This window comes from Diospyros lotus, chromosome 6 (assembly GCF_014633365.1).
Source record: "Diospyros lotus cultivar Yz01 chromosome 6, ASM1463336v1, whole genome shotgun sequence".
Taxonomy (NCBI): Eukaryota; Viridiplantae; Streptophyta; class Magnoliopsida; order Ericales; family Ebenaceae; genus Diospyros; species Diospyros lotus.
Window position 1 is genome coordinate 17,172,672 of NC_068343.1, and position 125,213 is coordinate 17,297,884.

At 35.8% G+C, this 125,213-nt stretch overlaps 7 protein-coding genes, 1 long non-coding RNA gene and 1 pseudogene across 8 annotated transcripts; 8 read left to right on the forward strand and 1 right to left on the reverse strand.

Moving 5' to 3' along the window:
* Window positions 1-8,592: 8,592 nt before the first annotated feature.
* On the forward strand, window positions 8,593-15,450 carry LOC127804760 (uncharacterized). Its single transcript, XR_008023723.1, has 4 exons — window positions 8,593-8,724; window positions 8,852-8,987; window positions 11,307-11,420; window positions 15,269-15,450. It is a non-coding gene; the product is annotated as an uncharacterized LOC127804760 (long non-coding RNA).
* Window positions 15,451-24,034: 8,584 nt separating this feature from the next.
* LOC127803058 (homeobox-leucine zipper protein ATHB-6-like) lies at window positions 24,035-28,336 on the forward strand (annotated as a pseudogene).
* An 11,090-nt stretch (window positions 28,337-39,426) lies between these two features.
* On the forward strand, window positions 39,427-39,924 carry LOC127804358 (uncharacterized). The gene has a single exon (XM_052341218.1). The coding sequence runs from the start codon at window positions 39,427-39,429 to the stop codon at window positions 39,922-39,924; it is 498 nt and encodes a 165-aa protein (XP_052197178.1).
* A 10,331-nt stretch (window positions 39,925-50,255) lies between these two features.
* On the forward strand, window positions 50,256-66,974 carry LOC127803506 (uncharacterized). The gene is made up of 9 exons (XM_052339767.1): window positions 50,256-51,057; window positions 52,350-52,556; window positions 52,678-52,920; window positions 58,452-58,518; window positions 58,603-58,797; window positions 58,913-59,004; window positions 64,317-64,490; window positions 64,570-64,706; window positions 66,150-66,974. The coding sequence occupies exons 1-9, from the start codon at window positions 50,575-50,577 to the stop codon at window positions 66,334-66,336; spliced, it is 1,785 nt and encodes a 594-aa protein (XP_052195727.1). The 5' UTR covers window positions 50,256-50,574; the 3' UTR covers window positions 66,337-66,974.
* Window positions 66,975-68,116: 1,142 nt separating this feature from the next.
* On the forward strand, window positions 68,117-69,749 carry LOC127803507 (histone H3.3). Its single transcript, XM_052339768.1, has 5 exons — window positions 68,117-68,218; window positions 68,710-68,781; window positions 68,887-68,963; window positions 69,048-69,138; window positions 69,267-69,749. Exons 2-5 carry the CDS (start codon window positions 68,710-68,712, stop codon window positions 69,435-69,437), a joined length of 411 nt encoding a protein of 136 aa, XP_052195728.1. The 5' UTR covers window positions 68,117-68,218; the 3' UTR covers window positions 69,438-69,749.
* Window positions 69,750-72,873: 3,124 nt separating this feature from the next.
* LOC127804360 (putative WEB family protein At1g65010, chloroplastic) lies at window positions 72,874-75,701 on the forward strand. The gene is made up of 4 exons (XM_052341219.1): window positions 72,874-73,027; window positions 73,145-73,202; window positions 73,439-73,601; window positions 73,727-75,701. The coding sequence occupies exons 1-4, from the start codon at window positions 72,874-72,876 to the stop codon at window positions 75,494-75,496; spliced, it is 2,145 nt and encodes a 714-aa protein (XP_052197179.1). The 3' UTR covers window positions 75,497-75,701.
* A 2,591-nt stretch (window positions 75,702-78,292) lies between these two features.
* On the reverse strand, window positions 78,293-80,783 carry LOC127804753 (14-3-3-like protein). The gene is made up of 4 exons (XM_052341729.1): window positions 80,132-80,783; window positions 79,083-79,205; window positions 78,676-78,792; window positions 78,293-78,583 (listed from the first exon to the last, which is right to left on the reverse strand). Exons 1-4 carry the CDS (start codon window positions 80,627-80,629, stop codon window positions 78,530-78,532), a joined length of 792 nt encoding a protein of 263 aa, XP_052197689.1. The 5' UTR covers window positions 80,630-80,783; the 3' UTR covers window positions 78,293-78,529.
* Window positions 80,784-95,347: 14,564 nt separating this feature from the next.
* Window positions 95,348-100,566, forward strand: LOC127803024 (lanC-like protein GCL1). Its single transcript, XM_052339017.1, has 5 exons — window positions 95,348-95,667; window positions 95,812-96,005; window positions 96,891-97,002; window positions 99,002-99,469; window positions 99,934-100,566. Exons 1-5 carry the CDS (start codon window positions 95,509-95,511, stop codon window positions 100,273-100,275), a joined length of 1,275 nt encoding a protein of 424 aa, XP_052194977.1. The 5' UTR covers window positions 95,348-95,508; the 3' UTR covers window positions 100,276-100,566.
* An 11,794-nt stretch (window positions 100,567-112,360) lies between these two features.
* Window positions 112,361-115,687, forward strand: LOC127804876 (serine/threonine-protein kinase SAPK2-like). Its single transcript, XM_052341948.1, has 9 exons — window positions 112,361-112,754; window positions 112,905-112,979; window positions 113,829-113,930; window positions 114,226-114,279; window positions 114,369-114,461; window positions 114,549-114,641; window positions 114,733-114,837; window positions 114,945-115,043; window positions 115,151-115,687. Exons 1-9 carry the CDS (start codon window positions 112,635-112,637, stop codon window positions 115,424-115,426), a joined length of 1,017 nt encoding a protein of 338 aa, XP_052197908.1. The 5' UTR covers window positions 112,361-112,634; the 3' UTR covers window positions 115,427-115,687.
* The last annotated feature ends 9,526 nt before the right edge of the window (window positions 115,688-125,213 follow it).

Sequence of the window (125,213 nt, forward strand, 5' to 3'; positions counted from 1 at the left end):
CGGACTCTCTCTCTCTCTCTCTCTGTCTATCTGTCTCTCTCTGTGTGTGTACAGGGAATGGAGAAAAAGCGTGGTGTCCAGTTGACAGTTCCTCCCACCAATTGGTGACAGACAGCTCATCATCCCGCAGGTAATTTCATTGCTTTCATCTCCGCCCCCAATAAGCTTCTTCCACGTCGCCACACAAAAATAATTATAATAATAAAAGCCAAAGGCAGTACTACACTACACACACAGACACTCCCTAGCTAGCTTCCTAGGCCTGAGCGTGGCGTGGCATGGCATTGGAATAATCTTTATCCCAGTCGATTAATTAAATCCATTTCTTTCTTCCTGCTTTTTGTTTTTTTAAAGTAACTTTAATTTCTGTGACAATTGAATTGGCTGGACCATCCTTTTCGGTTGATGTGGACACCTTGGCTTCCCCATTTTTCAAATTTCATACGCGTTGTGGAGAAGCTGACGTCGCACATCATAGAGAATCTTTTTTTTTTTTTTTTGGGTCCAAAATTTTTTAAATATAGAATTAGAATCCATCAAATCTTAAAACAAAAATTAAATAAATTCAGCTTATTGAAAAATAATACTCAAATGAAATAATCCATCCAATTATATTAATTTGATTGAATCTAGAGTACTAGAGTAGTATACTCTAAATCCATAAGCAGCATATAATATCCTTAAATCTTATATATATATATATATAGGTTTATTTTAATTTAATTAATTATGGTGTAGACCCCACTTATGTTTAATTAGTGTAAAGTTGGAAACTTTTTATCCCCTCTGAATTGATTCACGTTTTTTTCTTGTATTCATTTGGGATCTTAGAGGGAGGGAGGGAGGGAGGGAGGCAGCTAGCATGTAAGGTGGCATGCTCCACTTTGTTCACTCAAAATGCTCAGCCCATGTTTGGGTATTTTATACAAAAAAAAGTCGCACAAATCTTAAGTCTTTTTGCTTTTCCTTTATATCTTCCTCCTTTTTTTTTTTTTTTTTCCCATCTTTTAATGAATTTTTCAAATGTGGGTAGCCGTTGCATTAATGTGTATTTGTCTCTCATTCTCGATTTGCAAGTATTGTATTTTTATAATTTGAAATTATGAAATTTTAATCCTAAAAAAACAATTTAATTGATATTACGAAGAATACTAGTCAATCATAAATTGGGACTTATATATATAAGCGAAAGATTTAATTTCTCCATCAATGTCATCTAAAAGACATCCGCACTTGAGTTACAAAGAGACTTTTTCATATAAAATTGTAAAATTACTTTATATAATAAAATGAATAATATTATTTTGCATGTAATAAAATAAAAACTTTGATTGTATGAGATTGTGTGTTGTCTAAGTAAATGGATATCCACAAATACGCCTTAATTAAAAGAATTATAACCCACTCTTTAATAAAATATCAGAGTTGATGAAAGCTTGATTGCTTGCACTCTTGAATCTCTTCGTAGAAGACATTAGCTATATATTATAATTTTTAAAGTATACGTCAAACGGTTGGATCATGATAAGTTGGGATTCGTATTAGTAGATCATAAGTTCAATTCTTGTCCTGCGCAATGAGATAAAATCTCTACCTATAATTTATTTCTTCTATAGAAATCAATGACCCAAATAGTGAAAGATTACACAAAGACGATAATCTCAAAACATAGCTACCTATTATATGTGTATTAACCTTCAAGGCTGCAACTAGAACTAGCTAGCTAGGCTGATGAATTAGGTGGTAATGTTTTAATAAAATTGGTTCTTGCTTATTTTATAAGATTTGAGATCTTCCATCTAATTCCAGAATCACAATTAGTATATGCATGCCTTGCGTTGGCAGTTTGTGTCTGAGACTGAAAGTGAGATAGTATTTTATTAGTAGCAATTAACATTATTATTATAATTTCAAGATACAAGAATATATATACATATATATATATCACTAATCAAATCCACTTCAAATTCTCGATCGTTTTATTCTATTCCACTTCGTCATTTTCCTTCTCTTCTCTTTTGATTCACGGCATTTGATTAAGGGTGTCTCATAATTTAATTAGTCTAAATTGTTAAGCTAAATTGGACTATTATATTATATTAGTTTGATTTGGATTATTTTAAGTAAAGTATTAAATTATTTAATACTTAAAAATGACCAAATAATGTTATTATTTATCTTAAAATATAAAAAAAATTACACTTACAGTACCCCAAAGATTTGAATTAATAGCAGACAATACCTCTAAGAGTTTGAAAATAACATTGATCATCTTGACTTTACATACGCCTTTGCTACTCTCGTCTCCTTTGTCATGGCCGCTGCATCGACTGTCGACGAGACAAAGTGGCAATGGTAGAGAGACGAGGTGAGGTGCGGTGACGAGACGATGACAACGACCATGATAGGGGAGACAAGAGCAGTAAGAACGGGGCGAATCCATAAGAGGGGAAAAGAAAGAGCATGATGTGAAGGCAAAATCGTCTTTTTCTCCCTTTCGATAACTCAATCAATAAACCCATTAAGCTTTCTAGAATTTTTCCTTTCACCGTGTGGTAGGTACACTTCAAAATAAATTGTGCCTAGCTTTGACACTACATCTGATCACTGTTTTTTTTACCGAATAAAGAGTTTTATCACTTGAAGGAAAGGTAAATTACGTGGCAATCAAGCAATGACGTGAATCAAATTAAATTCCACTACTCATCAATATAATATTTTTTTATATTAAAATATTCCCCACAGAATAAGATACCCATTACTATTTTTTTTTTAAAAAAGAAAAACTCATTGTGGATGGGTTACCCACTAACAATGAGTTTTATTTGGGTTGGGATTTATGAATTCTAGCCAACAATTATTAATTCTCTTTTGTTTTTATTTAACTTTAGTTTCTGATTTAAATAATATAATTAATATTATGAGATGCAAAATTGTGTCATATTTTGACATGCAACCGACACACCGTTGGCTCTTTAAATTAATAAAACAAGATGTGTATGTGTGAATATATAAAATTTTAAAATATATATATATATATATATATAAAACAAGAAGACGCGTGGGTGCAACTTGGCCTTTTATTCAACGGCTATATCGCTCTCGTGATCGATCAAACAAGAAGTGGATAGGAGCATAGCAGCAGATTGTGTCACAACACAGCGTGAAACTCGTGTAGCATCCGGTGGAGCCAAACCAAACGAATACGAATCCAACGGTGACGCTCGGGCTGGGCGGAGTGGCGTGGAAGGACTTACAACGCTGGATAGCGACACTCGAGCCGGTTTATTTTTATTATTATTATTAATTTATAAACCCAAAAGGAGAGAGAGAGAGAGAGAGAGAGAGAGAGAGAGAGATTCCGGGGAAAAAGATGAATGCGACATCGCCGAGCACGACAAATGCAAACCCGGGAAAAAAGTGCGGCAGCGCGTTTTGTCGTTGGCGCGTCAATCGCACCCACGGGTTTCCAGGGGGCCCACCTCTTCAGAGAATCGTCCGTCTTTTCGAAACGTGTCGGTGTCTCAGACGCCGATTTTTGGATCCATCGGCGCCTTCCCGACTATTTCTGGACGCGTCTGTTCCGCGGGACCCACTTTAATTTCCAAATACGCCAAGTTCTATTTACTGATTTACCTTGCAATTTCAATTTCTGCATAAAAATATTATTGAAAATTGTAATAAAAAAATTACAACTGTGTAAAATCCTTGGAATTTGAATTGGGGATTCGATTTAAGCCATGGTGTGGTGACTATATATGTAGAGTTATTTTAATTGTAGATAAAATTAATTAATATAATTAAAATGTCACTGAATTGAATAGTGTTAAAAGGACATCTACCATTTTGGTCTCGAGTTTTAAAATAAAATAATTTATGTGGCACTTTCAGCAAGCCGTGATTTAATTATAAATGCAATGAATGAATCAGATTAGTTTTTTTTTTTTTTTTTTCTATGAAAAGTTTGTAATTATCCTGTAGAGGGCACGTACCAATCAAATGGATGGGAAAGTAGAGCTCCTGCTTTCAACTTTTTTGAATTTTGCAACTCTCTTGCCTCTTTTCCTTTCCGTGGGGACATGTCACTTACAAAGTACACGAAAACATCATCTTACATCGAGTTATATATATTAATTTTTTTTATTCTTTTTCTTACAAAATATGATTACTAATGCAGAAAGGAACACTTTGGTCTCTATCGGAGCCGTCACGCATCAAATTTGGCCATTTATTTTTTGCAATGCGACTTGCCGTATTAGCATAGCCAATCGATGGAGTCAAACTTCAAATCCTAATCTTGTTTTTTCATTAGGTAAAAATTAAAAATTCCTATGTTAGTTTAAAACCCTAATTAGTCATAAAATTATGTAGCTATTGAGAGGCCCACAGTGAGAGTGGGATCAAGTCTTGTAGTTGTTCATAACCCATAAAACATAAAATTGATTAAGCTATAGAAAGAACTGAAAAGAGGATCCTAACGTAGTGCAGACATGTTATGCCTTGGAGATCTGCTCATGTCATAATGATCTTTGGGATTTGTATAAACGATATGATCAATTTCATAATCCCAAATCAATGGAAATTCTTTATTGGGACATATCTATCTCTCTTTTTATTATTATTATTATTATTATTAGACCATTAATTTTTCTATTAATTAATATTCTCTGACAAAAACACAAGATGCCTCGTATGGGGCAGCCAATCCTAGCTAGGTCCATTTAAATAACTAATCTCTGGGTATTTTGTGAAAAAGAAATGCTGTGGCTAGCTGCTAAGTTCGTGTCTAGATTCCAAACCCAGCTAGCTAACTAGCTAGCTGGGTTTTTATTTTCCTTAGTTTTCTTGGCAATGGAGACAACAACTTGAACACATGAACCCTAAGCGCTTGATCGAGCTTATAACATAAACATGATGTTTGAAGGCTTGAAGCAGTAATTAAGATGAGCAAATTAATCATAATGTGATCAATATATATTGTTAACAGTCACTATATATAGGATTTAGGTTCGTGCGTCGCTATTATTAATATTATTAAGTACGAGTTAATTAGTCCCATATATGTTTCCTAACCGAAGGACAGCCCTTGAGATTATGAATTCTTTCTACGTACACCCAGCAAATCCAGGGTGTGTGTTGGGAAGAATCTGATCAGCTGATTACAGAAAAGAAATGACCCGCTTGCGTCGTGTATTAATTACGTGCGTACGAACCCTATTTTCGTAATGCTAACATGCATGCATTTTGGTGGTTGGTGTTGGTATTATTTCTAATCAAATCTCAATGTCACTTCTCTAGCTTTGTCTTCATGGCTTTAATTAATGCGTTAATTAATACCATCAGTTAATCTCGTTCATTTTAAAACCCACGCAGAATATTAACTTGCACGGTAATAATTAATAATATAACTCAAGGGTATGGTCGTCTGTGATCGATCGAGTTATATTTTGAGAAGCTGGTCGGATAGGTTCTGAACTTAATTTGATTAATAACTAAAACTAATTAACCTCTCTCTGTGGGCATCTTCTGAAAAAGAAAGGGTGCCAGTTCACACATCCGGGTTTTGTTCTTGTTTTTTTTGCTTCCTCGTCTTAATTAAGCATTAATTAATAAAAAGGAGCATCAGCTTTTGTTTTCGTTCCTTTGCTTTTTGATTGCATTCATGCATGGTCAATTCTCGCGTCTTAGGACTAATTATTTGATCTCAAAACCCAAATCAAATCAAATGTGCTATATATATATATACAGAACTACATATTTATAAACTGATCATCATAGTTATTAATTATTATTAATATTAAAATATACTAAAACTCAACTTAAATTTAATAAATATAACTTTGATTTCCGCAACGCATTGGTTCCAAACTTTTTCATTTTTATTTTATATAATATAACGTTCAGATTAAGATGTCACGGCGTTGTTTGGATAAAAATAGAAAATACAGCCAATTTAAACTGTTTTTATGGACGCTAGAAAGAATTAATATAATTCATAATCAGTCAGTTTGAGAGAGAGAGGGAGAGGGAGGGAGAGAGAGTTGTGGTGGTGGTGGTGGTGGTGGTTTGGAAGACAGGATCGGTGAGATGGGCCAGCACTGGGCCACCACCAAACTGCGAGGCCCAACTGTAGAGAGCTTTTAAGTGGGCCCTACGATGGAGATGGGGCCCAAACATAAGTACAGAAGCCCAAAGGATTGGAACAGACCGGGCCGATGACAGGAACCCCCACCACCCACCAATACCTTTTGGCAAAAGAGTAGTTTTCTTCTCTCTGACGTAACTAAAGGGTCTTCTTATCGATCTCTCTGCGCATCTCATCATCAATCTGGACCGTCCGTGGGGCCGTGCAGACAGATTGATTTGAGGAGTTGACGGTCCGATGAAGTTCAAATCAGGACGCGAGAGGCGAGGCGCGTGGTAAGTGGGGGAGGGTGCGGGACCCACGGTGGGTCGTACGTGGGCCCCGCATCTACGCCTGCCACAGCACCGCACAATAAGACAACAGCGCTGCGGGGTGATTGGATCCACCAAGTTTTTCCATCTTTTACACATCACTTTTAAAAATCAGAAATTGTTATTTACATATATTTAATTGTGATATTTTTTTTTAACTATTAAAACTATAACTCCAATAGCTAGCTATATATGTGTATATGAATTAGCATAAATCTAAAAATAAAAAAAGAAAAATTATTGACTCTTTTAAAAGTACAAAATTGAATTTTTTTTTACCCAAACTAAAACACAGACTGACTGTTGCAAAGGGACAAACAAAAATTTATATTTGAAAATGGGGACGAGTGGTCCGTCAGCCAAGTTTGACCAAGACACATCTAAAAAGGAAGGGGAAACTGAGAGTGAGGGTTAGGGGGGTTGGGTCAGTATTCAGTAACATCTTCTGTGCCTGCCGCCTGTGACCTCAGCCCAGGGCAGATCCCTAAGTTCACATTTTCCCCTAAATTCAGCGCCTCTCTCTCTTTCCCCCCGCTTTCGTCTCCTTTAGCTCATCGCCATCAGCCCTACAATGGAATCAACCCATAACATATGGATGACGTTCAAGCTTGGCTTGGCTTCAGCCGATCCATTTGACTAAACTCGGCTTCATCAGCCGATCCATCGCCTATCCCACCACCCGTCGCATTCTTCCTCCGTTCTTCACTTTATGGGCTCCTTTATGGCATGTTTGGAGACTTGGAGTTGGAGGGAGGTCGTATTTTCTTGACCAAAAACCATAAATAATTGTTCTTCTTCTTATATTATATTATTATTATATTCATATATCGTAAATAATTCTTCATTTTGTTTTTCTTCCTTCCAACTATGGAAAAATAATTTTTAAAAAAAAGTTGTTGCCATGCAAAAGTCCTTTTTACTTCAATTTTTGTGCAGGTCTTAGTTTTCTTATTAAGTTTTCTTTTTCTTTTATTTGATAAAAAACAGAGATTAAGCAATCAATATAACAATTTACTTGGGACCCTTAATCAATTAGGGTTCTTTTTCATCAAAGAATATTTAGCTTGAATTATAGTCATTATTATTGAGAAGTCGATTTAATTATTCTAGCTCCACCGACATGTATAATGGTGGGTTTTATACCACCATGTTACAATTAAAGTTTATTTGTCGTTTTATACCAACTAATATTTGATTTCCTAACTCAAAAAAAACGAGGGAGATCTCCAATTAAATAGGCTACCACAAAAATTAGGGAGCAAGTAAAAAAACTAAAATGTCTTACCAAATAAGCTTTTTTTTTTTTATAAAACTTATGAACTCTAAAATTTAGAAACTCCTATAATTTAATCAACTAACCACCTTCTACATAGTTTTAAATTTAGCAACATTTTGAGTTTGTATAATTTAATCAAAATATAGAAATTGAACAAAAGAATTGATAACAAAAGCAAGAACAAGCGCATGAAAAACAAATATAAACCTATTGTAAACATCCAATTGGCCCATTTCTAAGCCCAAAGCCCATTTAACGACAATTGTCCGATTGGAGGAATGGGCCAAGCCGGGGTAGGATTGTCCAATCGGAGGAATACATTCTTCAACGAAATCGCAGTCGGCTGCTGCTAAACCCAAAACCTCATGATTTTGTGGGTTTAGCAAATTTGGCTGTTTCATTTCTTTGTATGGTTTTAATGATGATTCATATGAGATCGGGGCTTTGTGTGGTTCATTTCATGATTTGTATACACAAACCCTCGCCTAATCGCATTTGAATTCCTTGGCATTTAATCATTTGTTCTCTCGATGGTGTCATTAAATAGCTAGTCTTGTCCTGGGGATGTGTGATCTGGGTAATCATTTACTAGTAAGCCTAAAAATTTGTTTGCCTCGCTTCTTTTTGTGGTTATGCTTCAACTTTGTTATGTCTTTGCAAATTTGGAAAAAGAAAAGTAGAAAGCAAGGGACACTCTGATTAGGCTCAATTTGATCCTGCCCAGGGAATTTACCAGCTGAAGATGAGTAGGAAATGTCTAATCATTTTTTTTGTGACTGTTTCCCTTAGATTTGAAACATTGTGCAGATCCATAATTTATGCTAATTCATGTTTAGACTTGTGGGGATCAATTGTCAGGATGCAAACACTATTGGACAGTGTCATTGACGAAAGCTAAAGCAAAAGCAAAAGCAAAATGGGGATCTAATGGACTTCAAATTTTCCTTGCTAATTGCACGCAATGCATGCATCCATGCCGCTACTTTTATGAAGTTTGTACTACAGTACTGGTTTTATTGCTATCTTATTATGTCCTTCTGCTATAATGTGTCTATCCCTTTAATTCATAATCCCTTTTCTACAATAAGATTTAGGGGCGTTTGTTTATTCAAATTCCAGGGAAAAACATGCCTCTTGGAAGGGCTATGAGAAAGAGGCAGGCATCATCCCTTGACATTCTCCCTTCAAAGTGGGGGGTCACGAGATTAGTACAAGGGAAAGAACTGCAAGCCAACTAGTTTCCATACACGCAAAGGTTTGCTTGCTCTCCTAATTTTATTTAACCTTTCTTTTAGTTCCATAATTGATTCAATTCTCTGTTTGTTTCATTCAAATGAATGGTATGTAAATTCAATTTCCCCCTTCCTCCAAGGGCACACGTGAATATTCCCTCTTATGTTTTTGTCTGATTCCTTTTTTTGAGATTGATTTTTTCAATCATTAGTTTCATGGTTCTTGTTATGAATGGGGGAAATATTCAATTCTCTGTTTGTTTCATGGTTCTTGTTATGAATGGGGGAAATACAACCTCATACAAATCTTCTAGTCTTCAGTCCAATCCCCTAAAAGCTCCACCTGTACGTATGGGGTGACAATAACCACATGAGCTGTGAGTTCAATACGGCATACATGCTATGCAAAACACAGCATATAACATTCCCTATGCCCAGGCAAATGAGAAATCATGCATTTTCTGCAATGTAGTAGCTTGCATATACTCTATATCATGCAATAAATAGTGTAATTTATAAAACTGTGGTGCACTGAGACATCATGTAATGTGCGCATAAAAAAACCATTGCATGTGCTGTTATCTAACCTTTCATTGGCTCAACTGCTTGATGGCCCTCTCGCATTATTATATATTCAATCTTCTTTTGCTTTTTAATCCTTACCACCTCCCACCAATAGAGCCTGCATCATTCATAAGCATCCTAGTACTAGGAAATTTCATTACATCTACTGGAACCCTAGAATTCTTCATACGTGTATCTTCATGCAACGACTGTACAATTATCTATTTCTTGTTCACCCAAAGGAATAAATATACTATAGTGTATGCATAAGTAATGATTTCCAACTCAAGGAATAGCATGTTACCAGTACACACACACATATCATAGCATGTTACCAATAACATATCACAAGTATCTATTGCCTATTACCAATATTCATATATTTGGTTCAAGAATTCTTTCGAGTGGCCCAGTTATGCATATATATATATAAACACTTGGGTTCACCATTATTCAAATGCTTGCTCCCTGTTCATGCCCTCCACAAGCTATTTCTTTCTCTCTCTATGTCTCCATTGCTAATGATGCTCTGTGTTTCTTTCCTTGTTATTCACTATATCCCACTTCTTTTAAATTCTTGGCTCTTCCAATGCCACCAAGCTGCATTTTATGCCAGTTCTCAGCTACTAGTTCCCATGTGGAATAGCAAAATCAGGATTGAAGCCCCTTTGCAGAGTGACCATTATTTTTGTTTTCCACCTCACTGCACCTTGCGCATTGTGGCAAATTATTAGTTGCATTTTTATTCAACTTTATTATTTTTCTCTAATAAATACTTTATTGGCTTCCCACACAGGAAGATTATTAACCTGAAGATTAGCTTACCTTCTTTGTCTTCCTATTTATCTATCTTCTTCTTAGGCATCAAACCAGCACATCTCAATACCAATGCCAGATTGGAGTTCTTTATGCAAACTCCAACAGGTCATCTGGTGTGAACAAAGTGAATTTTTCCTTTAATTCTCTGGTAAGATCATATAAAAAATCCAAAAATTATATGTTGCTCATCTAATTGAAAGTTCTCCATCTACAAGCTCAAAAGGGTTGTGGCTCAAGTGCACAAGGAAACTATCCCATTTTTTCACGTTTCTTCTTTCAAATTTCAGACAATTGCATTCTTCGTTGCTCACTACAGTTGTAGTCACCACCCCTTCATCTCTGGCTCATCAACCAGAATGGCATCCAGTCAAAAATCTCGTAATCTCTCTGCTCCTTCAGTTCCCTTGCTAATTTTCTGATTTAGGTTCCTATTCCTTCTCTGATGCTGCAGCACTACAAGGCAAGGCCTCTCACAGTTCGCATAGTGGCATAACCAGGGACCCTCAAACAGATTAATAAGTCATTTCCTTCTTTGATTTCTACAGCCATAGTTAAAATTTCCTGCTGGCACTCAGAATCCTCCTTAAATATCTGATAAAGATCATCCAGACTAATATTTTGACAAACAATATTTTAATAGTAAAAGTAGAAATTAATATTGTTTTATTATTTCCTTTATTTAATTTGTTTCCTAGTTTCTTTTAATTTCTTTTATTTTCTAGAATCCTAATTAGATTGGGATTATTTTTAAATCTTAATTAGATTATATCAAGAAATCCTAGTTAGAATAGGTTTTTTTTTATTAGTTATCTATAAATAATCCTTTAATGAAGTACTGAAGAACAAAATTTAAAGAATAATTGAATATTAATATTGATTTTGAGTAATTGAAAGTACTCTTGTTTCTTTGATTCGAGTGAGTTCTGCATGCCTCTTGGGCTAATCTTAGGTCTTTAAAGGGCTATGAGAATGAGGGAGGCATCATCCCTTGACATTCTCCCTTCAAAGTGGGGGGTCACGAGATTAGTACAAGGGAAAGAACTGCAAGCCAACTAGTTTCCATACACGCAAAGGTTTGCTTGCTCTCCTAATTTTATTTAACCTTTCTTTTAGTTCCATAATTGATTCAATTCCCTGTTTGTTTCATTCAAATTAATCGTATGTAAATTCAATTTCCCCCTTCCTCCAAGGGCACACGTGAATAGCCGCTCTATGTTTTTGTCTGCTTCCTTTTTTTGAGATTGATTTTTTCAATCATTAGTTTCATGGTTCTTGTTATGAATGAGGGAAATATTAAAATGAACTGGTGTGCAAACCAGAAGAACCTGCAAGATTACTGGGGGAAAACCCTGAAAAAGTCCATTGTGCCTCAAACTGAAAAAGTCTGTTGTTACCATTCAGATTAGCAGTTTATGGTTAACATTTATTAACTGTTTTCTAATCATTTTCCTATTATATATGTTTGAAGATAAAGAAGAAGCTGTGTATGTGTAAGGATAATTAGCGTGGTAGACTTCTAGATGGAAAAGGAAGAAGCTTGATATTGAGTTGTAAAAGGAAGAAGATTAAACTAAGGAAATCCGAAATTATGTTGATATAGAGTTGTAAACTAGATAAGTTTATCCATTGCTGTAAAATAGGAGATTTTTTAGGAATATTTTGTATATATACCTATCCTGAGCTAATAGAATTTTTAAGGGTGAAAGACTGAAATTCCCCTACATTATTCTTTCATGGTATTAGTCACGTTCTTGTGGCACTGATTTTTTAATCTCCAACTACCTAAAGGAGTCTTGAGTTGAATGAATGATAGAAAAAGTCTCAGCAAGTGAGACTTCTACCATGAATTCTCCAGCCATAAAGGATTCCCATGTTTCAATCGTTCCAACAGCCATTGACAGTCATTCCCTCCAGATTACACAACACAAGCTGAATGGTACCATTTTCAGAGAATAATCCAAATCAGTCTTGTTAGTTGTTAGAAGGAAAGGAAAGGAAGGCTACTTAACGGGTATTGTTTCTAAGCCAAGTGTAGAGTCAACAAGTTGTGGCGTATAGGAGGTTGAGAATGCCATTGTTATGGCCTGTGTAGGAGGTTGAGAATGCCATTGTTATGGCCTGTGAAGCACGGAAAAAGTTCGGAGGTGCCGTTTTCGAACCGTTTCGCGTTTTGGAAACGGAAAAAACAGCCCGAAACGTTTTTCAAGTCGTTTGTGTAATTTTCAAAAATATTAGAGCCATTTCATAATTATAAATTATTGGTTGGAAACGCATTTCCAGCGCACGCCATCTGCTTAGTAAGATGGCTTTTACCCTAAAAAATTCTAATGTGCCTCCTTCCCTCTCTTCTTTCTCTTCTTCTTCCAATTCAATCCCATTTGCTTCATTGCCGCTTCTTCTTCTTCCAGTTCAATCTCATTTGCTTCGTCGGCGCTTCTTCCAATTTTTGTATGTATTCATTCCTTGTGTTTTTGTATGTATTTTTTGATCTCCGTCGCTGCCATTCTTTGGCTGTTGTGATGTTTTGTTGATATAATTAATTGTGGTTGTTGTGATGTTTTGTTGATATAATTAATTGTGGCTGTTATAATTGTTATTTAGTTACATAATACAGTCCATTATTGGTTCTTATAAATAAATTAATTGTGGTTGTTATAATTGTTATTTAGTTACATAATACAGTCCATTATTGGTTCTTATAAGTAAATTAATTGTGGTTGTTATAATTGATAGTTCATAGATGATTTGTTGATATAATTAAAAACATTGATAGTTTTTTATGTATAATATGATTTATTATATCAAAGTTTGGTTATTATAGAACTTTCTTAAATATTGTTGATGGTTGTTTGAATGCATTGTGGACTTTATATTTATATTTGTTTGAATATAGTATAGAACTTATGTTTATTGTTTATATTTGAATATTTTCTTTCTATATTAAAAATTATATTTATAAAAAAACTCTTATATTTTTTAAATTTACAGTTTACCCCACGTTTCCGTTTCCTACCTTTTTAGAAAAATGTCGTTTTTGCGTTTTCGTTTCCTATCGGAAACGTCTCCCGTTTCTGTTTCCGTGCAACCTAGGTTATGGCTTGGTTGATGAATTCAATGGAGCCAAAGATTGGAAGAACTTACCTCTTCTACAAGATAGCTTGTGAAATTTGGAAGGCAGTCTAAGAAATTTATGCTAATCTAGAAAATACGGCTCAATGTTTTCAGATTAAATCTCTTATTCGAACCACTAGACAAGGTACAAATTCAGTCATTGAATACTTTAATACCTTAACTGAATTGTGGCAAGAGATAGACTTATTTTATGAGATCACATGAGAGTGTTCTGGTGATGATAGAAAATATAATAAGATGGTGGAAAATGAGAGAGTTTTTGACTTCCTATATGGCCTAAACTCATACGTAGACAAGGCAAGAGGCAGGGTGTTAAGGACAAAACCATTTTCATCCATAAGAGAAGTGTTTGTAGAAGTCAATAGAGAAGAAAGTCGAAAGAAAGTGATGTTCTCAGGTTCAGGGCATTCCAGCAATGAGGTAAATTACCCAACCTCAGCCCTGAATAACTTTCGACAAAAACTATCTCTTTCAGCTAAAAGAGAGACTCCAAAAGAAAAATAATGGTGTGACCATTGCAATCAGCCTTATCATACTAGAGAATAAGGGTGGGCAAAAAAATCGATAAAATGCAAAAATCAACCGAACTGCACCGCACCATGCGGTTTTTAGGGGGAGCAGTTCGGCACGGTTTGAGAATTTCCCAAACCATGCGGTTTGCAGTTTGCAAATTTTTTCGGTTCTGTTAAAATCGAACCAGTCAAGTAGTGTATTAATAAAAAAAATAAAAAATAAATTAAAAATATATAAAATCCTAACATGTGGACACTACCTGTTAATGCTCAAGGATTGTAACTTAGTGGTCATAAAATGTTTTTAATTTCAAAACATGTTAAACAATTTCTACTGCATGTTAATAAGTAACTCCATTAAGCATCCTCCACTACACGCAATTGAATTCAAGGAGCATTAACATGATGCGGTCATGTCGTAGATTTTAAACTTTTAACTTTGTATTTTTTATTGGATTATAACTTATTTTATTTTTAAACTTCAAGATATTTTAAAAACTGAAAACTATGATTTTATGTATTAGTTTTATTATTTTACTTAAAAATTTACAAGGTAATAGAGGAAGCACCAAACTGCAAAAATCACACACACCGCATTTTACGATGCAGTTTGGTGCTGTTTTTGCACACCACATTAGGCTGTGTGCTCTAATTTAATGCCAAACCGCATGTGTGATTTGACGAATTAAATGCCCCCTAAACTGTCCAAATCGCACCGTGTCCACCCCTACTAGAGAAATATGCCAGAAAATTCATGAAAGGCCAGTCAATTAGAAGCCAAGGAATCAAAGGAGGGGAGGACAATCAACTTACATGATTGAAGCAGAAAAAAAGGGTTCCACAAATTTCAGTTTAACAACAAATTAGCTAAAGGCCTTATAACACTTGTTAAGTCAAACAAATGTGACTAAATTTAAAAATTCAGAAAACCCTTATCCAACAGTGTCTGTGGCAAGGAAAAGTAATGATACATACTCTCTAATCTCCTAAAAGTTTCCTACAAGTTGTTGGATCGTAGATACGGGGGCTTCAGATCATATGACAAGTTCTCTAAACATGTTATTTGATTATGAACCTTGTAATCAGAATATTAATGTAGTTATGGCTGATGGAACCATATCCTTAGCAAAAGAAAAAGGAACAGCAAGTGTTGGGGGTTTATCTCTTAAATCTACTCTTTATGTAGCAAATTTAAAATGCAACTTGTTTTCAGTTAGTAAGCTCACTAATGACAATGATTGCCTAGTGACATTTTTCAATCCTATTGTGTTTTTCAGGACTTATCTTTGGGGAAGAAGATTGGCAGTGCTGAGATTAAATGGGGACTCTATCAGACACCAAGACATCATTATTCTTCTGCTTTTAGGTCACTTATTCAATCTTCCTCATCTACTGTTTCAGATTCAGATTTATTGTTATGGCATCCAAGTTTTGATTATCTTAGACTTTTGTATTCTTATTTTTCTAGCAATAAAATTTGAGATTTCATTTGTGTGCATTGCATTCTTGCAAAACAGACCAGGAGCCCTCAGCCTAACCATGTCTATACTCCTTCAAAACCTTTCTATCTAGTTCATAGTGATATTTGGGGGCCATCTAAAACCCTAAACCTCACGAACACCGTTGGTTTATCACTTTTATCGATGACCATACAAGGATATGTTGGGTATTCTTAATGAAAGACAAATATGAAGCTTGCTTTGTATTAAAAAAGTTCCATTAAATGGTTAAAAATGTCTTTCAAACCTCAATTCATGTATTGAGAATCGATAATGGCCGGGAATACTTTTGTAATGAATTCAACAAATACCTAATTGAGTATGTCATAATTCACCAAAGCTCATGTTCTTATAGCCCACAACAAAATGGGATTGTTGAAAGAAAGAATTGCCACATTCTTGATACAGCAAAAGCCTTAATGTTCACTCATTTAGTTCTAAATTCTTATTGGGGAGAAGCTATTTTGACAGTTGCATATCGCATTAACAAGTTTCCTTAAAAAATCCTAAAGTTTAAGACTCATCTAGATGTTCTTCTTGAAGCCCTCACTTATCATACTCGAATCCTAAACTCTCTTACTCCTCGAGTGTTTGGATGCATTGTTTTTGTTCATAATAATCTACCAACATTGTCCAAGGTAGATCCCAAATCTCTCAAGTGCATATTCGTGGGGTATTTTCCTAACCAACAAGGGTATAAATGCTACAATCCTAGTACCCGAAAGTTTATTATTTCCAGTGATGTCTCATTCGTTGAGAATCAACCATTTTTTCATGACCATTCTCAGCAGGAAAACCTCACTGAAACAACAACCCATTGGGATCCATGGATGCCTATTCCAGACTGCTTTACTTCTTTACTTATACCTATTCTTGATAGTGAGCCATCCCAACCTATATCCGAACCTTGTCAAGCTCTTATTTCTCCAACTCAAGCCTAACAAGAAGGAAAGAATAAGGAACACCAAAATTAGGAGGATAGATTCAAAGCAAACCACCATTGATGGTTTACTCAAGAAGAACCTGTGACCCTCAGCCAGCCATTCTATCTTAACCAAGGATAAGTCCAGAAAGAACTACTGTAAAAGATGTTCAGGATGTTAACAGAGAAGATGACAGGGAGAAAAGGTAAGAGTATGATCTAGATATTCCTATTGCTCTAAGAAAAAGGGTTAAATCTTGCACTAAGCACCCTATTTCCAATTTTCTGGGATACTCCAAATTGTCCCCTCAATTCAAAGCCTTCACAGTCAGTATTGGTAATGTGATTATTCCTAAGGATATACATCATGCATTACAAGAGGAGAAATGGAGAATAGCCATCATGGAGGAGATGCAAGCCTTGGAAAAAAATGACACATGGGAGATAGTGAGGCTGGCCAATGGAAAGAACACAGTTGGTTGCAAGTAGGTGTTCATAGTTAAGTATAAATTAGATGGGAAGATCGATAGATACAAGACTTGTAACTCAAGATTTTACTCAAACTCAAGGCCTTGACTATGAGGAAACATTTGCATCAGTGGCTAAACTTAACTCTATTCGGGTGATATTATCATTAGCAGTCAATTTGGATTGGAAATTCCATCAATTAGACATAAAGAATGCTTTCTTGAATGGTCAGTTAGAAGAAGAAATTTGCATGAAAATACCCCTTGGTTTTGAAAGAGAAGACACAAAAGGGAAAGTTTGCAGGCTAAAAAAATCATTATATGGCCTTAAGCAATCACCTAAGGCATGGTTTAAGAGATTTAGTGATACACTACACCAGCTTGGATATAAGCAAAGGCAAACTAATCACACCCTTTTTACAAAGACAGATTTTGATGGAAAGAAGACATTCTTATAGTCTATATTGATGATATAATCATCACCAGAGATAACACAAAATATTGAAAGATTGAAGCATCAACTAAGGGAAGCATTTGATGTAATATCCCCAAATAATAATAATCATAATAATAATAATAATAATAATAATAATAATAATAATAAAAATAATAAAAGTGTAAACTAAATTTACTGAAATTAAATTTAGTTAATTAATTTAAATTAATTAATTTGTTAAAATTTTGTGGCGATGCTCGTGTGCTTAGAGATTAAGCAAAGTGGCCATTTTGTCAAAATGGAAAACAGAGAAGAACAGAGGAGAGAGAGAGATCTGAAAGCCGAGAGAAGGGAATGAGAGAGATGGCCGAATCAGCCATGGCAACAAGCTAGTGGCCGAGAGATCAGGTGAGAGAGAGAGAGAGATAGAAGGAAGGAGTGGCTGGCGGCCATGGAAGCTGGCCGAGCTTTGCTCGGCCATGGCAGCAAAGCGACAACAGCGGTGGTGACGCGGGGCAGCGGCGGCGCACGACCATGGGAGGCGGAGCTGGAGGCGGCGCGGGCCAAAGGCAGGCACGGTGACAGCGGAGGGCCGGATGGCGAAGGCCGGCCGGGGCCATGCGCGGTTGCAGGCTGCCTGGGTGCGAGGGGAAGAAGAAGAAGGAAGGGAGAAGAAGAAAAAGAAAGGAAGAAGAAGAAGAAAAGAAGAAGAAGAAGGAAAGGAAAGGAGAAGAAGAAGCGAGTTGCAGGAAGAAGAAGACGCGGGAAGAAGAAGAAAAAGAAGAAGAAGAGGAGGAGAGGAGGAGAAGAAAAAAAAGGAAGAAAATAAAGAAAATAAAAGAAAAGGAAAAAATATGAAAAATAATGGAATTTTGGGATTTTTCGGCAAAGGAAGTGATCAGGTACATGGGTAAAAATTAGTAAAAGCGTGATATGTTTAAATTATAAATTTTGCGCGATTAGAATTTTATTTTGGGTTATGTTTCGTTAATTTTGGGAGTTTAATCTATTGCAGCGTGTATTAATTTGGTAGTGTTTAAGCGGGGAAACGATGTAAACGACTAGATACAGGCAAGCTCTCTTCTACCATTGCGATTTCTTTTTTTTTGTGAACCCCTCGCCTTCCCTTGACTCGTTTCGGTATCGTGTATTAAATATATATAAATTGAGGATGTTATTAGCATTATTTAATTTAAAATAAATATGAAATTTATTGGGATTTTAATTACGGTGTGCCTACATGGGATTTTAGATGGTTAAATTATTTAAATTACACGGATAGATTTAATTAGAGTGAGCCGGGTTTTATTAATAGTTATTAAATGTTTTACTTCGCAGCGGGAGCGTAAGAAATGTCAGAAACGGCCGTGTAAAGGCAAGTTCCTAACCCTCTCCTCGTGTTCTTCAATTCTCGTAAAAGACCCTGTGGTTTCTCGTACTTTATCATCTCCCTTACTTTAATTCGGCACTTAGCCTTATCTATTGAATTACTATTCATTTGTTTTAATTTAAATTAAATCCGAGACTTCTAGGATTTTATTTGTTGTGAGCCTATGGGGGTTTGTACCACCCCCACTCCATTTGGGAATGATGCTGAACCAGCTTGGGAACTAGGTTCCTAGACGTGCGGGTTTATTTACGATTTTTCTCGGATTTATTTATGATCCGGTTAGAGCTATCGAGCAGTGGGCAGGGGTCGGTTGTTGGTGACGTTGGGGCAGACTATTGTACGGCCCTAATGTGGACCGTCGGGTGGACACTCCTAGTCATTGGGCGTTGACCAGTGCCGAGCACTGCTGACTAGCTCTACCAGTATGTGATTTACTGCACGTTTAGATTCATTATATTACTGTTCATGATTTGATATGCACATGGGTACGGGTTGCATGTTGGGATATTCATTTATTGAGTATGCTCGGACACGGACATTCTAGCTTGGTTAGGTTGCATCCAGCACGGGTATATGCATCGCGTGTGGTTTACTATGTGGGCGGAGCATGGCCTGATGCCTGGATGTATGGGCGCCATGTATCACGTTGATGCTCATTACGCCATTGCATTATATGTGCATTGCATGGATACTGGTAGTATTTAGTTCTCGGACGGGAGTATCGTTCCGAGGGAGCCTTGGGCTCAGCTGTCAGGAGTACCGGCAGGGATACAGGTGACGGGAGTACCGACCCGGGACAGCGCGCGCAAGTTTGCTGGGCCCCAAGGACCGGTATGTTCTTTTATTATGCTATACTATTGTGTTATAGCGTCTCATGACTTGTGTGTACCTGGGGGTTTATTCTGGGAAGAGTTTATTGGATTTTTACAGCCTTCGGCCTTTCTTTCCTTATGCTTGCTGAGTCTCTCGACTCACTTTGTTTTTCCATCATTCCAAGTAGTCGCAGCGTGAGCCATGGCAAGGGAGTCAGATTTAGCGGCAGAGTCGGTGTGGTGTACAGGCAGTCCCGTCAATCCCTATCCACTCTGATGTCTAAGTAGAATTTACTCTATTATTTCGTACTGTGCCAGGTCTTTTCTCGAGTCTTGTGTATGTCGGCACAAGAGTTTGTGTTTATTTATTTATCTTGTGACCGCTGTGTTAGCGGGGTACCCATAGTGCATGCATGTCTTGAGCTTTGCTTCCGCTATTCTTATTTTTGTGTATGCATGCCGAGGTGGTCTTTGTCTTGTGTTTATTACTTTTCTCCTCCCGTAGGCGCTCTCGTTCGGGTAGTCCGGGTGGTTAGGGATATTCGGGCGGGGGTGCTTACATTTGAAGTCAAGGATTTGGGAGATTTGAGATATTTTTTGGGCTTGGAAGTTATAAGGAGCAGTGAGGGTATTTTCATTTCACAAAGAAAATACACTCTGGATTTATTAAAAGAAATAGGCAAACTCGGTTGCAAGGCTGTCAATACTCTTTTAAAGCCTAATTGGAAGAATAAAGAGGAAGGCAGTGATGAACATCAAGTAGATAGGGGAAGATTCCAACGCCTAGTGGGAAAACTAATCTACCTATCACATACACGGCTAGATATTGCTTATGCAGTAAGTATAATCAGCCAATTCATGCACTCCCAAACTAAAAGAGACCTTGAAGCTGCCTATCATATCTTGAGGTATCTTAAAGGCACACTCGGAAATGATTATTATTTAAGAAGAGCAATGAAAGAGGAATAAAGAGCTATGCAGATGCAGATTGAGCTGGATCCATATCCACATCAAGGTATTGCACAAATCTATGGGGGAATCTAGTCACATGAAGGAGCAAGAAATACAAGTTGTCTCACATAGCAGTGTCAAGGTTGAGCATCGAACCATTGCACAATGTATTTGTGAGGTAATTTGGTTAGAAAAATTAATGAAGGATTTGGTTATACCTGTAACATCACCTAAAATACTTTATAATGATAGCAAATCAGCTATAAGTATAGTAAATAATCCAATTTAGCATAATTGGATGAAACATGTTCGAATTGACAGGCATTTTGTCAAAAAAGAAATAGAAACATGAGACATAAGTTTAAATTATGTTCTTACCAAAGATCAAGAAGCAGATATCTTAACCAAGGCAATGCAAAAACAAGGTTTTGAAGTGATAAGAGGCAAGTTGAGAATGATAGATATCTATTCAACAACTTGAGGGGGAGTGTTGGAAGATAAAGAAAAAGCTATGTACGTGTAAGGATAATCAGCAAGGTATACTTCTAGATGGAAAAGGAAAAAGCCCAAGATATTCTCAGATTAAACTAAGGAAATCCAAGATTATATTGATATAGAGTTGTAAACTAGATAAGTCTATCCATTATTGTAAAGTAAGAGATTTTTTAGAAATGTTTTGTATATATACCTATCCCAAGCTAATAGAATTTTTAAGGGTGAAAGACTGAAATTCACTTACATTGTTTTTTCAATATAGAAGTGTTCCACATTGAAGCTATACTCTCTTTCTCCCTAAAAATTGCAGAACTTTGCACATCCTGTATATATCTAAAATTTATTTTGCAATTTCTAATTCCATATCATGTGAACATTTTGTTATACTATTTCCTTGGGTAATTTAGAGGGTAAATTTAATATATACTCACTGAATTTTAAAAATGTAACTATTTACTCATTGAATTTTGAATTGTTACTATCTGCTCACTGAACTTTACTCAACATCAACCATCAACTACCCATTACATTTTGCAAATGAAAAATGTCCACATAGCTAATGGAATTTGAGGAAATTTAACAAAAACTCATCGAATTTTAAAAATGTAACTACTTACTCACTGAATTTTGGATTGTTACTACTTGCTCACTGAACTTTTCTCAACATCAATCATATATCACCCGTTATAACACCATTTGATTTTGCAAACGAAAAATACTCGCGTGGCTAACAAAATCTGAAATGGTCCAATTAAATCCTTATTTTCGACCAACTTAGCTCCAGCAGCGACGGTCGCTGCCGATACTCTCGTCGTCAGCTCACGTCTCACGCACCAACCACTACTACTGGAGCAAAGGAAGGGGATAGAGAAAGAGAGAGAGAGAGAGAGAGAGAGAGAGAGAAGACCTTCTCGCCGCTGTCGCCTTGCGCCTCGCCACCACCTCACCTCTGGCTGTCTTGCCACCTCGCGTGCCAATTGTTGCTGCTAGAGCAAGGGAAGAGGATAGAGATGAGAGAGAGAGAGATAGGAGAAACATGGTGCTGCTGAGTTGGCTGAAAATAAGGATTTGATTAGACCATTTCAAATTCCGTTAGTCACATGGACATTTTCCATTTGCAAGATCAGACATTGATGTAACGAGTGATGGATGGTTGACGTTGAGTAAAGTTCAGTAAGTAGATAATAATAATACAAAGTCAGTAAATAAATAGTTACATTTTTAAAGTTCAGTGAGTGTTTTTTAAATTTTCTCAGATTCGATTAATTACATCGGCATTTTTCATTTGCAAGATATAACGGGTGATGGATGGTTAACGTTGAATAAAATTTAGTAAGCATGTAATAACAATTCAAAGTTTAATAAATAAATAATTACATTTTTAAAGTTCTAAATTTACCCTCAATTTTGATTATTGCAGTTTGTCCTGCCTCCTTTGAATGTGATTTCTATGAGGTTGATTGTGTTGGACCCTGCCCAAATAGGCCTTATATTGCGAATAGCAAGAAACTCGAACTCTTTATTTCACAACTAAATTTTTGTTTAATTTAATTTCTTATTTTTCAAGCTTTTTGCACGAAATTTAGCCAGTTAATAAGTAAACCCATCAATATGGACCCACCCAATTAGTTCCATTACCATCGCTATTTTAGTTGACTTAGCCCATTATATTATTCAACATTACTTTCAATTAAATTAGACTATTTTTCATCTACAATCCCTCACTTACCATTAATGCCAATATTTTAACGTGTTTGATTCATTAACCCCATACACTTTCAACTGTAAAAAACACTTTATTATTTATGATGATCTCTTGTTTTCATGTCAACATACTCATTGTTTAAGTCTTAAAACAATCTATTTCGCTAGTGTTATTTTTAGTCCATACAGTGAAACCTTAAAGCTCTTAAGATTGTGCTTTTGATTTTTGTTATTTGGATTATTCTCTTGAGCAAAAGATCCTTCAAGGTCATTCCTGCCATGAAATAGACAATAGGGCTGGATGAAGTTTTCATCTTAAAGAGGGTTGAAAGCAGAGTACCAGAATTGTGTTGTGCATCTTTCATTGGGACCCAGTTTTCTTAACAATATCACCTGGTCTAGCAGAATCTATGGGTTGGTGAAATTTATGGGTTGAATCTCTGGTTTGGTGTCAGCTAAGTCAGTTGCTTTAATTTCTCTGCTTGAAATGGTATTGTTTAGGAGAATGTTATGATCTTTAATCTCTTTTGTTGATACTTGGTAAGTGCAGTTGCCTGAATTGTTTCTTGAATTTGGAAGGATGTTTTTATAACCAAGAAGTAATCCTCGAGGACACTGTACAGTTTCTAGATAAGCTTATAAGCCCAGGCTCTGAAACACTTGTGTACGTACCTGAACTGAAGCTCTCTTGATTTTCTTTTTCATATATATACAATATATATGTTGCTGTGGAACACTTAAAAAGCCAATTTCATGATTAAAGGAGGTGAAAGAAACAAAGTCCTGAGCAAGATTCTACTTTCCCATGCTTTTCAACATGGCCTTGGACAGCACTCACAAAATAGAAAAAAGTAGGCCAAAAAGAAAAGCTGCCTACCATTAAGGGGTCTACACCCTAAAAAGCCAACCCACCAAACCAAATAGTTTCCCCATTTGTTGCTTTTGATTATTTAAAATTTTTCCTTCCTTTTGTACCATTGTTGGATTGTACGACTCCCAGGCCCATTTGTGGGTCTTTGTTATTCTTTAATGGGTTCAGAGGGAGACGAAGTAGTGAAAACGGTGAAGGATGGGTTACCCAATACGCTGAAATGGTGGGTTGCTTACACAATTTGTATACTGTTAGATTAAATGTCTCACGTGATAGGCACGTGACTTACTTTAATTTAGTTTAATAAGTAAATAATTCTCAACTAACCACGTAATAACCCGTTCCCCATATTTTGATCCTATTCTTGCCTATAAAGTTCCATCTTATCTTTACCATCACTAAGGAAAATAGGAGGGAGAATTGAAAGGCAGAAGAATAGAATATCAAGTTTGGGTTCTCTCCATTCTATGATCTTCTCATGAATCAGGGTAAGTTCTCAAATTAATATTTTTATAATATAAGAATTATGAATTTTAAGATCCTGTCATGATTCATAGAAATCTATGAATTCAGATTTCAATTACAATTAGGACGGTTTTCTGTTATTGGAATTAGTAGAAAATAATAAATTTAATATATATATCATCATTGTACGAGTTGGCCTCATGCTAGCCATGGCGGTGTTTCGTCCAAGTACTCTTTGTGAAGAACAACTTCGTAATTCACTCCCTCTTTGAGCTCCTCTTTGCACATTTTAACTCAACCAAGATCAAACCAGAAAAGAAAGTGAAAAGGGCGGTGAGGTCCTATTAAGTGGATCTGTTTCAATGAGAGAGAGAGAGAGAGAGAGAGAAAAAAAAAGAGAGATCAGTACTTTGGCCTCGCTGCAGGGTCATGAAGAGAATTGGCAGCTCAGATTCTTTGGGCGCTTTGATGTCCATCTGTCCTACTACCACAGGTTCTAACGAATTATTCCCTGATGTTTTTCTTTTCTTTTCCTTTCTTCTATTTTTTTCCCCCCAAACATCCAAAGTATACCCATTTCGTGTTTCTTGTCCCCATCCCTTTTCCACGATCAATCACCGTGAGAAGAATTTTCAAGAATCGTTCTAGATTGATTTCTGATTATAAATCAGCACAATTCTTTCCCGTTTTAGAAATTTCAATGCTTTTACCCCCGTTTCCTTTCAGGTAAATATGGAATTGATTCTCACTTTTTGAGTTCTTTGGTTCAGAAGAGCACAGCCCGGCGAACAACCATGTCTACGAGAGGGAGATTCAGTCCGTGCTTGAAGGCCTCGACGAAGAAGGCTGCATCGAACAGTCCGGCCACGTCGCCAAGAAGAAACGCCGGCTGAGCGTCGATCAGGTCCACGCCCTCGAGAAGAGTTTTGAAGTGGAGAAGATGCTTGAACAGGAGAGGAAAGTGAAGCTTGCCCAGAAGCTGGGGTTGCAGCCCCGGCAAGTCGCCGTTTGGTTCCAGAACCGCCACGCACGGTGGAGGACCAAGCAGCGGGTTCGGCTCAAGAGTTGGTGGGGACCTAGGCAGTCCGGCGGCCGGCGGTCGGCGTCGGCAGCGGGTAGCGGCAGATGAAGCAGTGAAGCTTCTATCGGGAGCGGCGACGGCGACCGCGTAATATAGTCATTATTTGCGCGCTCACCGAATCTCACTTTCTGTAAAACATATATGCATACGTATGCTTCATGCTTGCTTTTCCTTCCACACCAGCCATCTTTTTGAGATTCTTCTCCGTAATTACTTTTAATTTGCATCTGAAATTGATCTTATTATTCTTCTTAAGTATCCTCTCTGTAATATAAATGTGATTTTCACCCTTGTTTGATTCAAAATTTTCTGTCCAATTCAAATTAAAAAGCATTATTTTTTAGATAAAAAAATTAGGGCATGTTCTCTTTGACATTTTCGAGTCTTTTTTTATTTTTAATTTTTTAAAATACTGAAAACGTTTTCTCTTTGTTATTTTTAAAAACACATTTTCAAAAATAATTAAAATTCTTGTAAAGAAAACTCAAAACAACAAATATTATTTTTGGTGTTTTCAATGAAAACTCACTGAAAACAATCCCAAAACACGAAAACCCCCCTCCCTTCTCGACCCCCAAACTCATTCTTGCACTCGCAAAGCAACGCTCTGTCTCTCGTATCTCTTCTCCTTCATCCTCCACCACTGTCGTCGACTTCTCCTCACTCGCCACCACTGTCATCAACTCCTTCTTGCTCGCCACCACTATCGCCGACTCCTCCTCGCTTGCCACCACTGTCGTCAACTCCTCCTCGCCTGCCACCACTGCCGTCAACTCCTTCTCTCCCGCCACTAACTGTCATGGACGACTAGTTGAGAAAGGAGATAGGGCAATCAATGATGATGAAAAAATCGACTGTCGCGATGATGGGTGAGGAAGGAGATGGGGCAATTGACGATGATAAGGAGAAGAAACAAAGGAGTCCGGCGGTGAAAGGAAGAGTTGGCAGTGGCAGAAGAAGATGGAAGATGGGTTGCGCATAACCTTAGATGGAAGAAGAAAGAAGATGGGTTGCGCACTTCTTTTGTTTGTTTGTTTGTTTGTTTTTTGTTATTTATTTATTTTTGTTTTATTTTATTTAAATATTAAATTGAATATATGATGTGTTTTGTTTGTATTAATTTTTTTAATGATATTTTTAAGATTGTTAATTTTTTTATTTTATTTTATTTAAAATTTATTTTATAATTTAAAATATTTGAATTAAATTTATAATTTACTAATAAATGTTTATAATTTATTTTAAATTAAATTCATTAAATAAAATATTATAATAACAAAAAAGAAACTATTTTTAAAATTTCAAAGCAAACACGTTTTCTAGTTTTCTATTTTGGGAAATAGTTTTTCAGAATGATAAAAAGAACGCGTTTTCAAAAATCTCAAAACAGACACTCAAAACACAAAATTCAAAAAAAATTCAAAACTCAAAATACAAAACTAAAATATAAAAAAACACCACCTTAGCATTTGAACTCTGAAAGGAGAAAATTTACTCAAAAAATTACTCAAAAAAGGATGGGATAGGGACCTTCCACACGTTGTAACATCATAACTAACTATATAGAGAGAAAGAGAATGCCAGCAATTCCCTCTCGGAAAATGCTATTTGTACAGAAGTATCTTTATAGGGATGATATATCGCGATATATTTTGTTCATCTCCTTCTCCCTCTCTCCCCCCTTCCCTCGCCACTGCAACCTCACCTGCCATCGTTCTTCGCCTTCGCTTGCTCTCACTGCTGCAACCTTCGTCGCCTCGCCCCATCACCTTTGTCGTCTCATCGCATCGCCTCGATCGCCTTGCTGCCTCGCCGTCGCCTCATCTCAGCTGCCCCACCCCGCCTCGCCGCTACAACCTCCGTCGCCTCACCCCATCGCCTCGCCGCCTAATTGCGTCTCTTCATGCTGCCTTGCTATCTCGCCACTACCGCCTTATCGCCGCCGCCTTGTCTCTAGGGCTGACGATGTAAGAGGGAGAGTGAGAGAGAGACAGACAGAAAGAGAGATGGCATTGAACATATAGGTAATTTATTATAAGGACAAGATGAATATTTTGATTGTCCTATAAGTGTTTCTATAACATATTTTCTGCGCAAATAACATGATTCATCAACACACATACACAACCCCCCCCCCGGGGGCGGGGGGGCGGGTGGGGCCCTAGACATAAGCCTTTAATCGGCCCCCAGAGAGACTACAGCCACCTCAAAGCCAACTACGACGCTCTCAAGCACAATTTTGACTCTCTCCAACGTGAAAACGAAGCTCTATTCAAAGAGGTCAGAATGAAGAGATTATTCGTATTAAAGATGCTAAAAACACGAATAAAATGGAAAAATCAAGGAAAATTTGATGAGAGATGTCCTTTATGTGTGCTAATTTGTTTCATGTTGTTGCAGATGAGAGAATTGAATTCGAAGTTGAAGGAAGAGAACGGCGAAAGGATGGTGGTATCAGTGAAAGAGGAGCTAACTGGATCCGACTCTGATGAAAAAGCCATTGAACAGAACGTTGAACCGGCGACGGCTTCGCTTGCCTGATCTGATCTCAACTACGAGAACTTCAACCACGGCAATGGCGTGGTGAGAGCCTCGGTCTTCCCAGACTTCAAAGACGGGTCGTCGGACAGTGACTCGAGCGCCATTCTGAACGAGGACAACAGCCCCAATGCGGCGGCGATCTCCTCCGCTGCCACCGGCGGGGTCATGCTCCAGAACCACCAGATCGCGGCAGCGCCGAGTTCGCTCAAGTTCTGCTGCTACCAGTTCCCGGAGTCTAAAACGGCGATTCTAGGAGACGCGGAGAAGGCGTACCAGCCGCAGTTCGGGAAGGCGGAGAAGGAGGAGCAGAATTTTATCAGTGGCGATGTGGCCTGCAATTTCTTCCCCGATGACCAAGCTCCGACGCTCCAGTGGTACTGTTCCGGCCAGTGGAGCTAGAGAAATTCGAACGAAACCCCATCATCTCCCGAACGGCGAGCAGAATAAGTGAATAGAGCGAGACGCAGAGTCCATTGTACAAAAAGAAGTGTTACAGAGAGGAGGAAGAAGGGGAAGGGATGGTCGTTGGAGGCGGCGCAAGGCGGCGCCGGGAGCCTTTGTCTTCTGAGGCCGTGCGGGAATGATTAGGAAGTAATTAAGCTGTGTTTTTCGCAGTCTTAAGAAAAAGGGGAGAGAGAAATTCAACCGAAGATTTTATTATATAAATCTCTCTGTAATGGTGAAATAATGATCATTAGGTTGGCCTTGTCTGTCATACGTCTCCTTTCACAAATCAACGGCGGCGGCGGCGGAAACCCCACCGACGGCTGCAACCGCCAATAGGTGGCGGCCAATCGATCCGACCGGACCGGAGAGAGCTGTTTGGAGATTGCCCTTGTCATAATAATAATAATAAAATGCCTTTTTAAGTTCTCCCTTTTCCCCCCTTAAAAATGAGGATCATCCAAACATATATGAATTGCTTAACAAAGAATATGTGTGAATTTGCAGTAGTTTGACATCGGCAGCCATGCATGCATGTAGTGGAAGTAGTATGGGTTGCATCTATATATAGGCTTAGTAGTTGTTTATTTATGAAATGATTCTCCCACCACGATAAAATGTAAGTTTAACTTGAACAACCTTCAAATTCAAAGAAGTGTCTAAGTAGGAACCTCACATTTTCATGGGTTAAATAAGGATCCTAATTTTTCATGAGTTTCGCACCACCACGATACAATTAAAATTTATTTGTTGTAGGTTAATTTTATATCAACTAATATTTAATTTCCTAACCCAAAAAAGCAAGGGAGATCTCCAATCAAATAAGCTACCACAAAAATTAGCGAGTAAGTAAAAAAAACTAAAATGTCTTACCAAGTAAGATTTTTTTTTTATAAAACTCACAAACTCTAAAATTTAGAAACTCCTATAATTTAATCAACTAACCACCTTCTACATAGTTTTAACTTATTGTCACAGTAGAAGAAAGTTAGTATCACTTTTTATATTTATTATTTAAATTTAGCAACATTTTGAGTTTGTATAATTTAATCAAGATATAGAAATTGAACAAAAGAATTGATAACAAAAGCAAGAATAAGCGCATGAAAAACAAATATAAACCCATTGTGAACATCCAATTTGGCCCATTTCTAAGCCCAAAGCTCATTTAACTGCAATTGTCCGATTGGAGGAATACATTCTTCAACGAAACAAGGCCTCGCAGTTGGCTGCTGCTAAACCCAAAACCTCGTGATTTTGTGGATTTAGCAAATTTGACTGTTTCATTTCTTTGTATGGTTTTAATGATGATTCATATGAGATCGGGGCTTTTGTGTGGTTCATTTCATGATTTGTATACACAAACGCTCGCCTATTCGTATTTGAATTCATTGGCATTTAACCATTAGTTCGCTCGATGGTGTCATTAAATAGCTAGTCTTGATCCTGGGGATGTGTTATCTGGGTAATCATTTACTAGTAAGCCGCCTAAAAATTTGTTTGCCTAGCTTCCTTTTGCGGTTATACTTTGTTATGTCTTTGCAAATTTGGAAAAGGAAAAGTAGAAAGGAAGGGACACTGATTTTTTTGTGATTGTTTCCCTTGGATTTGAAACATTGTGCAGATCCCTAATTTATGCTATTGCATGTTTAGACTTGTGGGGATCAATTGTCAGGATGCAAACTATTGGCCAGTGTCATTGACGAAAGCAAAAGCAAAATGGGGATCTAATGCACGCATCCATGCCGCTACTTTTATGAAGTTTGTACTACAGTATTGGTTTTATTGCTATCTAATTATTTCCTTCTGCTATAATGTGTCTATCCCTTTAATTCATTGTCCCTTTTCTACAATAAGATTTAGGGGCGTTTGTTTATTCAAATCCCAGGGAAAAACATGCCTCTTGGAAGGGCTATGAGAAAGAGGCAGGCATCATCCCTTGACATTCTCCCTTCAAAGTGGGGGGTCACGAGATTAGTACAAGGGAAAGAACTGCAAGCCAACTAGTTTCCATACACGCAAAGGTTTGCTTGCTCTCCTAATTTTATTTAACCTTTCTTTTAGTTCCATAATTGATTCAATTCTCTGTTTGTTTCATTCAAATTAATCGTATGTAAATTCAATTTCCCCTTCCTCCAAGGGCACACGTGAATATTCCCTCTTATGTTTTTGTCTGCTTCCTTTTTTTTGAGATTGATTTTTTCAATCATTAGTTTCATGGTTCTTGTTATGAATGGGGGAAATATTCAATTCTCTGTTTGTTTCATGGTTCTTGTTATGAATGGGGGAAATACAACCTCATATAAATCTTCTAGTCTTCAGTCCAATCCCCTAAAAGCTCCACCTGTACGTATTGAGCTGAGAGTTCAATACGGCATACATGGTATGCAAAACACAGCATATAACATTCCCTATGCCCAGGCAAATGAGAAATCATGCATTTTCTCCAATATAGTAGCTTGCATATATTCTATATCATGCATTAAATAGTGTAATTTATAAACCTGTGGTGCAATGAGACATCATGTAATGTGCGCATAAAAAAACCATTGCATGTGCTGTTATCTAACCCTTCATTGGCTCAACCCTCTTGCATTATTATATATTCAATCTCCTTTTGCTTTTTAATCCTTACCACCTCCCATCAATAGAGCCTGCATCATTCATAAGCATCCTAATACTAGGAAATTTTATTACATCTACTGTAACACTGGAATTCTTCATATATGTATCTTCATGCAACGACTGTGAAATTATCTATTTCTTGTTCACCCAAAGGAATAAATATACTATAGTGTATGCATAAGTAATGATTTCCAACTCAAGGAATAGCATGTTACCAGTACACACACACATGTCATAGCATGTTACCAATATCATATCACAAGTATCTATTGCCTATTACCAATATTCATATATTCGGTTCAAGAATTCTTTCGAGTGGCCCAGTTATGCATATATATATATATTTATAAACACTTGGGTTCACCATTATTCAAATGCTTGCTCCCTGTTCATGCCCTCCACAAGCTATTTCTTTCGCTCTCTATGTCTCCATTACTAATGATGCTCTGTGTTTCTTTCCTTGTTATTCACTATATCCCACTTCTTTAAATTCTTGGCTCTTCCAATGCCACCAAGCTGCATTTTATGCCAGTTCTCAGCTACTAGTTCCCATGTGGAATAGCAAAATCAGGATTGAAGCCCCTTTGCAGAGTGACCATTATTTTTGTTTTCCACCTCACTGCACCTTGCGCATTGTGGCAAATTATTAGTTGCATTTTTATTCAACTTTATTATTTTTCTCTAATAAATACTTTATTGGCTTCCCACACAGCAAGATTATTAACCTGAAGATTAGCTTACCTTCTTTCTCTTCCTATTTATCTATCTTCTTCTTCGGCATCAAACCAGCACATCTCAATACCGATGCCAGATTGGAATTCTTTATGCAAACTCCAACAGGTCATCTGGTGTGAACAAAGTGAATTTTTCCTTTAATTCTCTGGGAAGATCATATCAAAAATCCAAAAATTATATGTTGCTCATCTAATTGAAAGTTCTCCATCTACAAGCTCAAAAGGGTTGTGGCTCAAGTGCACAAGGAAACTATCCCATTTTTTCAGGTTTCTTCTTCCAAATTGCAGACAATTGCATTCTTTGTTGCTCACTACAGTTGTAGTCACTACCCCTTCATCTCTGGCTCATCAACCAGAATGGCATCCAGTCAAACATCTCGTAATTTCTCTGCTCCTTCAGTTCCCTTGCTAATTTTCTGACTTAGGTTCCTTTTCCTTCTCTGATGCTGCAGCACTACAAGGCAAGGCCTCTCACAGTTCGCATAGTGGCATAACCAGGGACCCTCAAAACAGATTAATGAGTCATTTCCTTCTTTGATTTCTACAGACATAGGTAAAATTTTCCGCTGGCACTCAGAGTCCTCCTTAAATATCTGATAAAGATCATTGAAATAAATATTTTGAAAAATAATATTTTAAACGTAAAATTAAAAATTAATATCATTTTATTATTTCCTTTATTTAATTTGTTTCCTAATTTCTTTTTATTTCCTAGAATCCTAATTAGATTGGGATTATTTTTATAATCTTAATTAGATTATTATATCAAGAAATTCTAGTTAGAATAGGTTTTTATCTATTAGTTGTCTGTAAATAATCCTTTAATGAAGTACTGAAGAACAAAATTTAATGAATAATTAAATATTGATATTAGTTTTGAGTAATTGATTCGGGTTCTACATCAATATCTCTTTGATTTTCCCCTCTATTTTATGTTCTGAAGCATCTACCTATACATATATATGCAGGAATCAGTTTGCATATGAAGGAATTGCGCAGTCCTCACGGACTAGCGGTTGTATGTGGATATTTTTCTTCTAACAACCCTCGTTCTCTCCTCATTAGGCCGCCAAATGCCAATGCAGCCCTATTCTAGAAGGGTTGTAAATCCTAAAAAGAGCACACTAGACTGCAAGAAACTACACTTCTTCAAATTAGCATATAACTTGGCTTCTCTAAGTGTAGCAAATACATGATGAAGGTGACTCAAATGCTCCTTTCTAGATGTACTATAGACCAAGATGTCATCAAGATGGACTGCTAGGAATTCCCTTATGAAAGGACATAGAATGAGTAATAATCCTCATAAAGGTACTAGCGGCATTGGAAAGCCCAAAAGGCATACATAACCTCTCAAAAAGTCCAGCTTGGGTCTTGAAGGCAATCTTCCACTCATCTCCTGGTCTAATCCTAATCCTATGTAGGACGGTAGGTAATGGAGAAGAGAAGAAGTAAGAAGGAAGGAAGAAGAATCAGAGAAGAGAAGAAGAAATGAGATCGAGAGAGAGGAGAGCATTTTAGAGGGAAGTTTTTTCTGAGAAAATTGATCACATAACTGCCTTTCACATTCAAGTACACACATATATATGTCCGACATAAAATAAAAAACATACCCACAAATACAAGAAATTGTACACCCCAAACATAAATACATCCTAAAATCTACTCCTATGCACATGTTAAACCCATCCAAATCTCACTCGAGACAGTCCCATGTCACAATATCTTCGAATTTATCTCAATTTTTGTAAACTGGCCTCTTTGAAATGGTCCTTAGAATCAAATTATCACAGCTTCATTGATAATTTGTTGGAAAATATATGAAATACTGCTTTCATATTCTTTAGGCCATATGGCTGATTCTGATAATGGATGATTGGAATTGTGATAGGGATATTTTATTTTGATTTTGATTTTAAAACAAGATTTAGAATAGGTTTTATCTTATCTATTTTTGATTTATCATAGTTGTTTACATGATAGAATTGTATTTGATTTAGGGATTAGATACAGTTATATTTGATTTTAATTGGATTCTTTTAGATAGGTTATGTTTTAATTGCCTATAAATAGACAACATAATGTAACCTTTTTTCTAACTTGATGATTGAATATTATTGATTTTCTTCCCTTGAAAATTTCCCTTTCTTTCTCAATTCTCCTATCCCTGTTTCTTCTTCTTCTTCTTCTTCTCTTCTATTTCTGCTCTGTTTTCTGCTATTATTCTCACTGTCCCGCATCAAATCTTATGTTAGGCTGCTTATAGGGTTATGGGGTGTTTGAGTTACCGGTTTGACCGCTTATAAGTTGTTAAGCAGAAGTTGGTAAGGTGTTTGGGCCCACCTCACTAATGTTTAAGGTACCTAACTTAAATGTTACTACCATAGCATTTTGCAAAAGTTGGTGAAGAGAAGCTTTTGCAAAATGCTACTAATTTATAAGCTGTGTTGATCGACTGTTTTATAATTTTATCCTCATCATTTTTGCTAATTTCCAACCATGCTCTTTTTCTTCAACCTCTATCTCCTGTTGCCTGTCCCCCTAGCTCTTCTGATCTCCACTGTCGACCATCGTCGTTGCCCCCATCATCTCCTCCTTCAATATATATATATAACAACAATAAACATATATATATACATATAATAATATTTTATTAATATATTTTAAATAATTATATATAATTTATCAACAGCTAATAGTAAAATTTACATCATTCAACAACATGTATATTTTGGTCTTTTTATCAAGTTGTAATAACTTATTAACTCTTTCAAACCAAATACACAATTATTAACTAATAGCTTAAAAGTACATTTATCTAAACATGTTATGAGTTTAAACGCTACCCAACTTAAATGTTACAAACACCTTAAATATTACCTTGCTTAAAAGCTCCAAAAATAAAAGCTTAGCCAAACACCCCTTTAATCTACTTTTTTTTTCTTTTTTAAGAAGCAATGATTTTCAGAACACAACAATACCAAATAGGCCCCAAGTCCGCTCTTGTATCCTTTCTCTTTACTTGGGGTTGGCTGCATAATCATTCCTTCTAGTTGATTCTAGCCATATGCTTAGTTAGGCCAAGAGAATTGTGTCCTTATTCAACTCATGTTCTCTGGGGTATAGTTGTAAATTCGAGATATGTATTGTGAATTGGAAGGCCTAATTTCTAAATCATGAAATGTATCAAGTCATGAGATGCAATAACAACTTGATAAATAGCTTAAAAAATATAATCTAAAAGATGTTTATACCTATAACATGAAGAAAATATTCAAAATAGTAATTTTAATCAAAGTTTAACAATATTGATATCAAGGATTCCAAAATTAACCATAACTCTTAGATATGCCATAAACTCATAAATCATAAGTCGTAAAGTCTTAAAATGGTGAGAAAAGTTTACTAAATTTATATCTAATCATCCTCCCTTCAAGATTAATGTCACCATGACCACTGCTATCATCATTGTCTTCCAATGTGGCCTGGTTTTCGAATTATATCATACCATATTATACAATACATGCTATTCAGGCTGCAATTCAAAGCAAAATCGAATTCACTCTTTGGTTCACGTCAGGGGCGATGAGTATCGGACCAAATCTACGATACACAATACTAACGACACTGCTCCTAATTCACCCAGCTTCATTCTAGATCAGTCCAGTACTCAAGTTTGGTTGGATTGGTCTAAATTGCACATAGATTTTCCATCTCAAATGGATTTCCCAAATTTGTTCTCTCTTTTTTCCAGGGGATCCATGTTATTTAAGTTGCCTTTCATAATAACATTAGAAAAGTTATATGCGATCAGTACTTGATAATGTAAAGACCGCGTGAGACACTCAGATGACATTTAGACATGTTTTGTTTTTAGGAAAAGAGCATATCAATGTTATCACTAGTACAAGTTATACACTCAATAGTTGACATGGTGAAATGTATGTTTCTGTGACAGTGCTGTTCAAAGGTGCTCTCACATTATCGATGAGATACATGGTTATGCACATCTACGCAAAGAATTGGAAATGCCCTTGCTGATAATACAGTTCCTCTTCTCCCATTGGAAATGCCCTCATTGATGCTATTAAATATTCTCCCTGCCCTCATCGATGGTATTAAATATTCACCCCGCAACTGGGAGAAGAGGAACCGTATTATCAATGAGGGCATTTCCAATTGTTTGCGTAGATGTGCATAACCATATACCTCATTGATAATGAGAGAAACTAGATAAGAGCCTGTATTGGATGCCGGGACTCGCTCGAAAAAGAACCGGATACTTTAGTATGTCCATGGAACACATCTGTAACATATAAAAACCATTCCCCTTTCGTTAAGAAGATCATGAGAGAGTGAGTTGGGAAATGGGTGTAGGCCTTACTTTCTTCTTTTCTATTTCTTTATGGTTGTGATCTGTTTGTACAAACCAACTGGTGTTAAACCCTTTGGCCTTTGCCATCTTGCGGCTAAAACCATGTCTCTCAATGGCCAAGATAAGTTAAAACTGCGAAGGCTGCTGGCTCTGCCGATTAAGCAACATACCACCGTCTTCTTTTGCCAAGCGCCTTTCCTTTTTGCAAAAGCAACAAGTAGGAACAATCCCATAGAAAGGCAGGTATATATAATTGCCAGATCAAGATTTTTTTTTTCCTTTCTACATCTAGGCTCTATTTTAGGAACACATGAATACTTAAACTACTTCAAGAGAAGAAAGATGAAATAGACTGCCATTACAGGTTCTATTCTCAGTTGTCTAGGCGATGGCGCATGTCGTGTCCTGAATGGGCAGTCAGGATTCAGCCAGGAGGGGTGTTTCTTGTTCTGTGTTTTTGTTGATGCTCCCAAAATAATATTCTTCTGATATACTGTGCATCCAAAATACCAAGTTTGTTGATGCTGTACTTGGTACTTGGTTCTTGATGGGCGAGCTCCCTAAAGGGAGGTGCCTTTCATTTGCGTGATGCTGAAGACTAGTGGGTATGGAATGATTTCCGGGATATGTTCTATTTAACTTTCAACATTTGTTCTTTCTTCACTGAAAAACTCACAGACATAAGTCCATTGAATAACCTAGCAGCGAACAGAAAAATGTCCATTGAATTGAAGCACACCTTCTTGAATCAACTCCGGGATACGCTTAGTCGCTGGTTCTGTTTTCCTCTAGTATATTTCCAACTTAAATTTCTTTTGGGAGTTGTCTCTCTTAGGAGTAGGGTTAATTTGATAAAGTTTTTTGTGGTATTGTCTAAAAGAATATGTACATAAAAATTGTTTGGAGAAATATGTTTACATATTTGCTTACACTTAGTTTGTCTCTTAATCCTGGTTAAAACCTGTATTTTTATACTGTTGGAACATTACACTAAGGGGGCGTTTGTTAAAATGAGCAAGATAAGGTGATATCAAGATAAGATTGGGATGCTTTCCGGATCAAGATATGGAATGATCAAGATAAGGCCGGGAAACATTCTAAGATTTCTATCAGACTGTTTGTTAAATTTTTTAGAATCCATTGATAATTGTATTTTTTCTTTCTATGTGTTTGTTAATACATATAATAAGCACCAATATAAGGGTTTTTTTACCAAAATATCCTTATTATCAAATTTATGATTAAAATAGTATTTTATGATTAATATGAATTGTCAAAAAAATTAAGATTAAAATTAAAAATAATATTTTATTTTTCAAATTCATGTTCAAAAATAAATTTAAAAAGAGTTGAAAAGAGTTAAATAAAATATATATTGAGAGAGAAATTTAAATTTTAAAAATCAATGAAATGAATAATGTCATTTAAATTTTAAAAATTGTCAAAACATATAATAATTTAAAAATATATTAAAAAATATTAATTATAAGAGTTAAATAAATAAGATTTTTTAATAAATTTAAATCTTTAAAATGCACTAAATGACATTAATTATCTTACAAGGGGCAGATAAGTAATTCAGCCTTATCTTGAAAGAGCAAGATAAATTTATCCGAGGGGGAGGTCGGATAAATTTATCTTGAAAGGGGGAGATAAGAGGTCACGTGAGGCCTTTTTCAGAAATGGTTAGATAAGGTTAACAAACACGTTGAAAATACCAAACATCCGGAATGCTTCCCATATCTAACCTTTTCTCCCTCTTATCTTGGTTAACAAACACCCCCAAAATGGGTTTCTAAACTTGAAAAATTTTATGACTATCAATTATCACTTATAAACAAAAAAAATTATATAAATTTGTTGTTAATACAAGTATTTAGCCTTGTGGATGCAAACAACACATGACTAAGCCGAATGGCTAAGAGGCTGTTTGGCTTAGTAGTTTAACTGCGTATAAGTTATTTGTGCAGCTAATAAGTTATATAATTTTTTATGATTAAGTGTTTGGCATAAATAATAAACTTAAAAGCCACCTCACTGAAAAGTTGTTATAGCAGCGTTTAGCAAAAGCTGGTACCCCAAACTTTGTCAAAAAACGCTGGTAAGTTGACCAACAAAAATACTAAAATACACTCAAATATTTTTCATATTTACACGTGTATCATTTATTACTGTTACATCTTCTCCTCCAAAGCTCTCTTCTCTCATCATTTTTTCCAGAACCTTTGCTCTGCCATTATCGCCATCGTCCAGTTGGGCCGCCGCAAACAGCCTCATTCTAGATCTAGATCACGCCATCACCGGTCCTTCTTCCAAATTCGTCGCCGCAAGCTGTCTTCGGTTTTGGGTCGAGCCATCAGTTGTCGCCTCCTTCTTCTCCGATCCGCCGTTGTCGTCTTCTTCTTCTCCGAATTCACTACCACAAGCCACCGGGCTTCCTCTCAAGATCAGGCGTTGCCGTTGTCGTCGCTAGTGGATCTCATCCTTGTCGCGCCATCGCCGCCTCTGCTTCCAACCAAGCCATCTCCTCCATATCTAATTTTATAATTTTGTAATATATATTAAATTTATGGATGAAACAAATCCCATATTTTAGAAATAATTTATTTAAATGTTAATACTTTAAATGTATTGATAAAATATAAAAATAAAGATTTTTTATAATATATCAATATATATATTTAATATTTTTATGCACTAAACCTAAATTTATAAACATAAAGTATTGTATTAATATTTTTTTAATAATTATATATAATTTATTAACTTGTAATTGTAAGTATTTTATTAATTAAAAATTAATTTATAATTTGTTTGATCAAAAATAATATTTTTATGTTTTTAATTATATTATTTAGATTTTTTTTTTAAGTTCCGATAGCTTATCAATTTTTACAAATTAAATATATTATTATTAATTGATAGCTTAAAAATACATTTATCTAAACACATTATCAATTTAAACACTACATAATTTTTATATTAAAAGCTCAAATAAAAAAGACTAAGCCAAACAGCCTCTAAAGCAATACATTGAACAGCGTTTGCAGAAACGGGCAGGACAGAAGCGAAGCTGAATGGAAGGTATTGCAGCGCTGTCAGCCCGCAAGTGCAATGCATCTAATTCACCGCGTTGTTGATTCTGCAAACATCGGCGGTCAGCCGCTCTGCCGATAAATGTTTAGGTGAAATTAACACTAAACAAAACGAGTTCCTTCCCATTCCCATCGATCCGGCCGATGTTGGTCGTCCGTTCAGGCGACCAAACCCACGTGCATCGGTAACTTCACACCTTCCACGTTTTATATTATAATGAATCCATCACCACGCAAACACAGGCACACACATCTCTCCGCCCGGCCCACGCCCCCTCGTGCGGCGGCGTCTCACTGATCCCCGCCACGTGCGCCGCCCATAGAATCCCCCTCCTCCGCCGCCCAGAATCCGCCACGTACCCACCTCGTGGTCCCCACCTAGATCCACACTATAAATACTGCGTAGGTTACTAGGTTTAGCATCTGAATCAGGAGATCGCATAAAGTATATATATTGATATATATGTGTGTATATATATAGAGAGAGAGAGAGAGAGAGATCCATAAGTGAGAGAATCAGAATCGAAAATGGGTGGATGTGAGCCGGAGTTTGGGTTGCCGTGCGAGAAGCACCCGACCCACCACCCGCAACCGGGCGTCTGCCCCGTTTGCCTCGCCGATAAACTCTCGGAGCTCTCAGTTTTGCGTTCTTCTTCAAGGAACAAGAAGACGGCAATGGCGTCTACCTTCTGTTCTTCTTCCCTATCGTCCTCGCCGGTTTACTCTTCTGGTTCCTCTCCGTCGTCTCCGGGATACCGCCGGCACCACCGGGTGGCTTCCGATGTCATGATGGGCTCCTTTTCGCTCTTCGAAAGCGGCGGCGGCGGCGGCGGCAACAACAATGCCGGGCTGAGCAAGAGCAGATCTGTGGCGTGTGATGCGAAAACAAGGGCGAGGGAGGGTGTGGGTAGGAAGAAGAAAGGAGGGTTCTGGTGGAGGCTGATTCGCTCGACCGGGAAGAAGACGAAGCGGGTGTTCGGCCATTCGAGCGCCATGAACAAAGAGTTGAACATTTACTATGTATAATTAATTAGGGTTTTCAGTATCCATCAAAAAGAAAAATTAGGGTTTTCAGCGGCTAAATAATAATAAGGCGTTCTGTCTGTAACTCTCTGTTATTGGATGATCAAATGTAAATGCATGGTATCAACCTTACTATGTTTTTCTGGAATTTGGTCTGATCCGCCATAGATGTTGCTCGTCGAGGTTTAAACGAAAAGGAATAAGCATCAGGCCCAGAATGAATGCAAGGCCCATTCCTCTTCACTCATTGCAATTTGGACAAGGTAAGTTTGCACTATGAATAAGTATTTGACCCATTTGTTTGGGCCTTAATAGCCCATTTCATATGGATTCTTTGTTATATAATTGATTTCTAAGTGACATTTTTTTTTTCTTATTATTCTAATTGAGAAATTTTTAAATGAATGTGGAATAGTATGTCTTACCGCTAATTTGATCACGTCTTGTGTCTAGATATGATTTTGATTCAACATTTATATAATTGATGTCTCCCACTAGATGTCCAAATATATTTGTCTCTTTAAATTTAAAAAGAGTTAACTTTAAGTCATCAAGAGAGTGTCAACCCATAATAACCATCAAAAAACTAGAAAGGTCAACTGCAAACTAAAGTCCAATCGAATGAAGTTCGATTCGACCATCAACCATGTCATCTCGTCGGTACATGTAGCACGGTCCTAAACAAAACTAAGCCTTTGTTTCCACATTTAAAGAACCATAACAACTTCCACTCCACGAGAACTTGCTGGATGACCGAAGGTAGCAAATTACAGAAATGCCCTCACCCAATTTGCAGACTCGCTAGCCCTACCATTGGCTTTCTTTAGCAAGCTCCGTCTCGCCTCATTGCCATCCTATGTTGCCTCACTAATCGCTGATGCATCATCTTGTCGCTCTGCTACAGCGCCTCACATAATCGTTGTTGTCGTCACCTTAATGTAATGCCTCGTGCGATCGTCGTTGCATCTTACAGTCGCATCATCGCTGCGCCTTGCCCCGACCATCGCTGACCATCTCGTCGCCTCGCTGTTACTGCCTTTTGACAAAGGTCAATCGGGTTTCATGAAGCAAGCCCGATCATCCGGAATGAATCCGATTCGATCATTGAGCTTGTCATCTCGTCAGTACATGTATCATGGTCCTAAACAAAACTAAGCCTTTGCTTCTACATTTAAAGAACCATAACAACTTCTACTCCACGAGAGCTTACTAGATGATAGAAGGTGCCAAATGACAAAAATGCCCTTACCCAATTTGCAGATTCATTACCCCTGCCCTCGATCGCCTCTTCTCTCATATGCCATGGCTACCTCCAGCAAGCTCCACCTCGCCAATCGCCGATGCATCCTCTCGTTGCCCTACTGCAGCGCCTCACGCAACTGCCACTGCATCCTACTGTTACCCTACTACAGCGCCTTGCTCGATCGCCATTGCATCTTGCTATCGCCTTGTCGTTGCGCCTTACACTAACCGTCGCTAACCATCTCGTCGCCTCACCGTTGCCACCTTTAGACAAATTCCTGGGCTTCATCTGCGGATGAATCTCAATCATCCAGGATAAAGTCTGATTCGATCATTAAGTATGTCATTTCATTGGTCCATGTTGTTGTATCATATTTTTTGGTATATGAGAAAATGTGTTTGATGAAAAATCATATGAAAATCTCATATTTCGAAATAAGTTTTTTCATATTTCGAAACATGCATGATTAGTGTTTTGACGCTAAAGGTCAAATGTTTTAAAAATCCAATTTTTTAATATATCATGTTTCGAAACTATGTTTCAATATTTCGAAACATAGATCTATAATGTTTCTATACATATTTGAAATGCTCTTTAATATATTTGAATAAATTCAATTTTTATGCATCATGTTCCGAAACAAAGTTTCCATGTTTCAAAACATCAGTCTGCCATGTTTCTAAACTTGTTTCGAGTTATAAATTGAAAAGGTTTCAAGTTTTGCTAAATCCATATGATGTATTTCGAAATTTATTTGAAATCTAATTTTATGTTTCGAAACCTATTTAGTATATTTCGAAACCTCTGTCAGTAGTGTATCCTTGTTCAACATATTTTGAAACATGTTTCTGAAGTATGTTTCGAAACCTATTTTTGATATTTCGAAACATCTGACTTTGTCAGAAAAATTTCAAAAAATCTGTCATGCTTTTGCATTTAATTTCAAAAAATCTGTCATGCTTTTGCATTTTATTTCAAAAGCTATTTTAAAAGCCTATTTTTTGAAATTATACCCATACCTTGATGTTCAAAATTCAGATATGTTTTCAGTAAAGAATAAAACCAAATCATTTTGTTTTTAAAGAGATGTCTTCCACTCATTTTGTCTCTTAGTACATATCCAGCTGTAAAGGCTGTATGTTTCGAAACATGTTATGTATGTTTCGAAATCTCTGTGTAAAAATATGTTCTTTTGAAACCTGATAAATATATTTTGAAACCTACTTTTTATCTTGTCTCTAACGGTTATAATTAACCAAAAGTCTATCCTTTTTTATATATATCATCTCTTTGAAGACAAGAAAGCTTTCTTTCTAGCATACACAATTTTACACATCTACAAGAGATTTTTGTCACAAGCACAAGTGAACAAAACTCTTCTAACGAACTCTCAAAGAAGTTCCTTTCAATCATTCTTTGGTATGCATTGTGGTACAAACAGGAGAAGCAAGCCAAAACCAAAGCTCTCATTCCTTCAAGCCCTCCTCATTCCATACCAATAGGTTTGTTATAACTATTTGGTAAAGTGTTTTAATTATATTCAAATTGTTGGGTTGTAAAAGATAAGTGTTATTTATCTTGTTGTAAGGTTTGAGTTGAGCCCTTAAAAACTCAGTGTGTAAGGTTTTAGGGTGAACTGTGGTAAAACCCTTGATGTCATTGATCGCTAGTAAAAGTGATTGTGGTTTGCAAATCCTTCAAATGGGTAAACTTGAAGGTAATGGAATAGGTAAGTGCCGAACCACTATAAATCTTATGTGTACTTGATTTCTTATTCCTACTTGTTGTTATCCTTGTTCATGTTTTTAAAAGAATCATTTTTGAAAATCTAAAGAAGTTTCATTATTTGCAAATCAGTGAGTAATATTTCGAAACATACTCATCTATATTTCGAAACATACTTAACAGAAATGTTAGTTTCGAAACATACTTCCTCAAGTTTCGAAACCTAGTATTCTGCAAGCCAAAGTTTTTTAATTTATCGAAAAATTTACCCAAATCCCAATTCACTCCCCCTCTCAGGATATACTTGCCATTATATAAAACTAACACATGTAGCACAATTCTAAACAAAAGTAAGCCTTTACTTCCACATTTAAAGAACCATAACAGCTTCCACTCCACGTCCCTTTCTTTCTCTCTCTCTCTCTCTATATGTCTCTTTTCAGACTTCTAATCCCCTCCTCCCCCGGACTTCATCCGCGGATAAATCTCGATCATCCAGGATGAAGTCTAATTCGATCATTAAGCATGCCATTTCGTCAGTACATATAACACGATTCTAAACAAAAGGAAGCCTTTACTTCCACATTTAAAGAACCATATAAGTTTCCATTCCACGTCCCTCTCTCTCTCTCTATATATATATATATGTCTCTTCTCAGACTTCTAATTCCCCCCCGATTGGCCTATGTAAGAACTTTCAGCGATGCACTTTCACCAATTAATCATCTATTTCCAAACTCGCCGCTGCTCTAGAACGAAGTAAATGGGGCTAGATGGGGTATTAATGGGTTCGGGGGGTTGGTTATTATTGATGGTGGATCAAGTTAATACATTTTACCTATACCCGGCCCATTGATAACCTTAAATGTGGCTACCTGAGGGACGTTTTGACAAAGTATCCCAGGTTGGAAGTCGGCCCTTTACCTGTTTTGCCTACGTCTCTTGTGTGTGTCCATTTGTGGCTGAGACTAAGTTAAATATTTAGCGTCATTCCAGGCAAAAATAATTTGGTCAGAAAATTGAGCATGTGGGCTGTGGCAATTGTGTTCGTGGTGATAGTAATGATTACTCTATCTATTTAGAATTTGATTTCTTTCTCTTTATAATTTTAGTAACTTTACGTCACAAGTCAGACAACTTTTTCATGCCCACAAAGTTGCGTTTCCGATCATGATTATGAGCTATGAGTGCACGAGCATGTCCCTAATGCTTTCAAATCAAGGGGGTCATATACACAGTCAGATATGAGTCTCAAATAGCATTGATGATTCAGTTCAATACTACTCATCCATGGTGCTTTGGTTCAATAATGGAACACTAATTTTTTCAATTCTCATTGTATGTAGATATTTTTAATATTTTTTTTTTCAATTTGTTATTTTGATGAATTACATTTTAATAATTCAATTAATTATATCCATAGAAAAACAAAAAGAGAAAGACATCAGTACCACAGCAGCAGGAAGGAAGTGTCAAAGTTTGAAGCTTGATTGTCTCAATTTCATGGGTAGCCACTGCTTTTTCTTTCTTCAAAAATATTGGCTTTCCATCACTTCATATTTTGACTCCTGGACGAGGGATGATGGTTTGGAAGATTCTCATCGAGTTGGGGGCCATTGCCATCCCTTAATTTGTTGCTTTCTTGTGTGACAAAGATGCCCCCTTCAACTTTCTCCTCTTTCCCAAAGTCATTTTTGCTTATTATCATGAATTTGTGATTTCACTACACATTGTGAGTTTAATATAAACTTTTAAATGCTTTATCCTTGTTAATAACAAAAGGGGCAAAAGCAAAAGGCTCACCTTTTGATTTTTAAAATTTGTTATAATGTTATAGTACTGTCAAATTTTATTAATGTCGTACTAAAATTCTAATTATATTACTTATTAAAAAAGAAATTATTAGTGTGTGTCCGTTAATTATCTAAAAATGATATGATATTTGGACTATGCATTTTCTATTAAACACGATAAAATTTTGATTCAGTACTTACTTAATGCTGTTGATAATGAAAATAATAATAAGCAAATGCATTGTCAAAAGAATCAAAGCGAAGAGATTAAAGAGAAGGCAAGAGGAGAAAATGTCAAAGCAAACAGCCCAAGAAAGAGAAGACAATGGCTTCACCTCGTAAAGCAATATGAAAATGACCTGCTTTGAAACGTGGGAAAAAAAAAAGTAATATATGCATACAAGGCATAAAGACAGGGTTGAAAACTAAAGCATAGAGGGGGAAACTTCATCTTTCATGCATTATGGGATGAGACAGTGGACATTTAACTGCCCTCCTTTTCCTTTTTGAGATGAAGACTTCACGACAAACAAATAGAACCAAGTTCATGGATACTTCTGCTGTAAGTGTGTTTGCTTATTTGTTACAAGTTTTGCAGAAGTTTCAAGTTCGTAGTGATGCAAGACATGGCATATATAATAACCGCCGTACAAAGGAAATAAGGGGCTTGTGATATATATACCCTTACATGCTTGTATTCCTTGTACATTATATTGTTTATACTCTCATTAAATTTCTTAATTTTGAAATTATATATTTGGTGTAAGTTTAAGGTTCATTGATTGCGCACGAATGGTATTTTTTAACTAAATTCTTGAAATGTTACATCCATCATAATACGTGATTGATGTTAGACTCTAACCATTAAATTATGTGGTGGAATCTGTGCAGGCATTACATATTTTTTGTAATTATTATGAGTGTTTGTCTTCTATAATTTGCGTAAACTTATGAAGATTAACTAAATTGAAGATTTAAATATCTTAAGTATAAAAAAAAAAAATAACTCGAGTACTAAAAGGTTTTCTCAAATATATCTTGAATTAATATATTAGATAAACATCAAAAACATATAATAGTAACTTTTTGTTATAGTTATTAAACTTGTATTTTGCTACAAAATTGTTATTTGAGTCGTTAAAAGGATAAACAAAGGGTAAGCTAATTTTTCACATTGAATAATTTGTTACGTTCAATATATATTTTCAAAATTTTATATATCTGAAACAATCACTCTCTTCTTAAACCTCAATCCTTGCTCTTGACAGGAGGGCAGCCACCTTCGAGTAAGGTCCTATAATTACTATATTATGTAAAGATCACCGACGACTCCATTCATATCCCAACTAAGAAAAAAGTAAACAACTGAACTCCACCATCCGATTTCCAACATCGTCCATCAAAATTACGAACCACATTGATGGAAACGGCCGCCGGTTCATAACTTTCCGGGAAAATCACGAACGCCATACGGAAACTTGCTGTTCGGACAGATGAATATGGAACTAACGGCCAGTGTCTTGTCACCACCAAATTCGACGACAGCCTCGTTTTGCGATAGAGAGAGAGAGAGTCAAACCTTTGCCCGCTTTGTGTCTGTAAAACAAGGGAATCCAATAATTGAAGCACGGATGGAACTACCTGTTTGGCGCGCGAGAAAATTCTCCATAGGATACGCAGGATACTGCAATCGTGGCCGGGCAAAAGAAATCAGATCACTGGTCACCTTCGCATCACTTTCGCCTGCAAACCAATCTACCTTCCCCATCTCTAATTGATTCTCCTCCAATTATTAATTTGGAACTGTCTCCAACTTCGTTTTCTTTTCTACCAATGGAAAGGAAGTCTTCTCGTTACTATTTGTCTGAGTACCCTGCAGCTACGTGGTGACGTGTATAGTTAAATTATTGGGTAATGAGACTTAGCAAAATTATAGTAATAACCATCTCTATTGGTAGATAAAAAGACTATACGATCATTTTGCCCTTCATCTCTCTTTTTTCATTTTCGCTCTTCTTTTTTTTAATTTTAAAAAATAACAAATAACTAAGGATCGCGAGAGACCATTTGAAAAGAAAAAGAAGATAAATCAAAATCTGATCTAGATTCATTGTGATGAATTATATTTCGGGTTTATCCCGAATTAGCCTAACTACCTAGGTTATATTGCAAATAAACCCAATCATTTGTAATGATCTTAGATTCATCACAAAAGATAGAAAAAGAGAGAAATACTTACATCATTGTTATTTTTATTTACAAAATTGTCGCTGCCCCACCATTTAGATCATTCCAAATTTAGAATAATTGTCTATATTTAGAAGGATGATGAATCTAGATAAATCACATAAAGAAATAAACTTATTGTTGCTGCCATCTTTATTGAATTGCCATTGTCATCTCTACAATTTAGGTCATTTTATATTTAAAATGATCAACTATATTTGGAATTTGAAAAGATTGTTAACACAATCAAAGTCTTAGAGAAAAAGAGAAGAATGTGGCCACTATCATCATCGCCATTGTCTCTTTCATTGATATTATCATCACTAGTCAAAAGAGAATAGAGGAGAAACTTGAGATGGAAAAAAATAGAAAATGAAAAAATGAGAAAAAAAATAAATATGAGTATTTTAGTCTTTTTCAATATTGTTTAACGGGTTAATTAATGGTAGAGGGAAATTGACACATAATATTAAATCTGATGGATACTTGTTGAATTTTCTCAAGTGTCAAGAGTATTTTTTATAATTATTTTAAATTTTAAAAATAGAGTGTGTAATTTTCCCTTAATTGTTGGTAATGAAGATGTAGGGACACCAGGAGATACCCAAATGTGACAATATTATATTTATGTATTTTTAATGAATTATATTAAGTATTTCTTTTATTTAGTTTGCATTTTACATAGTTTTTAATTTTTGGGTATTATTATAATTTTCAAAATTAGTTAAAACGTTTGTTTTTTTTGTTATGTCTTTAAATTGAGATGTTTTAGTATTAATTGTTAAAAGTTGCTAAGATTAGTTTACCAAACATGTTGTGGAGAATCAAGACACCTTTTAATATTAGAATAGATCTTTAAAATCAATAATATTGGTGTCAGAGTGACATAATTATAAAAAAGTGAATGTATGTTCATGCTAGTTGAAATTTTTTTATTCAATCCTAACTCCCTTAATCAATAAAATTGGCTCTTTAACTTGTCTTTCCTCACCTCATCGGATCTCAACTTATTTTTCCAACACCACCACAAAAAGAGACTAATAATGAACCTAAATTCTCTTGTGGGGTACATTATTTCAACGTAAAAAATGTGGTCCTAGCCCCAACATTAATTAAAATGAAAAGGATACCCACAACAGGAAAAAAAAAAAAAATCCAATAAGCAGCCAAAAGGATTTAATGAAACATGGCTAATTGTACGACCCTTTTTCGTGTGGTGCATGATGAGAGAGGCTCATGGCCTATTATTCCATTCATGTTCCTATAAACTGCTTATAGTAGATGGTCCCAAAGTCATCAATTATATTACTGCTCGAAATTATCAAAAATTAAAACTTTTTACCTGAAACGGTTGGATTTATCTTACACTCAATTGGCAGCGTCGCATCGCATCGCATCGATTGTGTTTTTCAATTGTTACGTTCTTAATTCAAATCCGAAGAAAGGATGACATTTTAATTTGTCAATCAAGCTATCTATCTATATATATATATATATTAATATATTTTATACTATCTAATCATGCATTTGCTTTGTCAACAACGTGACCAGCCTGGTATTTGTGTACTTCACAAGGAATTATTATTTTTTAAAGTTCATTGGTCTGTTTGGATTATAATAATTAATTACTTCCCAAAACTATATATGAGATTATGATGTAACAATTGGGCGCTCTCTTTGTCTGTACCTCCCACTCCCTCGAATTATATAGTGCAATCTTAAATAATGGCATTGTTATGGTCAAATAATTCACCATAAAGCAGGAATGATGATTAGTCAAAATACCATTTCCTACCCAGTTCTTACCTTATAATTGAACAATTAGTGTCACAACGTGGGGTAGTTTGCTTATTAATTAAGGTCATCAAGCTCAAATTCTTAGGCCCATGTATTAAATAAAAATTGACCCATGACAAATTTTTATTTTTATTTATTTTTTGTCTTATGAGAGTTACCCTTAAACTAATTAATTCTTTTTTTTATGGAAAGGAGAAATAAAAAGATTAAAAGGAAAGGAACCAGAAAAGGGCGTAATTAAGGGTGAATGCTTTTGCTTTTGTATCCAAACATTGTCTTGAAAGACGCGATTTTGGGCGTAGATGTGTTTTTCCAGGGAAGCATTAGGAAGAGTATTCACAAGCAGTATTTGTTGTTATGATTGGACTCTGTAGGTTTTAAATAGAATTGTCAATTTTGCTATGCCTAATTTTGCAAATAAAATAGCATGTCATGTCAAATGAAATGAGTATTATGTTTTAATCATTTAGCTTTACTCTTCTTGTCTTGTAAGAAGAAAAAAGAAAAATATTCATTGCCACGGCATCGGTTGTGTCTTGGACTTTAGCCGCCATTCTCAACTGAAACGAAACCCAGGAGGGCCAGCCAGCCTTGTGCAAAGGCTTAAAATGCTTTCTAATATTTGACCCTTCAGACGGACGGGCGATTGAGAAAACAAAATATAAGTAGATCATTATTGCATTTGATTCTGCCAGCCCAGTCAACCATTGTATTATAATTATAAATGCCTCCACGGTCTAAGACCATTGTCGTAATAATAAGGGAGGAATTAAGGTCTAATATTGTATATTATTTTTAATTAATAAATATTTTATCATAAATTAATAGGAGTATTTTTGAGGTGAAAAACACTTTATTTATCTTGTCCCAAAATTTATGTTAAAATGGATTTTTATAAATCCTAATATTTAGTTTGTTTAATTAAAATTGAATCAGGTTTACTTTATAATTTAATTTGACTGAATGATGATGATGATCGATGATGATTAATGTAAAGTCGAATCTATATAAATCTCACAGACCTAGTAGTTATAAATCACTCCTAATTATAATAAATAGTAACAATCACCATACATGCAAGGGAAGGGAACCGCCCTTCAATATTTTATTATGGTTTTTTAATAAACAAGAGGTCCCCTGCCCTGCCTTACACAGTCCCACCCACCCACCTCAGAGAACAGAAAGAGCTCAAGCAGTCGTTTTAGGATTCACTGTACAACACTGGCCATTCTTGTAGTCAATGGGGTCGGACACTTATATGGTACTAATAATAATAATAAGGATATAAATGAAGAAAAGCTTGAAAAATAGAGCAAACGGATAGAATATATTAAAGAGGTGGGGCAGCACAGCACAGCACAGCACAGCGGGAAGTCGCATGCTAAAATCAAGGATAAATTATTATGCAAACTTGAAAGAATACTCCTCCAGTGGGGAATAATAATAATAATAATAATAAAAACTCAAAAAGTAAACGGACGCCCCCCTTTTATAGATAGGATAGATTCACCACGCCAAGATCGTGCCTCGTAACCGGAATTTTCACCACCGCCCTCCCTCCCTCCCTCCCTCCCCGTCAGTCAGGGCCACAACCCATAAGAGAAGGTCCACACCACACCTCAAATCATCCAAAATTATTTCCTCTTTCTGGTCTCCACGCCGTCACTGTAAAATCAGCGACAATCCACTGAAAAAGAGAAAGGAGACAGAATAATATAGAGAAATTCACATCTGCCGCTGCAAAAAGTCTACTCTCGCTCTCTCTCTCTCTCTCTCTACATACATACATATATATATATATATTCGTAGCTATAAGCCAACGGCATTACATCGTTTTACGATGACCGCCGGCAACAACTGAGGGAAGGCATGGGAGACGACGTCGTTCCGAGGACGTTCCGAGCTCTGGTGGAGAGCGCCGACCGGAAGTTCGCGAGGGTACGCGACGTTCCGGCGTACGGACGGGGACAGAGCCACTGCATCCACAAGGTCTTCAAGGCGTACATGAGGCTTTGGAAGTACCAGCAGGAGAATCGCAAGGCGCTCGTCGAGTTCGGCCTGCAGCGGTGGGAAATCGGCGAGATCGCGTCTCGGATCGGACAGCTCTACTTCGGCCAGTACATGCGGACCAGCGAGGCGAGGTTCTTGCTGGAATCGTATGTGTTCTACGAGGCCATACTCAAGAGAGGCTACTTCGAGGGCTCGAAGAAAGATCGAGGGGTGAGGTTCAAGGAATTGAGGTTTTATGCGAGGTTTCTGCTGGTTTCGCTGATTATGAATCGGTCGGAGATGGTGAAGCTACTCGTGGAAAGGTTCAAGGCCCTTGTTGATGATAGCGTACAATCTTTTCGGGTACTAATTTCTCTTCTCTTTCTATGCTGCAGACCAGGCTAAAGCACCTCTTTTCATTTATGATGATTGATAATTATTCAATTTTCGTACAATTGGATCTGAAATTGAAACTTTATCGTTTTTTTTTTGGAATTAGATGCACATTCCAAGAGGAATGTTTCCATTTGACACTTAAAGTTCGGGTTAATTTAGTTTAATTTCGTGCAAAGTTTGGTAGTCGAGTTCCACTTACTAGGTTTTGCTTTTCTTTTTTCACTGTTGATGAGAGGCTGTTACTAGGGGAAGTTTCAAGTTTCTTGATGAAAGAACGATAACAAACTGGTTTTGGTTTGAGTTTCCATGCTATATTCTACACTCGTTTAGTATTTCCTGCTAAGGCATTTGTTTGATCAACATTACTGGCCCAAAAAGTGATTTGGGATGGCTCATTTTTACATGTCAAGGGGAATTCCTAGGGTATGAAAACTTGTGGAGAATTTTGGGTATATGGTTCCGTTTATGTCCATTTGGAGGTTAACTCCGAGTGATTTGATTTTGTTCTTGATCTATTCAATAATCTGATAGCTTTGCCGCTGGGAACCTCGGTAACAATTTTGACCTTTGAAAAACGTGATAAAGGGCACGGCACTGCATATGAGAGTTATTATGAACTAACTAATTGGAGGCAAAAGCATAATGATGTCCAAAGACATAGGAATGTGTACGTGAAGTATGGCAATTTGGTTGTAGAATCAACTCTCAAAGAAATATTTGAGCATCTAGCTCTTATATGTAGTTTGTCTTCCCCATTCATCTTCTTCTGTTTTTTTTGGCTAAACTTCCCCACTCATCATTTAGTTCAAGTTATTCTGCTCAAATGAGATGATGTAAGAGAATGAAGCCTTTGAATGAGGTATTTCCTCATTTATATGCAGAGTGGGGACGCTTAGGTTGAAACATAATAAAATGGAAAAAGTCAGAAAAGGCAGTAGTTATTTGCTATGATTGCTGTAACAACATCATATAAATTTTTTTGCTCATTTTAATTGTGTTAATGGAAACATGGAGCCGAATTTTATAGATTAAATGAGAATACCACATTACATGAGGCCTTTTCTTTAAATGCCTGTAACCAAATTCTTTTGCACTCTTTATGTTAGTTCCTGTTCAGCTCTTGCGGTTGAAGTACGTTTCCATTCAACTTTTTCATTGATGGTTAAAGTTTTATTTGCCATGTATTATGAGAAAGAGCCTTTTATTCTACTTCTGGCATTTCCTTGCATTGGAGTGATATTTTAACTGTTGCTTCCCAGGATACCAACTTCAGAGAATGGAAGTTAGTGCTGCAAGAAATTATTCGATTTACAAAGGCTGATTCAGCATCTATTAATCTTAATCCTTTGCGATATTTTGCTTCTATTGATTCCTATCCAGCTTCTCTTCCATATGTGGCCCGTTACCATGCAAAGAAAGTTCTGAAGTTCCGAGATGCTCTGCTAACTAGTTATCACCGAAATGAGGTGACTGTTTTTGTATATTTACATAAGAAGGTTATGGATGTTGATATGGTAACCTTTGGCCTTCGGCCTATGGTATTCAGTGTGCAGATATTTATTATCCTGTTCATGCCTTGTGATTTAGGTTAAATTTGCAGAACTTACCCTAGACACTTTCAGAATGCTCCAGTGTCTGGAATGGGAACTGAGTGGATCTTTCTATCAAAAGCATCCCATTGAACTGCATGAGAATGGTGCGCCAATTGACCACTCTGCTGCTTCTGGTATTATTCACATGAATTTGGCCGCAGATATGACCGATCCAACCTTGCCTCTAAATCCAAGGAAGGCTATTCTTTATCGTCCATCAGTGACGCAATTGATAGCTGTGAGTTTTAAAACCTGGACAATGATTTATTCTTTTGTGATTATTTAGTTTATTCTCACCCATTGCCATGTATTCATGTTCTATATACATGGGAAAACATTATTGGCCTGTGAGACCACATCAATGTGATGACGTGGTATCATATTTACATTAAATATTTCCCCCCCTTTGCTATCACATTCTCATGAATAATACTGACCATATCTAACTTGATAGTCATGATGTTACTAATATTATAGAAATGTGTTATGATAAGTAATTATCTTATCACCAAGTACAGAAAGAAATATTTCTGATAATTTCCCAGGGAAACAAAGATTAATCAATCCTAACCGAAAAAATATGGAGATACCGTAGCATTGGTAGATCTCAATTATGGAAACTCATGCTAAAAAAATTGGAAAATTATAGTGAACTGTAAAAGATGCAATTATATTGGGGACATCATTACATTGAACCACAGCCAATAAGCTGGAGCCCCGATATTATAAAATGAATATGCAGATACTGTAATATAGATAAGCATAAATGTGATGTTATGGTAAACTTTAAGAGGATCACACCATTAATTTGGTGTTGTAATATTCACAGAATTTTGAAAGAAATTTCAAAGAGTAAGTATTCGGCCAAAATGATTTTAAAGATCTAATATTAAAGATTTGAAAAAAAATACCATGGAGAGAGAAGGGAGGGAGGGAAGTCACGAAATTTTTAAGAGCTGGCATAGTAGCAATTTTACTGGACTAGGCAGTTGACTTTTCCATTGGTTTGAGGTGAATTAGTTACTGGACTTGACAGTTGACTCTTCATTTGACATTCATTTTGGCTAGTTACTGAATGGAGAGAGGGAGGTTACAAAATTTTAAGGGCCGGCATAGTAGCAATTTTACTGGACTAGGCAATTGACTTTTCCTTTGGTTTGAAGTGAATTAGTTACTGGTCTTGACAGTTGACTCTTTATTTGACATTCCTTTTGGCTAGTTGAGGTCACATTCAGCTTTCCTTCTGGTTAGTCAGGGTGAACTAGTTACTGGACTTGACAGTCAACTTTCCCTCTATTCAGTCAAGGTAGGGGCTACTAGTCTTAGCAGTTGACTTACGGTCGACTTTTCTCTTCCACAGTGGATCTCCAGGTCTCCCAAGTCAAATCTCTCAGTTGTCTTTACTGGTTGGCCATTGGCTTCAAGCACTAAATGGTCAAGTTATATATTTTCTAATCACTTTGGACAGCCGGCTTCTTAGGACTGGTTGAGGCGTTAAAAATCTGGAAAAATGAAAAAGCATTCCTAGGTGTCATTGTACATTCTGACCATATTTCATAAAATTTAGAAATTAGCAAGAGCACAAACTGTGGTGAACAATGGGTGGATGAGCTTTTCTTCTTGGAAATCAGATTTATTGAAGATATGAGCTGTACCATCTTAACCTTCAAAATATGTTTAGAAAATTTGGAAAAAATGGAAAAGGCATATTTCAAATGCTGTTGAACAAATTTGAAAGGTTTATATAAAAGGGTTAATTACCAAAACAAAATAAATTTTTTCTATGTTTTCAATCATATATTGAACTTTTATCTTTCTCAATACTAGGACTAGACTTAAATTTTGTTTCAAATTTGTACTATCATTTGTATTCCTTTAATTTCTAATGTTGCCTATCTCACTTAAATGACATGGCTTTAAAAAGATGAGTTGGTCGAATGCGGTGGCGTGTAATGCCCATGTCTCACATCTCCACCAATGCACCACACCATTGGATGCCAGTAGAGAGGTGATGTATATGCATTATATGCCACCTCATTTGGCCAACTCATCTTTTAAAAGGCATGTCATTAAAGCAAGAATGACATTGTGGCGGTAGTCTAGTGGTCCATGAGTTTTCCTTTTTCCCTTAGGTCTAGGGTTCAAATCTTAAACTCATCCTACTTGTGGGATGACCCAGACCCATGACACCAAAATGAGGGATGGATGTATGGCCTGATCTTTTGCATTGTGGTGGGGATAGGGTGGCTGGCTTACCTTTTTGGTGGTAGCTATGGCTCAAACCAAACATTCCCTAGTGAGGAAGGGCCCTCGTGGTCACGCCTAGAGGGAGTTGCTACACTGGTCGCCCCTGCCTTCCTATTGCACTAAGCAAAACAAAAAAAGAGAATGACACATATCAGTAATTAATGGACTATTTTAACACAAAATACAGAGATGGTACAAACTTGAAATGAAATGAAAGTCTAGTCCTAGTAGTGAAAAAATTGAAAACATGGTAAAAGATGGGTCTTTTTTGGTAATTTACCCAATGTGAAAAAATAGATGATTCCTCGTAGCACGGTCATTTCAAGTATTCTAGAGTCCTATCAATTTTTCATTTCTTCATCTTTCTAAAATGCTGATCATATAAACAACAACAACAACATATCCAACCTTTATCCCATTATATGGGGTCGACTACATGAATTCTAGACTTCTATATATTTCTGTTTTTTGTCATATCTTCATTTAGGCCCATACACTTCATATCAAACTTTAATGTCTCTCCCAAAGTCTTTTTGGGTTTGCCTCTGCCTCTTTTTTTGACTAATTGTTTTATTTCATCAACTCTCCTCATAGGAGCGTCTCTTGGTTTTCTTCTCACATGACCAAACCATCTTAGTCTAGAGTCTCTCAGCTTTTCCTCGATTGACACTACTACTACCTTATTACGAATAATCTTATTTCTAATTTTATCTTTTCTTGTATGGCTGCACATCCATCTTAGCATCCCCATCTCTGCTATGCTTGTCTTTTGCTCATGCTGGTATTTGACTGCCCAATATTCTGAGTCATTCAACAAAACTGGTCTTATAGCTATCTTATAGAATTTTCCTTTCAGTTTTAATGGGATTTTACCATCACATAACACCCCTGATGCATTTCTCCATTTTAGCCAACCTACCTTAATTCTATGCGTGACATCCTCGTGAATTTCTCCATCTTTTTGAATCATTGATCCCAAATATCGAAAATGGTCTTTTCTTTGTATGATTTGGTCTTCCAATTTTATTATAACGTCCTCCATTCTTGCATTCTTATTAAATTTACATTCCATATATTCTGTTTTCCTTCTATTTAATTTAAATCCCTTAGATTCTAAATTGTTTCTTCACAACTCAAGCTTAGTGTTTACTCCCGCTTTTATGTCATCCACCAACACTATGTCATCCGCAAATAGTATACACCATGGCACCTCTATCTGAATGTGTTTAGTGAGTTCATCCATTATTAAAGCAAATAAGTATGGACTTAGTACAGAATCTTGATACAATCCCATTGTAATTTTAAATGGTTCAGTATCCCTTCTGCATGTTCTGACCCTTGTCTCTGCACCATAATACATGTCCTTAAAGGCTTGTATATAGGCTATTCGGACTCCTTTCTTCTCCAAAACCCTCCATAATACTTCTCTAAAAACCCTATCATAGGCCTTTTCTAAATCTATAAACACCATATGTATGTCCTTCTAATGATCCCGATACCTTTCCATTAGGCGCCTCAGTTGGTATATAACTTCTATTGTTAACCTACCAGGCATGAAACCAAACTAATTTTTCGAGATGTTTGTTTCTTTTCTGAGCCTTTGTTTTATTATTCTCTCCTAGAGTTTCATGGTATGGCTCATTAACTTAATTCCTCTGTAATTTTCACACTTTTGAACATCTCTTTTGTTCTTGTATATAGGAACCAAAGTACTCTTCCTCCACTCATCTGGCATTTTTTTTTTGTATTTAAGGATCGCGTTAAATAATTTCGTTAGCCAAGAGATGCCCTCTTCTCCCATGCATTTCCATGCTTCTATTGGTATATTATTCGGTCCAACTACCTTATGATTTTTCATCTTTTTTAATGCTTTCCTTATCTCTTTTGATCTTATGCGTCGATAAAATGTATAGCTCACGTTTCCTTCAAAGTTACTAAAATGTCCCAACTTAACTCTTGTGTCCCCACCATCATTGAATAATTTTGGAAAATACTTCTTCTATCTCTCCTTAATCGCTCCCTCATTCACTAATACATTTTGGTTTTTATCTTTTATGCATTTCACTTGGTTTAGATCCTTGTTTTTCTTTCTCTTTCTTTAGCTAATTTATATATATCACTTTCTCCATTTTTTGTATTAAGTCGTTTATATAGATTCTCATATGCTTTTGACTTTGCTTCACTAAAAATATTTAGGGTGTTAGTCTATGCATTATTTGTCATATGGTTGTTTAGATCTACCTGTTAATCTATCCAGTAGAGATGTACAGAGGATAATGATCTTTGCACGGGAGAAAACTGTTTTGGTGTTCAGGAGCCCTGCCTTTTAAATTTTCATACACACTATATGTTTTTGGTAACATTTATACCACTAATTTATTTGTACGGTTAGTCACCAGTGGCACAACCGGAGGACTAAGTAGCTCCTCAATGGGAGTATTGATATCCTCCACATGGTGTAGTAACAGGAGAGAATGTATTTCTTGGACAAAACCCATTCCTCTCCTAACTAATTATACTTGGACCAGGTTTTGAATAACTCTTAGAACACTAAGTCTCTTGGGAAATGGGGTCAAAAAAAGAAATCCCCACCATACTGTTCTAAAAGAACATGACATTATGTCTCAAATTCTTGGGAATGTAGTGTAATTGTGAAATTAGTTATCTTTTCATGTACCAGAACAGTTCATGCTATAAGTAACATAAGTCATACATTCAATCCTGATGAAACTTTAAATTAGGAGTTCAGTAGTTGTTGCTACATCTAGAGTTCTGCAAAGCAACAATGACTGTGGCTCCTATAAATATATTTATTTGCAAGGTTTAATCCCCACCTGGTGGGATTAAGGCTTTTTTTTTATTTGTTTCCTAGGCAGTGGGATTAAGGCTTGATATATTGTTGTTCTCTGCAAGAAGTGATTGTACTTAAAAGATAACATGTTAATATATTTTGCATATCAGACCATTACTGTTACCCTGATGATTGTGCATAAAGAAAATGTTCTCTATGAATATTTGGATAAATATAGGTACACGTAAGACTTCCACCCACAGAAGTTGTGCTTTACTGTCAAGATTCATTGTTCCTTTCCTCTTGCACCATATTCAAGCTTGCATTGTTCACCATGTTTCAAGTCTGCATTGTTCACCCTGTTTGAAGTCCTGCTCTGTGTGGTTGGTGTTGCATAATGGGACCTTGTATTTGTAGTTCACAAAGTAACCAATGCATTAGAAAATTTAGGGAAAAACCAAAAAATATTCAAGAGTGCTTAGGATGATAAATAATTAGAAAGATCTTATTTGAAACTATTCCTTTTGATGATTAAATATCATGATATGGTGTCGTGCTTCATCATGTCTAAAAATTTACCTGTTGTTACATATATCTTTAGTTCTGCTATACAGTATTTGAGATTTAGCTTCCTGATCTGTACTTGTTTGGTTGTTTCTTTTGAGTTTCCTTTTGCGGTTATATAAATATGTGATTTACCTGTGTTACATCTGATGTTTTGTGTATGGTAGGTTATTGCTACAATCTGTGAGGAGCTTCCTCCAGAAAGTGTGATGCTAGTATACATATCGGCCAGAGGTTACCTTATTTACAGTCTAAAAGAAAACTGATCAGTTATTTGTTTTTACTAGGTTACAGAATTAACACCTGTGATCTGTGCAGGGAAGGCTGTTCATAGTAATGTTTCACAGATGGAAAAGTCTGGAATTTTAAGGAAATCTTCGAAGGTCAAAGTTGGTTCTCATCATACTTCCCATACACAAGGTGGCTCTATACTTGAAAACCATGTTGATGACAAAGGGAACTCGGGGCTCTGTTCTGAAGATACTTTGTGGCTAGGTCCTAGCAGAAATGGAGGTAGGAAACCTTATTTAACTATTTTGTTGCCAGGTTTTTGCACTATGGGGTTAATTTATGGAAAGCTCTTTTGTATCATTTTATGATGCATTTCGAAAACCTTGTGAATTTTCAGGTTCAAATTGTCTCTATCCTGGTGATATAGTTCCTTTTACCAGAAGACCTCTTTTCCTAGTTATTGATAGTGAGAACAGCCATGCATTCAAGGCAGGTTTGTCAAAACTTGTGTGTCAAGGTTTTTGTTTTGTGAGCATGATGATGATATACAGCTATGCTGGCATCCCTGTCATATGTTTTCTTTGAAGTAATTGTCCTTATAAGAAGGGAGCAGGCTGGTAACTCAATGACATTTTTAGTTGTAGCTCCAAATATTTATATGCCAATTTAGCAGAACTGGAGAAGGGGACTTTACCTTTTTTCTTCTTTCCCTAGACCCTAGAAAATAATTTCTGGCACTAGCCCTCTTATAAAATTTTTCTTTTAGATTCTGCTAAAGTTAAAAGAAAAATTTTACAAGACAGTGACTATAAGACCAGTTTTGTTGTATGGCATAGAATATTAGGTAGTAAAGCATCAACATGTTCAAAGTGTAAATGGAGGTAGGGTTATGATGGATGTACAACGATATAAGAAAATATAAAATTAGAAATAATGTATTTGTAATAAAATCAGAGTGGTTTCCATTGAAGATAAGCTGCACAAAACAGGGTTAAGATGATTTGATCATATGAGAAAAGACCAATAGAGGCTCCTATGAGGAGATTAAATGGAATGCAACAAGTCTTTAACAAAAGAGGGGTGAGAAGACTGTGGTTGGAGACTCCTAGATATGATACATATGGCCTTACAAAAGATAAGGTCATACTGCCATAGATAAAAATGACAAGCTAGAATTCATTAGTTAAACCTATGCAGTGAGATTAAGACTTGATATGATATGTTAATAGCTTTATTTTTGGATGAGTAAGAGATAATCTTTTCTTTCTTCCTTTTTTTTTTCCCCCTTTTTGCTAGATGTAAGAATATTTTCCACATTTGACTTCATGAACCTAATCTTTCCCATACTTGTGAGCACAGTGAGTTCCAAGTTATCGTTCTTTAGAAGGGCAACAAATGATAGAGGGAAGTCTTCCAAACCTTATGAGTGCTAAATGTTGTTCAAGAGGGTCTTCCTCTTTCTATTTGGGCTGTAACAAAGTTTTTTTTTTCTTTTTGTTTTTATACACTAAAAGGGTGATCAATTAGAGGATGGTGTGCTTAGATTATTTGTGCTACAAATTTGGATTACTGTGACATGAATATCTTGAATCATTTCAAGGGGTACTTTGATTTTGATGCCACCAGAATATGTAATGAATAACATTGGAGAAAAAGAATTGGTCCATAATTTATCTTCTTCCAAATCATATCATCCAGCAACTACTTAAAACTACTTTCCCTATTCATGATATTAGAGGGCAATGATGTGTTGTATGTAGGGATGTAAATGGGGCCCCAATTAACCTCATTTACATACTTGTTTTTATAAATTTTCAGAAGAGCCTTATGCTATATTTGTTTTAATGTTAAATTGGATTAATTGGGAGTTTGGAACCCATTGGGGACCCATTTAAATCCCTAGTTGTATGTGTGAGTGTTAATGGATTGAGTCCATGGGTGATTAGCTAGATCAGAAGCTAACCCCTTCAAATACCTCCTTCCCTATCTACCTATGTTGAAATCTAGGGCTCGTTAGAGAGGACCCTTCGATCTCTTGCACATAGAGTATGTTGGAAAAAATATTATTCTTATTACCTTCTAATCAACTACAATAGGGTATTGATGACATAACCTTAGACACTCTTATTAGGAAACAAATTCCAAATCTCCTAATCAAAACAGGAAAGGACCTAACAATATTAGGAAATAAGAAACTGACTCAAAATATGAAAAAATATCTCCTAATCAAAATAGGAAAAGACCAACAATATTAGGAAATAAGAAATTGACTCAAAATAGGAAAAGATATAATCCTATTCTGTTTTGGACTTTCAACGCTGGTAGATTTGCGTGATTGGAGGTCTGGTTATATTGCCCGTTACATCACCCCCTACTTTGTAAATGTGCTTGTCCTCAAGCACAAATGAAGGAAAATTAGCCTTGAGAACCGCCTCTTGCTCCCAAGAAGCTTCAGCCGGAGACAAATCTACCCAATGAATGAGAAACTCTGTTACCATTCTGAAGTCGCAAATCCAACACTGCTTGAGGGTGAAAGTGAGGTTCTGCCCCACATGGCGGAAGTGCAGGTGTCACTGCAGGTAATCCTCCATGAAAGTGTTTTAAGATAAGAAACATGAAACACAGGGTGTACCTTGCTGTCCTCAAGCAAGGATAGCTCATAAGCAATGCTGACAATGTGGCAAAGCACCTGAAAAGGTCCATTGAAACGTGGGGACAACTTCTTATTGAAATGAGAAGTGATCAATCCCCTATGGTAGACTGTAAATCTCGACAGTGTTGATCTTCTTGTTTCTTCGTGGCAGCCTGAGCTTGTAACAAACTATCCCTTAAAGACTTCGAAACAGAATCCCATTGCCACAAAGCATAGTCCACAGTCTCTAACCGAGCCGTACCTGAATCATAAGAGAGCATTTGGGGAGGAGCTTTCCTGTAAACCACCTCAAAAGGTGTGGTTTCAAAGTGGAATGGAACCTTGTGTTATAGCAATATTCAATCCAAGGCAACCAATACATCCACTCTCTAGGTTGATCCCCACAAAGCATCTCAAATACATCTCAATTATACGATTAACCACTTTAGTTTGACCATCGGATTGAGGATGGTAGGCTGAGCTAAAGTTGAGAGTAGTGCCACCCAGTTTAAACAGTTCCTTCCAATTTACAGTTGAGAACTATGACTTGCTTGGTCTAATAATCCCTTGTTTCATCATGATCTCACATTGCCGCTCAATTTCATCCTTCTGCAAATATGTGTACCGGTATGGTCGCATGACTACTGGCTTCGTTCTAGGTAGCAAGTTAATTTGGTGATCATGGTTCTGAGGTTGTGGTAACCCTTGAGGTTTAACAAAAAGATTGGCAAACTCCACAAGTAACCTTTCAACCTCGTTACCGTCCATCCCAGGTTGGACCGTAGCCCTACAAGCTGCCCCATCCAATTCTGAATCAACCTGTTCTTGCAACCTCTCAACCTGGTCACCTTGTTGAAACACCATTGTCATGTGCATGAAATCCCATTCAATTTTTTCCAGTGTACTTAGCCAATCCACTCCCTAGACCGCATCAAACCCTCCTAATCGGAGAACAAACAAGTCAGCCATGAATTTCCGCTTTCCCACAGTAAACTCAACTCGTCTCCATCACTCAGTGCTTCGCACTCGCTCTCCATTAGCCACCATGACTGAAAACCCCTGTTTGCCGTCTAGAAACTCTGTCAATTGTGCTGCTAATGCGGGACTTGCAAAACTACGAGTGCTACCCAAATCAATCAGAATTAGTACTAGAATCCGTGTTACCTTAGCCTTGACCTGCATATTTGAGAAGTTGTCATGTCTGTAATTGTGGGCTTGGGTAAAAATTCCCCTTCCCCCTCCTGGTCTGTTTCCTCGCCCACAGCCAGATCAGTGCAAAACAGCTGCTTGCAATGGTGGTTTGGTGTGAATAACTCATCGCAATTAAAGCACAGGCCCTAGTCACGACGCTCTGCCATCTCCACCCATGTCAACCTCTGCCTTGGAGGGGTATTTGATCTTGGTGCCATCAACTGGTTACTAGGTTGCGGTTTCCCTTGTGGACGCCCCATAGCTTGTTTAGACTCAAAAATCTTTTGTTCATAAATTCTGGCCAAATGCATAGCCGTTGCTAGTGTCTTAAGGCTGCTGTACTTCTACATCAATTCGTATTGATCCTTGCAATCCACTAACACACATCTCAACCTCTTGTGATTTGGTCATCTTCTCTTACCTTGCCAACATTTGCTCAAATCTCCATTGATAGTCTGCCATTGATCCCGTTTGTTTCAGTTTTGATAGCTCCCCAAATCTGCTTCCTTGAACTGGGGTGGGGTGGGGACCAAATCTGTTGTGGCAGTTTGCCTTGAATTTAGCCCAAGTCAATGTTGAAGCGTCCTCTTCAAAATTCAGAAACCAAACCAAATCTGTGCCTCTCCTTCCAGGTGGAAGGCTGCTAGGCCCACCTTTTCCTTTTCTGCAGTCTGCTGGTGCTGGAAGAAGTGCTCACACCAATTTAACCAAGGTAATGGATCTGTCTCACCATTGTAACAAGGGAAATCCAGCTTAGTGTAGCATGGCACAAATCCTCCTCCTGCGCCAATGCCCCTAGTGAGTTCTTGCTGTCTTGGCCACTGCACAGTGTCCTCCCCTGCACCTGACACTGTTGAACCCACCTAATAGAGTCCATGTCATGCATAAGGATTTGTATTTGTGCTGACATTCGCTCTGGTTTGGCTACCTCAGTTGCATGGTACTCTTCTTGCTTCGGCACATTATAGCCATACTTCTTCATGAGTTCATCAAAAGCCTGATGGAAACTATTGTCGCCTATGGTTGGCTCTAATACCAATTTGTTAACTGATCGAGTCCACAAGCGATTAGCTAGATCAAAAGCTAACCCCTTCAAATACCTCTTTTCCTCTCTAGCTATGTTGAAAGCTAGGGCTCGTTAGAGTATGTGTGAAAAAATATATTCTTATTACCCTCTAATCAACTACAATAGAGTATTTATAACATAACCTTAGAGAACCCTAATAGGAAATGAATTGCAAATCTCCTAATCAAAATGGGGAAAGACCCAACAATATTAGGAAATAAGAAACTGACTCAAAATAGGAAAACAAATCTCCTAATCAAAATAGAAAAAGACCCAACAATATTAGGAAATAAGAAACTGACTCAAAATAGGAAAAGAAATAATCCTATTCAGTTTTGGACTTACTTCTGTGCTTGTAAATTTGGGTGGTTGGAGGTCTGGTAGTATTGGCCATAACAGTGAGCCTTGTTTCTTTTTTTTTTAAGCTTCACTTTCGTTGTGCAGTTGTTTGAGAGAATTTCTAACTTGTTTTTGAACCAATTTTTTATTTCCTGGGATCATCTTAGTGAAGAAGTGATCTATAGAAGTTATAGATATTTTCTTTTCCTTCTGTTTTTAGTTCCTTTGCCTAGACTTCTTTTATTATTGAAAAAGTTGGTATCAGAGGGCAGTTTTGTCCAATTTGTTATTGTAAAAACTTTGTGGACAGAAACTGCATAAAATCCCCAACCCCTGGCCCTCTTTCCCTACTCTTTTCTTATACCTTGTCCTTTGTCCACCGTTCACCAAATTTAAAAGATTGTTCTGTTGGAACCTCTTCTGCAACATAGACTGTGATGGTTCAGTTGGACCTTGTCTTACACAAATAACTGCTTATATATTCATTTAAATTCAGTTCAAGGATGGCATTCCCCTTACGAGGCAGCCATCATCTCTATCTGTCAAATTGATTGTGTATCAAATGAATTCCAGGCCATGCATGGTGCAGAAAGGGGGGAAACTGCTGCCCTTCTTCTTTCCCCTTTGAGGCCATCATTCAGGAACAGTGAAATTACACAAAATGGAAGTCAGTTTACATTGTTCTTAACTGCTCCTCTGCAAGCATTCTGCCAATTGATTGGTCTCACCTGTTCTGCCAATGATCCTGTGAGTTAATTGGAAAATGTTATGAACTAACTACTGTAATTCAAGCATACACAGTCCATTTATGAGGTTCTCCTTCCAGGATGTTTATAATGATGCTAACAAAGTGCTCTCCACTTCATTCTCGGAATGGGAAGTGATACTCTGTACATCAACTACACTGGACCTGGTTTGGGCTCAAGTTTTGTCAGATCCATTTCTGCGGCGGCTTATTCTTAGGTAAGTGTGGTTTTTAGACAACGGATTTGTTGGTCATTATCCTTGCACTAAAAGTACATTTCAGAATTTTGATCGCTAATCATTGGGTACTGGAACTAAAAAGTATTGCTTCACAAATTGTTTGATTTGTCTTCAGGGAATATACTAAATGGCCGAAAGTTGCTAAAATTTCAACAAAAATTAGAAAAATGAATTAAGGAAGTTGGATGTGAAGGCAGTTATCATTATTATTTTTTAGAAGAAATTTCGTATTTGGACTGCTTAAAATAGCAAGCTGAAGATACGAGTGAGAGTTCTCAGATTTTGTCAAGAAATGTGAAAACTATATTGGTCTCATTACATGACATCTTTAGCCTCCTCTACATTTATAGAGATAAACAGGACATCTAGGAAGTATGAAAACTTCTTTTTGGGTGTCACACCCTTGCTCAACACACGTGACATGGATACTTGTTGGACATATACTTGTATGACATGCCTAATTTTTTACTATTACTTTCATCTTTGGGCATACCCTCTTTGCCAAAAAAAAAAGTAAAGGTCTTACTGCATATAAAAATGAGCTTTCCCTGAACATTGCAAAGCAGAAAGTCTCATGCATTGAGGAGTTTCGTTTTTGGATAAGTCTTAGAACATTTTTTTTTAGAACAAAGTCTTAGAACATTTTGAACACACACTACTTTGTTTATGGGTTGGACACGTGATGGATCCTCCCTAGAACACGTCAGGGTTCTTAATTGAGTTTTTGTAATATCTTTTGTTTGGAAGCAAAATCTAAAATACAATTATTTTTGGATAGAGAATAGAATACACAGTTGAGCTTAATTACAATGCTGGCAGAAAGAGTTTTTTTGTAAAGTGAGTGATATTTGTATTTATCTTTTTTTATGGATTTAATGGTGTTTTTCTATTAGATTCGTGGTATTTTTCTTTTTCAATAGTTTTCAATATGATTATTATTTTTAAATGAATGGAGTCTTCATATTCAATGAGTGATACTTTTTCAATATTTTTAATGAAAGCTACTAACAGAAAACATTATAATTTTTGTTGCATCGCTATCATTATCCATATCTTGATTTTTTTTTTTTTTCAAGTCACTCTGTCCTGTGTTTGTTTTTGTACTGGTTTCTGTACTCATGCCCGTATTTGTGTTCATATTCACATCCATGATTCTTGGGGGGTTATGCTCCGACAATCTCCTGTTTTCATAGGTGCAAAAACATAAAAAATGTTCACAGGCAGTCTTTGGCGACAGCTCCGCATAACTTGGTAGCACTCACAACAAATCAATATTAAATGCAATCTCAATCATGCTAATGCTTCACCCAGAACAATAGATCTTACTAGTTACGACAATAATATTAATTCTGATGAATACATAGCTTTAAAATCAATGCTCTGATTAGAATGGTAAAGCTGTGTGCGATTTTCTCTTGCCAGATTTATTTTCTGCCGAGCAGTCCTTGCTTACTTCTGCTCTCGGGAGGATAATGATCAATATTTGCCAGTTTGCCTACCCCAGCTTCCTGAATCTGTGGCTCCGAGCTCTGGAGTTGTGCATTCAGCCGTGTTCCGGCTTGCAAGCCATCTGGATGTTGCCGACTGTTTTCACTTCAACAACGCATAGTGTTATAAGCCAGAAACAGATAGACGAGATTGTACATTATGATTGCTGCCTCTTAAGAGCTGGCGGTTTACACCAACAGATGGTATAAAAGACTTGCAAAATGTCAAGGATGATATGGTTTTCCGAAGGCAATACAAGAAACTTCAATGGGTGATGATGGGTTGCTTTTGTGCATTTTAGTGCGTATTTGCAGCCCTGTTTCCTTGTAGGTTTGAATGCAGAATGCATAAGATAATTTCTCCTTGCTGTTGTACCAAAACGGGTTTACATGCTGCAATGGTTGTGTTGGTTTTCGAAAGTGGCCACCTGGTGGGGTGAATTGTTCATAGGGCATACATGCTGATGCAATGCTGGTTAGGTTTGTCACAGAATTAGCGCTAATTCGTTTGTAACTTGTTAAAGAATATAACTTTTGTAGCTGAGTTTGGGGTTTTTTTTTTTTCTTTTTCTTTTTACCTTTACTTTCATCATGTCAGCGGCATTCTTGAAAATATTCTTGTAAGCAGATTGTAGATGCGCTAGACAACTCTTTATCAGTTTTCGTTTTTTTCTTTTTTTCTTTTTTTGGGGTCTCTCTTCTCTAAACAGGTAATCAGTTAAATGAACTCATGAATCATGTTGTTACCTTTTCTTTTTAATCATTGTTATATAGATGTGAATTTACAGTCACTGTGTTTTGTTTCGTACAGGATAATTTTAATTATGTTTTGACCTTTCTGTCTAAACTTTGCCTATTTAATAATAAATAAGAACCCCATGAAAGTTAATTGTGGGTGCCTAATGGGTAAAGTTCTTCCATATATTTGATATTTCATTTCCATTTCACATTATTCTCACATGCACAGCTCCAGGTCCGCCCAATTTAGTGCCCGTTAATTATGAAACTTTTTTATTTTGTCAAAATTATTTCTGTAAAAAAAATATTTTCATAATAATTGTTTTCAAGGAATAACAATTTTAGCAATTTGCAGGATAGTTTAGGAAATGTTTTTATAATAATATTGTTATGCATTTTGATAGTGATTAAAAAGTGTTTTTTAATAATAACGTTACAAAAATTATATTGATAAAAATGTTTTATAAGTGTAATATTTGTAATTTTAAATGTTAATTAGAGGTAATATTTGGTTTAAAAATTATTTTATATTCTCTTTCGACTTTTATTTCATAACATAAATCGAAAAGTTTTACTTTTATTTCACAGCAAAAAATAATTTATGATGTCAGTAATGCTACTTTTTTTATAAAAAAAAAAATTAAGCTAAACACCACAATAATAAACTTGTGGAAGCGCTTTTGTGACGAGAAAAAGAGCATTTATTTTTTATTTTTTATTTTTTATTTTTTATTTCTACCTGCACACGTCCTTGTTTTGTTACTTATTAAAAAATAAATTTATGATCCAAAAACTCAAAAGGTCACAAAGCATAAATAAATTTAGTGGTTTTGGCGTTTCAGGAATTAGGATTCTTCCGCATTTGTGGTCAACAATTAAAAGGATCGGATCCGATAAATAACTAATTATAGATCCGATTCCTACTCGGGCCCTCCTCAGTATACTGGCAACACCTACCCACTTCCATTCCGCCAATCACAATCGAGTATTTAAACCTTTCGATCCGATCAAGACATCAACTTCGCATCCTCACCGTCGACTTCAGTTTAGAAAATACAACCAGCCAACTTCCACACCGTTCGATCTCCTTTCCAGGAAGCACAAGGATAACGAGCATCCACCGTCCGATTAATTTTCCCTATCCAGGCCCGACCCTATATATAGCCCCCTACCTCTAGCCTTCCCAAAATTTTCGAATTTGTTTTCGCACCCAGAGAGAGAGAGAGAGAGAGAGAGAAGGTATCTGTCGGTCGTGAAGTTTGAGAGGTAAGCCTTCTTGTCTAGCGATTTCAAATTATGAATGTCTGATCAGGTTTTCGATTTGAATTTTTCGGCTTCTTCGCTGTGATTCTGGGTTTTGTTCTTGGACGCGAGTCTTGTTTCTGGCTTTTAAGCGTTCTTGATTTGAGAGGTTCTTCTCTTGTTCATGTTTGATGTTGCCCTTTAATTTGTTCTGTCTATCGATATTTCGGTCTCGAATCTTCATCGTTTTTTTATGCTTTGATTTCATCGTTTTCCGGCTTTCATCTCTCATTTATTTGAGAAGTTTGGTTGCGGTTGGGGCAATTAGTTGATGTTGATTTGCTTACTGGTGGTATAAAGTTGTTTGAAGATTTTAGGTTGTCTCTTCATTATCCTTTGGCTGTTTCGAAGTACTTGTTTGTTGAGTGAATTGGAAGGATCTGGTACTATGAGTTCCAAGGAGGCCTATATAATTGAGATTTGCTGTTAATTGGTTGAGGTTTTTGTTGAATCAGATGGCTCGTACCAAGCAGACTGCTCGTAAGTCCACTGGAGGAAAGGCTCCCAGGAAGCAACTTGCCACTAAGGTATCTGGCGTTTGTATCTGGTTTATATACCCTGTAATTGAGCATCTACATATCTACATCCAAGTAGTTTTGGCTTTGTGTACCCAAGTATTTTCGTTCCTGCAGGCAGCTCGTAAGTCGGCCCCAACCACTGGTGGTGTTAAGAAGCCTCACAGATACCGCCCTGGAACTGTCGCCCTTCGGTGAGTTTCAATATTCTTGCAAAAATGTGACAAATTTTGAAGCCACGTAACATAAAATCGTGATTAACGGGATGAATTATGCAGTGAAATTCGCAAGTACCAGAAGAGTACCGAGCTCCTGATCAGGAAGCTCCCTTTCCAGAGGCTTGTCCGTGAAATTGCTCAGGACTTCAAGGTAAAACTAGGAGTCATTTTGTGGTAGTTTTTTGAGGCTTGCTCGTTTGCTGTTTTAGGGCATCGTGGTTTAGTCAGTTTGTTTTGATTGGTAATTTGACATGTATATTGTTTGGTGCTTGGTTGCAGACTGACCTGCGTTTCCAGAGTCATGCCGTGCTGGCTCTGCAGGAGGCAGCCGAGGCCTACCTTGTGGGTCTTTTTGAAGACACCAACTTGTGTGCCATCCATGCCAAGCGGGTGACGATTATGCCCAAGGATATCCAGTTGGCGAGGAGGATCAGGGGAGAGCGTGCTTAAAGGAGAGGATGGTGGTTGGAACTGGTGGTGCTTCGTTGGTGGTGTTTTTGTTGGACTTTCTTTCTATTAAGTGATATATGGATATAGGTAGTGTTAGTTTTAGTAAATGTGGTTGTAGGTTTAGCAGTTCCATAAGGAAATCTAGGGTGGTGCAAGTGCTTTTGGGGGTGTGAAGTGAAAGGGGGGGTAATGGATCTGTGTCAAGCAGTGGCATATTTGTTGTCTAAACAACTCGGTTCCTATTGTCGTACTAGTGTTGTCGTTGGAACAATGATTTCTCATATTTGCATCTAATGTATTTCAATTTCATTATCTTGCCCCATTGTGGTGTTTATTTACGGTAGTGGTTGATTTTTACCTGTTGGGTCGGAAAACTCTGCTCCACAAGGTGAACAGGAAAGGGGGCTTGAAAGTCTCTAGCAGGGTGATTGTCATTTGCTTGTTCCGTTTGGATACTGGAAGGGTTTATTAATGTGGACGAGTGATGTGTAATTTGAGTTGCGGAAGTTTGTCTTTAGGGTCTTTTGATGATGGTAGCCTTACTTCAACAGAGTGATGTGAATTGGGTCATTGGGGCTGACCTGTGTTTGGGTTTTCTGGGACTGGGGGGAACTCAGCTTGCTTCTATGGTTGTTGCCGTTCCCCTTGCCAACCCATCTGCATCACCTTCTACCTTTGGACGTCCATTTATTTTTTCTTTTGGACTGTCTTGATAGACGGATCCATCTGTAGGTGTGATTATTTATTTATTTTTTCTAGTTTTCCAAACTCATAACTTATTATTTCATAAAATTATTAATTGTCCCTTTCTTTTCGTATTTTTAATAAACAAATATAATCTCAATTAACAAAAACTGATTCCTTTTAGTCTGTCTCTGGTGGGATTTGGGATATGTTAAAATAAAGTTATTTGTGGGTGTATTCATTCTTACTTGCAGATAATGTTTTTTTTTTTTTTTTTTTAATCTTCTGTTCTTTTCCGTTCTTCTTCTTCCATCAGTAGTTTGCAAGAAACATAAAAAATTACGATTTATAATCTTTCCCTGCATCTAAGACTGAATGATTAACAATCTTTTGTTAAACCCTAAAACCTAGTACCCTGAATCAATGCACCAATTCTACACTTACAGTTTTCTTGCTAAAAATAGTTTTTGGGCTTCTCCGAGGTCAAAATCTCATCTATATAGTGATATCTAAAATATTGAATCATTTAAATAGATCCAAGGAAATCAATCAACTAATTTAAGTTACTTTTGAATGGGGATGATTGGTGAAAGGATCATCTCCCCCCCGGAATGCAACATCCAGAATCCTCTAGAAGAAAGAAACAGTTAAAATAATTTACGACTTACCATGTTAAATTATCCAAATTTCACTGTCTTTTAAACTTTTTTCTCCGGGAAAAAAGTGATTGATTAAGCTAATGACAATGATTTTATGAAAAGATATTCGATTTTGCAGAAGGTATTGCAAAAGGCTATTTACATTTTTAATTATTTTATAGAAAATAAAAAATTAGAAGACTTATTTAAATACAAAATTTTTTAAATATAGAAAATAGTTCTCTAAAATTGTACTGAATTTGAAACACTCCTAAAATGGGTTTTTCACAATTTTATTTTGTTACTAATTTAGAGATTGAAAAGATGCGATTCTCCACAAAAATTTTAAATTATCTCTATTTCCTTCTCTAACACAATTTATCTAATTTTTCCCAATCTCACCATCTTTTCTGAACATTTGTTTCAACTTTTCAGATTAGGAGTTTGTTTTATATATTTTGTATAAAAAATAAAAATTTATAAGAAAATATAGATAAAAAACTGAAAATAATTTCTTACAATTAAACAACGCCTGAACCAAAACCATCGTAGTAATTTACTAATGCCTGAAACAAAGCATTAATGAATTTTTGAAAGAATAATAAAGCAAGCGGTAGATGAAGAAGATCGACTGGGTGGGTGGGTGCACTTAATCCTTCCTTCCTTCCTTTTTGCGCACTATGACTGATTAGGAACGGTTAGATATGAATTCAGTCAAGTTGTACTTAATAATATCTACTTACTTCAGAGGAGGAGGAGGATTCCTATATAACAAACAAAAGGCAGAGTCAATGTGATCTGGAATAAGAGTAGTGAATGTCGTAAAATGAGAGCTTGAAGTGAGCTGACTGACTGACACCTAACTAAGAGCACATTTGTTTTGTGTAGAATAATTAAGGTTGTTGTATCATTAATCTAGAAGAACCATATGACCGACTATTCATTCATTTTTCATTTTTCATTCTCATGGAAATGCAGGTGAAGTGAATTTGTTGCGACTTGTTTCACTTCCTTATTCATTTGCCCATCTTTTCCTTTAATTGCGCCCCCTAAAAAGCTCATTCTCGAAGACCCCAAGAACAAACCGACAGACAATCGCATGACTCGTTCAAGAGCCAAGACTTCCACCAACTCCCATCCCATGCAAGCATGTTCTTCCAGTAATCTTGCTTGCATCAGTGAAAATCAGTTGGTTGAACAACCTTCTCACTCACATGTTGTCTGATTGACGACGGAAAAAGACAGAAGAGTTTACTTCCTTTTTTCAAGCCAATATTACTTCCAACCATCCATCAATTTTCTCCAGTAAGTCATCTCCTTGACAAACCAAAACCGTTAGATTACATTTCCCCCTTTATCGTACAGTACAGTATTTACAATGGGCGTTGTCAAAATTGCAGCCCTCCTCGGCGGGTCAAGGTGCATGCCCCCCCCCAAAGGTTAAGGTATGATGAAATGCGGCAGAGAGGTCGGGTTCTGGCAATGGCAAAATGGGTGACCCTTCAAGTCTGAAAAGGTTTGGAAGCTTCTTTCTGATTTGTATTTATTGATTGATGTCGGAAGCTGATTTTTGTTATTTTTGGGCCATCAACGTTGATAATGGTATGGTTAGGTCCAAAGCCCGTCTAATCTTACCAAGTCGCCCGACCCGTTCCAAACCCATAATATTAAAAAACGTTTGCTCCAAGTTGTTTTCTTTCCTTCCTATGTTTGTTCTCATTTCAATGTTGTTTTGATTTGGTCTACAGAACGTTGATGTTTGTTTATTTATTGTTTCCATCAAATGAATCAGAGTAAAACTCAGCCGGCGAATCCACAAAGTCAGGCGCGTCAGCCAAATAAATTGTTCCATTAAATATATTGGAAAAAAGTTTTAATATTCAAAATTTAATATTTTTGAGAACGAATCACAAACTAATATTAATCTTTATACAGAACACCATAATTAATTAATTATTAGAAAAAAAAGAATATCAAATTAACTAACACCATTATAAAATATAAAAATGGTGTAAGGAAGGAAGGATATATATTAGATATAGAAGAAGCTAATGGTGATTTGGAGTGCATTTAATTTTGAAGAATACAATAATAATAATAATAATAATAATGAGATGGTACGTACGACGCGCAGGCGGTGGAATGGCATCAAAGTCCAAACTTTTATATTCTCTCTATCTGATCTCTCATTCTCATTCTCATTCACATTCTCATTCACATTGTATTGCCGTTCCCAGCCGCAGCAGCAACTTCCTGCTTTCAAATTGGGTGAATATCCGCCATCCCCGGATTCCGATACTAGCCGCCCTTCCCCCCCCCCTCTCTCTCTCTCTGCAACTTTGATACCATATGACTGCTAATTTTGTTTGATTTTCTTTTCCAAAGATAGGGAAGGCGTCTACATAGCCAGAGATTTTTCCAACATGTTACGTTCCAAATCAAGGTGCCAAATTTCTCTCTCTCTCTCTCTCTTGCCAATTCTTTCTTGTATTACAATCATTGAAACTTCCTCTTATTATTATTTTTTTCCTTTTGTTTTCTGCGTCCAAGTCCTATTTTTAGTTTGGTTGATCATGGTTTTCCTCTACTTTGCCTTTTTGAGTTATGTCTGTGACCATCAAAAAACGTTGCTTTGATCACCTTTCCCCATTGAATTTGTGTGATTTACCCGGTTTATAGATCGGCCTCTTTCGATTTGGGAAGAAAGAACCACGCCTCTGTTCTATCTCGGACCATCTCTGCATCCAAGTTCTGTAGAGGAGACCCTGTGATTTCACAGATCCATAAAAACGCGCTCAAACCCATCGAACCAAATCCCTCCATGCTTGCTGATTTGTCCCAGGTATAAACATATATATATATATATATATATTGATCTGTTCCCACCCTCCTTCCTTTTTATTAGCTTTGATTTTCATATATTTTTGGGTTAATTTGAATTTATGAGTTGGGATTGATTTGGTGCAGAAACAAGTCGTCGGAATTTCCACGATGCAGGGACATTCACATTCGGATCAGAACGGGGAGGAGTTGAAGATATCAAAGGAGAAATTGGCGGCTATGCAGGAAGAAAGAGGCCGATTGCTGAATGAGCTTCGAGAGACGAAAATGGTGGCTCAGGAGGCCAATACGAAGCTAAGCGAGGCATTGTCTTCTCAGCAGGCTGCAGGGGCAAATGCAGAGTTTGATGCTGTGAAAGAATCCCTGTCCAATTCAACAAGGGAATTGAAAATGAAAAAGGAGAATATCGAATCATTGAAACTTGAACTCGACAAGGCAAAGGAGATTGAGCTCAGATTGAAGGAGAGAGATGCGTCTTGCCATAGGTTGGAGGAGGAGCTGAGCAACGCGAAAGCCTCCCAGGCTCGGGCAATGGGATTGTTGTCTGAGAGCCAGAGAAGAATTCAAGAGCTTGAGGATGAATTACAGAGAGAAAAGTTGTCCGAAAATAAGATTAGCAGAGACCATGATGGAGGTTGCGGTCACGAGGATGTAGAATCCATGAAAGAAACCATTGAAAATCTGAGGTTTGAGCTTCAACTGGCGAAAGAAAATCTGGCTCGTGTCCACGGGGGCGACAAAATTGCTCTCTCAAAGGCTCAGAGCCCGGTTGATGAGGTGAACTCGCTTAAAAGCGAGCTGAAATCAGCAATTGAGGCAGAGGAGACGAGCAAGAAGGCCATGGACGACCTGGCATTAGCCCTCAAAGAAGTCGCGACAGAAGCCAACACAGTGAAGGAGAAGCTCGCTACAACCGAGACTGAGCTCGAGCACGTGAAGCAGGAGGCGGCAGAGTTGAAGGGCATGGTGAGGAGCATTGAGGAAGGCTACGAAAAGAAATTGGAAGAAGCGAAGAAAGAAAATGAGCGGAACCAACATACTATCCAGAGACTGACATTAGAGACCGAAGAGTCCCTCTTGGCATGGAATGCGAAAGAGATGGGCTTTGTCGAATGCATCAAAAAAGCTGATGAAGAGAAGGCACATGTCCAACAGGAGAACGCCAGGCTGATTGAGTCCCAGAAAGCGGCCGAAAACGCAACCAGGACATCAAGGGAAGAGAATTTCAAGCTGAGGGACATACTCAAGCAGGCCTTAAACGAAGCCAACGTCGCAAAAGAAGCAGCCGCCATTGCCAGGGCCGAGAATTCCCAACTCAAGGACTCCCTGGTTGAGAAAGACGAAGCCTTAGACTTCATCATTCAGGAAAATGAACGGCTTCGAATCAATGAAGCAGCAGCTCACGAGAGCATCAAGGGGCTGAAGCGATTCCTCTCTGCATCGGCGACCAAGCCAGAAACAGAGCAAGGAAGCATATTCAGGTTCACAAAATCAATGGCGATGCATCATAAAGATGGGAGGAAATTGAACAAGGCCTTCAGTTTCAATCTGAGTGAGCTTAAAGCTGCAAACAGGCATGATCAAGATGCGGCTGTGGAAGCTGTGGAAGAAGACCCAGAGAAGGCCGAGGCGCTGAAAGGCTCCATCTTTGACACTGTGGAGTCGCCCAAGTCGGAGCCGAATACGCCTATGCACAGAGGAGAGGAATCAGAGTGCACAGAAGAGAAGAAAGGGGTGAATGTAGAAGAGGCAGATCATCAAAGTGCGGAAGTGTCCCATTTCTCTGATGCAGAGAGTGAGAGGAGTTCACAGAGGAATAGGAGGCCATTGTTGCGGAGATTCGGAGATCTTATAAGGAGAAAAACCTCGTACAGAAAGGAACAAGTTGTCGAGTAAATATTCTGTATCATTTTGTAGTTTGATTTTGCCATCCTTTTGGTTTGTGAAATTATGGATTAATTAACAGTGTGAATTTGAAGCAGCAGCTTTTAGTAAAAAGATCAAGATGGCTTTGTGATTGATGCATTTCAAGGTGATGCCACGGTGGCGACCTTAATATGTTCATTCTTCGTCTGGTAAAACAGGGAGTTTTGGGCACCAATGATTCTTTCTTTATATATTCAAAATGTTTATATTTATGGGTACAGGTTAATATTGCAAGATGTAAATTGGATGGAATTGGTTTGAAGATTGAACCGGATCAAATCAAGACAAGAATGAAAAACCAAATCCAATGGGGAAACCAGTTTCAGGCTAGATAGGATAATTTGGAGTGGAGGGGTTATCGTCTTTGTGCGACCCTTCTATTTGTGCTCTCGATTATCCAAAAAAAAATAAATTTCAAATTGGATCTTTGGTTATTATGTAGAAGAGAAATTGAACTTACAACCTATTAAATTATACCGACGTATCGCTCGCTCAGTCTTTTGCCATTCAACCTATGTTTTAAGTGCTGAAGGAGATTTTATTTATAAAAAGATTTGTTTCTGTATAACTTTTTGGTAAACATTAGTCTATTCACCTAAGAGATGATGATGTAATTAGAGTATTTAGATTGTGCTCAAAATAAGTGATACGACTTAATAATTAATATGTCTGAGCGAGAATCACGAGGAAAATGCAGAAGAATAAAATCAATTTTTACCTTAGAAAAAAAAAAAAAAAGAACAGAGAGAAAAGAACACTATATACCTATGCAATACAAAAGAGAAAATTGTCCGTTGTTGTTTGATACTGTGCAAAACTCTCATCTTTAGGGCCGAGGCCGTATACTTAATGGGCCTAATCCTTGAGCCTAATTAATTTATTTTTAATTTCAGTAATTCAAAAAACAATTTCGAGGAAGCAAGTGGTAATACCTTGTTTGGAACAAAAAAGTGGCCTGTGGGCCCCACCTGGGATTAGTTAATCTAATCTAATCTAGCCTACGTGGGATAAAAGTAAAACATTTGCCATTCTCGGACAACTTTACCCCTTCATATATAAATCATTTTCCCTTCTCTCTCTCCACCAAAATCTGCAACTGTATTGTATTGTATTGTATCGACCTCTCTTTGGGATGCCCTTTTTGCGAGGGTTTTTATTCTTCGGTCTCATAATTTTTTACAAAGAAAGTAAATTTAACTTTGATTTATAATAACTGTATAAGAAATAAATTTAAATTTGAGAATTCAAATCACTCACCACCCTCTGCTAACCACTAAGACAATCGACAATCTTAGGTGGTGTATCGCCCTCTCTTCTTTGACGGATCTTCTTCGTCTCCTATTCTTCCTCTTCCACCGCCAACATCCGCCACCATTTCTGTTCTTCTTCCATTGGACACCCCACCACCGTTCTCTCACCTTCGCCGCCATTGCTTTTGATTATTTCTAAAAAGTATATATTTTTTGGTTTGAAATTAGCTTTTAATAAATGATACATAAGCAACTTCCTTGGTCATTTGTCACTTCGTCTCTCGGAATATTCCATTCACATTTTTACATAATAAATATCAAAATAGTTATTACTTAAGATAATATCTCAAAATAACAATAATATTTAATATTTAATTCTAATAATATTTACTTTCATCATTATTTTTACCACATAACTATTTTAGTCGAGAATCGAAGGACCCGTGGCAAAACACTAAATGCCACCTCCACCTCCAAGGTTTTAAAATTGAGTAATAATAATAATAGGCACGTTTTGAAGAAAAATAAGGATAGTAATAAGGATATTGGGAGACCACGCATTTTGAAAATAAAAATTAAAATTGGACACCATCACCCACAAATACAAATTCACAATGCCTTTAGTGGATTTTCATTGAAGTTAAAATGGAAGCTCAATCCTATGTTTCCGAAAATTAATTTATTCATTATTTTAACTTAAAATAAAAAAAAAATACGACTGTTGCTTGCCTTGCTAAAGTTTTGGAAAGGTTAAACTTAATTAAAAAAAGAAAATTTGCGGGTTCAAATAAACTTTAAATAAATGAAGTTTTAACTCTTTGCATAAAAAACACCCTGGGTTTGTTGTATCTAATCTAGCGGTGGCCTCCAGCCCTCCAGCTCCACCATGTTGGGGGTTTTGTATCGTTGCTCAACCCGAGAGCCCCATTGCCAGACAGTTGAACCAACTGAACCATCGATATTCCATTTGCTGACCGATAGAGCCTCCAACGTGTCGCAGGTTAACGTGTAGTCGACGCCAACCACCGGACAGTTCATGGAACTTAAGTTGGAGTGCAGTCATCCCAAATGTAAATTAGAAAGGCATAGATCGGGTCCCCACCCTACCATCATCGCAACACGGGGTCCAACATGAGGTTCAACTTCTCTCAGACTGCCTTTCACAGTTCAAAGTTCACGCACCAAGCTGCCAACAGAGGGCTATAAAGGCTCGCACTTCACCGAAAGGGCTTGCATTAGGTTAAATATACTAATTTTGTTATCCGCCCTATTCTGTATGGTCACGTGATAACATTAAAATAAGTGGGCTACTTTCTACTGCCCAAACCATATTCCATGTAGAGAGAAAATCCGAGACATGAGAAAGGACAGAAAACAAATGAAGAATAATAAACATGTTTCCTAACCTTGATTTCTTCAACAAACACATTTCAGAAACTCAAACGAGCCATGAAATGCTTGCAATATTTACCAGCAAACATATTAAGCATTTCCATATGGAGCATGAAACCAAAGAGGTCATCAAGAGAGATAACTAGAAAAGATAGATTTGCTACAAGCTCCATGCAACATAATTGTAATCATTTTCAAGAGGGTAGGCACTGAAAGGCAAAGGCAAAGCAAAATCAAGTCACAATCTAACAAAGACGACTAAACTATAAATCCAGGGAACTCAACAATCAAATCAGCCTCCTGGATTGAAAAGCAAACTAGTAGATCGCATACCAAATTTCCTTTCTTAAAGGCAGAAATTTCACTGCTCGTTTTCAGGCTTGGGAGCTTCTTTGATCTCCTCAACAGTGTCATCCTGAATTCAAACAATAAATCTATTCAACAAATATGATCCAGGTGGAAATCAAAACAGTGCACTCAACGAAAAGGAGAACGAGCGATCAAGACCTGCATGTCTGAAGTCCACAAAGTGAGGTTATCACGAAGAAGCTGCATTATCAAGGTGCTATCTTTGTAAGACTCCTCTCCTAGGGTATCAAGTTCCGCAATTGCTTCATCGAAAGCCTTATTTTTCAAAAAAAAAAAAAATTATTAAACACGGGTCACCAATGTATATGACTCTGAAACAGAACAGTCAGTCTATAAATAAAAATTCATAAATAAAATAATAATTAGACAAAGTTATTTATATATTAAACTTGCGGTAGCACACAAATCTCAAAATTTGAACCAGAAGGGCACTATTGATATTGCCAAGATGGGAAAAACAATCTCTAAACGGTACAAATATACTGCATGAAAAAACCTCAGGAATCAGATATTTCTTCAATCAACATAATAAAACTATTTTTCACCTGTTTTGCAAGATTACAGGCACGATCAGGAGAACTCAAAATCTCATAGTAGAACACTGAGAAGTTGAGTGCCAGTCCTAGCCGAATTGGATGTGTTGGAGAAAGTTCTGTATTTGCAATATCCTGTGTAAATTAATATCATGTGCATTAGTTGACATGAAGCCTACACTGCATCAAAACAGAACAACAGTCAACACAAAATTCAACTCAATAAGCCTTTCCCTTTGTCTATCCCACTGAGCAAAGGTCGTAGTCTCAATTCAAGTATAGCATATCATGTCCTGGTCTACTATTTGGGTTCAAAGAAGGATTGGGAAATAAAAGAATTGACCACACAGTATTTTCTCATTTATATAGCAACTGATAAATGTCTTACACTACATGGCAGAAACAACATTTATTGAAAATTAGCTCATGCAGCAATAAAATGTGTAATTTCAAGGTTGAACAACTGAGAACTAGCAACCAGGACCCCAGCTCCAAATTCACATTGTAAAAAGTTAATAGCACAACATGCACCTAGTATTTCATTACCACAGAACTGGAAGAAGTATAATCCCTAATCTGAAGACAACGTTCAGTCTATTGGATGAAAGTTGGACATCTTATATAGAGCAACAGGAAATCAAGACCTGGATTTCCTTTCTTTTCCTTCCTCACGCCCAAAACAGAAATATGGAGTCAAACATGACCTTAGATATATACCAAACTAAAGTACTACCAGGCAGCGTGTAACTGATTGAAATCATAATCGCCAGTAAATTTTCCATTTACAAAATCAGACAAAACAATCCGTTTTAAAAAAAGAGGCTCACGAACAAGAAAGTTTACCAAAATTTCATGGTTGAGCAACAAAAATCAGTATCAAGACATACTATCCCAAATTCACATTGTAAAAGTCGAGGAGATTAACCTCAAATCTGAGGGATTTCGGTCTCAGTATACAGAGAAGATTAAAAATCAAGATCTAGGTTTCCGGTAACCAAACAAAGAAAGAAACTCAAAATAACCAGAACCCCAACCCTAGAGAAACTGAAATGAAGACTAACCTGAGCCGCCTTATAAGCGGAAAGCGTATTCTCAGCAGCGTCCTTCTTCTCAGTTCCGGTCTTGAACTCCGCGAGGTAGCGATGGTAATCCCCCTTCATCTTCAAGTAGAAAACCTTGGAGTCACCGGAGGCAGCGGAGCCAATGAGCTTGGAATCGAGTAGCTTGAGAATGCCGTCGCAAATGGAGGACAGCTCGGACTCGATCTTGGATCTGTACTGGCGGATGGTGGAGACGTGGTCGTCGTTCCCGCGGCTCTCCTCCTTCTGCTCGATGGAGGAGATGATGCGCCAGGAGGCGCGGCGAGCGCCGATGACGTTCTTGTAGGCGACGGAGAGTAGGTTGCGCTCCTCGATGGAGAGCTCGTCGCCGTCGACGGCGGCGACGACCTTCTCCATGAACTCGACCATCTCTTCGTAGCGCTCGGCCTGCTCGGCCAGCTTCGCCAAGTACACGTTCTCCTCGCGGGCGGAGGGCGTGGGGGATGCGGTGGCCGCCATTGATGTTCCCTAGCGAGGCGGATCTGAAAATGCAAGGAGAGGAGCGGTTTCTTTCTCAAGCGTCAATTTCTTTCAGTTTAGGGCCTTTTGGCTTTTTAGACCTCTGAGAGAGAGAGAGAGAGAGAGAGAGGCGTTCAAAGCAAGTCGGGAAAATGTGGCGACCCAAACGAGGCTACTGGGCCCCCCCAAACCCGCCCCACTTGTTTTATATTCTAATTTCTGGCGTTGTGTGGGGGTTCAGCCTTAATACATTTGACGCCCCCAACCTGTTTTTTCTGCTTTCTCTTTCCTACATTTGGTTTTATCATGATTGCTATTTGAAGCTTTTTCTTTTTCCTTAAAAAATAAATAAAAGGTAATTACACTTTGATCCTAGGACTCATCTACAGTAGAGAACAAACATGTCAATACCATATTTGCCAGGGCTTACCAAAACCATGGGCGCCTGCCTGAGCATAAAAGGTCAAAATACTATGGGCCTAGCTGCTAGATGTCATAGTTACGAAAATAAATTACATTATTTTTTCCTAAAATTTGACATAAAAAACTATATTTATTTATATACTAGTGTGTGAGAGCCCGAATCAGAGCTCTTTCACTCTTTTTTTTAATTACAAATTAATTTTAACTGAATTTTTTATTTTTTATTAATGTAACGAGTGTTATTTTATTTTTCACTTCTGCTATTAAAATAAATTTGTTAGGTCTAAATAAATTCACCCTCCTTTCGTAAATTGTTATGCATGTAAATAAATTTATTTAATTGTTGCTCTTTTATTTTTTATTTTTTATTTTTGTTATTCAAAGGAAATGGTAAGATTTAAATAAATTTGTTAATCTAAATAAATTCATTCCATGCGTGTCTTTCATTTTTCTTTATTTTTGTCACTAAAAAGAAATTGTAAGATTTAAATAATTTCAATCAAAATTGTAAAATATTTTAATGAAAATAAAGTCATTTATGAGTACTAATTTTATATTCTCATTTTTTTTTTGTTGTTGGAAGGAATTAAAGTCATTTATAAACAACTTTTCCCATTTTATGCAATATATTAAAGTAGCGTTTGTTAAAATAAGCAAGATAAAAGAATATCAAGATAAGGTCGGAATGATTTCTGGACCAAGATATGAAATAATCAAGATAAAGTTGGAAAGCATTTCAATATTTTTATCAAACTGTTTGTTTAATTTTTTAAAATACACTACAGGACACAAACGTCATTTTTTTCTTATCTATAAAGACTAAGATATGCTTATCTTGAGGAGAGAAGAGATAAACATATCTTGAAAAATCAAGATAAGAAATCATGTAACTTCTTTTTCAATGATTACTTGATAAGTTTAACAAACACATTGAAAAAACTAAATATCCATAATGCTTTTCATATCTGACCCTTTTCCCCTCTTATCTTGGTTAACAAACACCCCTTAGGGATATAAAAATAAAGTTAAACAAAAATTGTGATAATTGTGACTCAAAATTATAATTCATCCGTGATTGTGTTTTCTAATTTAACTATAATTATGACTTCAAATTTGACTGTGATTATGATGTTATAAAATTCAATTTTGATTGATATTTATCTCATTTGAAAGAATATCCTCATGAATCATTTTCTGATCAGGATATAATTTTCTATGTACATCTATAGATGATTTTATCACTTTAAAATATGTGACATTATCACTTTTGTACCAACAATTATTTGCTTAGTGATATTTTTGTTCTTTCTGTCTATGATTTTTCCCAATTTGAGTTTTTCAAGTAAACTTATGTGTTCGTGTGTGGTTGATTGGTTTGATTATGGTTTGTTATTAACCCAATTTTGTAACAAAGTTGAATCAAAGCTGTTGAATCAAACTATCAACCGTTTATAAATCTCAATTGTTGGATTTGATTTTTAGCATCATCATCTTCTTTTTCAATTGGTTGCCCAGCACTGTTACAGGGTCGTTGCCGTTCAGCCGCCGCCACCATCAACAATCACTATCGTCTACATCATTAGTAATCACTGCCCCGTACGCTTCCATCAACCATCTCTATTGCTAGGTTGACTGCCAACCATCAAACTTGTCATCACGACCCCTTGCTTGGTTATCATCGGCCGTTTGCCCCCTTGCTTGGTCGGTCTTCTTCTTCGTTTTCACAACCGTCTATTAGCACCTCTAGCCCCCACCACCGACAGTAGTCATCCCCCTTTGTTGCCTCGCCATCAACGCTTTTACCCAAGTGGACATCCATCGCCGACCATTGAAGCCTACTACATTGTAACTGCCAATGACTTCCCCTTACGTCGCAACCACTGGACTTCCGCCTTGTTGTCTAACCACCGTGCTAGCCACCGTCGTTCCAGCTTTTTTGTTGTGGCCCACCCCTACCTCTTGTCAACCAATGAAGCACTATTCTAAGCTTCTTAGTTTCAGCTCACCTAGATCTCAACCCAGATCTGGTTCAACTAGCTAGATCCAAGACCTATTTTAGATTTAGTTAGCCCAAAGTTGACCGATTAGGCTAAATTTGACCTGTTAGATCCGCTAAACAGATCTAGTTCAATTTTTTTACTAGATTTGCCTCAAATTCAGTATTTTTGATCAATTTTTTTAGTTGGGTTTCTTATTTAAATTATTTGATATTATTTAGGACTATTTAATGGCTTGATTGAAGTACGATATTCCTCTATTAGATCGGAATATCAAATTTTTGCTATGGCAGGTTAAGATGCTTGCAATTTTGGCACAAATAGATTTAGACGATACATTTTTGGGCTTTAAAAAAATGACAAAATCATGGAGTACTGAAGAAAAATAACATAAGGATTATAAGGCCATGTCTTAGATACATCTACATTAATCAAATCAAAATTTGCATGATGTTTTGAAAGAAAAATCGTTGTCATTCTATGGTTGAAACTGAAATACCCGTGTATGACGAAGAGTTTAACTAGTAAATTACATCTAAAGCAAAGGTTGTATTCTCATCGAATGGTTGAAGGTACATTTATTGAAAGCCATTTAATAGTTTTTAAAGAAATTGTTTATGATTTAAAAAGTATGGAGATTAAGTATGATGATGAGGATTTAGGTATGATTTTGTTATGTTTTTTATTGGTCTTGTATTCAACTTTTAGAGACACCATACTTTATAGTCGGGATACTCTCACCCTAGATGAAGTTTACGATACTTCATTCTTGAAAGAAAAAATTGATAAGCAATTATCGAGGACTTCTGAAAATCAGGGGAGGTTCTGTTGATTAGAGGAAAAACACAAGATAGAAATTTTGGTGGTAGAGAGAAAAATATTTCCAAGTCTAGAAATAAAGAAAATGTTTGTAATTACTGTAAAAATAAATGACACATAAAGAATAAGTGTTATAAGCTACAAACAAACTTAAGAGACGAGAAGCTAACCAGAAAAGAAAACAACCAGAAACTTCCGGTGAAACCAATATTGTTGAAAATAATAGTAATTGTAATGACCCATTCTCCCAATCAAGTAGTTACTCAAGAAATCTCGGGATTTTTTTTTTTTTACATTCACAAGATTTATTAATTTTTTTTCCATCCAGCTAATCTTAAAAAAACTACAATCTTCGCATGCTCAAAATTCCCAAATTCTCCCACCATACCCATTTAACTAACAGAGATTAAAGACTGAAGCTAAACAAGGCATTTCAAGTGTACGGTGGAAATAATAGAATCAAAATCCTAAGGGCTTGTTCTCTTTGTTATTTTCGTGCCGTTTTTTGTTTTTAGTTTTTCAAAACACTCAAAGTGTGTTTATTTACCCATTTTCAAAACTGGATTTTCCAAAACACAAAAAAAATTTACACACAAAACTCAAAACATCAAAAATGCGTTTTGGCCATTTTTAGCCAAAACACGGAAAACGCCCCCATCTCCTTTTTTGTATTCTCTTCTCCCTCCCTCTCTCTCTTCTGTATTTTCTTTTCTTCTAGAGAACACCATCAACCAACAATTGAGATCGCTACCCTTTTGACAGCCGCCATTCATCCTCTTCCAACCACCATCACCTGAGATCGCCCCCTTCCGACAATCATCGTTCGTCATTAGCCACTGTTGTCGTTCATCCTCCAGCTACTATTGCCGTTCATCCTCAGCCATCGCCGCATCATTCGTCCTTAGCCACCGCCTCATGATGGCGGATTGAGACTGTTATCTGGGTCTTCATTGTTCTTTTTTTAACTTTACAAAATAATTAATTAATTAAAAAAAATGAAGGGGACAATGGGCATGGCTTTGGTCCGGCCACCCCATCAATCATCAGTACCACCCATTGAAGCTATTATAGTAATTTATTAGATTTAAAATATTTAAAAACAAAAATTTGAAAAATACAATGAATCTTTCAAACTATTTATTAAGTTCATAATCATCCATTTACTATTGAGGTGAATTTGCGTTCTTACCAATTTACAATTAATTAGATAATAATGCAATATTTACTAACTTCAAAATTAATATATAATTTAATAGTATACTAGCATTAAATTATTTTAATTTAAATAATAATTAAATTTTTTAAATAAAATATCATAAAATAATTTTTCTCAAAATTTCAAAATAAACGCGTTTTTTAGTTTTCAATTTTGAGAAATAACTTTTCAGAATGACAAAAAGAATGCGTTTTCAAAAATCTCAAAACATAAAATTCAAAATGAATTCAAAACTCAAAATTTAAAATTGAAATATAAAGAGAACACCACTTAATAGATTGTCATGCGTTACCTTTTTTTTTTTTCTGTAAGTGAGAGATTTATAAAACACAAACTAAAGTCGAAACGATTACAAGCCAAGGCCAAGGCATACCCCGGACTGACCAAAAACTAGGGGCATGAACATAACAACGATCACCCACTGGGCCAAAAGAAGAAAAAAAGCTAAAAATAAGAAAAACATAGGAAGAAGCAAAATAAAAGACAATATGTACAGAAAATAAACAAAAGCTTGGAAGTGATCAAAAGTAACAATCCATCTCGGAAGAACAAGCCTGCCGTACTAATCACGAGCGGGAAAACTGCAAAACGAATTGAGCCCTAACTAGAGAGGCATCATCGAACAGAAGGCACCGAAGGGACTAGCGCTGAACAAGATCACTAAAGCCAGCCTCTAACAACAAGCAAGCAACAACTCAATGGGGAGGGAGAACTTGGTCCCTCGGAAGACGCCAAATATGACAAAGAGTATAACTTTGAATAGATGGTCTGAGTCGAAGAATCGTCAAACGAGCCCACACAGCGCACTGAATCTGATAAGCCAAATAAAAGGCAGATCTCTCCTGATCACATAGCATGTTCATACATAATTGTCAAGGATTATATGCCAATCGTACAAAATGTAATAACAGAAATAATTTAACATGTTTGGTTCCCTTCTTCAACTAACTAGCCACGTCTTTTGCTTCGCTGCAAGCCCCTGCTAAAACGTTGAATGTTCTAGGGGCATAACCCAGGTTAGATGCTGAATCATCTAAGTGAATGGCATAAAAATAATTTTCATGAAATGCATAAGTGATCATGTGCATGGCATAAATCAGACTTAACATGTCAACTTTGGGAGATCACTTTGGCGTACAAGTAATTTGGCCACCGCTTGTGGGAACCACCATTCCCATGCTTTCCGTAAGAACGAACATCGCGTCGTCCACAATGAGACCCCAAATCTCGACCCACCGGTCATAACAATGACATGATTCGAATATGACAATAACATATAAATCATGTGCCATGCATATCAAAATATCATGTCTAGTTAATGCATCACATAATGATCAATATGCGTAAAATAATATAAATTTGGAAACAATTAAACCTCTCACAAGTTAAAGCATTTGAAATGGAATACTGGGAATATAGGCAGCTCAATCACTAGACAAGGTAGTACCAATTACATTCGAATAACAAATTATTTTTTCTCGATATGTGTGTTAGCCTCAAAATTTACGCAAATCCTCAATTCCTCAAGCCAAATTTTCTCTTGATCATCAATTATTCAAGAAAATCATTATTCCTAATTTTCCTGAATTTTTCATAATTTTTCCAAATTTCTCCAAGTTTTCCTATTTTAATAATCATTTTCTCTAAAAAATAAATATTTCCTTATGATTTTCTCCAGATTTTCCCCATTAAAATTCACCATCATTCATAAAATAATTCCCTTGGCTTTTTGGAATTTATTCAAAATTTTCTGGATTTTCCTCCTATTTATTTTCATAAAATTTTATTTCTAAAAATTCAAGATAAATAATAATTCAATTATTTTTCCTAATAAAAAAATTAAATAATAAATCTTCCTATTTTTGTGACTTTTTTGGAAATTTTCATAATTTTTTTTCCATTTCTTTCTATTTTTTTCCTTGTTTTTCATTTTTTTTTTATTTTTCCTTACCTCCAGTCATTTTCTCAGGCGACGGCGACCGGCTGGTGACTCCGATGAACGATCCGACAACACCAGCACAAAGACCACGACCTTCCGACCATGATGGCACCGACCGATGCTTGAAAAATCAGCTGGAGATGCACCGAAATCAACAATTTTAATCTGTCGCCGGTAACTATTTGTGATTTTTCGATGATGTTTAAAATCTACTCTAAATTGCTCCAAACCACCCCAAAATCTTCAGATTTACTCCAGAAACAAAAGCCTCTTATTTACATCGCTTAATTCTCTAAACCCATGGATTGAATTCGATATTTTGCATAAACCTTCTTGGCCACGAGTTGCTATTTATGGGCAATTTTGAGCTGGAAATCCTTCCACTCTTAGGTTAATGATACCCTAGGATGCTAGATCTAGCCCATAATCACCTCGATTCGTCCTTAAAATCAACAAAATCCCTTGATTATTCCATTCGAATTTTTCAGCCATATATGATTGATTTTTTGCTATATCACGGTCGATCTTCGTCCAATCTCCACCACAACTTGCCCATAATGGTCTAAACCTACTCTAGAAGCCTTTGGTGACCCTCTTCGACGTCGACATGATGGTTGGCGAGAGATTTGTAGTGTCGTACCTAATTTTGTGATATTTGCATATTTGCCCCTACTTCTATTTTCCAAATTTACAGATTGATCATTCCCCAATTTTTCAAAATTTCCTCAAGGACTTCAAACTCTAATTTTCTCATTTCAGTCCCCAAAGAATCAAAATTCCAATTTGACCACCTTTAACCAAAATTTAGAAATTCCACTTAGACTCGAATGTTTGAAAAATTACATTTTTACGCTTATTTTGCAAGTTTCTTCAGTTTCATGAATTCCAACTTTTCTTACACATTCTTATCTCCAAAATTTTGTTTAACACAAACGTCACACCGTATTTTGGCCAAGAATTGAAAATTACACTTTGGCCCTAAAGATTAAAAAATTGCATATAGACCCAATAATTTCACAAAATTCTAATTTTATTCATTCATAAATTTCTTGGGTATTACAGTAATGATGAGAAACTTATGGTAGTATCTAATGAGATTATTAAACCTAGTGAAGATTGGAACATCGACACAACATGCATGTTTCATATGTCTCCTAATACGGATTGTTTTTCGACATATAAAACTTTAACTTTTGATGATATGTTGATGGATAATAATTCTTCTTGTAAAATTGTTGGCAATGGAATAGTTAAAATTAAGATGTTCGATGGTATCATTCGAACTTTAACTAATGTCAGACATATTTTTGTTCTCAAAAGAAATCTTATTTCATTAAGTACTCTTGATTTGAATAGGTATAAATTCATTGGTGAAAGTGGAGTTATTACGATCAATAGAGGTGTTTTTGTTGTGATAAAAGGTACAAAACAACACGATCGATTGTATGTTTTGTAGGGTTCTACCGTTACACGTGATGCTTTTATTTCTACTTCTTCTTTATCTAATACCAATATCACTTAGTTATGACATATGTATTTTGGACATATGAGTGAAATATGTATTACTGAATTGAGTAAAATATGACTTTTTGAATGGTAGAGTACTAAAAAATTGGAGTTCTTTGAGCATTGCATTTTTGGTAAGCAAAAATGGGTTAGCTTTATTAAAGGTATTCACAATATGAAAGGTATACTATATTATGTCCATTCTGATCTCTAGGGTTTGACTAGAGTACCATCTGCAAGTAGTGTTAGGTACATGTTGACTTTCATCAATGATTTTTTTAAGAAAGTCTAGGTATTTTTCTTGAAACAAAAGACTGATATTTTTTATTACTTTCAAGTATTAAAAGACTATGATTGAGAAGCAAATTCACATACAGATTAAGTGTCTCCGCACTGATAATGGTTTAGAATTTTGTTCAAGTAAATTTAATGATTTCTGCAGAAAAGAAGGAATTCTAAGACATTTACACTATAGCAAAATGGTGTAGGTGAGCGAATAAATAGAACCTTGATAGAAAATGTATGATGCATGCTATCTAATTCTAGTTTATCTAAATCTTTTTAGGTCAAGACTGCTTATATGACATACTTTCTAGTTAATCAGTCTCTGTCATTCGTTATTGATAAGAAAACTCCAGAAAAGTTATGGTCAGGTACTCCTGCAAATTATTCTGATTTAAAAATTCTTGAATGTTTTGCATTTGTTCATGTTGATAATGAAAAATTAGAACCAAAATCTAAATAGTGTCTCTTCCTTAATTATAAATTTGGTGTTAAAGGGTATAAGTTATGGGATTCAGAAGTATCTAAAGTTGTGATTAGTAGAGATGTTATTTTTTATGAAATTGTTATAATTCATGGTTCGTCTACTAAAGAATTTAACCTTATAGGTCACTAGAGTTCTAATATTCAGGTGGAACTTGAAATCGACAATAGTCAAATATTTGAGCAATCGTTTTCATCTTAGATTCAATCAAGCCCCAAGTCAAGTCTGAAAGCACGCGTCAGTCCATCAGATTATTGTATTGCTAAGTATAGAGTCAAAATAAATATCAAACCTCCTCAACAGTATGCTAAAGTTGATCTTGTTATTTATGCTTTAAGTGTAGCTAAATATATCCACTGTAGCAAGCGTTGTGTGGATTTGATTGATATTTCCCGTGATGTGGATTTGGTTGGCATTCATTAGCGAGATTAATTCTCCATGATTTTGTTGGAAGAAAGAATTTTGAATAATTTCGTTTGTGGATTCAAATTCAAAATGAAGATTTGTGATAATTGTGACTCAAAATCCTAATTCATTGGTGATTGAGTTTCCTAATTTGATCGTAATTATGACTTCGAATTTAACTATAGTTATGATATTGTCAAATTCGATTTTCATTGAAATTTATTTCATTTGGAGGAATATTTTCATGAATCATCTTCTGATCAGAATATGATTTTCTGTGTACATCTATAAATGACTTTAGGTCTATAAATAGGTGCTCAAATTACATGGAATTTAGAGTGTGTGACAATATAACTTTTATACCAATAATTATTTGTTTAGTAATATTTTTATTCTTTCTTACTGTGATTTTTCTCGATTTGAGTTTTTTTACTTAAAATTATGTGCTCATGCATGATTGATTAATTTGATTGTGATTTATTGTCAATCCAATTTCATAACAAACCATATGATATTTCTAGAGGAAGCATGGTTCAAAGCGCTATATCAGGGTTTGAACATTGAACATTTGGATTTTGGTTTGAATACTTTTTTATTTTCTATATTTCATTCGTTGTGTTTTTAATTGGGGGATTATATTATCATTTTTTGTTCTTGATTAATCTAAAAAATTCTTAACGGGTGCAAGCATTTGCTTAATAATGTTATATTTTTTATTATAAGTTTTTGTTTTAATAATGTAATATTTTTGTTTCTTTTTATTAAAATTTTAATGTAAAATAAATTTTAAATTATTTTTCAAGAAATAAAATTCTTGCCAACAAGGGATGAGTTTTGGGATAATTTTTTTTACCCTATTGTGGTATGGGTAGGGATAGGAAATGATGTGGGGAGTTAGGATTGTAGATGGAAAGGCCACCCCATGTCGTTGTCCCTAAGTAATAAGTTCCTCTCTGTTTTTCTTTAGAACTAATCTAGATTTAATATTATGGGTCTCACTTATTGCAAGGTTCAATTAATTATACGTCTTTTCAATATTATCGTAATAAAGACAATTTTTCTTTTTACAAGTCCAACTATTATCTAGAAGAGTAGAGCCATCTAAGGTGCACCTGGACCGTCTAGGCCCAATTTGGCCCATCTCTCTTGGCCTAATCTCGACCCATCTTTAGGCCCAATCTAACCCATCCCTCATGGCCCGATCTCGACCCCATCCTAGCCTTACGCCAGCTTGCAGTAACATCATTATAGCCTCTAATGGGTATCCGTGCACCCACCCCAGATCTCATCCTCATTAATGAAGGATCTTATCCACATTAATGAGGGTTCCGTCGACACCACACTATCGTCTAGGAACCTCCACCAGTGTCGGATACTCAGTCTCATCACTTGTAAACGCACGACGTATGCATGCAGGAAGACGTCTCATCCTTCTATATCAACCAGCTCTCTTTGAAGCCAAGATATGTTCTACCCTCTGACCTACTAATACACCATCATTTCTTTACTCTCTTACTTACTTGAGCATCAGAGTGCTTATAGATGCCAGCCGCCTCCCGAAAAAACCCGTAACTGGAGCCCGCTCCTTGCTGTTGTTGGAGCCCGCTCCCTGTAGTTGTGATCCCATCTCCGATCGCTCTTTTTGGTCAAGAAGGAACATCTGACGCCCATCGTAGGACTTAGTAAAATTTACCTATCCCATAATCTTACTAGAGCTTTTCAGACCAACCACATCACTTTACCATGGTATGAACCAGAAGCGCCTCTACCCAAGAGCCAAATGACACCTACCATCATCCAGCCACCTACACCCCTACTCATGCCCGCCCACCCTCAGCCTATCAAATAGCCGAGGTCATTGACACCATTTTTGGAGGTTTTATAGGCAGAGAGTCTAGCTCGATGCAGGAATGACACCTTTGCACAGTAATGTCGATAGGCAATACTGAGAAGAAGCCGAGAAGAATAGCCCAACACTCCGTGATCTGTTTCATGGACAAGGACTTCGAATATAAATTGTCTTATGCCTTATTTACATATTCTTGATATATCTTATGCTTTTAATTTATTAATCTCAAACTCACATATACATAGTTATAAAATCTTAATTTTCTTAAAATTAAATAACAAGAATTTAATTAAAAGAAAATAATTTATATATTCTTAAAGAAAATAATTAATCAATAATATTTATTAAAAAAAAAGAGAAAAATTTTAAACACTCAAGTCATTCTCCTCTTGAGTGGCCATATCTTAAGAGGCCAACAAAAAATTCGCGAAAAGAAATGTAAGGACTTCAGAAAGGAATGTTTGAGAGAATTGGAATAGGTTACTAAATGTTTAGATCCTGTCAATCGTGTTATGTCTTGCCTTTTATAGAATTCAAAGTCTCGATGATTGAGTGAGACACGTGGGCAATTGTGTCGCTGGCCTCTTGGAGAGGCTTCTCCGATAAGCATCTTCGAGAGAGAAAGAATCCTCTCGAAGAAACTCATCCAGGGATCTCTCCGAGAGGCTATCAGCAGCTTTCTTCTTCGAGAGGATCCTTCCTAAGATATCCCTCTTCGAAGGAACTCTCTCGGAGAGATAGGGCACCACAAAAATAAAACTATGATAGTGTCAAGAATAAAAAAATTAGACATTTAAAAAAAATTAAATATTAGACATTTCTAAATATCAAAAATTTTATTTAAAAACTATTTCTAAATATCAGATATTTAAAAAATTAATTAAAAAATTAAAACTTCCCATATTTTAAATAAAATTCAAATATTTTTTAAAAAATTATTTTTTATTAAAAAAAGTCAAATAGGTGGCGACCAGGGCGACCGCCACCATCATGGTCGCCTAAGGTCAAGGGCTAGAGAAGCCCCCAACAACAAGTGGTTAGGGCTCCTTGCAGTGGGGGGCTCGAGAAACCCCCAATCGCCCAAAGTCAGGGGTTCCTTGCACCCCCAACAAGTTACAATCGGGGATTTTTTGAACCTACATTGTCGCCAGGCGGTGGGTTGGTTGGCGATGGGAGTCGACCTCCATCCACGGTCGACCCTTTGTCCAAAAACGTCTAACCTAGCCACAAAAACACCCCCCACACATAAGATTAATGCACACATATATCTGATTTTGTAGTTTTCTATCTTTTTTGAAGTTTCGTTTTCGTGGATTGAATTTGTTAAGGTTTGAGAGATAGTGTAAGGAAAGAGTGTATTACTTGTGATAAAAGAGGGCAAGAGAAGAAATAAGTGTAAATGATGAGTTTGTTCTAATAAAAAAAAGGGCAAAATTGAGATATGTGAGGAGCAATTAATGATGACTGTAGAAAGTAAAAATGTAAATTAAATTAATGTGAGCTATGGAGAAGAAAAATGTGAGATGGAGAAGAAAAATGTGAGCTGAGGATAGAATTTTCCTTTGGGAGAGAGAGAGAGAGGGGGCGGGGGATGCCTGGCTGGGCACTGGGTAAGCAAGCACGTGGTTGATGGGATGATTCTCAGTTGTGTTGTGTCGTGGCAGAGGAACATGGAGAAGTTGTGTAGGGAATGTGGTGGATGCATATCCAAGTGTCGAAACACTCCACTTTCAGATTTTTTAAATTCCAATTCCAATTGGGTACCCATTCATCAATCAGTGGGTCTGCCCGCTGACTCATCACTCATCACCATTTCTCATGCTGTTAATGATTTATGTATATATACATATATATTATATAGAACACTCACCCATCTATATATATCCGTTTCAGGTTTTTATTTATATGTATTATTTTAGTTTTGGTTAATTTAATTAATGTATTATAAAAATAGTCGAATAAATAGTTATATTTTTATATTAAAATTAATTTTAACTATTGTAATTTAAAAAAAGAGTTTTTTTATAAGGTCAGACAGATTGACAGACAGGCTTACAGAATGAGAGCTAAAAAACTAAAATAACTTCACCCACATTATATTAAAAAAAATATAATATAATGTGGATAAGGACATTTTACTCTTTTAACTCTTATTCTGTAAGTCTGTCTGTCAACCTATCTTGTTATGAAATTTTTTTCTTTAAATATCAATTAAGACATTATAACTTGAGTTCTTTTACAGAATCAGACAAATTGACAGACATGCTTGCAGAATGAAGGATGAAGATTAAAATATCATCATCCACATTGCATTGAAAAAAGTGCAATATAAAGTGAATGAGGATATTTTAGTTTTTTAACCCTCATTCTGTAAGTCTGTCTCTCAATTTGTTTGACTCGAAAGAATTTTCCTTATAACTGTTTGATGGGATAGTTTTGCATTACGTTGACAAATGAATCCAAAAAGATAATTACATTCTGTGCTTCCAATTTCTCATGCTGTGCCATTAAGAATGTTAATTTTAATAAATGTATTTTATTTTTAAATTACAAATTTATTATTAATTAATTTTATTAGTAAAATTACCCAAAAAAATATTTGTTATTTTTTATTTTTTAATTTGATATAAAATGACACGTTAACACTTGACATATTTTATTAAAGGATGATTAATGAAAATCCAAATTTGTAATAATAAATTAAAGTTAAATATTTTAATAAAATTAAAAATTAAAAAAATAGCAAAAGTTCAATTTTTCTTTTGATAATTAACTTTGTTTTATATGAAGATAAAAAAAGATGTCTTCCCTTTTAAAAGAAAATTTATTACTTAGTTAGGGAAGACAATTAATAACTATTTGACAAATTCGATCCATCCAAAGAAGGTATGGAATTAAAATTTTATTTGTTAGAATGTTTACAAATTGACCACAAAAAAAAAAAAAGAAAAAGAAATCCGTGTTGGTAGTAGTGGGGCACAGGGATGATGCTTCTGACTATATATTACTAATATATATATATATATAATTAAAGTAGCCTAAGTCAAGTTCCCCATTCATTCACCGATTAAGGTCTTGTCCACTGCCCATAGTCTCACCATTACCAACTGAAACGAATTATAAAAGTCAAATAAATTAATGTTAGAAATAAAAAGTGATAAAAAATAAAAACACTAATCTATTGTATATTTATAGGTATAATAATAATGACTTTGTTTTTGTTAAAAAGATTTTATATTATACGAATTTATGTACTTGAAAAAATTGAATGGCTTTTTTTTTATATATTTTTTTAATTTAAATTAAAAAAATATATTAATATATTATCTAATCAGTAGGAACATTAAAAGCAAGATACAAAATAAAAAGATTTTGATGCATATCCTGTGTGTGTTACCATCCGTATCTATGGGTCGGATCTGATTTGTATACCGGTGGCGGGTATTATTTTACTAATTTTTTGGCACACCGCGGATGATGTATTAACGTGGCACGTGGTTGATGCATCACCAGGGTTGCACAGACACATCGTCCAACCGCAGCCCAACACATTGAACCCCGCACTATGTTGCACGAAAACAAAATAAGAAATATTTTTGATAGAAAACGAAAACTTAGAAACAGACTTTCTTTTAAAAAAAAAACATAAATAAAGTGTAAAACAAGAATTAAAAACATTTTTAAAATGTTTCAAAAACGAAAAGACGTCAAGCTATGAAGTGTTTCCGCGTAACATAAACCCCCCCCTCTCAAATTGATATTTGTGGTCGAATTCCTACTCCTAATGATTTCCATTGCATAAAGCACTATATATATCCTCGTCTCGCTCCCCACTCCGGAAGAAGCTTAAAAACCTCCTTTCGTTTGTTAGGTGATACTGTCAGAATCTACCCAGGATATTTACTCTTCAAAGTTACATTCCGAGAGCGAGCAAGCAAGCAAGCGCGAGAGAGAGAGAGATGTCGTCGGTGGTGCAATTCGCTTCGCAGGAATCCAACAGTACTCGCGAAGACGGCAACGAACGGTTCGATTTGCTCCGGCTTCCGCGACCGGCGGTTACCAACCTGTCACTTCCGGCCGAGGCTTTTCTGAAAGCGGCCGTCTCGATCAAGGACCAGGTACGTGGTGATCACTGAAAACTGAATTTCACGTTTCTTACTCGGGAAAAGAAAAGGGAAAACTGAATTTCAGGGCGGTGGTACCGCCGTCGGGGAGTGTTAACTGAGGCCGGAGGGCGTTCCGTTCCGTTCCGTGTTGGTCAGGTAGTAGAAGTCACGTGGAAGAGGCGGTGCGAAGCGGAGGGGACTTGTACGGACCCGACAGCATACACGGGGCTCCTGGGGACGGCGTTCACCTGCTTGCGGTCGTACCTGGCCACCGGTAGTCGCCAGGACCTGCTATTGTGCGCCGATATCGTGGACGCGTGTGCCTCCGTCGCACGCACCTCCTACACCAGGTGATCCGCTGGCTTTATCTTTTTGGCGGTTTTGATTCATTCTTGTTGTGGGGACCACGCTGTTTTAACAATGGTTTTCTGATATTTCTATCTTCCCCCTACTAAGCCCTGGCTGGGTCTCCTTTGGGGGCCCACCTGATTAATGGCACGGGCACATGTACAACGAGACTTCAGACGTCTCTTCCAATTATGGATCACGTCCCCTTCCATACTAACCCTGGCTTTTTAATTGTTTCTTTCCATCAAATTACACTATTTTTAATGAGAAAATACACAGATGTTTACAATTTTGACATTTTTAATTTCAATTGAGTGATATAAAGAAAATTAGTTATGTACAAACAACCTGCGATTTTCAAGTCCTAATTAAGCGCATTTAGTTATACATGTACCTTAAATTACCCTGACCTAAAATACATTATTTCTCGAGTCTTAGGCCAAATATGTGACAATTCCGTAAAAATATCCTTATCGTTGCATCAATAATTATATATCTTTATTTAAAATTTATCAAAAAAAATACAAAAACTAATCTCTAAACTCAAATTAAAGATGAGTAAAGTTAACCTCTGTCTTAAATTGCTATCTCCAATTTAAGGCATGTGCTTTAGGAAAAAAAAAATCAATTAGGGCATTATTGTCTCTTTACGAATTTATTTAGTTAACCTCTGTGAGTAAAGGTTAGTGGTCTCTAAAAATTTCTGAAAGATGAAGGGTTTGTCTGGGTGAAGGGGTTTAGTAACAGATATTTGAGAATTGAGAACCCTTTATTATAACTACTATTATTAAAATATATCTCACGTCATTTCATTTCATTAAATTGTTGTGTAAGATTTCTGTAAGTTTAGTGTTACTCTTGTTTCATAATAAGGAGATGGGTGGCAGGCACTTGACATTTTTGTGCGGCAAGGGAGGGGTATGTGCGCTTGGGGCAGTGGTGGCTAACCTGAAGGGAGACTATCAAAAGCGAGACTTGTTTCTGGATCTTTTCTTTGAGGTACGTTGCTTTCTGGGTTGGTTCGGTCATAATCATTATTGAGCTAATCTACTTGGACGATTTGTTATTTCCTTGCAAAGGACTTTGTCTGACAGGTTGTATAAATAGTTGTTTTCGTCTTTCCTTATTTGATAAATCGCAGGGATAAATAAATATCTCATTTGGACCACTTTGGACCATGAAATGATATTTATTCCATAGCAGTATATCGCCAAAATGGACTATATTTCCATGGCTGTATCCGAGTGGGAATATCTCATGGGCCAAGTGTTTTCTTGTATATATGCTTGTTCCCATACTCTCTTGTTTAACTAACCCTTTTCTAATATATGGCTTAACTAATTCTTTCTTAATATGACGGGTTGACCCAGAAGGGGACAACCTGAGCTTCAATTTCCCAGTTCAAACCCAGCTTCCAACTTTCCACAAAGTACCCCCCCCCCCCCCCCCTCCCCTCCAGTTCAAAAAAATGATACTTTCTGATAACCCAAGAAGAGAAGCAAACTGTAATTGATCTCTAGAATTTTATTGACATGTAATAGTATATACTTCACTAATTTTCAATTTGCATTTAGATAACTCATCATGAGCAAGTATTTTTTAATTTTTCCTCTTTCCTCAGCAAAAAAACAAGATGAGGTATTTGTCAATTTTATCTTTGTAATGCTTAGCACTTTTTTGAATGATGGGGGGTGTTTTATGCTTGGAGAGGGAGTTGTTATGGTTAACGGCAGGATGCTAAATTCTTGTCAATGCATTACAATTACATCTCCAATGTCTTATCATTAGTATTTCTTTGACTTGTTGGTTTTACTGGTATCATGTCAACCACTTCATAACCTTTGCGAATAGAAGGTGCTCAAACGACTGTAAAGCATGATCTATTTGTTTTTTCACTGTTGTCCTCAACCTTGTTATCTTGGTTTGTACAGAGCAGTCCTCATAATTATTGGGAAAAAAATCGTATCTACCCCACCAATAAAAACATTTAGGGATTCTGAGTGATCTGGAATCAATCTCCTATATATGTTCAGGAAAATAGAACATAACCACAATTTGACCAATTGAAAACAACAGACAATGTCACAATTTCCACTTGAGGTTAGAACTATAGTTTGTCCTCGATTGGGTGTCAGAGAACAAGTTGGTAATTGACAGATTGGACATAAAGTGTGTTTTATATCTTCAGCTGAGACTTGAACTCCCTGCAAGCTAGATGCTGAGTTGATAATGTTACTTGCCAGTATGGTCTGCCGTTATCATGGCAAACTGGACACCTTGGAATATCAGGATTGTAGTGTGGTTTATTAAATTATGATTTTGGTTTTTTGGGCCAATCTAGATTTGAGTCACTGATTATTGGAATTTATTTATTTCTGTACATTTCTCCAATTTTTTTAATGATCAAGCAATCCAACTTTATATTCTTGTTTTGCAAATGTTTCTGGTTAGTATTGGTGTGCTGGGACTGACTACTTTTGCTTTCTAATTTCAAATGCATCATTATTGTCTTCCTCTCACAAGATAGGATGCCTATCACACAGAATAATTGTACCAAGGAAAGGCGAAGAACTATCCTATGAAGTACTAATATATGACTAAGTCACCCCCTTGTTGTGATGAAAATTAACAGTGGAAGTCTGAATACAATGTTAAAACCTCAGGCTAGGCAGCTGTTATGTGATGATAAATGTCCTAAGAGTTATACAGGGAAACAAAAATTGAAGAGGAATGTTAACCATAAATCATGATACTACTCAGACCATGATACTTGCATGTCACTCCTTTCCAGGTTACTGAATTTTGAGGATGTCAATCAACGTATTTTAGTTTTTCACAATCATTCAGTCTGTCAGAATGACCACCTCAGTAGATAAACCATGATTCCCGGAGTTCTTGATTGCATGTAAAGTTCTTAGTTTCTTGGTAATAAATATGAGATACTTGGATCTAATTTTGTACAAGTTGTCTTAACGTTTATCCAATGCACTTTCTCTAGATTGCACAAGAAAGAGCCCTCCCGGTTGGCCCTGAGGAAGGAGGCTTTGGAATGTCCTATGATCTTCTTTATGGTCGAGCTGGATTTTTGTGGGCTGCTCTGTTTATAAACAAACATCTTGGACAAGGGACGGTTCCAAATGACCTTGTCATGCCTGTTGTTGAAGCTGTGTTTGCAGGAGGCAGAGCAGGGGCATCTGATAACACTGGCAGCCCCCTGATGTTTAGGTGGCACGGGACGAGGTACTGGGGTGCAGCCCACGGCCTTGCTGGTATATTGCATGTCTTACTTCACTTTCCCCTCTCGAAAGAGGATGCTGAGGATGTGAAGCGGACTTTGCACTATATGATGAGCAACAGGTTCCCCAGTGGAAACTACCCCTCGAGTGAAGGGAACCCCAGGGATAAGCTGGTACAATGGTCTCATGGAGCAACTGCCATGGCCATTACCCTTGGCAAGGCATCGCAGGTTAGTGGCTTCAACTTGGAGATTATTGAACAAGTAATAAAGTGAACTATGTTTCATTTCATAAGGAGAATAAGGAATGTAATTATCATAATCAAGAACTGGATTTTGTAGTAGTCTCTGTCATGAACAAACTGAGAACGATAATGGAAAAATCAAAATCTAGCTGTATCCAGCATCTCCCGTGCTAGGTCTTATTATGAGGTACCGAAGATGTAATTATCTTGGGATATAATGCAAATAGAAATAGTAAGCCTTGTGCACCAAGCATGGCATAATCAGAGTAATAGATACCTTTGCTGTAGTGCCATGTAGAACTTAGTCTCAGAGTAAGGATGTGCCCTCTTTTAACCTGGTATATCTCTTAACACGACTTTCTCTTTCCGCTGGCATTGATATCCACTTACTGTTACATTTATATGATGCCCGGTAATTCGTCCAATCCTTAATTTGGTTTGTAATTGCAGGTATTTTTAGGCGACAGGGAGTTTCGTGAAGCCGCCATTGAAGCCGGAGAAGTGGTATGGAAAAATGGGTTGGTGAAGAAGGTGGGACTCTCCGACGGCGTGGCCGGGAATGCTTACGCCCTACTCTCCCTGCGCCGCCTGACTGGAGAAGGCATATACGAAGAGAGAGCAAAGGCATTTGGTAGCTTCCTGTACCACACCGTGACCAGGGAACTAGTAGTGAGTCCTGGGCAATCTAAAGGCGCAGATTACTCTCTGTTCCAGGGCCTAGCAGGAGCAGCTTGCCTTTGGTTTGATTTGCTTGAGCCAGCAAACTCCAAGTTCCCTGGTTATGAACTCTAAGACTTAGACTAAACTGTTGTGCGATGGGGGGCTGCTTGCTTGGTTGCTGGACGCATGCCTGCCTTTTAGTATAACTACGGGTGATATGGTGTGTGCTTCGAGATCAAAATCGTTATAAGTGAAATGGAAGATATTTGGAATATGAAGGACGTGAGTGGTATATAGAGAATCATGCTGAAGTATTATTCACCCAAGTAAATGATGTACTGTGAGAAGGGTCGCCTTCTATTTTGTGTTATTTGTCAAAGTTTCTTTTTAATTATATATTATAATTTATAGATTAAAAATAAATTAAGTATATTTTATAAATTTAAAATTTGATTCAGTTATAATTGTGCTTTTGTCTCTTTACCTTTACTGTGGAGTATTTTTTATTATTTAATATAATAAAATAATTTAAAATATTACAACGGTTGTTTTTAATTTTTTTTAATTTGTATTAATGTTAACTGAGAACAAATTCATAGACCCTGACAACTTTTTTTTTTACCTGCATTGTAAGATTCGTGAAGCCCGTAACTATGGGCGCCCACCTTATACCAACTCCTTATTTGGGCGCCACGCCCATAGAGGTATGCTTACTGCGCTATTTGTCCACTTCGATAAGGATGGGCTGACGTCGTTGCTTGCTTTTCGTTGTGATTTTCCAAACTTTATTTTTTGGATTTTGTTATGATATAAAGTACATTCAAAGCAATGAATGAAGCTCTAAATTATAAATTAATAAATTAATTATATACTTAAATTTTTAATGTAGAGTTATTTATTTATGAAAAGTTATTTATACTTTATTGAGAAGTGATTTATATATGAAAAGTTTTTTTTTATAACTTGGGTTGCTCTCATAAAGGTTTTCGTTGTTTGATCTCATAATTTTTTACAGGAAAAATAAATTTGAGTATGAATTTTTTTTTTAAACTTTATATATAGAAAGTTCTGAGAAGTTATTTATGTTTTAGAGAGATTATTATTCACAAATGAAAAAAATTAAGGGTGCCTTTGATTGTAAGCATAGAATTTGTATGAAAAGAAAATATTTTTTAAATAATTGAATTCAATTATTTAGAATTAAATTTTAAAGAAAATGTTAATTGAACGTGTTTAATTGCCTTAATTTTTTATCGAAAAATTGTAATATTTTTTTAACTTTTAGTATTTGATTGCATTGCTTAAAAATAAATTAAATATACATACATAAAATATTTAAAAAATAAAATAAATATACATACACAGATATACATACACCCATTGAATGAAGAAGCTGTTGTCACTGGCCATTGTCGCCATTATCTTTCACTCCTCGATCGTTGTTCTCGCTCACTCTCTCTCTCACTCAGTTCGTCGTTGCCTCTCGTTCTTTTATGACCATCGATTGAGCTTCCTCTTGACTTCGTTGATCGTCGATCAGTCTTCTTCTCTTTTGCGGTGCCATCGTCGTTTTTTCATGATCGCTGGCTAAGCTTTCCTTCAGCGGTATATATATATATATATATATTATATATATTTATATATTTATATCCACTAGCAAGTGTTTTTAAGCTTGTTGTTCGAACTTGATGTGTCATGAACAAATATCTACTCAAAGATAAAAATCTTAAACTAAAAATAACTCAAAATAAGATAGACTAAAGCGTAAGCGTCTCCTGAAAATACAAAATTATCTCCCAAAAAGTGTAAATGGTCCTAAGAAAGATTTTAGTCTTCTGCTGACTATAATTAATGGATTTTCCTGGAACCTAACCCATAGATCTCTCTTGGGGAAGTCATGAAAGAAGCGAATTATAATTTTAATATTCAAAAATTAATTTTTTTTTATAAGAATTTCACAAAAAATAGGCATAATTTACAAAAGTTCTAATCTTAATTGATTTTCGAATATCAAAAATGTTTATCACGAATTTAGATATTTTATAAATAGACGAGTTCTTGTTTTAAAAAAATTTATATTTTTAATATTATATTTAATTTTTTTTATAAATTTGAGTGTTTTGATTTAAATATTAGAATATTTGTATAGAAATTGACATGCATCATTTAATTAATTTTTAAAAATTTAAAAATAATATTATTAATAAATAAATTTATTATTAGGTTAAGAGACGACAAAACGCTTTGAGGGAGCTTTTTTCAATTCAGCGCTGTGTGACCACTTTTTTGAAAAAAAAAAGAAAAAAAGAAAAGGGAAAACTGATATCCTTAGCCACTGTGCTTAATGGAGTAGCCTGTCCTTTCTAATTAATGAAGCCTAATAATAGAAGGCAGGCAGCTTGCATTGCATGTTACAGCAAACAAAATACAAATCATCATCAAGTGCCGATCGATGAGAGCAGCAGCATAAAATTCCAAAGCTCCAATCCAACCCTTTGCATATATATGTACGTTTGTGTGTTGTGCCATCTCAAGTCCCATATATATATATATATCACTAGATAGCAGCGGATCTAGAAATTTATGTAAGGGGAGATTGAAATTTTTTTTTAGTATGTAAAATTATATATCACAAATTTTGAAATGAATTGTAATTTTTTTTACTAATTTATTATTAAAAATTAATTCTAATTGTGAGCTGAGTGTAGATCAGCCCCTGCAACTAGATCTTCAAAGGACAATCAATCAAACACTATGGACGAACATTTGCATGACAGTTCCTTGACGGGTTGAAGTTGAGTTCTTGAAGAAACTCACATTAATTTCATGTCATTTCCTTTTCATCTACTTCCAACAATGCTACTTCAAAACATACATGCATATGCATGCATGTGGGTTTCATCACTCAAGTCCATGATTTATCATTTTTAATAGGTTAAATTCATATTTTTTTAAAACTTTATATGAAAAGTTTATCATTCTCTAAACTTTAAATCTAACATGTTCAATACTTAACTTTTATAATTTACACCTATTAACTACTTAACTTTATCTAAAAAAATGTTTGAGTTATATGTGACTTGAGTTAAAAAAATAAAAATAAAAGAAAGGAGAAACATAAGAATTATTAACTAAATCGATTATTCTTTCTATCTTCCCACGTGCCTTCGACCATTGTCTTAGCTTCTGTCTACCTGAACAAAAGAACTGAGTCTCCCATCAACTTTTAACATCTTGAATTATCTCAACCTTTTTTTTTGTTTTAATCGGTGACTCGCAAGTCACAATCGACTAACTTTTCCCCTTCTTCAATTGACGACTTATAGCCAGAAAATAAACGCATGCTTTGGCATCAGGCATGAGCTCCAGACCACTGAAGCCCATAGCTTGATCTGATCCTTAGGTAAAAAATAATCATATACAACTGCTAGGTGCACATTAGTCCCACAAACCCAGCTAACAACTGACCCCTATCGATGACAAATCATGTCCCTGATATCCAACAGCCGTTTAAAGAAAGGCAAGTCATCTTTTTTAGTCGTTCGCTCCCATATGGATGAAAAAGAGAGATAGTGATGGTGAACCCATTTGATCCAGAAAGAATCCTTTTTGTTGTGAACTTTCCAGAGGGCTTTCGAAATGGGGCCTATGTTCTAGCTCCTAAAGTCCTTGAGACAAGGCCACCCTCGGAAGGTAGATGCTCGACCAGGCCATAAGAGAAGACTTAGAGCTCCACAAAAGAGTCTGCAGATTCTATTAATTTTCTCAATGACAATAACAGGAATGCGAATAATGGACAACCAGAAGCCATGAATTCCCTGAATAACAGCTTGAATGAGTTCCACCCGCCTCACATAGGAGAGAGGGGCCATGTTCTACGCCTTAGTGCAATCTAAAATTCTGTTAACCAGCGGAGCAAAGTGACTAACCTTTAACTTTGCAGTAGCCAAGGGGATACCAAGGTAGCGAAATGACATAATACCCTTAGTGAAGCTCGTCTGGAGAAGCTCTTGATCAATCACCCCAGTTGTGAAAATGCTGGACTTAAGGGAATTAGCATGAAGTCCCAACTTCGCCCCAAAATTCCAAAGGCAATCCATGATAATCTTGATTGATGGAATGTCACCCCTAGCAAATATCATTAGGTCATCAGCAAAGACTAGATGAGTGTTACGAAGGTTGTCACATTTCGGATGATAATTATAATTAGACGCTTTTATTGCTGCTTTAAGACTCCTAAAAAAATATTCCACACAGATAACAAACAAAAAGGGGGATAACGAATCACCTTGTCGAAGCCCTCTATTGTCCTGAAAGAAACCATACATGCATGGATTCATTGATCATCGATGAACGGATCACCTTTCTTCTTCTTCTTCTTCTTCTTTTTCTTATTATTGTTACGTGATGTTAAAGCAGAGCAGATCCAAGTGGGACTGAAAGCGATGGTGAGGTTGGGAAAGCATGCGATGTGGCTGTCTGCGGCTATAAAAGAAAGAATCGCTAATAATTGCTTTTATTTCTTGGATTATATATAATATATATATATTAGAGCTACTTGGTCAAAGATCATGCTATTTATACGCACGCTACTATAAAAATATTTCTTTTTTTTTTTTTTTGACAAATTTATTTCTTCTCACCCAACAATCTATGATAGTCTCCTTTCTTCTTCTGTGGTCACTTTTAGTATTTGCCCATCATATTCGTTTTGTCACCGTCTTCACCTCGTTGTCTTGCAATCTCGTTTCTCGCATCAATTATTGTTAAAGATATAGTGACAATCGTGAGACTGAGACAAGAAGATAAAATAATGACATTAATAAGTAATTATTGGAGATGATTATGGAAAAGAGAGAGAAAAGAGAGAAGAGGTGGTCATGGGTTAATGGGTGAAAAGGGAGAGAGAGATATAACAAGAAAGGGATATTTACAATTTTATAAATTGTAAACTGAACAAAAGTATTTTTATTATTTAAATTATTTTATGTAACTTATGATATAATCCAAACAGTACAAATATCATTTTCCATTCGATAATGCTTTCGCAGTTGGTTTGCAAGTGATGGGTGCTGCCCTTGCTTTCTTTTCCATATTTTCTCGAGAGAAGGGGGTTTTAATTTTCTAGGAAAGTGGGCCGGGAGTGGAGTTGGCTGCATGCTGACGCTGCTTGCTCCTTCTTTAAAGAATTAATAAAATATTAGATTAGGTGTACAAGTGAATCAGATTTAGTCACGTTAATGTCTTTTGATAATTTGTCAGCTTCTATTTTATTTTGCTAAGAATTATGTTTTTTTTATTAATTTGATAATTTTTTTTAACCCACATATCTTCCAAAAAAGATATATATGCATATTAACCCATTCAGAAGTGTTAGGTACGCTTAATTACTTGATATTTAGTTAATTTTTGAACAATATTTTTGACAATGTTAATTAATATGGCCTCCCAAATAACACTGTTAGAGAGGACCACCCATTAATATCCTTCTTCGAATGAATGAGAATTAATTGTGGTCCTGAGATGATATTATATATATATATATATATATTAAGGGAATCTTTCTTTCTTTGTTCGCTCTGATCTTTGAAAAATTTTTGAGAGCCAAACAAGTTTATAGGCAGACTTACAGGATGAGGATTAAAAAATTAAAATGTTCTTGCCCATTTTGTATTGTACTTTTTTCAATGTAATATGAATAAGTACATTTTAATCTTTTATATTTTGTTCTGTCTCCCATAAGGCAGAATCCGCCACTAATCTGCTGGCTCATTGTCCACTGTTGGAGTTCATGAACCCACTACTTCTTGAAATGAACGCAAGTATATATAATAATACTATATATGCATATAATATAGATCAAAAGGTTTATATATATATATATAGAATTGATTTGATGATAAAGAGATGGCGTTTAGCCATTCGAGATACATATAGGGTAATTAATTGAGCAGTGCTTGGTTTGGATCGGATCGGAGGGGATGGATGTTTGCCAATCGCCATACATGTCGTCTTCCTCTTCCTGCTGGTGTCTTCACATTTGCCGACCTTTTCATTGGTGGGTTTGTTCATCGGCAGCTTAGTGGACAGAACAATTAATTAATGGTATCTCTTGATCATTTGCCTTCAAAAAATGATATTTTTTGCATCGCTTTTGTGTATAATAAATTAGTCATATATTTTGTAAATGAATTTACCATCTAAGCACATTTTATCTAAACTTTTGTGATTTAATTAGTAGGTTATTTGGGTAGAAATTTTTTATAATTTAAAAATAGTTCTACAGTTACTTAAATTCTAATTAAATTAATTAACCAAAAGTAAGTTAATCAAATACTAATTAAACTAAATAATAAATAAAAATTTAAAAATAAATAGATGTGGTACTGTTGGGTGGAACTATACATGCATGCCTCCCCGCAATGAGTTTTTCAACTGGAACCATCGTTTTTGGCTAGAAAGCCTATCATTTTCGACACCATCGTCGCAACCAAACCCATCAATAGATTCAATTTTTTCAACTTAGAAATGGATCAATTAGGGAGAGAGGAAGCAAAGACACAGTAGAGGGAGATGGGTTTTGACAAATCAATAGTAGAGATGGAGTAGATATATACAAAGGGTTTTGTGAAGTGATGGTTGAAGGTGAATGGAGCAAGGCAATAATGGTTGACAAATTAAGGTTAATTAGGTTTCCAAAGGTGGTGGGGATGTGGATGTGGATGGATTTTACCCAATCTAATTCTATTTATTAATTAATTCTCTTTAGAAAGTGAGATTAGAATGAGCAAATGCTTAATTAGATCCCCTCCCCTCGTTATTGATTGATTGTTCTTTGTTCATCTTTTTTTGAAAAACAGTCAATTCGTTTATTTAGTTATAACTTACACATTAATCATTGTATAATTAATTTTTATAAGTAACAATATCACTTTTGTTTCTCAGATCAAACTCATTTTGCATACGAGACACATGACCAAAAAAAATCTAATTTTGAATAAACTTTTTCCTAAGTAAAGAGAACAATCTCTTTGATTTTAACAAAAAAAAATTAGAAAAAAAATCTAAGTTTTTACAATAAAGAACCCAACAATGGAATTTCTCATTATTGAGTTCGTAGCAGTGATTATGGTGACGGCCACTAGCAGTGATTATGGTAATAGTCATGGCGATCGCCTAAGCCCCTCCACTATAGAAGTTCCCTTAAAAATTAAATTTAGTATACTTTAAATATATAATAAATATGTGCTAAAATATATAATTTACACTAAGGATGTGTTTGATAAGGGTGAAAAATAAGGGTAGAATTCATTTTTATCCAAATTTCAAGAAATTTCATTAAACAGTTTTTTTCTTTTTCTTCGTGGAATTCAACTTCCGTCTTAAAATGAAGATTTCCTTGAAATTAAGGAATTGAAATTCCTAGTGGGCTGAAAATTAGAATTCCGACCTACTTTCCACCCTCAATTAAATAGACCCTTATTTTATTTGAGTTTAGTTAGTAGAAGGGTGAATTGTAAATCAAAAATTTCTTAGGTCACTGGTTCAATTCACTCTGAATTTTTTTTATATTTTAATATTTTTTAAATAATAAATACTAATCTCAGAAATTTTATAAGAAAAATTAATGTTTTAGTGAATTTTTTTACATTTTAATCTTTGTTAAATAATAAATACTAATTTTTCAAAATTTATAAGAAAAATTAATGTTTTAGTGAATTTTTTTACATTTTAATGCTTTTTAAACAATAAATATCATTCATGTATAGAAATTTTGTAAGAAAAGTTAATGTTTTAGTTATTGAATTTTTGAAAATTTTTAGTTAATTTTTTAAATTTAAAAATTAATCATGTAAACTATTAATATCAAATTTGATTTAAAATTTTAAAACTCTAATATTCAATAAAATTTTAGTTTATGAAGTTATCCGAAGTCTCAGAATCGGGCGTACATGCATGTAAGATATAAAGAATAATACTATTGGTACATCTTTGTGTATATTTTAGACTATACAAAAGTATACCAAAGAGAAAAATGTTTCTCATGAGGCGCATAGAGACACGTTAAGCGTATGGAGACGAGGGATATTTTAATCATAATACCCCTTTGTGTAGCCCAAAATATATAAAAATAATATACAACTAGCATGATTCATATATAAATGGCTACAAGTTGAGATCTCTTCTGATTGGCCATTCTTTGAAGGAAAATTGTAAGCATTGATTATCTAAAGTTTTATATCTATATATTCTTAAAATGCATTTACACGTTTCTGACTGTAAGGACCTTGCCATACTATGAGCCTGTTTGTTGCAGTTTAAAAGTTGTAACTTTTAGCTTCTATCTTCAAAAAAGTGGGTATATAGTGTTTGTTTTAATTTTTAGAATTCTAGCTTATAGCTTTTATTAGCTTTTAGAAAGGGTAGAAGCTGGCTTTTTTAAAGCTGGGGTACCCTAACTTCTACAATTTTTGATTAAACAGTTACATTTTTTTGACAATTTTACCTCTGTTTTTAACAAAGAATTACTCTTCTGTCCATACAATCAAGGGTCTCTCTTTTCCACCGCCATGTCCATTTTCAAATCTCTTCTTCTCACTCGCCATCCCCCTTTCTCTCTATACACTAATTAATTTTTTTATAACACTTGAAACTTATACATATACACTAATTAATTTTTAAATTATCATTCTATAACTATTAAGGGTATTATGGACAATTATACAAAAATAAATTATTTTAGAGCTTATGATATCAAATACCACAACTGTTTAACTACAACTTCTGAGAAGTTATAATAAACAAGTTCACAACTTATTCTAAATTTTAAAAGCTATAATCTAAGAAGTTAGAAACTATAATTTCTTTAATTAAGCTGCAACAAACGGGGCCTATAATTGCTTGCAAAAAAATATGTTTTTTTAAGAAAATTTTAAACTTTGTGTGTTCTTACGCGGCTTCCAATGTTCGTGTCTTTAACTACATTAGGAAAGATAAATCACAGGTTGAACTTTTGACCTTTGTGTAAGACGAAAATCGAACTTGCAACGTATTGAATTAACACCAAAATATTACTCATTCGATCATTCAATCTATGCTTGGGAATAATAAAATTTTACACCTTTTAATTTAATGAGTTTGACAATAGATCATTACTGTTAGCAGACGTATAATATTTAAAATAAAAAAAATTATATTCAAGACATTCCAATTTAAACATATCTAATATGTTGGTATCTAATTATATTTAATTAAATTTGAACCATAACTTATAACATCACCCTTAAATTAAAGTTGGTTTTGTGAGAATAATTTGAACGGTTTTGTAAATTAAAATTGTTATATTATTTACGTCAAATAATATAACGTTTGCTCGACAAGAACAAAATCAGAAAGAAAGCATGAACCCTTCATCTCCTCTATACTAGGGGTGTCAATGGTTTAGATTAGTCCGATTCTATAAGAATCCAATAACTGAACCATTTTTAATGGTTTCAAAAAAATAAGAATCGTAACCGAACCGTTACATATATAAAACTAAACTATGACCAATCTGTCACATCGAACCAATTCTAATTCGATTTCGGTTCTATTCAATTAACATTTACCTTCTAAATATTTTCGCAAAATATGAAATTACAAATAAATTTGGTAATTAAAATAAACCCGTAACTTCATTAATACTTCAAGTCTTGAAGTAAAAGTAAAACAAAACAATTTATAGATTAACTCATCAAATAAGATTGCATCGATCATTTAGTATAGCAATAGCGTAAAAAAGTCTAGAAATAAAATAGTTTATGAATCTCGCCAGTTTTCTACCAAGTGATACTATTTATGCGTATGTATATATATATACCCAAAAAATTATAATATATATATAAATATAATATCGGTTCCGGTTCGGTTTGAACCACAGTTTGGAAAAAAAAAACAATAACTAAACCAAATATATCGGTTCTTAATTTTTTAGAACCAGAACCTAACCTTTGAACCATGAAACTAATCCTAAAGGCACGATTCGATCCGATTTACTGATTTGCGGATATTTTTTAACACCCATACTCTACATGCTCGAATTGAGCATGCAAATTCGACAGGAATAAGAGAATAAATCTCATTTGTAAACAATAATAAGAAGAGAAATTCTATTCGCAGTCAAATTTTTGCTCTTCACAGTGATAAGTAAAAAAAAATTATAATTACTCTTAACAACCACTTTTATTACTCTTCAGAGTCACTTATATTTTAAAATTACACTCTTCCACATATCTTATACCTCATACAAAGCCACAACCCACACATCGCCTTCTCTACTCGCCATCGCCTTCTTTGCTTTGTCGCTTGCTGTTTATTTGTCGTTGGAGTTATTTCGTCTCATCGGAATTTTCAGGAAATGAATTTGGATTTTCGATTTTGCAACTGGTTTAAGTTTGGAAGTTTCAGTGCGACGATCGAGAAATCCATAATTCCCTATACCTTATATCTTTAATTTTTTTATTTTTTATTTTTTACTCAAGTATTTGACAAACCCAATTTTTAATTAAATAGTGCTAATTAACATATTTTTTTTATACTTAATTTTTTTATCTAAGAATTACACTTGAATAATTTAATTTAAAAAAATATATATATATTTTTATACTTAATTTTTTATCTAACTATGGATTTCTTGAATCTGCGGGTTCGAGAAATCTATAGTTGCCTGAACTCACGGATTCGAGGAACACATCTTTATTTTTTTTATATTTTATATTTTATGTAATTATTGGCCAAACCTATTTTTAATTAAATATTACTGATTAACATGTTTTTTTATACTTAATTTTTTATCTAAGTATTGGACTTGAATAATTTAATTTCTAAAAAAAATAAATGTATATTTTTTCATAAATTTTATTTAATATACGAGGAAATTGATAGTGATGATTTTTTTAATATTTTAAAATTTAATTTTTTTATAGTGATGATTTTACATCTTTAATTTTTTTTATATTTTATTTTCTTATCCAATTATTCATAAATTAAAATAAAAATATTTGTAAACTTGGCACTTCACTGAACCCAGGGAAGTCCAAATTCCACGAATCCTAGAGTTCGAGAAAGACTTTCCCTAATTTTGGGATTTGGGAAACATGGATTTTCCCGAACCCTAGGGTTCGAGAATCCCAACTTCTCGACCTTTTACTTACTTATCCGTAGAATGGTTTGTGGTGTTTTTTTGAGTAGTTATCTTTCTTGTCAAACTCTGCCCACATCGTCATCAATATTTGATTGTAATAATCTATGTCTAACTCTAACTAGCTGAGCGAAAATAATTGAGCAATGGTGGATGTGAAATAATAGAAATGAGTGACCTCTTTGTTATGATGAGCATAAAATAGCTTTGCATTGGTAAGTATAAAATAATAAGAAATAAATTACAGAGTTTGATCGGTGAGAAAAAAAGTGTTACAATAGGTGATTACAAAACGTGAGTAGTTGAGCATTAAACAAAATAAAAGATAAAATTAAATTTTTATTTAAAATTATTTTAGATATATTAAAAACTAAAAAGTAACTGCAAAGAATAAAAAAAAAAAACACAACTGTGAATAGAATTTCCGTAATAAGAAATTTGGAAGTTGGAATCTGAATGTGTGGAGTTTTGGAAAAGTCCAAAAAGTCCCCAAGTCCAAAAAGAGTATGAGAAATTCCAAGTTTGAAAAGAGTCCAAAAAATCCAAAAAAGAAGATAAAGAAGAAGCCTGAAAAAAATTGGCTAGAAAGAAGGAAGCTATGTAAGAATTTTTTTATAATAATAATAATATCGTAACACTTGCTTGGTTCGATGTGCAGAATAGGGCCCACGTTTTAAAAAGCCTCCCATTTCCACTGTCTACGCCGTCCACGTCAGTCCCCCCCTCCTTTTACCTTGGGAAAATGCAAAGAATTTCTGTACTGTCTCTCCTTTCCCTCACGTCCCCTCTTCCTTACCCGCTCCCGTACTCGCCCACACTCCCCTAGACGGGTGACCCCTTTCCCCCTCACCGGCCACGATGTCAGCCCCATCAAGCGAGTGCGCCAAACTCCTCGCACCAGACGCGTCCAGCAGATGGGGCTCCATATAGGCCGCAACTTTGTTTAGTTCTGCTCGGAATTCCAACCTCTAGAATCGCGCCGCGTGGCCCTTTTTTCCTCCTCCTCCAAATGATGCATGTGTAATAACGGTAAAGCTTTCAACTTGCAAGGAAGAGCCGGGGGAGAGAGAGAGACTTGGAAGGGAGCTTTTGGCTGGCTTGGAGGACTCAATCAGGCCATCTTTTTATCACCTATTCCTCGGCAAGCAAAATTGAAATATTATCAAATCATTGATCTGGACTCTGTAGAGCTTAGCTTGGTGACTTGGATACACACACAGATATATATATATATATATAATCTAGGGAAGGAAGGAAGGAAGGAAGAGAGAGTCTATATATATGTGTCTGGTTGCTCTTCGGTGATACAACAATGGAGAGGTATGAGATTCTGAGAGATATAGGCTCTGGTAACTTCGGTGTGGCCAAGCTTGTGAGGGATAAGTGGACTGGTGAGCTTTATGCTGTCAAGTTCATCGAGAGAGGCCAGAAGGTAACATTGGCTGCAATTTATTTCTTAATTTGACCTATTAATTTTTCCGGGGAGTGGTTGTTTAGTCCCGAGACCATCTGTGTTTTTGTTAATTTTACTTGGGTTTTTGTTTTCTTGGATTGACTGGAGGGTTTTGGTCTCGTTTTGCAGATTGATGAGCATGTGCAGAGAGAGATCATGAACCACAGATCCTTGAGGCATCCCAATATAATTAGGTTCAAGGAGGTATTCTTGAATTTCTTAGCTGATTATTCAAACATTTCTAGATCTCGTATTTGTGTGGCAAATTAATGAGAAACAAATTGATGAGAAAGGGCGTTTAGACAGTCCTATTTATACCAATCAGTTTGTTTCCCCAATCAGAAAGTTCAGCTCAACTTGTTTGTATAGCTAGTGATCTGTAATGATCTCTTTCTGTTTTGGTTTGCTTCTTTTCTTTGCCCCTTAATTTCTTCTGGCTTTTAAGATACTATTCATGGGTAGTAAAAGGGATGAAGCAGGGAGTGGCCAGCGGGGAAGGTGGACGGCCTGAGTTCTTAGGTTCGAATTCACTCCCCACGCAGTCAGTGTAAATTAGAGTACATATTATTTCACCTCAAACTTCGAGCTTTAAAGAGAATTTCGTTTTGCGTTCCTTGTGTCTCCTTTGTTTTCCTCTTTATTTTTGGCTGTGAACTTTCCTGAGTTGGATCCCATATGAATCAGATGCCCATCTGCAATTTGCAGTCTAATTGACTTTAATGACTTGTTTTAGCTTTTCTCTCCCTTCTTTTCCACTTTTTTGGTTTTGAAACTCACTATCCATATTTCATTTGCCTTTCTCTGAGAGGAAAAATGGGCAGACTGATTTATATATTTTGGGTTGTTTTGGAACAAAATGTCCGGAGAGAATAATGCTGCCATTTTCTTCTGTAATAGAAATTAATATAATTTATTCGACATTATTAGAATTTCAAGTCCTCTGTTCATTTGGAGAACAGGGCTGAGGCCGCTTGTTCTGGTTATTGTTGTTTCTCCTTAAAATCCTCTATATCCGGATACTTATTAAGGGAATCTTCCGCATTGCACATGCAGGTCCTTCTAACACCAACTCATCTTGCCATTGTCATGGAATATGCTGCCGGAGGAGAACTTTTCGAGAGAATATGCACTGCCGGTAGGTTCAGCGAGGATGAGGTAAACTAGAAAAAGGATTTATAAATGGGGCAACCCAAATTTAGCTCTATATGTTTGATAAAATTTTTTCATGGCATGATTAGATTTCAAGTAGATGAAATAATTGAAAGGAGCGTCTTTTGAACAGTGGATATGAAGCAGCATCCAGCATTCATCCTTTTTGCTGCAAAATTATTCCATTATAAAGGAGTGTAGTAACTAGTTGATTATACACCAGAAATACATTATTTTTAATCTTCTTTGTTGGGTTGTCTCTTTTGTTATATATAGTTACTTATTTGTTGATTTGGTTCAGGCAAGATTTTTCTTCCAACAACTGATATCTGGGGTCAGTTACTGCCATTCGATGGTAAGCTAGCTTGTTTACAGACAGAGTCATCCATTTCTTCCTAAACAGAACAACTATAGTCATGATTCCGAGACATTGTTTTGCTGCAGCAAATTTGCCATAGGGACCTTAAGCTGGAAAACACGCTATTGGATGGAAGTGTAGCACCGCGCCTCAAAATTTGTGACTTTGGCTACTCCAAGGCAATGAGCTCGACAAATATCGATCCCCTATTACACCGTTTTTGTGCTTTCCGTTGCTAACTTTTTTATTGTTTTTTTTTTCCGCAGTCATCTGTGTTGCACTCTCAACCCAAATCCACGGTAGGAACACCGGCCTACATAGCGCCAGAGGTCTTATTGCGAAAAGAATATGATGGGAAGGTGATGCTTATCCTCTTGTTACTTGATACATTCTGGGACCTAGTTGTTCACCTAATAGCAATAACCAATATGTTGTCATTGAGATCAATAGATTGCAGATGTTTGGTCTTGTGGGGTTACATTATATGTGATGCTGGTTGGTGCTTATCCCTTTGAAGATCCTGCTGATCCTAGAAATTTCAGGAAGACAATTACTGTTAAGTTATCTTCACCAACTTTAAACTTCTCATCGGTCGCCTTTCCCTTGATTTTGTTCTTCAATTTCTAATAGACCGATCAATATCTGTGAACCATCTATGGCAGCGTATACTTAGTGTCCAGTACTCGATCCCAGACTATGTCCGAGTTTCCATGGAGTGTCGACACCTTCTTTCTCGGATATTTGTTGCTGACCCTGAAAAGGTTTTGTAACCTACATTAATTGTTCAGAATTTTGTGGAAACAATTACCCTTTTACGGGTTTATTCTTCTTGGGGCATTCTTTGATAGCATTCTATTTGCCGTGGCAGAGAATAACCATACCAGAAATCAAAAAGCACCCCTGGTTCCTGAAGAACCTGCCCGCCGAATTCATGGAAGGAGAGGAAGCTAGTTTGCAGAGGAACGATGCAGATAATCCATCTCAAAGCATGGAAGAAGTGTTGGCTATAATTCAAGAGGCTGGAAAAGGTGGAGATGTGCCGAAAGGAGGGCATTTTGTTGGCGGCAGCATGGACCTCGATGACATAGACGACGCAGACATCGATGATATAGAGACGAGTGGAGACTTCGTGTGTGCATTGTAGGTTGTAGCTTTTCATCATACAGATTACCACCATCTTCCTGTAACACAATTGTTGATGAGGTAATCTTCTGCATGCATTTCCATGAGAACCTAACGAGCAGCTGCTTCAATGCCTTTCTAAGCTTTCCTGAACCCAAATTTGCTCTCTTAGATGGGATTTTACACAATCAAATTGCTCTAAAATGGGGGATATATCTGTTGAGCATCTATAAAGTGTGTATCTGTGTGCTATATAAATCAGCATGATTTGGACACTTTGGAAGCACTGGCACGCTGAAAAATATGTTTTGGCAATTAATTAAGACGATCCAATGGGTAGTCTGTTTGTTGGATAGATCAGACAGATTAGTTGTGACAACGAATTTGTCAAAACACCAATGCAATCTTCTCGTTGAGTTCCCACCATGAATTGCCGACAGAAAAAAGATTTTGGCCCCACTGTGACATCTGATTTGGTAGTTGGATTCCCTGTCACTGTGAAATATATAAAAACACATCATCATTAATTTTATATATTTGTACGCGTCGTATGGCTGTGGAAATTCACTGGTTGGTACCGGCGCAATATAAGTGCTTGTTCCCAGCTGACCCGTTGACATCATTCAGGTATTGAAGTGAAGAAGATGATGAAAAAAATGAAAATTTGAATTGTTTGGAACAATTATTTTTGTAATTTTGGACGTTATTAAGTTACGATCTGTGTATTATTTAATAAAATTAAGACTTCAGATACATTCATGGAGTGCATATAATATATTGCAAATCATAGACAGAAGGTTTGTGTATGAGTATTGTTTTATATGATTTTAGAATTGAACATTGAATTCATAGTTTTATATGGTAGTTGTTTGGGCCAATCCCAGCCAAGGGGAGGTGACAAAATAAATTAAGGATGTTTTGTTAAGTTGGAAGTTATCCAGGTGAAGATGATGATGACAATAACAATATTATTAACCTTATCCTTGCGCTGGCAAGAGGCAATGATTAGTGCGTATCCTTCCATTAATATTTGATTAAGAAGTCGCCGTCGACGAGCCCCTTGCCTCCATCATCGGTCGCCTAAGCTTGCAACCTCCGCCTTTGCCGATCGACTCGCAACCGTCTGCCTCTGTTCTTCTCTTGTCGCCTATCCTTCATCATCGATCGCCGTCGAATCTCCGCCTTGCAGTCCGATCGTTGGTGCTCTTCGCCGTTGCAACCGCCGTCGACGACTCCTCAACCTCCGCCATCACTGCCGTCGATTGGATCCTCCATAGCAGCCAATCTTCAAGCTTCACCCAGATCTGCCACAATTACCCAGATCCGACACTTCTGGTTCAGATTTGTCCGACCCGCTAAGATAGATCCGCTTCAGATCTGACCCAACGGGCTAGATCCGACCCGCCAGATCTCTCCATCCTGGAATTTGCCCAGATTTACTTCTGAGGTCTGCTATCCTATTTTTTTTTTTTTATGTTTTTATATTTGTCGATCATTTAATATTATTTAAGGTTATTTGATCTTCATAATGGTTACTTTGAAATATGATATTTTATTATTTTTTTATTATTAGAATAGAATATTAGATTTTTACTATAACAGATTAAAATACATATAATTTTAGCACAAATAGATTTAAATGATGCACTCGAGTTTTGATAAAATATTATAATCAAGAAATATTGAAGAAAAATAACGTATGGATCATAAAGATTTATTTTAGATGCACATACATTTATTGAATCAAATTTTTTAGGATATTTTAAAAGAAAAAATTGTTACTGTTTTATGGTTAAAACTGAAATAGCTGTATCTGATGAAAAATTTGACTAATAAGTTACATTAAAGCAAATGTTATATTCTCATCAAATGAGAAAAAGTATGTATATTGAAAGTCATTTAACAGTTTTTAAGAAAATTATTTTTAATTTAAAAAGAATGGAGATTAAATATGATAATAAAGATTTGAGTTTGATTTTGTTATGTTCTTTATCTGTCTCGTATTTAACTTTTAAAAATATCATACTCTATAATTGTGATACTCTCATTTTAGATGAAATTTATGATACTTTGTTCTCGAAAAAGTAGAAATATTAGTGGTAAAGAAAAAAGTAGATCTAAGTTTAAAAATAAAGATAAAACATGTAATAATTATAACAAGAAATGACATATAAAAAATGAGTGTTTTAAATCACAGAACAAACTTAAGAGATAATAATTTGACTAGAAAAGAAAACAACAAGAGACTTCAAGTGAAATAAATGGTGTTGAAAATAACAATAGTGGTGAGAAATTTATAGTGATAACTAATGAAATTATTAAGTCTTGTGAATGTTGGATTCTTGACACAATTATGTCTTCTAATAGAGATTTGTTTTCTTATATATAAAATTTCAACTACTGATAATGTGTTGATGGAAAATAATTTTTCTTGTGAAATTGATGGTATTGGAATAATTAAAATTAAGATATTTTGACAGCATTGTTATAAGTTTAATTAATGTCAGATATGTTCCCAATTTTAAGAGAATTTTTATTTCATTGAGTGTTCTTGATTTAAATGGGTACAAGATAATTGGTGAATGTGAAGTCATTAAAGTTTGTAAATGTGCTTTTGTTGTGATGAAAAACAAAAAGTAGTATAATAAATTATATGTTCTACAAGGTTCTATTGTTACAAGTAATGTTGTTTTTATTTCTTTTATGTCAAATACCGATATCACTTAATTGTGGCATATGTCTTTTAGACATATGAGTGAAATATGTATGATTGAATTAAATAAAAAAGAACTTCTAGAAAGACAAAGTATTGAAAAATTAGAGTTTTGTGAGTATTGTGTACTTGATAAATAAAAATGAGTTAGATTTAATAAATGTATTCACAATATAAAATGAATATTGAACTATATTCATTTTGATATCTAGGATCCTACCAGAGTTCCCTCTAAAGGTGGTGTAAGACTCTAAAGCATGGAAACGGCTTAGAGACATTTTTTTGGCATTTTCAAATTATTTCCCGTTTGGAAATTGAAGAAAACGACCTGAAACGTTTTTCCGGTCGTTTCTATAAATTGCAAAACGTTCCAAGGCCACTTTGCAATTTACTTAAAATGGTTGAAAATGCATTTTTAGTTATAGTAGAGTCAGGCGCTTACTCGCACACGCATCCCAAAGGCCGAATATCCATTTTTCCCCATCTTTTCAGTTTTCTTTTTTTTTCCCCCTCTTTTTTCTTCTTCTTCTTTTGCTTTGTTTCCAAATCCAAAGTCCCATTTCTCAGTCGAGCGCTTGTTATTCCGGCCTTTAGGTGCTCTCTCATCACTCTTCCCTCGCTTTTGATTCTGGTCGTCGTTCTTTTGCCAAAGATCGCCCTTCACTTAGTTGTCAAATCCCGAAGCCTCATCGCCGTTCGAATCCCAAAGATTGCTTATCTCTCTGTCGGTCGCTACTGTCGTTCCATCTCAGGTTGCTACGACTTGCCAATCATTGCTTCTAAGTAACATCTCTCTTTCTCTGTTCATGCGTTGACGATTACAATGTTACTTCAGTTTCTTTCTTTATGTTCATGCGTTGACTATTACAATGTTACTTTAGTTTTTTTCTTTATGTTCATGCATTGACTATTACAATGTTACTTTAGTTTCTTTCTTTATGTTTGTGTTTCTATAATTTCATTCATTCTCACTCACTCTAACCCATTTTACAATCACTCAACGATTTTGATGTTCACATCCATCTCAATCTTTTTTTTTTTTTTTTTTTTATGCCTATCATTATTCAGATTCATTTGTAAATTGTTAATTTTAGACTACTATAAGTGTAAATGATATTTTAAAACTTCTTGGGATGACTGTTGTAACGCCCCATTTTCCCACAACGAGCGTTAACTCGAGATTTCGGGAATACATATATATATATATATTTTTTTTCAACACACAACATAAGTCCCTCGATACCTTCATCATAATCGTTTCCCGACAATCCCGATCGTACCTTCTTAGCATATCAAAATTTAAGAATTAATAGACTAAGACAGGTAATATCAATCACATCAGCGGAAGCAAGATCGAAACCTCAAATATATATAACCGACAATTCCTTTACAATAACCAAGTCGATGTTTCACATGAAGATATCAAAATATTACATACCTCTGAACATCGTAATCATGTACAAAACCTACGAAAACTAAACATAGCCGCTACATCTCGATGATATTCTTTCCCTTGGCGCTACCGCTTTCACCTGGAACGTTTGAATATTCCAGGGACATAGTACAAATTAGATGCTGAATCATCTAAGTGAGAGTTCAAAAACGTTTTTATGTAGATATGAAAAATCATATACAAAATCGATAAATCCCGACATGCACCAGCCTAAGAGAATCCCACATAGTACTTAACCCTAACCGGGAAAAATGCAATCTCTCTAAAGGCGACACAACCACTTCGGCCCATTGGCAAAACAGTCATGCTTAAGAGGGACAACCTCGGCATATGAACCCAGGAATCACCCTATTGTCATTGTTAGGCTTTACGCTCCAACTCAAAAGCAATCCAAAACCCAACGCAACCCTAGCCCCGAGAGTGTCACATCAACACTATCCTCGGAATCGACATCACCTCGGCATTAATGCTATCGCTTAAAGGAACCTGGGGTGGTGTCCACTCGTAGCCCCGCCACTTGAGCCAACAACTGGGGTGGTGTCCACTCTCAGCCCCGCCACTTGGGTCCCGTAGGGTGAAGTCCGTCTTAGCCCCGTCCCAAATGGGTCACCTAGTATTAATCCTAGGTACGCATCCCGAGTGCTGTCACTCTGGGCTACGTCACAGGTTACCAACCCACGTCCCACATGGACGACACAAAACAAGCCAACGTCGAAAAATCATAACATGCATAAAATCAACATCTCAATGTATGCACTTTACCGTACGAAATTCAATGCATGTGTAAATAATTGTTTGGACAACCATAATAAACCAAGCCATAGGGATGAACATTCCCAGTAAACCATTCACATGTCGCTTAAAATCTTTTCGGGTAAAACCACTCACAAGTCAAAATAAAGTTGGGGGCGAACACTCACCTTTGGCGAAATTTCAAATTCTTCTCGACAAGCTCGGTACGCCTTGATTTGCGTGTCTGCCTCGATTTGCGTGCCTTCTTCGAACTTCGCACGAGTCACTTCGTCTCAAGTCTCAAGGCACCCTAATCATCACATTTATCCAACAATTATAATTTTTCTTAATTTTCTCACAATTTTCCTATTTTTCTCCCATTTTCTTCTCTAAGAATCCAAATAAATATCTACACAACTATTTCTCAAATATTTTTACATAATAATTCATAAAACAATATTTATAAGCCTCTGGGATTTTCTGGAAATTTTCCAGATTTTTCTTCTATTTTCTAAAATTTCCATAATTACTTTTCCTTGAGAAAATTTATTTCTCATCGATTTAATTCGAATATACTTCAAGAAAAATCACCAAAACTCATAAAATAAATTCCTTATACTTCTGGAATTTTTTCAGAATTTCATAAAAATTCCTCCTATTTATTTTCTATTTACATTTCCTTTCAAAAATCAAAAATAATTATTTCCCCAAGAAATTTCCAAGATAAAAATTAACCAAATTAAACTATTCATCTTTCTTGAATTTATGGATATTTTTCCAGAATTTTAATTCCTTTAATTCTATTTTTTTATCGAATTTTCTATATTTTCAGTATTTAAAAAAACACAAAAATACCTCCGGTCATCTTCTCCGGCGACGGTACACCGGAAAATTGAAGCGACGATGCCAGGCTGATCCTCTCCCTTAGTCGATCCCAATGGTACCAATCTTGCTCGAAAAAGACCACAGGAAGCCTTCTGATTTGGCCAAAAACAGTCGGCCGAAGCTATCCCGCCACCGAACTCCGGCGAATCAAATTGACCCTCGATTCGAACTCCGATTGGCACGAAAATTTTTAGATCAGTTACCCATCACCTTCGAACAAAAGCCCCTTATTAGATCGCTCGATCGATCACTCTACAACCCAATTTGGTATTTCACGCAAAATATATATATATATATATACGGCCAAATGTATATATATGCGAAAACACCCTCTATACTACCCCAAAAATTCCCAAAATCTCCAGAAATGATCCTCTTCCCTCAAGGAACAAAAGCCCCTTATTGGTTTCTCTCGATTTGCTCTCAAAATCGAGCAATTTGATGCTTCATTTTCGGCCGAAACCCTTGGCTATTTATAGCCAAATTCGACCCCCACGTGGTCGATTTCCGGCCAAGGTTTCTTCTCCACGCTTCCTAGACCACCCTAGGCCACTCCCTGACTACCCTAGGCTGCCCAAATCGCCGGAAAATCAGGCCAAAATCTCGGCCAAATCTGCCATGCTTTGGCAGATTTTCAAAAATTGTGATTTGGCCCTCTTTGAATTTCCTTTTACATTTTGGCCCTTATTCTCAAGCCCCTTAATTATCCAACTATACCACTAAGACCCAAAAGATTATAACTTCTCATTTCTGCCTTGAAATTTTCAAAAATTCACCATTTTGACCTCCCTCGGGCATTTTTAGAAAATTACACTTAGGCCCGACTGATTTATTTGACCTCAAATCCACTCGATTCAACCTGAAACCTCTTAAGGGTTGTTCTATACATCGAATACTAGTCCTTGATACCCTCCTTTGACTTTTTGGACATCGTTTATAACAATTCGGTAATACTACCTAATTGGCAGCTGTATTTTTGCCGTACCGAAAACTGTTCCCGATCTCATTTCTTTTATCACTAAAAATCATAATTTTAATTTCTCGTCGATACTATACCATTTTCCTTGGCTATCTAGGGTCTGAGGTACTCCATTTGATTAATTCGATCGTCCAAAGCTGTGTTAGTGTGCCCTATAGTCTTATTTTTCCAAAAATTCCAATTATGCCCTTTATCAAACATCATTTTTATTATCAAAATTATTCTCGGGTGTTACAACTTTCATTGTGCGACCCCTGCCGTTCATGCTCTCAATTCAAACAAAGGAGATAAATCATAGGTATGAGCTTTTATCACACTACGCAAGGCGAGGAGTCAAATTCAAAATCTACTAATAAGAATCTTAACTTATCTCTTGTCTGACAACTCGACCTATGCCTTGGGGGCTATTTCAATGCTTCTTGATATGTATAGAACTGATTTTTCAATTTCAAATTCAAATAATTTTAATGCCAATAATTTTATAACTATTTATATCTAGTGTAAATTTAAATGTAATTTTATTGTCATAGTATTCGCATCTCTATATATCATATAAGATCAAATGGCATTACCTTACATACATACAAGTGTAGGTGTCACAATTTTCATCTTACTCTTCACACAAGATTATTTACTGTTTCAATTAGAGGTGTAAGCTAGGGCATGGTGTGGAGTTCTTCCTCCCAACGCAAGCTCAGCCCGATAAATTATGCATATAAGAGATCTATTATGAGTTTCCTATAAACAACTCTATGTGTGATGCTATTGCCTTGCTCATGAATCAAATGCATATTGGCATAACTTACATAGCTTTGTTTCAAAAATAATTTTTATAAATTGTATTGTATTTGATTTGATTTTTTAAATTTATTATTTATTTTTAATTGCTAAGTCATATAAGAATAATAGAATTTTATAAATATTATTGATAGTTGTTTGGATGCATTATGAATTTTATGTGTATGTTTGTTTGAATATATTATTGAACTTATGTTTATTGTTTATATTTGTTTGTATTATATTTTAACTATTTTTTATGTTAAAAATTATATTTACAAAAAAACTCCTATATTTTTAAAATTTACACTTTATTAGAAAAATGTCGTTTCTCTGTTTCTGTTTTGTATAAAAAATGTTTTCTGTTTCCGTTTCCGTGCAATTTAAGTGCCAGATATATGTAGACTTTCATTTAAGATTTTTCTAAAAAAATTAAGATATTTTTTTTGAAACAGAAGACTTCTAAATAGTGGAAGATTATAATTGAAAAACAAAGTGAAAGACACATTAAGCCTCTCCACACAGATAACGGTTTAGAATTTTGTTTAAATGAATTTAATGATTTCTGTAGGAAAGAATGAATTCTAAGGCATTTATCAGTTTCAGGTACATCACAAGTTCACAACAAAATGATGTAATCGAGCGGATGAACATAACTTTGATAGAAAATTTACATTGTCTAATTTAGGTTTACATAAGTTATTTTGGATAGAAAATGTAAACATGACATGTTTTTTGGTTAATTGATATTTTTCCTTTGCCATTGATAAGAAAACTCTAGAATAGATATGGTCTAAAACTCCTATAAATTATTCAAATTTAAAAATTTTTGGATGTGCGGCATTTGTTTACATTGATGATAAAAAAGTTAGAACTAATGTCTAATTGGTGTGTCTTCTTTGATTATAAATCTAGTGTTAAAGACTACAAGTTATAGGATCTAAAATATCTAAAGTTGTAATTAGTAGAAATATTATTTTTTAATGAAATTGCGATGCTTTATGGTTTGTCTCCAAAAAAATCTAACCTTACAGGTTAGTGGAGTTCTGACATTTAGATGGAGCTTACAAGTTAGCAAAGTTTTGACATTTAGGTGGAGGTTTAATTTGATAATAGCCATACATATGAGTCATCATCTCATATTAAGTCAAGCTCCAAGTCAAAACTCAAGACCAGAAGAAAAAGTCGATCTGTCGAAATATTGTATTTCTAAAAATAGACTCAAAAGAAATATTAGATCTTCTCAAAGGTATGTTGAGTTGAGGCTGATCATGTTACATATACTTTGAGTGTGGTTGATGATATCCATTATAGTGAGTATTACGTGGATTTAGTTGGTATTTATCGTTGTGTGGATTTGGTCGGTATTCGTTAGGAAAATTAATTTTCTATGGTTTTGTTAGAAAAAAGAATTATAAATAATTTTATATTTAAATTTTGTGTCAAGGTGAAATTGTGATAATTGTGACCCAAAATTCAAATTCATTTATAATTGAGACTCCTAATTTAATCATAATTAAGATTTCAAATTTGACTATGATTAGGACGTCAAATTTGATTGTGATTAGAATTTAAATTTTTGTATTCGTTTGTGTGTTTGATAGTCTGATTATGATTTGTTATCGATATAAAATCCTAACTAGGGGTGTTCATGGTACGGTTTGGTTGATTTAAGCCATTTTCAGTATGTCAAACCATATGTGCGATTTTTTTGTTACTTCAAATTGCGCCATCTAATTTTGTTCACGTAAACCGCACTAGATCGCATCACATTTTACGGTCTAGTGCGGTTTGTCCAAAACATGCCATAACTATCTAAACACCAAGCAATGCATAACCAATTAAAGTCATGGAATTCAAAGTAAAATAAGTTACTGTAACGGCCCGCCTCCTGGAGCCCCCGTGCACTAAGAGGATCCGTGAGAGAGTCATTACTAAAATGATACCGAACAATAATATAACTACAACTCATACACGACCCTTATTAAAATCATAATCTCTTTTTATTATAACATCTCATAAACATCTTTACAAACCACTCGTCTCTTGGGCCCACCTGGGCTTTCATAACATACGACAAACCCAAAAATGTAAACTTTACCCTTAACAGAAATATAACAACACCCAGGATATAGGTTCGGGAGAGCTCTGCACTTGCTATCATGACACGATGGTCTGGACCCAAACCCCGTTGAACGTACCTGGAATGATATAAAATAAACATGAGTCGCGAGATTCAGCAAGCTCATGAAAGAAAGGTTGAGGGTTTA

Excerpts from the sequence above, each read along its gene's own strand:
- LOC127804358 (XM_052341218.1), top strand. The coding sequence starts at position 39,427 with ATGGGTGGATGTGAGCCGGAGTTTGGGTTGCCGTGCGAGAAGCACCCG.
- LOC127803506 (XM_052339767.1), top strand. The coding sequence starts at position 50,575 with ATGGGAGACGACGTCGTTCCGAGGACGTTCCGAGCTCTGGTGGAGAGC. Across the intron at positions 52,921-58,451 it reads CAGTGACGCAATTGATAGCT|GTTATTGCTACAATCTGTGA; the intron begins GTGAGTTTTAAA and ends TGTGTATGGTAG. Across the intron at positions 64,707-66,149 it reads CTGCGGCGGCTTATTCTTAG|ATTTATTTTCTGCCGAGCAG; the intron begins GTAAGTGTGGTT and ends TTCTCTTGCCAG.
- LOC127803507 (XM_052339768.1), top strand. The coding sequence starts at position 68,710 with ATGGCTCGTACCAAGCAGACTGCTCGTAAGTCCACTGGAGGAAAGGCT. Across the intron at positions 68,964-69,047 it reads CCTGGAACTGTCGCCCTTCG|TGAAATTCGCAAGTACCAGA; the intron begins GTGAGTTTCAAT and ends TGAATTATGCAG. Across the intron at positions 69,139-69,266 it reads AAATTGCTCAGGACTTCAAG|ACTGACCTGCGTTTCCAGAG; the intron begins GTAAAACTAGGA and ends GCTTGGTTGCAG.
- LOC127804360 (XM_052341219.1), top strand. The coding sequence starts at position 72,874 with ATGGTACGTACGACGCGCAGGCGGTGGAATGGCATCAAAGTCCAAACT. Across the intron at positions 73,028-73,144 it reads ACTTCCTGCTTTCAAATTGG|ATAGGGAAGGCGTCTACATA; the intron begins GTGAATATCCGC and ends TCTTTTCCAAAG. Across the intron at positions 73,602-73,726 it reads TGCTTGCTGATTTGTCCCAG|AAACAAGTCGTCGGAATTTC; the intron begins GTATAAACATAT and ends GATTTGGTGCAG.
- LOC127804753 (XM_052341729.1), bottom strand. The coding sequence starts at position 80,629 with ATGGCGGCCACCGCATCCCCCACGCCCTCCGCCCGCGAGGAGAACGTG. Across the intron at positions 79,206-80,131 it reads CCGCTTATAAGGCGGCTCAG|GATATTGCAAATACAGAACT; the intron begins GTTAGTCTTCAT and ends TAATTTACACAG. Across the intron at positions 78,584-78,675 it reads TGTGGACTTCAGACATGCAG|GATGACACTGTTGAGGAGAT; the intron begins GTCTTGATCGCT and ends GTTTGAATTCAG.
- LOC127803024 (XM_052339017.1), top strand. The coding sequence starts at position 95,509 with ATGTCGTCGGTGGTGCAATTCGCTTCGCAGGAATCCAACAGTACTCGC. Across the intron at positions 97,003-99,001 it reads TTCTGGATCTTTTCTTTGAG|ATTGCACAAGAAAGAGCCCT; the intron begins GTACGTTGCTTT and ends CACTTTCTCTAG. Across the intron at positions 99,470-99,933 it reads CCCTTGGCAAGGCATCGCAG|GTATTTTTAGGCGACAGGGA; the intron begins GTTAGTGGCTTC and ends TTGTAATTGCAG.
- LOC127804876 (XM_052341948.1), top strand. The coding sequence starts at position 112,635 with ATGGAGAGGTATGAGATTCTGAGAGATATAGGCTCTGGTAACTTCGGT. Across the intron at positions 112,755-112,904 it reads TCATCGAGAGAGGCCAGAAG|ATTGATGAGCATGTGCAGAG; the intron begins GTAACATTGGCT and ends CTCGTTTTGCAG. Across the intron at positions 115,044-115,150 it reads TTGTTGCTGACCCTGAAAAG|AGAATAACCATACCAGAAAT; the intron begins GTTTTGTAACCT and ends TTGCCGTGGCAG.